This window comes from Glycine soja, chromosome 11 (genome assembly GCF_004193775.1).
Source record: "Glycine soja cultivar W05 chromosome 11, ASM419377v2, whole genome shotgun sequence".
NCBI lineage: Eukaryota > Viridiplantae > Streptophyta > Magnoliopsida > Fabales > Fabaceae > Glycine > Glycine soja.
The window spans coordinates 48,289,394-48,432,365 of record NC_041012.1 but is presented as its reverse complement, the minus strand read 5'-3'; the positions used below and the strand labels follow the sequence as shown (position 1 = coordinate 48,432,365).

At 32.5% G+C, this 142,972-nt stretch overlaps 15 protein-coding genes and 1 long non-coding RNA gene across 29 annotated transcripts; 9 read left to right on the top strand and 7 right to left on the bottom strand.

Moving 5' to 3' along the window:
* Positions 1–11,223: 11,223 nt before the first annotated feature.
* On the top strand, positions 11,224–16,304 carry LOC114373773 (BEL1-like homeodomain protein 1). 2 transcript variants are annotated; one of them, XM_028331311.1, is made up of 5 exons: positions 11,224–11,451; positions 11,976–12,860; positions 13,517–13,890; positions 14,003–14,063; positions 14,819–16,304. In XM_028331311.1, the coding sequence occupies exons 2-5, from the start codon at positions 12,021–12,023 to the stop codon at positions 15,650–15,652; spliced, it is 2,109 nt and encodes a 702-aa protein (XP_028187112.1). In that variant the 5' UTR covers positions 11,224–11,451; positions 11,976–12,020; the 3' UTR covers positions 15,653–16,304. The 2 variants fall into 2 exon arrangements, with proteins under 2 accessions (XP_028187112.1, XP_028187113.1); XM_028331312.1 differs by lacking the exon at positions 11,224–11,451 and adding an exon at positions 11,518–11,712.
* A 4,300-nt stretch (positions 16,305–20,604) lies between these two features.
* On the top strand, positions 20,605–22,157 carry LOC114375180 (E3 ubiquitin-protein ligase PUB23-like). The gene has a single exon (XM_028332940.1). It carries the CDS (start codon positions 20,707–20,709, stop codon positions 21,973–21,975), a length of 1,269 nt encoding a protein of 422 aa, XP_028188741.1. The 5' UTR covers positions 20,605–20,706; the 3' UTR covers positions 21,976–22,157.
* Positions 22,158–29,259: 7,102 nt separating this feature from the next.
* LOC114375233 (E3 ubiquitin-protein ligase PUB23-like) lies at positions 29,260–30,947 on the bottom strand. The gene has a single exon (XM_028333005.1). The coding sequence runs from the start codon at positions 30,588–30,590 to the stop codon at positions 29,379–29,381; it is 1,212 nt and encodes a 403-aa protein (XP_028188806.1). The 5' UTR covers positions 30,591–30,947; the 3' UTR covers positions 29,260–29,378.
* Positions 30,948–35,818: 4,871 nt separating this feature from the next.
* LOC114374400 (pentatricopeptide repeat-containing protein At3g18970-like) lies at positions 35,819–38,666 on the bottom strand. 2 transcript variants are annotated; one of them, XM_028332043.1, is made up of 2 exons: positions 38,524–38,666; positions 35,819–37,822 (listed from the first exon to the last, which is right to left on the bottom strand). In XM_028332043.1, the coding sequence occupies exon 2, from the start codon at positions 37,505–37,507 to the stop codon at positions 36,044–36,046; it is 1,464 nt and encodes a 487-aa protein (XP_028187844.1). In that variant the 5' UTR covers positions 37,508–37,822; positions 38,524–38,666; the 3' UTR covers positions 35,819–36,043. The 2 variants fall into 2 exon arrangements, with proteins under 2 accessions (XP_028187844.1, XP_028187845.1); XM_028332044.1 differs by having other exon boundaries at positions 35,819–37,795.
* Positions 38,667–51,720: 13,054 nt separating this feature from the next.
* Positions 51,721–53,632, top strand: LOC114374513 (protein FAF-like, chloroplastic). The gene is made up of 2 exons (XM_028332170.1): positions 51,721–51,819; positions 52,007–53,632. Exon 2 carries the CDS (start codon positions 52,054–52,056, stop codon positions 53,329–53,331), a length of 1,278 nt encoding a protein of 425 aa, XP_028187971.1. The 5' UTR covers positions 51,721–51,819; positions 52,007–52,053; the 3' UTR covers positions 53,332–53,632.
* Positions 53,633–56,803: 3,171 nt separating this feature from the next.
* Positions 56,804–62,083, top strand: LOC114377011 (J domain-containing protein spf31-like). The gene is made up of 9 exons (XM_028335373.1): positions 56,804–57,068; positions 58,036–58,126; positions 58,206–58,266; positions 59,375–59,452; positions 60,005–60,078; positions 60,329–60,442; positions 60,566–60,673; positions 61,498–61,536; positions 61,648–62,083. Exons 1-9 carry the CDS (start codon positions 56,968–56,970, stop codon positions 61,732–61,734), a joined length of 753 nt encoding a protein of 250 aa, XP_028191174.1. The 5' UTR covers positions 56,804–56,967; the 3' UTR covers positions 61,735–62,083.
* Positions 62,084–62,262: 179 nt separating this feature from the next.
* Positions 62,263–74,557, bottom strand: LOC114377010 (serine/threonine-protein phosphatase BSL3-like). 2 transcript variants are annotated; one of them, XM_028335371.1, is made up of 21 exons: positions 73,668–74,549; positions 71,469–71,529; positions 71,282–71,360; positions 71,108–71,187; positions 70,923–71,017; positions 70,724–70,823; positions 69,817–69,886; positions 69,091–69,192; positions 68,925–69,006; positions 68,574–68,753; positions 67,646–67,889; positions 67,325–67,562; positions 67,056–67,226; positions 66,330–66,568; positions 65,312–65,396; positions 65,127–65,225; positions 64,850–65,049; positions 64,704–64,779; positions 63,852–63,987; positions 63,632–63,771; positions 62,263–62,909 (listed from the first exon to the last, which is right to left on the bottom strand). In XM_028335371.1, the coding sequence occupies exons 1-21, from the start codon at positions 74,071–74,073 to the stop codon at positions 62,826–62,828; spliced, it is 2,967 nt and encodes a 988-aa protein (XP_028191172.1). In that variant the 5' UTR covers positions 74,074–74,549; the 3' UTR covers positions 62,263–62,825. The 2 variants fall into 2 exon arrangements, with proteins under 2 accessions (XP_028191172.1, XP_028191173.1); XM_028335372.1 differs by lacking the exons at positions 62,263–62,909; positions 63,632–63,771; positions 63,852–63,987 and adding an exon at positions 64,024–64,149 and having other exon boundaries at positions 73,668–74,557.
* Positions 74,558–83,862: 9,305 nt separating this feature from the next.
* LOC114377269 (GTPase LSG1-2-like) lies at positions 83,863–88,295 on the bottom strand. Its single transcript, XM_028335707.1, has 7 exons — positions 87,843–88,295; positions 87,075–87,182; positions 86,912–86,998; positions 86,589–86,682; positions 86,012–86,068; positions 85,307–85,386; positions 83,863–85,190 (listed from the first exon to the last, which is right to left on the bottom strand). Exons 1-7 carry the CDS (start codon positions 88,037–88,039, stop codon positions 84,092–84,094), a joined length of 1,722 nt encoding a protein of 573 aa, XP_028191508.1. The 5' UTR covers positions 88,040–88,295; the 3' UTR covers positions 83,863–84,091.
* Positions 88,296–88,496: 201 nt separating this feature from the next.
* Positions 88,497–93,207, top strand: LOC114377273. The gene is made up of 2 exons (XR_003659056.1): positions 88,497–88,912; positions 92,825–93,207. It is a non-coding gene; the product is annotated as an uncharacterized LOC114377273 (long non-coding RNA).
* Positions 90,023–97,383, bottom strand: LOC114377270 (tRNA-specific adenosine deaminase TAD3). 4 transcript variants are annotated; one of them, XM_028335708.1, is made up of 10 exons: positions 97,240–97,383; positions 95,989–96,081; positions 95,848–95,899; positions 95,684–95,757; positions 95,197–95,318; positions 94,390–94,472; positions 93,495–93,591; positions 92,793–93,242; positions 90,758–90,870; positions 90,023–90,446 (listed from the first exon to the last, which is right to left on the bottom strand). In XM_028335708.1, the coding sequence occupies exons 2-10, from the start codon at positions 96,056–96,058 to the stop codon at positions 90,269–90,271; spliced, it is 1,239 nt and encodes a 412-aa protein (XP_028191509.1). In that variant the 5' UTR covers positions 96,059–96,081; positions 97,240–97,383; the 3' UTR covers positions 90,023–90,268. The 4 variants fall into 4 exon arrangements, with proteins under 4 accessions (XP_028191509.1, XP_028191511.1, XP_028191510.1 ...); XM_028335710.1 differs by having other exon boundaries at positions 95,853–95,899; XM_028335709.1 differs by lacking the exon at positions 97,240–97,383 and adding an exon at positions 96,195–97,214 and having other exon boundaries at positions 95,989–96,161.
* Positions 97,384–97,577: 194 nt separating this feature from the next.
* LOC114377272 (outer envelope protein 80, chloroplastic-like) lies at positions 97,578–101,875 on the top strand. Its single transcript, XM_028335712.1, has 11 exons — positions 97,578–97,767; positions 97,872–97,938; positions 98,043–98,078; positions 98,248–98,392; positions 98,700–98,858; positions 98,994–99,064; positions 99,143–99,221; positions 99,361–99,476; positions 99,642–99,789; positions 100,594–100,663; positions 101,333–101,875. Exons 1-11 carry the CDS (start codon positions 97,734–97,736, stop codon positions 101,488–101,490), a joined length of 1,083 nt encoding a protein of 360 aa, XP_028191513.1. The 5' UTR covers positions 97,578–97,733; the 3' UTR covers positions 101,491–101,875.
* Positions 101,876–108,269: 6,394 nt separating this feature from the next.
* LOC114376246 (glycosyltransferase BC10-like) lies at positions 108,270–111,196 on the bottom strand. Of its 6 annotated transcripts, none has more exons than XM_028334258.1 (2): positions 110,003–111,196; positions 108,270–108,804 (listed from the first exon to the last, which is right to left on the bottom strand). In XM_028334258.1, exon 1 carries the CDS (start codon positions 111,123–111,125, stop codon positions 110,028–110,030), a length of 1,098 nt encoding a protein of 365 aa, XP_028190059.1. In that variant the 5' UTR covers positions 111,126–111,196; the 3' UTR covers positions 108,270–108,804; positions 110,003–110,027. The 6 variants fall into 6 exon arrangements, with proteins under 6 accessions (XP_028190059.1, XP_028190060.1, XP_028190061.1 ...); XM_028334259.1 differs by having other exon boundaries at positions 108,270–108,733; XM_028334260.1 differs by having other exon boundaries at positions 108,270–108,733; positions 110,018–111,196.
* Positions 111,197–111,918: 722 nt separating this feature from the next.
* On the bottom strand, positions 111,919–118,406 carry LOC114376645 (protein IQ-DOMAIN 1-like). 3 transcript variants are annotated; one of them, XM_028334850.1, is made up of 7 exons: positions 118,146–118,406; positions 116,803–116,911; positions 115,674–115,904; positions 115,000–115,227; positions 114,197–114,310; positions 113,141–113,633; positions 111,919–112,508 (listed from the first exon to the last, which is right to left on the bottom strand). In XM_028334850.1, exons 2-7 carry the CDS (start codon positions 116,875–116,877, stop codon positions 112,378–112,380), a joined length of 1,272 nt encoding a protein of 423 aa, XP_028190651.1. In that variant the 5' UTR covers positions 116,878–116,911; positions 118,146–118,406; the 3' UTR covers positions 111,919–112,377. The 3 variants fall into 3 exon arrangements, with proteins under 3 accessions (XP_028190651.1, XP_028190650.1, XP_028190652.1); XM_028334849.1 differs by having other exon boundaries at positions 111,919–112,511; positions 118,146–118,375; XM_028334851.1 differs by lacking the exon at positions 115,674–115,904 and having other exon boundaries at positions 111,919–112,511; positions 118,146–118,375.
* A 3,276-nt stretch (positions 118,407–121,682) lies between these two features.
* LOC114375490 (dnaJ protein homolog) lies at positions 121,683–123,939 on the top strand. The gene is made up of 6 exons (XM_028333275.1): positions 121,683–121,958; positions 122,264–122,432; positions 122,523–122,661; positions 122,770–123,046; positions 123,135–123,333; positions 123,432–123,939. Exons 1-6 carry the CDS (start codon positions 121,809–121,811, stop codon positions 123,749–123,751), a joined length of 1,254 nt encoding a protein of 417 aa, XP_028189076.1. The 5' UTR covers positions 121,683–121,808; the 3' UTR covers positions 123,752–123,939.
* A 1,075-nt stretch (positions 123,940–125,014) lies between these two features.
* LOC114375491 (putative phosphatidylglycerol/phosphatidylinositol transfer protein DDB_G0282179) lies at positions 125,015–127,353 on the top strand. The gene is made up of 4 exons (XM_028333276.1): positions 125,015–125,235; positions 125,489–125,587; positions 126,095–126,255; positions 126,885–127,353. The coding sequence occupies exons 1-4, from the start codon at positions 125,136–125,138 to the stop codon at positions 126,990–126,992; spliced, it is 468 nt and encodes a 155-aa protein (XP_028189077.1). The 5' UTR covers positions 125,015–125,135; the 3' UTR covers positions 126,993–127,353.
* A 5,199-nt stretch (positions 127,354–132,552) lies between these two features.
* LOC114376355 (ubiquitin carboxyl-terminal hydrolase 8-like) lies at positions 132,553–142,555 on the top strand. Its single transcript, XM_028334446.1, has 13 exons — positions 132,553–132,788; positions 133,129–133,380; positions 134,468–134,609; positions 134,909–134,968; positions 135,490–135,582; positions 136,762–137,097; positions 137,238–137,378; positions 137,487–137,657; positions 138,466–138,726; positions 138,852–139,000; positions 140,166–140,699; positions 141,345–141,615; positions 141,896–142,555. Exons 1-13 carry the CDS (start codon positions 132,703–132,705, stop codon positions 142,016–142,018), a joined length of 2,619 nt encoding a protein of 872 aa, XP_028190247.1. The 5' UTR covers positions 132,553–132,702; the 3' UTR covers positions 142,019–142,555.
* Positions 142,556–142,972: the final 417 nt, after the last annotated feature.

Here is a 142,972-nt window from a genome sequence, read left to right as displayed (position 1 = left end):
AATTAATTATAATTAATAATATTATTCGTATTTTGATGATAAAAACTAAAAGAAAATTAAAATATAAAATATAAAACTAAAAAAATTATTTTCAAATTATAGAAATTAAAAAATAATTAAAATATAAATTATAAAAATTAAAAAGATCATTTAAAAATATAAAAATTAAAAAAAAAATATAAATTATTAAGACTAAAAAATTAATTTCAAATTATAAAACTAAAAAATATAAGTTATAAAATTATAAAAATTAAATAAATAATTAAACCTAATAATAGCTATCTTGTCAAGGCCAACTCAAAACATGACTAACAAACGGCCTGTTCTGCCAGACTGCCACCTCAAGATCTTCGAAAGCCATGACGCGGGTCACGACTCACGAGTTCATGAAAAAGAGAGAGCTGATGCAACGCAAAGTCCACATGAGAAAAAGGCGTCTTAATTAATTCATTGGAATTGGAGTACGTAAATTTCAATTCAAAAGAAATATTATTTTTCCTTTATGTTATCATTGATTAATTCATATGAATTGCTGTGTAAAGTGGTGCAAGATATTCGATTTTTTTTTATCTTTATTGACGTGATTATCGATTGACCACACATGTTGTAGTACTAATGTCATCCATGCCGGATTGGTCCATAGGAGAAGTAACCAATGATATCGCTTTAAATTGGACAATCCCTAATTAGAAGACGAAGATAGATGTATCATGCTATTCGTACCGATTTTTCAATGGTTTGATAAACAAATAAAAAACTGTGTGCTTTATGTATTACGAGATTATCATAATTACAAATAGGGGTATAAATAATTACGAGATTATCATAGTTTATTAAGCTTGCGTTAAATGTTTACAATTTTATCATATTTATATTATGTTTCCAATTTTTTTAAAATATTTGAGTTTAATTTTAATATTTTAATTAATCATATATTTGTAACTTACACGTTAAAGTTATTTTAAATATTATACAATTAGGTTAAACTAATATTGATATTATTTGATGAGAAAAATGATTATAATATAAAAGTATAAAACGTTTTACACTTATTTTAAAGTAATTCAAATTATAATTTATAATTGAATGATAATATAAAATAATTTTACACACTTTTATACCTTGTGTGATTTACTTCAAACATAAAATATGATCATATATAATAGGAATAATAATGAGGTACCAGCAGAAGAAACTTGTTATTCATATGTTGGATAATATTTGTCTTATGTTTGTTTTCTTGTGTGAGTATCTAGTGGATAATAATTAATTATTTATTTATCAACATCTCACGAGTATTCACTAGAAAAATAACAAAAATATTTTATTATCTTAATCCTTGGTTTATTAGGAAAAAAGAAATCACGACTAATAAAAAATTCAACCAAAAAATAAATAAAATCTGATCAAGAATTGAATTTGAATAATACTCAAACGGTTCAACTTTAACTTCAACAAAAATAAAAAAAAAACTAAAAATACTTTAACATAATTTTAAATAATCCTAGCATTTTTTTTAAGTTAAAGGCCATGAAGATAAAAACAGACACATTTTTTTAAAATTAATAATGAGTAAAAATAATTTAATAATAAAGATTAATATTATATATTTACATTTTGAGAACTTACTTTAGCTATTTACATGTATAGCTAATAAAAATTAAAGGAATAAATGTATTATTAATGTTAGAAGAAATTTTGAAATATATATAAATTCAAGATAATTTTAATATTATTAACTATATTAATTTTTTTTAAAATTATGATAAATTAGTTAATTCGATCTTATAAAAAGAAGGGAGGAAATACATCTCATCTTTTGAATTATGAGTTTCAATGCACATTCTAATTTTTCTCAAAATTAAATTCTTTTGTTTGACTTTTCTTTCTACATGTGGGACGAGGTTCCTGTGGATCGGTGTACTCGTTATGTTGTGGTTTTTATTTATCTTAAAATATGTCGAAAATGTAAGAAAGTGTTTGGTTTGACTGTTTTTATTTTTATTTTCACTGAAAACAGGAAATAGTGATGAAAATATGTTTGGTTGGATTTTTAAAGATATTTTCAGTGAAAATGGAAACAGAAAACAACCAAAAAATGAAAACAATAAAATTTCGTTTCCAGTGTTTTCAGTTGAAAACATAAACTTCATTTTGGTTAAAATAAAAATGTAATGACAAAAAATGTAATTTTAAACAAATATAAAAATACAAAAAAAATTAATATATTATAAATTTTGAGTATTTTTATTTCTTAAAAACAGAAAATAAGAAGTAAAACCAAATATATTTTCAAGAATTCTAATTTTTTAAAAATAAAAACAATTTTCAAAAAATAAAAATACAAATCAAACACACCCTAAACAACTAGAATTTTTGAATTTGATATGCCGATCCCATCAATTTCATGAAAGGGGTGAGTTTCCCAATTAGTTGCTCTGATTATCTCCGGATTTGAAGATATTATATGCATCCATCTTTTTTGTTCCACTTTTCTTAGCTAAGTGGCTAGACACGAGGGTGACAAGGCCAGCATCAAGTTTTGACGGTAGAACTCATGAATTCTTGCCGTAAAACCCTGAGGGAGCTTGTATTGAACTCGTGTGGGACATGTACACTAGCTGCAAAATGGGTTTTTATTCTTTAAACTTGAAAGCAAAAGAAGGCTACTCCGATCAGTTACCATCAGCCATATTTCAACATCAAGCCATTAATAAATTATATATAATATGCCTTTCAAACTATATACTTAATTATAAATAACACTTACTGAAAAGACAATTTGACTTTGAGGAAAGCATGGCGTCCAAGAAGTGGCGTGGAACGAATTCGGATTCGTTCCTCTCATTTCACTGCTCAGGAACCATATATAGTACATTTATGTGACTTCCCGCAAAAGGTACGAATTTACCTTACAGATATTCCTGTACCTTTTTCCCCCCTTTATATGCATCTGATGCACTAAATTGATTACTTGAAAAGCTTTGTGTACAACTTCAATACAAGTTATCAGGAAAAAATATGAGTTATAATATTCATGTAACGAATTTTTACAATATTTTTATAATTTGTTTGTTATACATTTCCCCCCATTATTATGCCAATCATGATATTTTAACAAATCATTGATCTATACTTCTTACTTTTATAATTTAGTTTTCTCCGTATTATCTATCACATTAGTCATTTATATTATATACTTTTTTTTTATTTGTTGAAAATTTTGTACAAAATTGACATACAATTATAATTTCAATATAAAAAACATTATATATATATATATATATATATATATATATATATATATATATATATATATATATATATATATATATATATATATATATTCCCTCGTAGATGTATAACCAGCAAGGACAGTAGGATAACTTTACCTGTCACATCCACTTGGCTTTTACTAGGTCAATTCCAGGACTAGTTAAGTAGGTTTTTTTATTCTTTCTTTCACGAACTTTTTCTTCACAATGATGCATGTTCCATCCGATAACTATGGAAGAAGAGTCTAAGATACCATGCAAGGGAGTAATCTTTTCTATAATTTTCTTATTCTTTAGAGTACTTCTTTATAATTATTTATATATCTAATTTTATTATACCACGTATCTTATCTCATGTATCTTGAAATATTTTGTTGTGAAAATATAATCACTCAGCTCTTACAAAAATAACATTACTTACCTTATTTCATGTATACTTCTGTTTGTTATTTTCTTATCTCACTGTCAGGAGAAGCGTTGTAAAAAAGAGTTTTAGATAGAATTTCTAGTTTCTCTGCATTATTGGTGTGTCTAGCTAGGGTGTCTTATGAACATTTTGGAACTCAATAATGAAGGTGTTATGTGGCCCGCTGCCTACGACCGCAGCCGCGTTACTCGGTATGAGAAACCCCATTTGGTATAGGAATGGACAAAACTCAATTGATTCTCCTGGCGTGGTTCAATAATTTGCAACCATTTCAAGACAAGCTATGCAAGCTAAGTGTGCTAGTGATATCGTATGCTATAGGGTTATAGTGGTGATCACAACAGGGATTGGTTAATGATATACATTCAATTTCTGCCACCGTCAATCTACTTTGATGGACAAAATCTTCTATTGTAATCCTTATTGAACGTTGTTGGGGGGTTTAACTTTAACATGCTTTGACTTTGTAATAGAATGTATATCTCTTTTTTCTTAAACTTTTCTTTATCAAATCATAGTTCCAATGGTACTATAATATAATTTTTTTAGTATAATATTTAATATTTATTAATTAATGGATTTTATGTAAATGCTTGCAAATTAAATCATTAAATATATTGAATAGATAGTACATGTTTGATAACTCATTATTACTAGTACTAGTATTTGATTAAAAAGTATACGAGTAGCTAGCTTATAGTAAGTTCCCAACCGCTATTGTGGTATGTATGGTTATTGTTGGATCTTAAAGGGGGGAAAAGACAATGGGATCGATAACAGCATATGCTATACAAGTACTAGTTGTATTTGGAGGGTGATCACACCCACCAAGCTAAGGCTTTAATTCTGTTGGTGGATAAATATTGGGGGAGAACCAGACGAAACAATATACATACTTGCGTGTTTGGAGGCGCTTAGCATTGTCATTATGGCGTGTGATATTGACGCACCCACATATATAGGCCCACAACTTGTGGCTATTGAATGAGCCAAGCCAAAAACTACCCTGTGGTCCATGGCCACAACTGCTCATTTTGAGGTACTGCCGGAGGAGCAAATGCCATTTAATTCTCATCTTGGTGATTTCGTGCATGAGAGATTCATAGCTAGAAAGAAATTTCTACTATGTTCCAACATCACCTAAGAAATTCTTAATACATCATGATTCATGATCTAATTGTACGTATATTTATGTTTGGGGTGCATTTGTGCTTTCTAATTTTATTAAGGACATGACGAGGTAGCAAAAATGAATCGAGTAGTTAGAAACTACTACTAGGTAGCTAATGGTCAATATGGAGATTCGTTAGTGCCAATTTACCGCGGCATGCATGGTAAATGTGAGTCATCATGGGTCACCTTCACTCGGGGCAAATAGTAATAGTAGTAGTCATAGATGTGTGCAAAAGCAAGGGATGAGATAGATAGATAATGTAACTTTTGCGAGCCTCGGGATGTTTTCATTTTAATTGCTAGTGAGGATCGAGACACTTTTTGTGGACCTATAACACAATGATTATTTAGGCCACCACGCAAAAGTCACTATATGTTGGTTGGACTTTTTTTTTTTTTTTCATTTTGGACTTTTTTAAGAATTTATTACCACTTAAAAAAACTAATTATACAATGTATGTGCGAATGATTTTACAAAATAATATGAATTGGATCTTGTAAAAAATTAAACATTATTTTTAGTTTGAATCTTATAAATAGTATCAAAATGGAATATTAGAGAAAAGGCATGTGCGAATGATTTTACAATCTTAATATTTCTTTTTTATACATACTATATACACTTCATATCTGCGATGGACGAAACTCGCGAGTAATTGATTGTAGTGAGTTTGACATTTTATTCAATTATTAAGTAGAAGTAAATATTAAATACCAGTATCAATTCAATATAATTGTTGGCATTATAAAAGTGCGAGCGGAATCTTAGAAATTCTTATACATATGCAACAACTCATTTATTTCTGTTTATTATATAATCTTCCACTCGATGTTATTATCATAATCTCACTAATATCATTCAAAACATTCTACCATATAATTAGGAATACATTTTTAAATTAATATTTTCTTTTTCCTATAGATATTTTAATATTATTATCATTCCATTAAACAAAATTTTCAAACATTATACATATATATTGACATATTTTATATTTATCAATACTCAAATATAAGTGTGAGTCCGTACATCAGCATAAACATCTCTTTAGTATATATGAAAGGTAGAGTAAATTAAGATAGATTTGAACGTAGAAAAAAGTGAAATAAGAAAAATTAGAGAAAAAGTCTAGAGACATAATAAACAGTTTAGGAAGCAAATTGAGGAACCGTGACTTTTTGGATTATTTTTTAGGTTCTCATGGGATTAGATCGTTCATGAATACATCCTTACTTTGTGGCCATCACTCTAACACGGTAACAGTCATTAACAGTGACTTTTGATGATTAGCATTAGCTTGAAATTAATTTGTTTTTGGGTAGTGATGTAATTGTATTTATTAAGAAAAAGAGAAAAAAAGATAAATACTGTGATATGAAATAAAAAAGAATAATAATAAAAAATAAAAACATTATAAAAATCCATAAATATCTTGGTTGAAATCAAAATCATAATGTTTGTTTGGGTCGGGTGGTGCAAAATTAGCGTCTCATAGAGTGATACGTAATATAATATTTAAAAAAAATGTAAAAATGACAAAGGTAGCTTGTGCCCATCATGGGCATCCAAATTGAAACTTCTAACATTAAATTATGCGACGGTAGACATCTATAAGTCTCTCGTTTCAGTCATCTCCTCTCATCCACTTTTTGAAGAGTAACTAATAGATTCCTTCTTTTAATTATCTTCTTGATAAGATATTTTCCACTAAAAGCGATGTTAACCAATTAAGTTAACAGGTGTAATTAAAACGAAATCCTACCAGTCAACCTATTTGAGCCCCCGACATAAACTTGAGTAGCAGTAGTATTTTATCTTTTTAAATGATGATTAAACCTCGTAATCCATTATGAAACTGACTGTTTAAAAGAAATACATTCACCCAAAATAAGTCGATAACTATAGCATTCCGTCATTTATAATTATTTATCCTCCTGATTGCATGAACAAAACTGATGTTTTTTTTTTTTTACAACATCATTGCTATTATTTATGGTAATATTCTCTTGTCAATTTTTTTATGGTAATCTTCTAATAATTAACTACTCCATATATATATATATATATATATATATATATATATATATATATCTAAAATTCGAATTTAGGATTTTTAATTAAATTGAAATTAGTGATATTGTGCTAATTAATTCACATGTTTAGTACAAATTATGATTTGTTTAACTCAGCCATTCACCTTCTGCGACTTGAATAAATGAAATAAATTTATTTGGATGTTTGTAAATTTATTTTTATAAAACTATTTTAATTAAAAGGTAAATTTATTCGTATTTAAGATTTTTTTATGTATAATGTAAATTATAGTAATTTTTGTATGGATTTCTTAATTTAATGTTATATATAATTTAACTAAAAAGTTTTATACTGATAATGCATGAAGATTAAAATTATATATATATATATATATATGAACTTTATTAAATACCTGTATAAAATTTTACAAGTGGGGAGACTAATAATGAAGAACTAAGTGTTCAATGAATTACATGGATATTCCAGTGATCAATATTGCATGAAAAGTTAATTTTCATTTCTACTCTCAGGGATTTATATATTAGAAAAAATCTCAAGTTTAATAAATTGAAATATAAATAAATTTTAATTAATTTGATCCTATCTAATGTTATTATTTCAAAAATACTTTAATTTAAATGTGGATACCATCTCTAATAAATATGTTTAAAGATGGTTTAAGAAATATAAATTTTATGTTAAATTAAGAAAATTTAATAAATTTCGCTAGCATCCTTAATCAATATAAAATTAAGTATGTTTACTAGTTATATATTTGAGTGAAAAGAAAATATACGATTAGCTGTATGAGATTTTACCGTTCTTATCAAATAATTATTATTATTATTATTAGCAAGAATTCTTTATTTTTTTTTCCTTTCTTAAATCATTCTTCCTCTTTATTTTTTTTAATCTCTTTTGCTTCCAAGGAATTGATACCATGAATCATGATGTATACGCTATTCTTCGCAAGCAAAATACCTACACTACACGTGCTTTAATCCACAAAAATTAACTAGTAGCAGGATATTTAAAGGACCGACAGCGCAATTAATCAGAACCAACTTTTTATTTTTTTACCTTTCCCAGCAAAGATAAGAATTCATTGGTCTGGGCGTGATCGTTGATGGTGTAACACACGTACATTTTGTGGGGACGATTTTGTAGTTCATTATTATTATTATCATTGAAACATGTTTAATTAGTGACTTAGTGGCACGTGCATATATATATTGGTTTTAAATCACATTAAGCATGGATCAATCTCACACACGCTTACTGGTTTGTGACATCTGTATATATATAAATATATAATGCATAAGTGATCTTTTTAGTGGTATATAACTTCGAGTCTTAACTTTCAATGACTAATACTGTAATATACATTGAATGATAAAGAGTGAAAACAAATTAATTATTTGTCTCATGCATATAAATTAGAAATACTTTGTAAATAGTGCATTAATGTTACGGTCGATTTTTTAATTAAGGAAAAGTTTAGATACAGCTTTTTATATACTTTTATTAATCTGTACCAAAAAAATGGGACTGTAACAAAAAAAATACTTTCATTCACTAAAATTATAATTTTACTTAATTAATTATATCGCATAATAAAAATTACTATTAAATCTTAACATTTTCTATTAAGGTAATAATTAAAAATTACTATTAAATGTTAATATTGATTAATAAGATAAAGCTTTAATTTTAATGAGATCAGAGAAACTGCATTCTAAATTTTGTTTTAATGTATTAATAGTACTGGTATTAAATAATACACTTTTAGAAAACTTATATTTTGACTTCTTTAATTGATGATATAAAGGCAATGGTTAACAAATCTGATATATAAAATCATTTCTTTGTTAAAAGTTTGTCATGCACGGCCCCGCTATATATATAAGTATTTCCATTGTAGTTTTCTATTGTAAGTTTTGTTTTCTATTTTTTCTACATATATATATTTTTTTAATCTTCTAGTTCCGCCTTCAACTACATAAAATATGGAGAAAATATCTTGAATTATAATGGGAGAAGGGATATGAGAAAAGAAAAGTAGCAACGAATAAAGAGGAGTTATTGTTAGGAGTGTCAAAATGAGATAAGTTTCAACAACTAGTATAGGGATGTTTCGGGTGATTCAAGGTTCGGTTTTGGTGAAATCTAGGATTCAATCTAATTAAATTTAATTGATTTGATTTGATTTTGTTTTCACATCTTCTTTAAATCCAACTTAATCCATTTATGAATAGTTTGATTCGATTCGAGTCAACAGGTTATTCATTTAAATTTGATCTTTTTTTTTTCCTTAAATTATTATTTTATATCATGATTCATTCAAATATTCAATATAATTAACACAATATTATCAAATTTTACTGAATGTATAAAATTAATTCATTTAATACCATCAACATAATATTTTAAAGTAGACTAATATAAATTAAAACAAAATATTTTTCAATAAGATTTATAGTAATATGAATCATAACTATTTTCTACAAACTAATTTCTTAATGTAAGTTTTACCGCAACCAGATTTTTTACAATCAAATTTGTTACAACTAGATTTGCTGAAACAAATGAACAAAATATGTTCAATTAATATCATAAACATAACAAAAAAAAAATATGAAAAAAGGTGAAACAAATAACAATATACTTAAAAGTAATACCTTAAAAAATTTCAACATTAGTAATCCCAACATTTGAAGTCCTAATATTAACAATATTTAAAATCAAATCAAACAACTTTAAAAATTTTGACTGATTCGATTTGATTTTGATCGGATTTATAAATCTAAACTCGTGATCCAACTCATACATAAAAGGCTTTGATTGGTTCAGTTCGATTTTGACTCAAATACATAAATGACTTAATCGAAACTGTTCGGATCGATTTAGGTCAATTCAGATTCATAGGTGGTGGACCCGTACCCGTGAACAACCCTAGCTGGTATGATTTGCCAAATCGGGAAATTTGGACTAGGATGTGAAAAATTCGTCTGAACTTAATTTGCTTCCGCTTGCCCAAATTTTTATTTTAAGGGTCTTGAATATCATGTTAGTTTGAATTATTTTTGTTATATATTTACATTTTTGTAAGTAGTAAAATTACAAATGATGGATTTAAAACGACATGTTTTTGTTAATGTCCTCTTATCAGGTTAGTATTTTATGTATATTGAGTTTTATATTTAATTTCTAGTACTTAATTATTGTTATAATTGATACACTCTGTTATGTATTATATTCTGATATTTTATAGTTAAAAAAATAATCTATATTTTATTCATCTTAGTTTATAGCGATAAAAAAAAATTAAAACTTGTTATATAAACCTAAATTTATTTTTATAATTTTTATTTTTATATTTAAAAAAGAGTACTGAATCACAGATCGCACTCTTTGATCCACGACCGGCCGCCAAAGATTGGGGTTAGTAACAAAGTTTCAGTTCTTATCATTAGATTAGTTCCATCCTTGTAAAAAATGAGTTAACCCACGATTCAAACTAGCCCAATTAAACTGTTGACAGGTCTAATTATTATGAAGTTCTGAATATATAATCAAAGGCAAAATTTCCATCAAGATTAAGATTAATCCTTTGTCTTTATATTTCTTTTTATTTATTGAGTAATAATACACGAATCATTATTTATTTATTTTAAGTATGCCATCAAAATGTCTCTTCCTATTATATAATAAAATTTATTATATTTATATATTTTTTTCTGTGTCAAATAGATTTTAAGGTGTTAATCAAACATTTTTTTATTATTTAAATCTCTTTCACTTCTGGTTTATAATTGTGTCCTGATCTTTTTGTAGAGTTTTGACAAGGAGTACGTAATCGTGACAACTTAATTAAATTTCCTTTTTTAAAATTAAGTTCGTGTTTGGAGGTGAAGGAGTGCTTGGTTTGTTTTAATCAAACAAATACGTGCAGTGGTTTACATATGTCTACGGGGTTTTGCTTTTATGCCCGAGTTCTAATACTATATCATTTTTTATGTGTATCAAACACACTCTGAAGGAAAGAGAAAACTGGGAAACTCAAAAAAGTGTTGAGGATAAGACGCATATAGTTAGCGCAAACGCTAGATCTGAGCGTGTAGAACACAAGAAAATTACTTTTGAACTGTCAATTATTGTTGATAAATTAAAAGCAATTACAATGGGATATTAATTAATTAATTAATCAACATCATTACCCAAAATACATAGGACCACAATCTCAGCAGTCACCACTGATCACTCATATCTTCCTATTTTTAAATATTATAAATTTATATAGAATTTTCGTTTGGAGAAGACAACAAAGTTGCAGAGAGTACTACTCATGAAACTCTCCCAAGTGAAGTCCCAACCCAATATAAATCCATCTGAAAGCAAAAGGGAGAGAAGCTTTAATTTACTTGCATCCCCTGCCCCGCGATGATGGACACTTTGTCTATCTAGACAGCACCTTTCTACCTTCCTTCTCAGCTTCCTCAAGTTTATAGCTCCCTCTATCCATTTATTAATTCAGCAAAATGGTACGGACACACACACCCAACTCGTTAATTTCTGCACATATTGATGTGAATTGTGAATCCTCTCTCTCGGCATCTGTTTCCATTTTTATATTATTTTTTTTTTTAATTTTATTTTCTGTTCATTTTCACATCCATCATCTATCTATCACTTTTTCATAAACAATCATATTCCGGATACAACTTCCTTTTCATACCTCAATCCATGAGTGATATGATGCTGAATTGTTAAGTACTTGTCCAGATTGATTTGTGAATTTTAAGGTACTTATAACTTACTAGGATTCACTGACACAGCAGCAGCAGCCGAGGCTGTTTAATTTTCATTATTTTTCAGGATCTGTGACAAACAAGCAAGGAATTTAATTAAACCCCCCAACATTGGTGGAAGAAGCGTGTGTGTTAATCCAACATAACTGAACCATATGCATGCATAATGGGCTAATAGAATACTATATAGATCCTAGAAAAGGATGATGAATTGAAATGAAAGGCTAATAATAGAAAGTTGTTGTTGTTTTGTACAGTGTCACTGAGAGAGATACAATCATAGAATTGAAGAAGAACGCAACATGGCGACGTACTTTAATGGAAGCACTTCGGAAATTCAACCTTCTGCAGATGGCGGCTTGCAAACGCTTTACCTTATGAACCCAACTTACGTACCCTACGCTGACGCGCCGCACCACCCAACAACGCTCCTCGTCAATCCCAACGCACCCAACCTCGCGAATATCCCACACGCGCCGCCAGTGTCACCAAACCAACAACATCACCACGTGATTCACGGCGTCACAAGCATCATCGGATCCGGCAATTCCGATGACCACTCCCGACCGTCGTTGATCGGCGAAAACATCGCCGCCTTCCACGGCTTCTCCGGCGGGGCAGGCACTGCCTCCACCGCCGCCCCTCGCCTTCACTATAACCTCTGGGGTCCGGTGGTTGATCAGCCGGGAACGCCGTCTAGCAGCTCCGGTGGAGGCGGTTTCCGGCGGCCGAGTCAGCAGGGTTTGTCTCTCAGTCTTTCATCACAGCAAACAAATTTTAGATCAGTTTCCGGCGAGCTTGACGTGGCCGGACAGGGCCACGTTGCCGGAATTGGGAACTCGCCGATGTCGGCGTCGATCGGAGTTTCAGGTGTTATTATGGGGTCAAAGTACTTGAAAGCTGCACAGGAGCTTCTGGATGAAGTTGTGAACGTGGGAAAAGGAATCTACAAAGAGGAGAAATTCTCAGAGAAGGTGAAAGCGAATAGGGAATCAACTAATTCTGGTGCTGCTGGTGATGGTGGAGATGGTTCAAGTGGTGGAGGAGAAAACAGTGCAGGGAAACAAGTGGTTGAACTCAGCACCGCTCAGAGGCAAGAGCTTCAGATGAAGAAGTCCAAGCTTGTGACCATGCTCGATGAGGTAATAATAATAATTACTTATTATATGCATAGTGAATTTTGGATGTGTCATGCAATATTGTGTTGTGTGTGGGTGTGTGTGTGTATATATATGTTTGATTGATCTTGTGATAGTACTATACTTAAGCAATCGGTTAAGAGTGGTGCCATTTTGTTTGGTTTGGTCAGTTATTCAGTCTGTGTTGGTGATGATATGATTCAGTAATTGGAAAATTATGTACGATATTCAGCTTTTGGAGGGGGCAATATCAAGAATGTGACACTGGCAAGTGTCAGTGAAATTGAAAGTGTGATGCTGCTGTCTCTCGTTTTCAGTTATATCTTGTGTCCTGAAATTATGTGTAGAGGAAAAGAAAGTAAACTTGGCAGGAAAAGTAATTTGGTCTGTTGAGTACTGTCAGAGAATAATGTGAGTTCGGACCCAGTTGGGTCAGTTTCAGCATTCATTCAGATTGATGAAGTGGGAGAGTTAAAAGTATAAACTCTAATAATAATGGTCCAATTTTCTTACTAAGTTTGTCTCTTTTCATGATTCATCTTAAAGTCCAGTCTAACTTTTAATTAGCTTAGATACAATTTAATTACATTTATTATCTACATATGATCATATATATGTGTGTGTATGTGAGATTCTAATTAATTTTCTTTTAATTGCAGGTAGAACAAAGGTACAGACAATATCACCACCAAATGCAAATTGTGGTATCGTCATTTGAGCAGGCAGCAGGTTATGGGGCGGCAAAATCTTACACTGCCCTTGCCCTAAAGACTATCTCAAAGCAATTCAGGTGCCTTAAAGATGCAATCTCTGCACAAATCAAAGCCACGAGCAAGACATTGGGTGAAGATGATTGTTTAGGAGTTAAAGTAGAAGGGTCGAGGCTTAGGTTTGTTGACCACCATCTCAGGCAACAAAGGGCACTTCAGCAGCTAGGAATGATTCAACCCAATGCATGGAGGCCCCAAAGAGGCTTGCCTGAACGAGCTGTTTCCATTCTTCGGGCTTGGCTTTTTGAGCATTTCCTTCACCCGTATGTAACATATTTCTATGGACAATTAACTTTGTGTTTCGTTTAATTACTTTAATTTTAGATATTATGTATACTTAATTACCACCCACTTATTACTTATTGTGGCATGCAGTTATCCAAAGGACTCCGATAAAGTTATGCTTGCTAAACAAACTGGACTTGCTAGGAGCCAGGTATGTTTTCATCAAACCATATATGCCTTAAGGAAATGCAAATTAAATTTTGAGAAATAATTAATACATGCATGCTTGATGTAAATTAATTTTTAAGAAATAATTACTTTTTCTTTAAAAGCTTTTAAGAGAGCTGATAAAAAAACTTTTTCTTTTTTTAATAGCGTTGTTATATAAATATTCTTATATATCAAGTACTTTATTAACATTCACCTATTACGATGTTTACTCTCTTATTATCATATTTATATCTTTTTCATTCTTTCTCTTTCTCTAAGTTAACTAAACCAAAGAATGGAGTTATACTCATCTTTGGAAATTCCGCACTTGAAACTCTTGTTGTAAATTGAAGTGTGGTATTTACGAATTATCATATCAAATATTATAAACATAAGTTTAATTTCACTTCATCTCTTTTCACATTATTTTTTTTACTTCTTATCACATTACTTATCACTTTTTCTATTACATTTTTTTCTTTTTTTTTCCTATCACTCTTCTTTCACTTCAAAATGGGGTAAAAGTTGATATATTTTTCCCATGACATACAATTTTTTTTCACTTGTTTTTTTTTAATCTTTTTGATTTATAAACATTTCAAAAATACATCACAAAATCAAAGGAACAAAATTTTGCAGTCCTCCTCTCCCCATGCTAATTTACACATTAAAGTGGTTCGGTAACATGAACTAATAACAACAGTTGTAGCTAGCTAGCAATGTGAGAGGTTTCTGATACTACTCTTTCTAATGCAGGTGTCAAACTGGTTTATCAATGCCCGAGTTCGGCTTTGGAAGCCAATGGTTGAAGAAATGTACTTGGAAGAAATCAAGGAGCATGAACAAGGTAATGGCTCAGAAAACACCAAATCAAAAGAATCGAGCAAGGAGTTGGCTTCAACAGCAAATGTTGCACTCGATCATCTCCAATCAAAACAAGAAAGCTTCAACAACCAAAACACTTCCCCAACCGAGATCTCAACAAGCTCTTCAATGTCTCCAATGGGAGGGTCCCTTCAATCCCACTCTGGTTTCCATCTTGCAGGATCATCTGACATGCAAATTAGGAGTCCAAACAAACCAAGAAGTTCTGAAATGCAAAACTCTCCAAGTAGTATCCTTTCAGTGGACATGGAAATGAAGCATAGTGGTGACCATGGAAATAATAGAGATGCCAACACAAAGTTTGGTATTGAAAGGCATCACCAACAAAAAGATGGGTACCCTTTGATGACTAGCAATCCAAACCATGGTGGGGGGTTTGGAGCATTCACCATGGAAGACATTGGAAGCAGATTTAATGTCACTACTGAGCAACTAGCTTCAAGGTTCCATGGAAACGGTGTTTCTCTCACACTTGGACTTCCCCACAATGAGAACCTTTCTATGTCAGGAACTCAACAACATGGGTTCCTCTCACAGAATATACACCTGGGAAGGAGACTTGAAATGGGAACAAATGGAAATGAGTTTTGTACTATCAACACTGCTCCACCTTCTTCTCACTCAGGAACCACTTATGAGAGCATTGATATTCAAAACAGAAAGAGGTTTGTTGCTCATCAGTTATTACCAGATTTCGTGGCCTAGGAAGTAAGAACTGATGGCTAGCTAGCTAGCTAAAACAATATTGGATAATTTATGAGAGAAATCTTAGAGTTCTGATGAGTGTTTCTCTAGACTTGGCTAATTAACTTCGCTAGCAGCACCAAGAAAAGAAAAGGAGAGGGTTTATGTTATTTTCATTTACATATATATACACATGCATGCAGTCACTAATTATGAAATATTGTACCGTGATTCTGGTATACTGGAATTCCTGGCATGGGAGGGGATGCTAGCTCCCTGTAAACATTGAATAGTAGCATATAGAATTATACTTGCAGAGATTTAAGTTAGCTTAATATTAATTATAGGATTCATAAAGTTGGGGATGGGGTATATATATTGTATATGGTATTGGATGTAGCCAGGTACGTAGATGGATTTGAAAGATTTCTTTTGATTTGATGTTATATATATTTGTGCACCAGAGTTATTATTTGGGTATAGAAGAAGAAGCATTGCTTTGTAAAATTAGTTATTCCTGCATGTATTTTTCGTTTCATGATCATTTTCCTTCTGTGTACACACTAGTGGGTGAAGGTGGAATTAATAGTGGGAAACATGCATGAGATGGAATATACGGATATGCGTACTATTTGGACGCTTTCATAAAATAGAGTATGAGAATTTGAGTCAACTTTAGTATAAGATATATATTATTTTTACATTTTTTTCTTCTATTTTTCTTCATTATATTATTACTCATTTTATTGCATATTTCTCGATGATCTCTTCTTTTCCATTATCATCATACCAAGTTAATGTACTATATATAATTATAATTTCTCAACTATTTTTCTTTAGACACACTACCACTACATTTCAGGTATGCAAAAGTAATTAATCGGACCTGAAAGCAGTTCTTTGGTTAAATTAGATTTATCCTTCTGAATGGAAGGTCAAAGGCAAACAGATAAGATGTATAACTTCTCTGTCTTTTCCTTTCTAAACTCCTCTTCCTTAGAGTTTAACGTATGATCATAAATTTTATAAAACTAGTCTTTTGGGCAATGCATGAAACAATAAGTAGAAACGTTTTGTTATCTTGTTTTCTATTTCCATCGGGTTTTTTTCTTCATGCTGATGAATTGGGAGGGGTTTTCAAGGCTAGCTACCTGATACACGTCACTATATATATGCCCAAGCAATGAAAATGTCTAGAAGCCCTACTACTTTTGTTCCCATTCTTTCTGCAATAATGAAAAGCAAGAAAGTAAACTTGTTAATTGGCCAATTCCATTTTATTTTATAAAATCCGCACTGCTACCTCGCTAGTCCGAACCTCTTGTAATTCTCTATGAAACTTGTAGATCATGTTATAAGCTAACGATGGATAAATTATTATATGTCCTGGGAACCCCATTTGTTTCACTAATCATTGTGCAACTCGTTATTATTACATATTTTCTAATTTATAAAAACGAGTTAATAATGTGTTATACAGAGATTAGTCAGAATCACATATATACTCCTAAATTATGTAATAATTTCTCCTACCAGTGGGGTATGAGAACGGAGCCAGCACCCTGCTTGTGGGCACCCCTTGCTTTTTATATGATATATAGACCATGCCACAGCAGACAGTAATGTACTGAGAAGAAAAGGAAAGACTTTGGATCTGATACTCAATCCCGACATCACACAAGAACGAAGCGGGCTCCATGCAGCTAGGTCCCACTGCTCACAGAAATAGCTGTATGATGTACTTGTTGAGTTTCTGTTCTCACTGTCTTACCCTCTATCTTTATATGCATTATTTATTTAACATTCCTTTAGTTTTTCATATCATCATTTTCTTTTACTAATTTGCATGTGTGATATTGTTGGAATATAAATATGGAATGAAATCTTGTATGAATAAAAATGAAAAAATTAAATACTATATAAGCCAATATAAAATTTATATTAATGAAAATTTCTTAAATATTTAATCCCCTCGTATATAAGATAAATATTTATTTTTATAGAATTAAAATTTATAATTAAGTAAATATTTTTAATATATGAATTACATTATAATTAAAATTTCCAACATATAAATACTTGAAATAAATAAATTATATTTTGAATTTGTAATTATTAATTTAAATTATGGTATAAATTTATTTTAATTATTGATTTTTTTTATAAAAAAATAACTTCGAGATGTTGGGGAGAAGTGGATCCCGAGCCAATACAACCCAAGCTTAATTTACATACGCACTTGGATTTCTCTGGATTTTTAATTAAATTTAGTGCTAGAGCAAACCAGAGAAATCCAAGCTTCATCCTTCACTGCGATTCTCCAATAGTAAAGAATCTGTGTTACATAAGCTCTGAAGAGGGGTCTAATAATTACAGCAGCAAGGTCCTTAAAATCGTTCCTTCATTCATGTCTAACATGCAAGAGTACCAAGAGGTCGGTTCCTGCAATGGCTAATTAGCTAGTATGTATATCTGATGCACTTATTTAATATTTTTAGTGGTGACTACATAGAATTGCCCAAAACTAGTCACCATTCAGAACAAGATAGTAAAACATTGCGGTTTATAGTTTCGGAACATTCTGATGTACTGATTATCACACTTGGCACAGATGCTTGGAGAAGTTTCGGGTCTAAATAAAGACTCTAATCGTGTTAAAGGCTTGATTTTGATCTTAGTTATATACTTACTGTATCATAATCTATCTAAGTTATGTGTTGCAAAATAAAATCAATGTCAAAAGTAAAAGGGATTATATGTTAATGGAAATGAGTGAGAAGAAATGGACTGAAATAAAAGATGACAAAGAATGGAGCATATACCTCAATCATCGTGGAAAATTGGGTTAATTTGTGTAGGTTCGTAAGTGCTGGACCAGGTGGCTATTATGGCCATCCATCAGGGCAACAGTTAGTCTAACATTTTTGTTGATGGGCTTTGAAGCACTTTGGGCCTTTGAGTAAGCCCGGTCTTGGAGATTGAAACGGCAAATTTTGACTTCTTTTTCGGTTTTATCCACTTATTCCCAAAAAAGCCCTTCTATTAATAAACAATTAAAAGTTTATTTACTTTCTACGTTAAACTGTAGATTTATTCTGTTTAGGTGGTATTAATGTTTAACTTAGTCTTTATATGAAGAAAAAAAAAATGATTTCTGAGGTTTAGCTACTGCTGTCTATTCAGTATAACAATTGAAGTCTAAAGTGCACGGCAGATGAATTGAAAGGAAAATTTTCTTAGTGTGATTCTAATTAAGGCAAGACAAGCAGCAAGGTGATTGTGGCTATTGATTCTCATCCCAAATTCTAGTTTCTCATTAGTCCTACTAATTATATAATTTAAGTGTAGATTTTTTTTACCTATTTAAAAGGCTTTAATATCTCGACAAAAAAAATCCTTAATTCAAATTATACTTTTAAATGTCAAGCTTTTACAAATGTCACAGACAGATATAACAAGAAGGTATAAATCAAATAAATAAGTTGGGTTCAAGCCTTAAATTTAGGAAACAGGTCATATTCTAGTCTTATAAAATATAACCCTACTCATTCTACTTTAATCGATCCTTACCTGCTAGTAAAATAAAATACATAATTATTAACAAATAATTGTTTTATTATTTAATAATGTTAATACAATTATATCTTATATATTAACATTTTATTTAAACTCAAAAAATTGAGTCTCGTATATTTTTAGTTAAATAAAAAATTGTTTATTTCCCCAAGTCCCTAAGAAAATAAGATTTGTGAAGGACTAAAAATACATTATTATATGTTAATTAAATTAATATTATACTATACTGACCTCACAAGAGATTGAATTGGAAATAACCGACCTCCACGACCTTATATTGTCCTTAATGGGCGTCATGAATGGTTACCACGAACAAATATAAAATATAAAAATGAAAAAAATAAAGAGTCCCATATATTCAAAGATAAAATCCTAAAATAATTATAATTATAATATTTTATATTTACTAATATATAAAAATGAAATAATCAAATATTCATTAATTCCAAAAAAATCATATATTCAAAGATAGAATTATAAGAAAATTAAAGTTATAGCATTTTATATTTCATATATAAATGAAAAAAAATTCAAAGATAAAATTCTTAAATAATTGTAATTATAGTATTTATATTTAATGTATAAACATGAAAAAAAATTAAAGAGTCGTAAACTCCAGAAAAATATCATATATTCAAAGATAAAATTCTAAAAAAATTATAAGTATAATATTTACATTTATAATGGGATATATACCCAATGATAAATTATATTAATATTTTAAAGAATAAATAAAAAATAATTAAATTTTTAAGCCAAACAATCGTGCCAACGTAAGGTTGAATTCAAACTCGATCCTATACATCTTTGAAAGTTCCACGCACTAATTTATAGCTGCAAGCCGGCCTTATAGCTCACTCTGTAAGTTGGGTTCCAAATGAAATCAATACATAGAATGAAGTAAAATACCATAAAATTTTTATAAAATGTTGCCCATTCTTTCATTCATTGTATACACTCCCCTACGTGAGCATCACCGAGTTTGAAACTTATTTTGTTTTTGTCCTTTTTCTCTTTTTCTATAGATTTCTTCGTGAAAATTATGTCACTATCCAAAATCAACTCATCAAGCTGCAGTATATATTAGCCGCCGACGTGAACAAGTGGACACCAACTTAATTATAAGACCCAGAAAGTTCATGCGTCTAAAATTCAAACACCATAATTTTGTAGTAGTATTTCAAACGGTTGCTGCTAGGTTTGACCACCCAACTCACCATTGAAAATTTTCAAGCATCTAGACTAGTAAAAACAAGGAAAATTAAACACACACCAAGCACATATATATAAATAAACATCTATAACTTTATAACACATTCATAAAAAAAAAATGTCTTCTAGTACTCTATCGCCAACGCATACACAACAATACTTATTATATTAATCATCTTTTGGAACTATATATTTAATAGAGCCGATTTCTCTTACCAAATTAAGAAATCAAATCATTTTCTATCTTCTAACATCTCTATATCAGAAAAACCACACCCGCATTTCTTATGCTGTATGAATCTGATATAATGACAGAAATTGAAACTCCTCAATTTTTTCTTTGTCCTATTTCGCTTCAGATCATGAAGGACCCTGTGACAACCGTTACAGGGATAACATACGACAGAGAAAGCATCGAACAATGGTTGCTAAAAGCGAAAGATTGCACGTGTCCAATCACAAAGCAACGATTGCCACGAAGCACAGAGTTCTTAACCCCAAACCACACGCTTCGGAGGCTAATCCAAGCGTGGTGCTCAGCAAACGAAGCCAATGGCGTAGACCAAATTCCAACCCCAAAATCCCCTCTTAGCATCGCCAACGTTGAGAAACTCGTGAAGGATCTCGAAGTATCTTCCCGTTTTCAAAGGGCATTGGAGAAGTTGCACGATCTTGCAATAGAGAACGGGAGGAACAGAAGGTGCATGGCTTCTGCGGGTGTAGCAGAAGCTATGGTGCACGTGATCACAAAGAGTTTTATCCAAGGTAACAAAACGACCTCGTGCGTTGAAGAGGCTCTGAAAATTCTTGGTTTGCTTTGGAGTAGTGCTAATAATATGGTCGACAACGACAACATGAAGCGCATGGTGGGTGAGAACTTTGACTTTCTCAACTCTTTGACTTGGGTTTTGCAGCTTCAAACCAAGAACAACGTTAAGGTAATAAACGAAGCAATGCCAATATTGAAATTGACAATTGAAGCCAAAGATTCAACCCCTTTAGGGAACTTGAAGCTTGAATTCTTTAAAGTTGTTGTGAGTGTGATGAAAAATAGAGAACTCACTCAGCAAGCTGTTAAATCTGCATTGCACGTGCTTATAGAAACCTGTCCTTTGGGGAGAAACAGAATGAAGATAGTTGAAGCAGGTGCAGTGGTGGAACTCATTGAACTTGCACTTGAAAAACCAGAAAAGAATATGACAGAACTCATATTTATTCTCTTGGCTCATCTTTGTTCTTGTGCTGATGGGAGAGAACAGTTTCTGCAACATGCTGCAGGCATTGCTGTGGTTTCAAAGAGGATCCTTAGGGTTTCACCAACCACTGATGATCGAGCTCTTCATATATTTTCCTTGGTTTCGAAGTTCTCGGCCTCCAATGAGGTCGTGCAAGAGATGCTGAGGGTTGGTGCTGTGTCAAAGCTTTGCATGGTGTTGCAAGCAGATTGTGCTTCCTATTTGAAGGAAAAAGCAAGAGGGGTACTTAGGTTGCACTCAAAAACATGGAACAATTCTCCATGTATTCAAGTGTATTTGTTAACCAGATTCCATAGGTGATTGATACTAATAGAAGCTCCAATTCTATTTTTTGTTCTAAAAGAAATTCCTGGGTTCTTTTTTCACCCTTCATTTTTTCAGCCTTTATTACAATCTATTGTCTGTATCAAATCAAAGTGTACAATTTGGAGAAAGAATTAATTAAACTTTTCTTTGCCTGTATGTATGGAGAAATTATTATATACTTGAGACTGCTGTCATGATTCTAACTGATCATACGTAATGAATGTTATTAATTTTTTATAATTAAATTTTAAAAAAATTACAATATATGTTAAATATTGGTTGCAAAACAAATATTTCTCCTGCGTGTGTCGTGTACTATAGTTGGCTTTGATGTAACATGAGCCCGCACTTGATTGAGTATCAGACTATCAGCAGCCGACATCTATGACAAAAATGGCGGTGGCTAGAGATTAACTTCGCAGCATGAATTGTTTGAAAGCCAAAAGCGAAATCTTACTTTAATATTGAGCAATGCACTGAAATTTTTCACGTGCTTTACTTAACTTCTTATTTTCTAGTGGTTCTTCTGGGTGTAAATTTGTTATGTCCTTCTCCTGTAATTCTTTCCGATCAGCATTAAGAGCATGCACGGGGGTTAAAAAATGGGTTAAATCCAATAGGCTAAGGCAAATGGCCGGATGTGTATGTTAGATTCTGAAAATGAAGTTTGATTTTAACTTAAGCTAGATTGACCAAACTCAAAAATTGATTTATACTAGATCTTTGGGCTAAACAAATAGTATATGTATATATTAAATATCAATGCACTGAGTATGTTTCAGGGGTCTAACCCATTTGTATTGAATTTTGTCAAGTAATTATAAATATATTAAATATCAAATATATATATATATATATATATATATATATATATAATATAACAAATTATTGATGTATGTAGATGCGAAGTAATAATTTAAAATAAAAAGTGAGCTGATAGTCCAAGCCCGGCCCTTTAACCTACAACCATTAATTAGTACAAAAAGAATTAAGATATATTTTATTTACATTTTAAATCGGTTGTGCACGATGCAAAATCAGTTGATATAAAAAGTTGTTACTTTCTGAAAAGTAGTGTAAAAAGTGTCTTTTACAATCATTTTTATAGTGTGTTTGAATTATATTTAGTTTTCTTATAATTAATTATAATTTCACGTTAAAGCCAAAGTAGTAAACAATTATTTTTAATTGATTTTAATAGTCATCCAAACGCACTATCGAAAAGTCTCGCTTCTGTATCGGTAACTGTTTGTTACTTTAAATTTACCCGCATAAAGTATAAGATGTGAAATTAAATGTGCCGATAAAGAAAAATAATAAGTGTGAATGAAACATATAAAATATAATTAATATATATATATATATATGCAAGTGTTTATATATTATTTCTTATCAAAAATTTCTTTTTGTTATTTGTAAAATTTAATTAAAAATAATGAAAATAACTATAACTTTTTTTAAAAAATTGAAGGATTAAGAAAACAAGTCAAGAAAAATATAAGCGAGAGAAACACAAAGTTAATAAAAGAAAATAAATAAAACAATAAATTGATTTTCTTTAAGGTCACTTAACGGAATAAAACAATAAGTTGTATAAGAAAAATGGTCGAAAGAAGATTCATTCATTTGAGAGTAAAACATCATAACTAGACACGCAATAGATATCTGAATCAAATTTAATTGCTCCTTTATTCTCGATCGAGGGCCATTCTCAGCCTCATACTTTATAGACAGATTCATAGTCTCAAGGCCAAAATAAGTTTACAAATTATACAACTAATCCAGTTGAATCTTTCTATAGTTGACTTAGCAAGTCTTATCTGTCATCCGTGGTGCGTAGTACGTTCATCTGCAGTTGGTATTGCATTTGCAGCAAACATTAAGAACCACTATATATTAATTAATTCCTCCTATGCCTAAGTTAAATATCCATTATTTTATATATTATCATTGGAAGCTTCATTCAATATTTTTTCACATAGCTTCTATTTTTTTTCTTGAAAATAAAATAAAAAGGGTTCTTCGGCTAATTATTTATTTAGGCCTATATTTTCTTAATTCATTTTTCAAGTCTATGTATGCATGATACCTCTTACCATGGATCAGAATTTTAATAGTCAATCCACGTATTGCAAACAAATTGTTGTTTTGTTTTATGTATAGAGTGTTTGAAAAATCGTTGAAATTAAAATAATCACATTAAAGAAATCTGAAAGTTATAATTATTAACTTTTGAAAATAACATTAGAGATGTGAAAAATTAATTATATTTAAAACGCGGAATCAAACACACTAGTAGTTTCCTAAAAAAAATCATGGTAGTAGTATAATAGTTTGACATTAAATTAATGATCCAAATATATATTGAAGATGAGTATGACATGTTATTTCATAAAATAAATCTATAGAATAATTTTAATATTTTTATTTTTATCCTATCATTTATTTTATTTTATATTTTTTTTCTCTTTGTATCTGTCTGTTTTATCTATAAAAAAGGTTACATATAAATATTTTTGCTTGAATTTTCAGAAGCCAAAAGCTTGCCACATTTACAAAATGACTAGCATACAGCTATGTAATAATATTCTACTTTAAGGAAATGTCTCGACTCTCACGTATCAATTATTCTCACTACCAGTCAAGTTTACAATAAATGGTGATATCCCTTTCTATACTTTTCGACCCCATAAAATGGAATTGTATATTGTACCATTACCTTTTCCTAGTCAAAGTTAACGTTTGATTGCAGCAGATGATGAGTCGTCCCATCTTAAATTTTTTCTGATTGCATTGTCATTCTTACTAAAGACTTAAACATATGCATCCTATTTTAAAGTGATTGGGCGGAGGGAGGAGACTGGAGAGAGAAAATAAAGAAAAAAACTATAAGCATGATATGTGGTGGAAAAAAATAGAAAGAGACTAAGAGAAAAATAAGATAAAAATGAGTTGTAAGAGAGTGAAATCTATAAATATTTCATTACTTCTTACAAAACCATATTTAAGAAATTGTAATTTTTTATTATTATATCAGTCCTTATATTTTTTTATTTTTCTATTCTCCCTTTTTCAACACCTATCTACCACAAATTTGGAGTGAAACATTTTCCTTATGAAACTATTATTACAGTTGAGTTTTTCTATGGATATATAACTATAAGTAATGTTTGATTCAGTTTTTTTTTATGTCTCTTTATTTTGAAAACAAAAGTTAGATAAAACATGTTTTTAAAAAAAATTCTTGAAACATTTGTTATGACGCGTAAATACTTTTTAAAATTCTTTTATATATATAAAATTCTTTTATATATAACGAGACGGCACTAACCTTGAATGGGTCAATGTTTCGACCCAAATGTGCAACACTTAACCAATGCAAATAACTTGGGGCCTAATAATCTACCAATCAAGCTATGGGCTTTAATCAAATCTTATATCTTACAATATGGACTTTCGGCCATCTCAAACAAATAACAATAGAAAAAATGAAGGGATTTTCTAGGCGCACCCAGCATTTTTGCTAGGACACCCAGAAAAATAGTAAAAGAACGAAAATGCTCTTCACTTTTTCATGGATCGCTGATCCATATGAGACAATCCGTATGAGCATATGGAGATCTGTATGCCTCATACGGATCAATGATTCATATGAGTTTTTTTTTATGAATTGTTAATCTGTAGGTTCATACGGATTGTCAATCCGTATTGGGCCTAAGGATTCTCAATCCGTACGTGATCTATAGGATTTTATTTTTATTTTTTTTCAAATATATTTTATAATTTAATTTATAATTAATGGTCCAAGTAGGGATCAAACTTGTGCCTCGTGCATTATTTTTATCTATTTAACATTATCCTAATGTTCTTATGTTGAGAAATTACTCAAACTAAGATCCCTCTAGCGAATGAGTCTAACTCTCTTTAAACTTCATCCTTGATTTCTCAACAAACTTAGCCTAAAAGAGTTGCATTAAGTCTACAACATAATATGAACTAGATCTCTGCACTCCATTCCTAGACATACAGATTTCTAGCTTGCTTTATCAAGTTCTAAGGCTTTAAAGCATTTCCCAATGCTAAAAATCCTAACTATACATACAAATGGGTGATCAAGCCACAAGCATGTAAAAATAAGCATAGATAGAAGCAATGAACACATAAAAATAACATTAAATAGATAGTGAAAGAATATTACATCAAGGGTTCAGCAGAACTTCCCAACCAAGAGGCTTAACCTTCCATTACAAGAAATATGCTCTCAATACATGGAAGGAATAGAGTTTAGTGAAAGAAAATGACAAAGAATGATTGAGGATGTCTCCTTCACCCTCTAAAACCTTAACTTCACTCCTCTAACCTAAGCTCTCTTAGCAACTCCATTTATGTCGCTTCAGCTTCTCCTTGTGCTCTTTTTTTCGACTCTCTTTAAGTTTACGCCAACTTCAGTGTTTTAAAGGTTTCCTAGACATTTCAGCTTCTAAAGGCTCGCTAAGCGAGAGTAAGTGAATTTTGGCTTAGCAAGCTGGGCGCGAGAAGAAACAATATACTCGCTGGGCAAGCTGGCGACGTGTTGGGCGAGCACATCTCTGACTAATCCTCTTCTAGGGTTTCCCAACCCGCTAAGCGAGCTGTATGCCTTGCTTAGCGGATGTCACTCGCTAAGCGGATCTGTCTCGCTTAGCGAGACATCAGCTAATTGAACATTTTCTTCTTTTGGCCTGAAACTGAAGTGGTTTCAACATTAATTCACAAAATGAGAGTATCTAATATATAAAATCACACTAAACATGAAAATATGTATAATTCCTACAAAAAAGAACCATAAATTGGAGGTAAGATGCTAATTTTGTGCAAATATTCAATACAAAACTAAGTCGTGAATAGCAACTAACAGTTGCTTAGGTTAGAAAGCGCTACTTCCAGCAATGGAAGATAAGCCAAAGAAAGATGCTACAAGGGTGATGGAAAACCACTTATAAGTCTGAACGGGTTTAGCCCAGAACATAGAGAATACTCTCACAATACATAAGTATTTGTCTAAAAATTCAAGTCTCCTCATTCCATTGTAATTTCATGTACGTATAGGCAAACAACCTTTAATTATTATAAATGCACCATTAACTACAATTATGAAGGCAAGGCTTTAATTTCTAGTGGTGTACATGAAAAGACATTAGTCACTAAAATAAATAAAAGGAAAAAAAAGAGATACAACTTTATTTAATTCTAAAAAGAAGAAAGTCAGCAACAACACCCTTCCTCTAGCTTATGGGTCTTTAATAATAATCATGCATTGAAATAATTTTGGTTCAATGTCCTTCACCGCAAGTACAACTTCTAGAATTATTGCTACCACTTGTTGTAGGGTCTCCTTTGTCTTTTTGGCTCTAGCTTTGGTTATAGGTCCTCCTAGTCCTTGTGTTGGTCCTTGAGCTTCAATGTCCTTATCAGATGTGAATGCCACTTTCTCAACAAGTGGCTTCATGTTGAGAGGATGAGAGTCTTACATCATCTTCGTACTTGTCAGGTGGAAAGTTTGTATATGGGGCCACACCTTTTGCACCACTAACTCAGCCACAAAAACATTCTCTTGTGCCACTGATGACTGCGGCTATGACAAGGTGAATGCAATGGAAAGGGAGTGTTGTCATTGGCCACATTGGTGAAGATCAATTTAGAAATGGACAATGTGCTTTGTATCAAGTCAGCTTGGAGAACGTATTCAATGTGCTGGTGATGGTGGTTTTCATTGGCGTTCGTGACAACAACTGCAATGGGAACCACCATCATTGACACATTGAATCCATCCCCCGAGCTGACTTGATACAAAACATGTTTGTTTATGTTGTCTAGATTGATGTTCACCAATGAGATAACCAACGACCAAAACTATTTTCCCCTGAATTCCAACTAGTCAAAGTTGTAATCATTGTTGAGACAAGATAATTTTTTTGTGTGTGAATGAGTTAGTTATGGAGAGAATGTGACCCCATATACAACCATTCCACCTAGAAAGGTACTGAGATGACATAAGACTTTTCTCCTTTCAACATGAAGCCACTTGTTGAGAGAGTGATATTCGTGTTACTATTTTAGTTTCTGCATTGCACAAGATAATTTTTTTATATATAATTATAATAAATAATTATTTTTAAATGTATAAATTATATATTTAGATTTAGATAAATAATTTAAATATGATTACAATTATATTTAATTTAAAATGAATGGACTGTTAATAAAATTATATGTACATGCATGTGCATGTACCTACTCGTATGTGTGCACATGCATGCATAAAGATAGATGAATGGTGATTTGAGATGATCAAGAGATATCTTTTATCTTATAAAAAATATAAACGTTCATCCACCCCATTTTGGGGTGAAGGGAGGAGAGAGATAGAGAGAAAAAGAAAAGGTATAGGCATAAAATTATAAATATAATATATAATGTCATGGAAAAGGTAGAGAGATAAGAAGAAAAATGTGGTTTTATTGATTTGGATGGTTCTAGCTTAGACCTTTTGGAAACCAAATTACATCGGTAATGAGTGGGATAATTACACAGACACTTCGACACTTATGAGTAATATCCTATGTAAAAAAAAGTGTTATCTTACATAATGATAAAAGGTATTAAACATGTATGTTTGATAGTGACTTTGGTATGTAATATATTTATGTGTAAATGTTAGATTTGAGCCAAAGCCCAAGGCTTCTTTAGGTTATTGTACATTATTATACATTGTTTTAGTGTGTATTATAATTATAATTTATAATAATGTTGGTATTAATGTTTGTTTTGTCAAGCATCTTTAATTGTGTTGGAACTTGTAAGATATCAAATGAATTGTGCATAAACTTAGTCCAAAGCATTATCATTTCAAAAATTAAATAGAATATTACATGTCCAGTTTGTACAATTTTTATAGATATAAATTTGTTCAAAATAGTATTTTACTTTAACATAATATGTGATTTTAATTTTATTACTTAATTATTATAATAATTAATTATATTTCAACAATTATAAGAAATGAGTGTAAAAGTAAAATATTATGGCTATTACACATATTATGTATAGGATAAGTTTGGGGTGGGCAATTACACAAGTCTAACTCCCCCAATTTGAACTCTTTACACACTTTATGTTGTTAAGATAAATGGAATATGAAATTTATATTTAGCAGCAAGTGCAATAAAACCTAATGTACTTGTAGTTAATTATTAGTACTACAGTTTAGATTAGTATAATGTTCAACAAAAATTGATCTAAGAAAAAATTTTCGCTCTTGATTATTAAGATTCATTTGTATAATTCAAAAATCTCTAACACCATACACTTTCATTGCATGTACACAAAAAGAACTTACTAATTATGAAAGAATTAGATCATGGATAGGAAGATAACAAAGGTACAGGAATACATGGAGAATTCTTCCAAACCACAGAATGCAATTGGAGTATTTCCTTTGCCCTCTCCTTAGTCTTTAAACTGCAATTCACTTGAAGCACCAAGCACAACTTGGACACTGCCCCAACCTGCAACATTTCATGAAGCACTCTAGCATTGGCGGAATACCTACAAATAGAGGCTAAAATTCTAACCCCTCTGTCACTTGCCACATGAGAGACCCTTAGAATTTTCTTGGACACAATGGCCACTCCTGCACCATGGTTCAACAACTCTGCACGCCCTTCTGCACACCCACAAAGCTGATCCAAAGCTATCAAAATGAGTTCACACGTTCTTCTTTCCGAGGCACCAAGAAGTAACTCAACGAGGACCAAAACAGCACCACCCTCAACCCCTTTGATCCTGTTTCTTCCCCACGGAAAGAGCTCCACAATGAGCTTCAATGCAGCCTTTGAAGCCTGCTGCGAAATCTGATCGCGCAGAACGCGCATGATTTCCACGAACAGTGCAGTTTTGACACTGATCAATTGGATTGGATCAGCTACCTCAAATGCTGATCTAAGCAGCATTGTAGCAAAGGCTCTAGATTGGTAGTTTCCAAGTCTTAAAACATGAAACAATGACTCAATAAAATGAAATTCCTCGTTGTTAATCAGAGCTTTAATCCGAGCCTCGGAAAGATTGAGGTGGAACAAGACTTCAATAGCTGCTTCACTGAGAACAGTTGAGTCTTCTTGTGTGTTGTTGTTCTTCATTGTTGAGACCAAGAATTCTATTACTCCTGCAGACTCTAAACATGTTTTGTTCCTTTGGCCTTCAAAGGCAATGGATCGAAGCCTTGTGAGGCACTTGAGTTGCTTCTCAGGGAACCTTTTTGCTTCTGTGAGGAGTTTCACAATCTGAGTTCTGTCTATTGGTGACTTTGGAGTTGGAATGCGTTCAACTCCTAGAGAGGCGTTGAGGGTGCACCAAGATTGGATCAACCTCCGTAGAGTGTGGTTTGGGGTGAGATCATGGTTTAATAGACACTGCTTAGTAACGGGGCATGTGTTGTTCTTGCATGAAAATAACCATCTCTCTATGTTCTCTCTATCATAAGTGATTCCTGTGCAAACCGTGACAGGGTCCCTCATGAGTTGGAGGGAAATGGGGCAGAGGAAATGAGCAGGGATTTCAATTTCATCCATGTTTGAAAGGATGAAATCTCCTAAGTTATGAAAAGAAAAGTTGGATTTGATGATCTTTTGGTTGTCACAAGAAGGATGAGATGGGTATTGGCTAGAAATGGGAAGAGTGTAGAGAGTTGAAAGGGGATAACAATTAAGTCGTCAAATTTGTGAATTGTTGAGAAGTAGCTCCCTCTAGTTGTGGCACATTTAGTTGTTTCATGAAATTTGTGGTAGAGAAGATACGAATTTTAATACAAGTTGTTATAAACGATAAAGTCAACACACGGAAATTGAGAGAGATGGGGGAGGGTGAATTAATAAGGGCCTTTTCCAAGGTTTCGGAAGGAGAAAAAAAAATAATAATAGTGACTTCTATTAGCTTCGATATGTGGGTGAAATATAAATGAGGAATTAGACTAGATAATTGTAAGGTGTTGAGGGAGTTAACGTCGGTGTAGGCAGTAGCAAATTGAAAATAAAGCCTGATACGGAGGCTTTTGACTTGCACTTAAACAAATAAAGTATACGGAGATGCCCATTATTTTTGTATTTGATCTCTGTGGAGTCCTTAATGCTGGCATGGTTGTTGCCGACAAGTTCTGATGAGGCTCATGCATTTTGCCATGATTGGATGCTTTCTCACGCTTTTCTCGGCTCAGTCCATTAATGCTTTCTTTGATTGTTTCCTCAGAAACGTGTTGGGAGCTGGGATTCTGGGAATTGCTTAGTTTGATTAACTAAGGCTATTATTGTTAGTAGTACACTTTTCTAATTTCTTATTTCGTCCACCCTCATTTACTGTTACGTTATCCATGTCCTAAATTTCTCAAACTCATGCTCTCTTGCTAGTAGAATTAGGTTGATGCAATGCAAGTACAACACCCCTCCCAAAAAATAAGACAATCGAGTCCGGATATATGTGTTCACAACAAACGTAAACTAGGGTCATGTTCACAAGTGTTCCTAAGAATGATGATTACGGAATTAACAAATATATTTTTAGTAAAAACCACAACGAGACTATATTAGAAATGATGTATTGGTAATATTTTTTTAAAAAAATATTTAGACTTTCTTAACTAATGCCTAGAGGACGTTTGTTAATATTTTTCTTTCAACAATCACAACTTGGAAAATCTTGTAGCTAAGGTAAAGGCCTTTTTCTCTTCAAGAAAATATTATTTCCTTATATAATTTGCACTGTATCAATTGAAATTTTAAAATGTCAATTATTAGGTACATAATTGATTCACAAGACATCAAATATGAATTTGTTTAAAGAATTGTAATTCTTTGTACAAAGGGCAAAAAAATTATTATTCATATTCTATTAAGGGAGCATTTGAAAGGTTAAAGTAACTTATTCAAACTTATGAAATAGTTTGACTCTAATAAGGTTTTTGTTTTATTTATTTCAATGAGTTTACTAAATTAAATTATTTTTAACTTATTCTGATAATTTTCGTAATTAAATATATGATATAAATTCGTATGTGGTAAAAAATTATTAAACAAACGCTTAATTAGTCTGTTTACTCAAGCGCATGTATCAAGGAAATGTTCTTCTTTTTGTAGTTTTCAAATAAGGTTCCTTTTGCTATTTGTAGGCCCTAGTCACTATCTTCTGGTCTCATTAAATCGACGGCACTGAATGGCTCCAAACATAGTCAAAGACAAGCATCCATACAAGACAGAAAAAAGTTATATATAAAAGTGCCCACACTTTGTACTTTTGCATATACAACATGTACAACTAAGATTTGAATTTGGGCATTCATTTTCCTAACGCAAGGAGATATGATAATGCACCGAACATATACACGCAGAAAAAGAGTATTTCGAGCAAAAATGAATACGTAAATACTGGAATCACGCAGTCATGAATAAAAACAATGAGAAACTACACATTATTATTTTCTACTTGGAACGGTGATAGGCAGGGAAATATGCCAATTCCTGCATAGGACTATTAAGACCCCAACATATTTTATGTAAGTTGTCCCTTGCATTGATAGTATTGTATGAACTTTTTATTACATTTCGACAAAAAAAAATTTTTTCTTACACAATATCCCATCATCTTTTCGAAAAAGGTAAAGATTAAAGAAACAAAAGTATTGCTTTAGTTATTTTCGTAAAAATAAGTTTATATAAATATAAGTCAATTTTGAAGATCTGATCTAGAAATCCATGTGCTACAAAATTATGATTATCCTCATTCACATGGCATTGGAAACTTCGAGCCAGTGTTGGACTAATAATACCATTTCAAAGATGATTACCAGTTTCACACAGTTACGAATATAAATTTACGACAAAAATAATAAATAATTAAATAAAAAAAAAGTTGGCTTAAATGAATCTAAAGCATTTATTTAAATGCGTTTTCACACTGCTGTCACTTTTTGTTTTTTGACAGACACACTACTGTCATTTATTTTTACTATTATTACGTTAAAAAAACTGAACTATGATAACATTTAACATAACCATTTCAATGGTATAAAAGTGCATAATTGATTATATATAAAAATCATATCCACAGAAAATCAAAATTGAACTGGATTAAAGCTAAAATCGTAAATGTAACTACTACTGGAAATCGGCTCAACCTAGGTGAAAGCAATGAATAGAGACGGCAGTGTGCCGCAAAAGTAACTTAGAAAATGGATAGCCGTCATCTTATTATAAAGCCACTCTTTTTTTAGTTCTATGTACTTTGTGTTTAGGTGATTTTAATTGATAGGTACGTTGAATAGTGTGGAAATTGAAACTGAACGGTCAAATAGAGCAGCGATTTAGCAAAGGTGTGGATATGACCTAACGATAAATTATATATTCCATTGCTGAATTTGCTGTGAGCTGTGTACCTCGTGATCGTAATGACCAGAATTTCATTCTTTTATTATTTTATTGCAAGCTAACAAATTAATAGACGCAATAACACTGTCACAACTCGGAATCCGCAGGTGCAGAGACCAGGGAATGGATATGAACCAGAAGGTTCATGATTTGCGGTATACGGATTCATATATTGAAAAGTTATACTTGATTATTTATTTTATTTTTTGTACTGAGGGGGCCAAAAAGGCCCACTTGCTTATTTGTTTGATTCATGCTCAGAGGTCACTAATTAATACATCCAACCGACCTAAGTTTGCAAAGTTCCAAGTTATGGGTGCAAAAATGTTAACTACACATTGAAAAATTGTTAAAATTGCTATATTTTGACAAAATCCAACATCAATATTTAGAAGATACTAAGAGTTACACGAATTAGTAGAAGTTGCATAATCCCACATTGAATTAGTAGTATAACATCCAATAAAGAGTATAATATATCAAGATTCTTTTAATAAGAGGGAAGAAAGAAATAAGTCAACAAAAAAAGATAGGCAACTCAACGAACAAAGTGTTCTCTAAATTGTGTTGTACATACCTTTTTCATTAATTAAATAAGGTTAATAATGTAAATATAAAAGTTGGAAACAAATTATAAAAGTTAATAGCAGTGTATAAGAAAATTAGTTGAAGAATTAGCACATATTAGTAAAAAGCCAAACAAGATAGGGTTAGGTCCACCCTGTGACAATTATATTTTCACTTTTCTAAGCACGATAAAAGACTTTCTTCCCTACATTGGTTAATTAGAAGAAAAGGCTTGGTTAAGTGGTAGAACTTTCAAAGTTATGTAAAAAGATTACAAGGTTGTTGGATTCTGGGTCTCCTTTGATGTTCAAGTTGAAAAGGAAGAGAGAAGGCTTTGAAAAGTTCATAGCGAGTTCAGTGAAATGGGGACCAAATGGATGTGATTTCGTTTTTTGATATAATTCAATTTGTAGAATCAATCTAGGTTAGGAAGCTTACCTTAGTCAGTTTGGTTTGGAGTCAAACTGGCCTTTAAGTGCCTTAGATGGCCTTGCACGTCTACTAGGATTGTCTGGAACTGAAAATTATGGTTCACACGGCTTTTACAGCCCACCATGATACCATATCACGGTGAAAGTGAAATTGGTTCCATTTGGTTGAAATCTAAGACATATGATTGCCATGTAACTAGATTGCTTCAATTTTGGTTAGACTGTAACTAGGCTTTCCTTAGGTTATTATGGTTCAATTTCTAAACACAAAAATGGTCAAAACTAAGTTTCCTAGGTTAATTAGTCTTGTTGTAATCAAATCAAGCTAGTTCCATTTCAATTGGTTTAGTTGGTTAAGGATGATCCATGGTTAGTTTCCATAAACCACGGATGCTTACTATTTTTTACTTTAGTGAGAAAAATATTCTCCAAATGCCTAGCTGTGATTCTTCCATCAATTATGGGAAAATGTTGTTACATGAATGATTAAGGCGCTAAATCGGTAAATCCTAACTTAAGTTGGATTGGATTTTAGATTTGTCTTCCTAATCTTAGTTTAGTGTAATCTAATGGTAGATATCATGATCCTATTTGAATAAGGGGTAAAATATGATTTATCATAAGATAATATATTATATAGGATCGATGTCACACTAAACCATCATTCTGAACTTTTTAAAATAGTATAGGACTTTCAAATTCAAAATTATTGCACTTAATTTTAACATATCACTAAGCATAAAATAACTAAATTTAACACTTTCCATATAGTTTTTAGTTTGATTAAGACTGATGTACAATGATAAACATTTTATGATATGGATTTTGAAATTTAACTATATTTAAGAAGGCAGAAGAAAATGACGCAATTTGATGCTAATAGAAGGTGAGCCCTCAAGAAATTGCTTCACTGCTTCATGTTAAATTTTGGAACCCAAATTGATTTATGGTTTTTCAGTCCATGCAATGGAAAGGTTTATATTATATTATATTTTATTCTTTTCATGAGATAGATATGTTTAAAGAGGTTATGAGACTGGTGTGCATTAGGCTGTTGCAAAAGTTTTTCTAATCAGGATTAAACATGAATTATTACACTTAGCTTCCTATGATCTAAATTTACATTGTCTTCTCTCCTTCCATAATTAAGGGTTTATTTTATTGAGAGCTCAAACTACCTTTTTGCAAGGGTGTCATCCGAAAATACTTGGGCATAAAGAGAAAAGACTTACAGGGAGGAAATGTGTGATTATCCTGCTGAAGGGCCATTAGTACAACCTCTGTTGATTTTATCAAATGCTCAGCCTCAAAATCCTCCCTCTTTAGGTTTTTTTCTACAGACAGAGTCATGTGAAAGCAGAAAGCTAATGAAACCAGCAACTAATAAATGATGAAAGCTGAAAAACAGCACTTCTGTTAGTATCATACTTGGGCATCAGTTATACATGGTACATCCTTGTATACTGCTGTTAGAACATCGCACATTTCCAATCTCTTGATTAAAAGTATTTTTCCGTAAACTGTATACTTGTCATTGCCGCTATTTCTATACTATTGCTTTTAGTCTCAGCTACTCCAGGAATTTTTTTGTCTGTTGGGTTTATTGTCTTGCTAACATAATTTTTTGAAAGGAATCAGAAATAAATTTTTAATTAGAGCCATGCTGACAGTTTGAACAGCACTAGAACCAGCTTTACTCAAAATACCCTTAGCTTTCATTGTTTTCCTTACAATTTCAACGTCATCCCACTTTTCTGCTAAAGCATAAACATTGGACAGAGCTATGTAGTCCTCGCTCTTTGGAGACTCTGCAGAACTCCACTCTTCTAACTGGAGAAGAAACTTCCCCACCTTCTCTCCCATCACAACATCCCCGTGAATCTTGCATGCACCCAGCAAACTCCTCCATATTACAGCATCAGGATTAATTGGCATCCGCATGATAAAATCATAGGCTTCTTCTAAATTTCCAGCACGGCCAAGAAGGTCAACAATGCAACCATAATGTTTTATCTGAGGCATCATGCCAAATGTTCTCTTCATTTCATGGAATAATATTAGGCCTTCTTCAACAAGCCCACCATGACAACAAGCTGACAAGAAGCTAGTAAAAGTTGCTTCATTTGGCTTCACACCATAAGCTCCCATTTTATATAAAACCTCCAAGGCTTGTTTTCCTTTCCCGTGGATGGCTAGGCTAGTAGTCATTGCCGTCCAAGTCAAGATATTCTTCTGGTTCATTCGCCAGAAAACAGACAAGGCACTATCAAGACATCCACATTTTGAGTACATATCAACAAGCCCAGTGCCTATAAACACATCATCTTCAGGAGTACACACTGTCTTTTCTGCAAAACCATGTATGCATGCACCAGTTTCCAGCATACCAATTTGAGAAACTGCTGAAAGCACAGAAACTATAGTTGTACCCGTTGGTTTAATTACACTTACATCAACCAGCATGTCAATAAACAAAGACAACGCATTGAGAGCATATTTCTTGTTTCCTTCTTTTTGGGAAGAATAACCTGTTATCATAGCATTCCAGGTAACAGTGCTTCTTCTCGGCATTTCATCAAACACTCTTCGGGCTGAGATAATGTCTTTGTTGCTCGCATAAAAGTATATTTTGGTAGTCGGAACCAAAATATTTGACTCAACCCCATGTTTTACAATCCTAGCATGTAGTTGTCTACCAACCCATAACGTTGAAGCTGAAGGAGAGCGAGCACAGGCTCCAAGAACAAAATTGTAAGTGTACTCGTCAAAACACATGAGTCCCCTAGAAAACTCATTTTGGAAAATAAGAATAGAATCATTGGGTTGCACACATCTTATCAAAGTATTGAAGAGAAACAAATCTGGCTTGTCAAAGTACTGGAACACCAAATGTGCATTACTGGCAATGTGTTGATCTGGTGAGCCACAATAACGCTCAATTAACTTGGCCCAGAAGGTGGGAGATTTCAGGCCATTAGTGATTAATTGGGCATGAATTTGCTTTATATTGTAGGACAATTTGGGCAAAGAATACAAGAAAGAAATACATCTGAATCTTGGAAGGCAGTTCAGCATGAGGTATATTACGACTCATAAAAGAATATTAAAAATCTCAGCTCAAGAGATAGATTTTGATGTTTGACAGTTCTATGTCTTCAACAAATTTCACCTTCATTTGACAACTTACAATGAACTTATCCTGAAGTTTTATGAGCAGATCACAAATGGCAGAAGATGAAGATTTAGAGCCGTACATATCTGTTGGGGTAGCAACATCCCCATACCCAAGCACTCTGGTGTGTCTATCCAATTCTGATCAAAAGACTTCTACATGGATTTCATCCTCATTCATCCAAGAAGATCCTTAATAAGTTGAGGGTTGAGTCAATTCTAAATTGAAAACAAATTAATGACAAGTAAGAATGTACACAATTCCCAAAATCAGATGTTACTTGTTAGTACCATATACAATTCAGATTCACTAAAGTAATTCTTTTTTTTTCCCATTAAAAATTAATAAATGTTGAACACCCCCAACTCTTGCTTTTTCCCAATCAAAGAACAAGCCAGAGTAAAAAATAAAATAAAATCCAATAAGCAATTTCCATCATTCAAGTGAAGCAGTGCACATTTACTCTGGCTTTTTCCCAGCCTTTTTTGGGCAATGCACTTAATTGCTTGAAAATTAATGCTAAAAACTAATTCTAATGCTACCTTTACATTGCTTTTTCAATTCCTCCAGCATCACTATCAATACAAAAAAGCATTGAGCAAACTTATACGCAGCTAATAGAAGATAACGCATTCCTCACATGAGAACAGAGACAGCATTTAGATATATGTCTACATTCCCCCTCAATCAAAATCCTGATTCTAATTTTGCTAAATTATCATCTATGACTCATTACCAACAGTTCATCACAAAACTAAAGAAAACCGAAAAGAAAGTGATGCTTTCAAATCCTGATAATAACACATCGAATTGAGCATATTAAAAATATGAAACGCAGTAACTGAACTATACATATTAATATAGGTGTTAAGTAATAGTAACAGCTTGCAAACGATTGAAGAAAGAGAGAGAAAATTACCTCCGTCAGGTATATCGAGTGGCAGTTCGCGAGTTGCCGAAAGGAATTGCAGTGGTGGTGCTAAGTGGTGACTACTGGTGAAGAATTCTTGACCCTGATTTTCTAAGATTGGAGAATAACTAATGAGCCATTGTGCACGGGCGTCCTTTTGTCATGGACTTATGGTCCAAATTCTTCCCATTTTCTAAAATCTAAATTGTATATTCTAATTTATATATATAAAACACTTATTTATTATAAATTTTAAATTCAATTGATTTATTTGATCCTTTATATTATTTATTTGGTTCAATTTAATCTTTTATCTTTTAAAAGTTTATTTTGACTTTTTATTTTTTTTAAATAGGTTCAAAATAGTCATTCCGTCCATGAAAAATTAAAGTTAAAAATTACAAATATTGACGACTAAAAACCACTAAAGATGTGTTTATCAATTTTCCTTTCTCTTTTCTCTTCTTCTACCTACACAGTCCAAAATCTTCCCTCAAATTCCTAATCCCAAAACACTAACTCCTTAGTATTAGTACTATACCTCCACGTGGTGGGGTAGCAAAAACGGTGATCTACGAAGGGGTCCAAGAAGAAATAGTCGAAGTCACCCGTCATTATAACACGGGAGAGCACCAACACACTCCGCGTCTACATCCTTAAAGTTGGCAACAACTACAATGTCTTTGAAATCATTGCTAGCTACGTGTGTTATCACTAACGAGGGATTTGTATCCTCAACACCAATGAAATGGTCACAAATGTGAGCCTGCAGAAGCTAACATCGGCAAGCTCGGTGGTCACACTTCACGGCAGGTTCAAGATATTGTCCCTACCAAGGTTGTTCTTCCTTCGCTAGCACTGTCAGTGGCGACAAGTCACAGCATATAATTTCATGATCACCACCACCACTGACCCTTTCCTCCTCAACCTCAAATTCTCTAATATGTTATTGTTTTATTGTTTGAGGTTTATTTGTTAGGTTTAATAATTTGATTTTGGGTTTTGGGGGCTTTGAATGCATGAATCAAATTTTGGGATTTTTTTAACTTTTTATTTTGAACTATCAATTTTTTGTGAATTTGTTAAAGGATATACATGCACACCTATTATTATAGTTTATAGGTAATTTCAAATGCTAGACTTGAGTTCTTGTAGTTGTCATTAAGTTTGATGTGTTTTGGAAATGAGAAATAATTTGATTTTGAATTTGCTATACATGACATGTGATGGATCATAAAGCCTGAGATTTAAGAGGAACAAGAAATAATATTAGGATCTTGGGTTTGCAAAGGAGAAGGAAGATGAAGAGCAAAAAATTTACATTTTTATGATAACTTTTAATCGTCAATATCTTTATTTCATTAATAATATTAATTTTAGATAAGTGGAAGGACCATTTTGAATCAATTTAGAAAGATGAAGGATCCAAGTGAAAAAATAAAGGATGAACAAAAAAAATAAGATTAATGACAAAATAGATCATTTGATCTAAATTTTAATTATATAATAATTAAATTTTATTTTGTGTAATATGTGTACTAAAATACTGGATAAAGATAATTTATCAGAATAATTTTCTATTTTAAGTGATACTATTTTTAAATACTTATTTTTTTTGTTCACATACATTTTTACATTTTTTTTTAAGAAAACATATTGACCCAAGGGACTAACCTATCTCGTCTCATCGGTATCTTATTAGGTTGTCCGGTTAGGTGGGCTCGGCAAGTTGGCCCGTTGAGTTCAATTTGTTTTTACACCTCTAATTAGATTCAAAGTTTATCCAATATTGAGTAAGGCCAACTAACTATTTATTTTCATTTGATCGAGAGGCAACAATTAATACCTTTTTTGCTCTTTGCACTGCTTGCCTTCTTTTATATTTTGTTTCACAAAAATATCCTTCACGAAATCTAGTTTTTGTTATATATTTATGTTCTTATGAATTAAGAAAATTAGTTTCCATAATGTATTAGAGCATAACTATATTACAAAGACTAATTTCCATAACATTCACACAAAAAATATATAGGTGCGAAGGTAATAAAGGAGATGGATATTTGGTAAAGAAAAATGTTAACACTTTTTTTTCTTAATACACTCTTTGCCATTAATTGAATTTTATTGCAAAAGCACAAAAAAAATCGTTGGTCTCACTTCATATTTAATGAGTTTTACTCATAATTTTATAATTCCTAATAAAATTTAGCAACAAATAAATAGTGTATTGCTAAATGCTAATGCTCCTCTGTTGAAAATATATAAAATAATATCAAAAGTAGAGGTGTGAAGAACAAAAAGGAAGTATAATGCTCCCAAGACTTCACTGGAACCAACCAAAATGGATCCATGTCAAGCTGAGCCCGAGTTAATAGCAGTCTTTCCATGTACCATTTAAAAGGAACTATAATGCTTCTTGCTCTTTGCGAATGGCGATTGCATGCAATCGATGGTCTTGTCTTGGTTTAGCTTTAGCCAATTTCTCGCAACATCCTCATTATGTCTTGAGTTATGCTATAACCGAGTAAATGATCCCGTCATATTAAGGACAGTAAGGAATATCTAACATTCAACAGACATACACATTGTGAAAGACAAAAACAGCACCAGACAAAGTGAAGTGATGTCTAATCCTAACTAGCCAATAAGGGAAGAGAATTCACTCCCGGCTCTAGGGATGAATCCTTTCACGCAAATTTTTCATATGATAACACGTAGAAAAATTGTATTTATTAGTTTATAAATTTTAGAAAGTAGAATTCAATCAAAATTTATGAGTTTACTACTCATGTTTTATTGATATAGAAGTTTTTACATTGTGAATTAAAAATTAAAAAAATCACCAATTCATCAAATTTACAGAATAAATTACCTTTACATTATTATCAATACATGTACTATTAATTTAAAATTTATTAGAATTGATAGAAAAAAAAATAGAAACAATTTTCACATGATAATATCAGGTAAAAATTTGATATGAGAAAATACATTCTCATTTATCCCATAATGAATCCTTTCATGTATCTCATTTGTATGCCAACGGAACATTATTATTGTGTAGGTCATGAACTTTTATGTTTTAAAGTTTTGAGTGGCTCTCCATCGAGAAAAAAAAAAAAACACTATAGTCTATAGCAGCATTAAAAAATTTCTTCCATGAAGCTCATAATTTTATAGGGCCAGCTCTAATTAAGAGGAAATGTATCCGACCACAAATCTGATCGTCCTTATTCTGCTCTTGGTACATTTTTACTCCCACCATAACTTTTGCCATTAATATCCTTTTAGCTCTTGTTCCTTGTCCATTGCCCATTAATGGCACCGTGGTTTCTTCGAATAAATTTTCACGGAGACAAATTTGTAATAGATTCAAGATTTTGTTAGATTTTGCTGTGAACAACTGGTCATATCCACCACCATTTTAGCTAGTAAGATGGTACAACACCATAGTGTGTTGGAATCTGGTACGTCTTAACTGTTATTCGGTGGAAAATCCACGTCGCCTTTAGAGATAAGTACTTTGTTTGAGCCACAAATTTCTTTCTTTTTATTTATTTTCCTTTTCTCCTTAATTAATTTCACGTACAATGCCATGATAGCTAACTGGTGCATATGTTTTTAGTTACTTCCAAAAGGCATAAACAAATAAAAGAAAGGTTTGGTAAGCATTCATTCTTAATGTCGGCCACCTTTTCTGTATAAAATGTTCATATGTAACAAAACAACCGAACGTGGGTGAAATTAGTCAATCTCTATATCCACAAAGTGGATGCAGACTCACGTAAGGTATAGCATCCTTAACTGCATGATAAACTTTTCAATGACATTTATGTATTCTTTCTCTCATAATTAAAGAGATTATTATTGACATGTGATCGAGTACGTAGAGAGGTACAAGGTACACACAAAATAACACAATACAACATAAGTGTCATGCATGACAGGTTCAGCAACCTTTTACAGGAACAAAACTAAGTAACAGTCTCTAGAAACTATAACTTAAAAAAGGACAAGAAAACAAAAAAAACAGCTTAATTAACCCTGTTGCGAACAGAGCGTGTTGTCCGAACATGTACCCGGATCCTCACATGCATGAGGTGTTAGGAATAAATTTGTATACCCGCAATTCAAGTAATCATGTAATCAATTGTAATTTTAATAATAAAATATTATTTTATTTTAATTGTCATATTTCATTATTTGATTAAATAGTCCATTTGATAATGTTTTTGATTAAAATTAAAGACTTATTATTATAATAGAGATTATAATAATGAGAAACAAGTTTGTTCTAATTTTAATCTAAATCGTTCTTGATTATAGGATTATTGTAAATAGGATATCAATAATTCGGATAGATTAATATATATGTGATAGTATTTATTGGATAAATATTAATAAATCTCATTTATTATTTTGCATATATAGATGAGTTACATGTTGATGTGATCATTGAACTGACTCAATTGAAATTTTCTAATGATTAAAATTTATTATAAACTGTCAATATAAAATTCTCAAGAAGCGGTATAATAGCTTTCTTTGACCTGAAATTGTCATAGTAATTAACAGGTTATTTGTTGTATTTTGATTCCGAACAGCTAATGCTTTAGAGCACTTGTTGAATGGATATTGGATATGATTAAATACCTTTTGAATTGATGATTAATCAAGAAGGAATTCATCAACTCTTGATAATGAGTTTGAGCTCTATGAATAAAATTATATCCTGACCAGAAAAATTAAATGAAAGAAGAAAATAAGTTTCTTAAGTCATTATGAGTTAACTCAAAAGGGTTTGACAGTAATATCATACTCTAGAGTTAACCCAAAGTTGTAAAGACGGGAGAAATTATTACACTATTCTTCTAATGATTCTTGAAAGTAAAATGTTACTTTATGCTATCTGGAAGTTAAAGAGTGTTGCTAGACACTTACCTTGCTTAGTATATTAATTTAATTAATATATTACCGGTTTAGTATTGAACCTACGTGGTCGCACACAAATGAGTGTTCTAATATATGTTAAAGAAATTATTTTAATATTTGATGATTAATTAAACTAGAGAATTTAATATGACCAAATGATTAATTGATTTCAAAAGGTGGAATATTATATTTTTGCTAGCACTGAAAATATAAATAATATGAAAGATTTTGTGAAAAAAGAGAAACAAACATGTATGATTTTGTATTTGGAATTTGGGTTGAAAAGGCGGCTATATACAAGTTTGACTTGATCAATTATTATTTCAATTTTAATTTCTAAATGGTTAGCAATAAAAAGTAACAAGAAATAATATAGTTAAAAAAAGGATACTATCAATAATGATTTTGATTTGATCAGAAATTTGGTATCTTTAGCGTACTATAAATAGAGCCTTGGGCTGCACATTGAAAGATCCAAAAAAAATATCACTTCTCTATTCTTATTTTTCCACCTGTCAAAGTTGTTGACGAATAGATGTCAGTCTCGGTGTGGATACACGTAGAACCTTCATACTATTGAAGAATTTTTATGCTTTAAGAGCCCATCAACATGTACATTTTTAATATGTCATCTGTTTATAATATATTTAAATATAAAATAGATCTTTTTATTCTGCAATGTGTGTTTTTTGAACACCTGTAATCCTACATGAGGTTACAAAATGACGTCGTCTTGCCCCTTTCTTCTTTCTCCTATTTGTCCTCGATGACCTTCTCCTTCGCCAACATCTTCTCCCGTAGCCTGTGTTGTCAGGATTGCAAGTAAAATTGTGAACTCTCATGATTTCACGATCTTGCTTCTTGCTTTCAAGCTCAGTTGTGAGGAAAATCGTGAAGCGATGGGATTGAAGATTGAAGTTAGACTATATTAAAATTTTGAAATTGGATGTTTTTTTTTCCAATCTTGCTAGTTAGGTTTTTTTGGCTCGGGTTGCAGATCCGGTTTGCCCCCAAGTTTGTTTAACCTATTTTTTGGTTGTCATAAATTAATATTTTATACTTCTCCCCCATTTTCAGACCTAGATGAACACTGCCCAGCTTTTCTCTTTCCCCCTCTTCAATTCTCTCATACTCTCTTTTTGGTCTCTCTCAGTCTTGACTTGACCCTCTCTTTGCTACAATTGTTTGCTATTGTGTCTGTGGTGTGCGTTCAGTCTATCAAGCTTTGATACCCAACCCTCTCTCTAGCTTGTTGTGAGTTTGACTCAAGTGCTTTGGTTTGCACTCTTGTTTTGCTTATTGTGAGTGAGAGTGAGATTTGCTATGTTTTGCCTTCTTTTGTTTCCTACGTTTTGTTCTCATCGAACCATGACATATGTGACTCTAAACTTTTCTTTTTCAACCATGACCTCTCTCCAACGTCTTTTGTCCACAACCATGGAGGACATGAACACGTTTCAATTGCAGCTTAATCATGCCCTTGTCTTGGTAGAACCAGAAGAAGAAGAAGAAGAACAAGAAGAAGGAAAAGGAGAGGAAGAGGAAATGTCTCTAGAGTTTTCTCTGTAGATTTATCTCAACAAAGAAAGGGGCAACAGATTGAGAAAAGGAAGAAAAAAAAAATTAAACATTCAAAATGACGTCGTTTTGTACTTTTTAAAAAAATATTTTTCCACGTGTAATCCTAATCAAAGAAAAATCACATGTGGTATGCTTGTGTGGTCGATTAACGACCACGTAGACCATTAATGATTACGGACTAACAACAGGAACATAAGGCAAAAATTTTGAAATATTAAGGATTTGATCCAAAAAAAAAAATTATCAAGAATCAAACACAAAAAATATGTATTTATCAACGACCAAAAATATATTTAACCCATATATATATATATATATATATATATATATATATATAAAACAGTAGCAGTATTAATACTAATTAACTAGCGGAATATATATTAGATGCAAGTGGTAGAGAGGAGTGTTGATGTCTAAATTATTGGTGAATTCAAACAAAATATGATTGAACTTTTTAAGTTTAAAATGATCAAAACCGTTTTCTTTGTTTTGATTTTTTAATTTAATGGTTGGCTTTATTTTTTTAATTCAAGCTAATCCAATAATAATAATAATAATAATAAATTATACTTACATTCTCTATATTTTTTAGTAAATTACAGTATTGCACCCGATATTCTTCTGTCATTCGATCTTACAAAAAATCCATTGTTTTCTATGTCTAACACCTAGTATCCCTTTCCCCAAACGTAATTGATACTATTAACGAAAAGAAGACTTATTATTGCCCTCACACCTCTTCTTCGTTAATTGTATTAGTATTAGTATAATATTTATATAAATATATATTGTTATTTTTCACGATTTTAATGTTATTAATTGAATTTATATATAATATTTTATTTCATGATTTTTATTCGGCCAAATTAAATTTGATGAAATTATATTACAAAATATAAGTTTTTATTTGTGAAATACATTTTTTTACCTATGCATATTTTTTTAATATATAATTATATAATATTAAAATAATTATTTTACCCCTCTCTTAATTGTTTGCATTTATAAATAATGTGTTACTATAAGAATTTCTCAATGCAAAATATGCATAAAAAAAGAAAAGCAAAATAACAAAGAAAATTTTAAAAACACCGAAAGTAGTTACTAATGTAATGTTACATCAAATCAAATGGATTAAATATTGAATATTGTCCACACTTTGTTTCTCTGTGTATAGGTGTGCGCAAGTGGGAATTAGGGACAGAACCATATGCTTTGCAATTACAAATTTTCCATTACGATTGGTCTCTCTTTTTATGACAATTGTTTACAAGGGAATGCAAAGGGCCTCTACTGTGTGGCTAAAGTTTTCATGTTCTTCATTATGTGGCTCTTTTCTGTTGGCCGCTTGCTTTTATACTCGTCACTCGTAACTTTAATCATGCACGCAATTTTTATCTTATTTTAATTAAGAGATAAAAAAAATTAGGCACGGTAATAGAAATTAATTTGATGTCAATTTTTAATTAAAATTAAAATTTCACTTAATAACAAAATTACTAATAAATAATGTAATTTTGATTAGATAGAAAGATAAAAACACTTACAATTTTGATTAAATAACCATTTTGATTCTTTATCTTTATTTAATTTGATCATTTATCTTTTAAAAAATTCATTTTAATTATTTATCTTTTTAAATTGATTCAAAATGATTCTTTCGTTCATTCATATTTAACACTGTTAATAAAATAAAAATATTGATAACTAAAAAGCATTATAAAATCATTATGCTTGTTTTTTTCTTTTTTCCTTCTTCTCTATAAACAACAACGAGGAAGCATTGACGACAAAAGTAACGACAAGTCTATAAATTCAAAAATCAAATTTTATTTTTTCTTTCTTTCCCATATTTGCTCCTCCCTCTCTTTCCACTTCTTCTCTCCAATCCCCTCCACACCTCCAAACAACCACCACTCTTCCCACATTTAAATATCAATAACAATCAAACCTAAGAATAGTGAAAGATCCAAAACCCTAAATTAGTGGGTGCAAATTATAAAAAATAAAATTAGGGAGTTTAATTATGTAAATATAAATAAAATAAAATACAAAATATAAAATTTTATTTATAAATTTGATAAATTTTAAAAAATGAGGGGGTGCAAGTGCACCCCTCAAATGAACCTAGGTTCGCCACTGCCTAAGAGTTTACCTTGAACAAATTATAAAACAAATATAAGAAATCAAAGAAATTAAAAAACCAAATATTGAACAAATTTAAAACTAAATACAAAAATCATGTCTAAGAGGCTTTTTTGAAGAAATTACAAAATAGATTTGAAAATGAAGGTAATGCAACCAAAAATCAATGGAGAAGAAGGCCTCAATAGAGGGTCATGGTCATGGGGTTGAGGTCGTCAAAGCCGAAGAAGTTGGAGACAAGGATCATGGGATTGGGGATAACGTTGCCGGCAGCAAAGAAGAAGGCCTTAGCGGAGGGAATGTGATGGTCAGGCACAGAGACAACTTCACGTCGAAATCAGCATTGGGGGTGGACATCAATGGAAAATGATGGAGTGGAGAGGTGTAGGGGTGGGGATTTTAGATTTGGGTTTTGGACTAAGTTGGGAGTGTTTGATTTATTTTTTGTCCGTAAAAGTTGGACAGAGAGGAGGTAGGAGAAGAAAAGAAGGAAGATAATGGGTAGAAAATTTATATTTTGTAGTGGGCTTTAACTATCAATATTTTTATTTTATTAATGGTGTTAGCTTTAGATAGATGAAATGACCATTTTAAACTAATTTAAAAAGATAAAAAATCAAAATGAACTAAAAGATAAATGATTAAAATTAAAAAAAAAAGATAAAAAAACTAAATATATTATTTGACCTACAATTTTAAATGAAATTTCTCCTAAGGTCTTCGTCAAGCTAGGATTCCAATTCTAAACCTTAAGAATTTAACCCAAAGGTGTCCCCTTACGTAATCTTTCATTGCCTTTTTGGATGTTTATCGATCAAGTAATTATTTCATTAATCTTTTTATAATGCAAAAGCAACTAAGAATTTTCAGGGGAGTGTTCACTACTCATTTTCTATAGCCAAAAATATGAAGAGAAAAAAAAGTTATAAAACAAATACAACAAGTCATAAGACCAACGGCCACCATATGGCTTTGGACTTCCATAAATGAATAGCCATTCTAAATACGTCGAGGTCAAACACTATGCTATTTCCGACCTTTTTAGGTTAAAAGAACTGCTGAAAATTTTCCAAAGGTCAATTAAGCTATATTTCAAGCATAGGTCTACAAAGATGCATGTTAATCCAAATACCTTTGAGGTTTAAGAAACTATTAGGTTGACGGAATCAATAAGATAAAATAATTATCCAATTATCGCGAATGATGTTAATTAATTACCAACTCCTTGATTACTGATTAATTAATCAGGTTGTTTGATTAGCGCCACAAACCTTCATATGTTTATTGTTTTATGCAACTTTCGTATGTTTATGAATTATGATTATAATAGAGCCTGAATACATTATACTCGTGCTAACATGAGAGCTAGCTAATTAATTGCTATCCTGTTCATTCGATACTTTCATAATTATATACAAGGAATAACTTGAAAACCAAATTCGGATTCCCACAATGTAAAAATTTAAAATCTGTCAAGTCCAAATCCACCATTGCATGCTATACAAATGAAATGAGATTCTAATATATATTTAATGCTTACACTCTCAATGACTTTGGTATTTTAGAGTTTCAATTTTGTAGCTAGCATTCTAGCTCACTTTCCGGAGGAATTTAACTAATCAGTCTCATCATTTTTTTTTTCAGTCTGATTAACCATTGATTGGTCCATGTCCAATGTTTCATTTGTTAAAATAAACCCAAGCTTTAAACTTTTTTTCCTTCATAAGTATTTAGAAAAGATGTATCAAATAATAATCTATATATCTCCACAACATTAAGAAAAACTGTGGACTTCAAAATCAACTAAAATTAAAATTATAAGAAAATTGAGTACGAAAACTCTTAATACAAACTTATTACTATTATTAGAATGAGTCATGCTATTTAGTATATTATAATACATGATAGTGGTGAAGAGGTTGAAAATTTATTTCTAATAAAACTTGAGTCGATCACTGACTCAATTAAGATATCAAGTATATTATAATTACAATTTGTGTTAATTGATTAATGTTATTTATCTTTTTCCTATTAAAATTGAGTCGGCCACTGACTCAGTTAAGATGTCGAGTAAATAAGTCATCAGTTAAATTGTATGAACTTAAATATAGTATTATATTGACTCTGCTTTGAATTAACTTTTTTTTTTATGGTATCTTTGGTTATTTAAAGCACATTATTCTATACTCTATTTTGAAATATTGATCAACGTCACTCTACCTTTTTGAGTGTATTATTAATTGGTTGATGTATTGGCCGCTATTAGCCACATGACTTTCCATAAGCACGGAGATGGAATTTTAATACAAAAAAATATACTGTGATAAAGAGAATGCATGAAAGACAAATGAAGCAAGTCTTGTATCCAAAAGGAGGTCCAAAAAAGCAAGACATGACGCGCGTTCATTCGTTTCCACATACATTATTCCTTGTGATTAAACTATGGCAGTTTAAAATTAATATAGATATAAGTGTCGGATTCTCTCTTCAGACAATGGGATTGTGGGTTTTCTAGCCGCCCAATCATATTGGCCTCTCCCAAAGCTGATTCTCTTGCTTCCTTCTTAAGCCATTTTCACCCAACAAATGTCACTCTCTGTTTTACCTTATTGGTATGGTTCAATGAGATGTGGATTGCCTACAGTCACAGAAAAAAAAAAAGCTAAATTTTTATTCTTAATTTTATTTTCTAACCTCTATAAAATTAATAATATAAGAAGAAAAAAGTTATAATTCTTAGATCTTGATTGGAGGGTGAACATCGTGAACCATGACTGCAATCCAAGTCCGGTTTTTGAAATTAAAAGCGTTTGGTTGAAAATTCTTAACTTGTCCTTAGTTCATATGTATTATTGTATTAAATTTATAATATATATATATATATATACACGTGACAGGATGTGTATTAAAATATCGTTTAATTAGAATGTAGAGTATAAATATTCAAGTTTTTTTAGATAAATACAGAGACCTGAACCCATTTTAATGGTTAATTTCTCTCCTTGCTATGAACATTTCTTGTAGGTACCATTGTACCAACCAAAGATAAATGTAATATGTAATTATCATTCCTAATGATGGGTTGTTCTTGTTTTTATATGATATAATAGCTTTTTTTTTCTCCTCCCAGGCTCCCAATGGAAGTTTGTGACACTGTACCAGTAGATCATTAGCTATGCTTTATAGATTTAACATTGCCAAAACAAGTAGTGAAAAATGTAATGAAACTGACCTTGCGTGTTAATCGGAGATACAAATAGGCAACAGTGATCAGGTTAGGAGACTAGAATGCTAAATTAAATGGTAATACAAAGTTGTTTTATGGTACTACGTTTTACATATCAAGTCTCAGATCAAGTTCATAAAAAAAAGTACTATCAGATCAAGTAACTTGCATTTATAGTGGTTATTCAACTTCAAAGTTTGGCACACATCACTAATAACATGATATTATCTTTTAAACTATAATTTAATAGGTAACATCAATTTAATATTGTAATAATTTGGAAGTTAAACAAAGTTGACATTGGCAATTTGATACAGGGCAAAGCAGAGCCCACTGTTGTTTGCAGTAGTCATACTTTCCCTTAATTAATATCTATTATGCCCATTAAAAGAAAAAAAAAAACGCGTTGTTGAAGTAAATTCCATATAATCCAATAGAATTTTTTCACTGCTCAACAATTTTTGTTGAGCTGTACTCCGCTTGTATAATATTCCCAACGGTTAAAGATTTCATATTGATTAGTCATCATATGACTAAATTAATGGTATCATATTTAGTAGTTGTTATTAATTAGGCTTATTTAGTTACCTATTATTGAGTAATTATTGAATTATTTGCTGATGTTTAATCTCTAAGATGCCCATTTTTTTATGTGAGAAAATATGTTAGAAATTTACGTTGACTATTGATTATAATTTTTTTTTATCATTACTAACGATCTTATATGACTAGAAGTTAGAAGAGTAGTCTATCTAATAAATATTGTTAATCAAGCTTATCTAATTACTTGTTATTAGATTGTTATTGAACTATTAATAATATTTAATATTGTAAACTTTACATTTAAGATATTCAATTTTTAGTGTAAGAGATATTAGATATTTCAGATGGACTATTAATATAAATAAAATAGTATATATACTATCACTCTATAAAATAATTTTTCGGGTTTAGTTTGAGTTAAGAGCTAACTCTAATACCAGTTACGTTTCAACTAAAATATTTGTAACATTAGAACAATGTTTAAATTAATCATTGATCCCTTTTCATTTCAGTTCATGTCACAATGGCATAATAGTCACCCCATTAGACAAGTTAAGAGTAGAAGTGCTCGTGTGAACCAATAAGGGTTTAATTTCATGGCACCTTTTTTATGAAATGGAAAATAATGAAAAAATATATAGTATAAAAGAAGAAAAAAAGAAGAAGAGGAAACAAAACACCAATAAAAAGGAACTTTTCATGGTGGCGTAGGGGATACGGTTCTAGAAGCTTTCTGGCACCCTACAAATACACCCATTTCCTCTACTTGCAGTACCATCAACCACAGCCATTCCTCTAACATCATCTGAATCGTCACAACTCACAACCCTCACTCTTTCCCTCCTCCTTTGCAACTCGCACTCCCACTGTTGCCTCAGGTAATAATTCATCCAAATTCTTTCTGTTTATTTATTTATTTCATTAAATTCACATGCATGTACCAAAAAATATGTAACTTCAAATTCTGTTATCAGTTATCTCTATTCACTAGCTTAGAGTATTTGCTTATCAGGTTATATTTTTTATGACATTTTCTTAGAAGTTTTTTCCTTACCTTTCATGCAGCTAATAACTAAGTGCTTGTGCTCGTGCTTATCTTTGGATTACTGAAGATGTCAACTTGTATGAGCAAGAAAATCCAAGGCCAAAGCCTTTCTATAGAAGAAGAGAACATGCTGGTGGTGCAGAAGCAGGGAATCGTGACCATTTTGGGCTCTAACCACGATGCTCCGACAACTTCTCTTCGACGCACTTTATCCGCAGACATGTCTTCCAAGACATGGCTTTCTCAAAACGGCTTCTCTCTCATGAAAAAAACCTCTTCCTCTGAAGAACTCTCTTACTCATCACTCACAAAATCCACTATTTCTGACTCATCCTCGTCTGATGAAGATAACAGCGAAGAAGCGAAACAAGACCAGTTCCAAATTTGGAACACAATTCAAAAGGAGCAGCAGCATGAGGACAACAAACCAGGACAGGTTGATGTGTGGAGTTCAATTTTGGTCCAAAAAGCCAACGAGGAAACCTTAAAACTAAGCACAACTCCTTATGTTCACCCACTTGTGAGAAGGTCAAAGAGTTGTTTGAGTGAAAAAAGTTTAGAGATTTGCACGGAGAGTCTTGGATCCGAAACTGGCTCAGATGGGTTCTCTTCTTACTCACCCTCTGAGACAGAAGAAAAAGAAGAAGAAAAAGAGGAAGAGAGTATGCAAATTACACACGAGGAGGATTTTCAAGTGCCAAAACAAAACTATGCTGAGAAAAAGTCCTTGCCTCGTTCTTTCCCTCCTCCACTTCCTTCACTCCACATGCGTTCACACCGTGACAATGGAAGGTTGTTCCTACAAGCTGTGTCTGTTCCTTCACAGAACAACTTTTGTGCTCAACGAGAAAACGGTCGACTTGTCCTCACTTTTGCTGACGTGGAGGTAGCTGAAGAAGAAGAAGAAGAGTTTGATGAGGCAGAGGAATTTGAGAGTGTGATAGAGGAAGCAAAAACACCCATGTTAACGTTGTTATCTAGTGGGTTTGGGTTAGCATTAATGATGAATAAGCCAATTGGGTTATTAGGTACTGATGCTAACGTTAAGAGTCCAAAATGGTCAGAGAAGTTCAACGATGTGGTCAATTTTAAGGATGTTGATACGGTACAACATAGTCATCCACTGCCACCGAGGCCAAGGCAGCATGGTAGTATTCATAAAAAGGCTTTCAATGCTTATGAATACTATTGGAGGACCAAGCCTACGACAAAAGTTGCTCCTGCTTCTAACACGTTTACCTTTCAACACAACAACAATTACTCTTCCTTGGAGAACAATTTGAAGAGTTGCAAGGATTCTAGGAGGTCTTTTCTGATCTGGGAACCGTATTGCATTGCCACCTGATCCGAGTCTCAAATTTGGTCACATTGCTAATTAAAAACTTTTTACTTAACTCAAATGCTTCTATCACTGTGGCATTTTCTCCCTACCCAGTTCCACTCATTCAGGGAGCTGTAGTCGAACTCAAATAATAAAAAAATGGAGAGGGTGAAAAGGGATAGTGAGAGAGAATACTTTATTTGTAATTGCAATAGTAAGATTAGAAAATGAGACAAATTACTTGGACAGTGTCATATATATTATATTTAAATCTGTTTATGCTATTAAAAATTGCATAATCAAAGTTTTTCTTTCCCCTGGTTGACTGTCTTGTCCCCTCTAAATTTAATTTATCATGGTTTCTTTTTAGCCTTCTTTCTTTTGCAATAATGAGCCAATCTCCAATGGGGCTTGAAAATTGGTCGTATCCTGTCCAACTGGTCTTATGTTTTGGGGACACCATGATCTATACGTGATATTTTTGCCTCTCCACTCCTGAATTTAAGTCAAAATAGTGGTTGCTATGTGCTTGGTTAAAAATATGAAAGATTGCAAGCGATATTCATCAACATGATCTTTATAGTTTTTTATTATTAATTTCTCAGATGTATCACCTCTAAAGTTAATTATCGCCAATGGACTTTACAAAATCATCTTTTTATGATTTGATTAAAACATGAAAAACAATTATGCATTTAGCGATGACAACATCAACAACTTTTAATTGAATTACGTCTCAGCTTACCTTTTCCAACGGTGGTGTACAACTAATGAGCACAAAACATAAATTAACATAAATTTAGCAGTAGTCCAATTAGCAAGGAGTGTGATTTTGCTTTCAAAATGTTCATGGATCATGTAAAGGTGATGGTGAATCGTCTCATCCCTTTAATCCAGCTCGGCATAGAGTTACTTTTTAATGAAATTGGATTTGAAAATTAGTCTTGATGTATTTTGAAAATAAATTTAGAATATAGTTCATAGTGTCTAAATCCAATCTAATAGTTTATAATTTTTAAATATAAATTTTAAAATAATTATATATAATAATACTGCCATGATATCAAATTGATATCAATTTCAATTATATAAAATTTCAAATATATAATAATTGTAGTTTTATATTTCTCTAATTTTATAACTTAATTGTATAAATTTTAAAATTAATAAATTATGCCAAAAAATTAAATTTATTAATTATTTTCTTATATAATTTGAATCTTAATTAAATTGGACTTAGATTCAAATAAATGATCTAACAAAAATTTTAGTAAGACAAAAATATACCCGTCCCAGAATACCTTAACCATGTGTTAATCGTTCCCCTTTTCGCAATGACGAATCCTTTCCTTTTCTTCCTTTATAGAAAAAATCCCTCTTATGTAGAAGACTAAGTTGTCTTTATTGTCCATTTGTCCCCTTACCAAAGAAAGTGTGCACCAGATACTCTCTTCATTAAGTCCACAGGAGTGGGCTATAGCAACTTAATTAGCAAGTGCTCCTGTTCCGCTTCGTTCCTTTCTAGCTTTTTTTTTTCAAGTGGACTTTTGTTTTGATTGAACTGAATGACCACTACTTGTTACTACTATGGTCCAATCTATAAGTAACTTAAGGTTTAAGGTGCAAATTAAGGCTGTTATAGATGTAATTAAATTAATTAAAGTGATTTATAAGTTTTTTTTACGTAAGTGATTTATAAGTTAAAATTTAGATGTTGTGTATCAAAATCTCTATAATCAAATTGTTAGAACATTAATTCTTATCATTCTTATAAACTTTTCAGGACCCTAACTTAGTTTCTGTAGTCTAAGAGAATTTTGGGTACAACCATAATCTCCACCACTTAAATAAATAGTAACTTAGACACAATTCAGGTCAACATGTTGATTGCAAATGACTAACCTCCCACTTGTCAATTGTGAACCCCTGCAGTCTCTTTCAGGTCCCATATAAAAACGCTAACCTGAATCCTCCTCTGTTGGCCACATCGATAGACGGCCAGAGTTGTGAGAATATGTGAGATAAAAAATAGTGGGTAGTTTTAGTGAATGGTTTTGAAAGTAAACAGAGGAGAATAAAAAAGTGTATTTTCTTTATTATAGTTTTTTTTTCTCTCACGTCTAAATTAGTTTCTTTAGCTAGATTCAACCCGGCTGATTCTTTATTATAATTTTAGATTAAAAATAAAGAGTTTAATGGTTAAAATTGTGTAAAAAAAATTATATTATCATTTATTCAATAATAATGTTTGTATAACTTTTAAATACTTATTTATTATAAAAGTCAATAAATTTATTTTAAGCAATAAAAAAGATAAGGAAAGAAATACTAATATTCTAATTTGCACATCTTCAAAATTGTCTCATATGATTCTTAGATCTATTCCACATAAAAAATACAAGATTCTTTTCACAATTAAAACTTCACATTTAAAACTATTAAGTATCATTAATGATAAAGATGTGTGAATTTCGAAGTATCCATCATTTTCCTAGATTAAAAAGACACACCATTCTACATATTTTTCTTGTGTGAACTCAATCTCATTAATGATATTTTGTTGATGTGATTTTTTGTAAAAGGAGTATGAAAAGATTGATATGCTTCAATTTAATTTTAATCCTACACCAAATGAACTTTTGCCAAGCGACACATATCCGAAATATATATGTAATGCCACTTAGGATGACTAGAATAGGTGACAATGATATGTCATTTATTATTTGACTTAACATCACTATTAAATGCATTAATAATGATTAGGGGCATTTTAGTACCTTCAAACATGATTGATGCATTAGGTAGCAAAAATAATTTTGACAAACCACAACAACTTTTGATGAAAAGTGAAATATGCAAACACTTATATAGACACTTTAATACTTGAGGGAGGGTAAACTGCGAATAATTATCAAGTATTGGATATATATCTCTAAGCATGAAATGTCTTGTTTATACTAATTTTAAAAGAAATATTCTTATTTGGTATACACATTTTATTACATCATTTTATTCTTTGTCAATTTTTAAATTTTTATCACTTTTCTCTTAATAAGTATCTACTACTTTCATGTTGTTAGTTTTTTTTTTTTTTACTTCTAATTTTTTTTTCTTTTTAGTTAAAATAGGTAGAGAGACATAGAGAAACCCTCTTCACTAGTATAGTAATAATGTGAGAAAGGTAATTAAACAAAAGTCCTACCTGAGTCATGTGGCCAAACCCAAGATATCTTTAGAACAAACAGATAATTAATGATTAAGTTTTAATAAGATATATTTTTAGAAATAGAAGATAAAAAATATTTAACCAAATGATTAAAATTAAGTATTTATTATAACCAATAAATTTTTAAAAAACAAATGATAAAAACAAAAAATAACTCCAAAATAATTCCTCCTTTTTATAATTACTCGATACTAATTTGTATTGCATTCAACTTGCTCTAAAACGACATTTCGTTTGATGGTTGAAGTTGTGATGCTTTATTTTATTTCATAAACAAAATACTAGTAGAATATGTAAGGCATACATGAGGCCTCAAAAACTGGGGTTCCTGAGGTTTGTTGTCGTTTGAGAGGATTCGATCGGCGAATCTTGTTTTCGACCTCAAATTGAATTCAACAGTGAATTGCTGGAAGGAAAAGGGAACGAACCAATAAATGGGACACACAAACCACGCGTCCACCGTGGATGACGATTTGCTCCTCAAAAACTTCTTCGCCGAAGTTAGCGAAGTTGAAAGGGATAACGAAGTGCTTAGGTACTTTTCTATCTTTGAATATGTATATGTGTATATATGTATTTGTGCGTGTGTTTTGCTATGAGATTATGTGCTTCTGAATCGTAATTTTCTGTCGCGTTCTCTTTATTTCGTCTAGTTTTTTTTTTTTTTTTTTTATGTATGCGTGTGTTGGTGCTATAAGTTTAGGTTAGGTGGTGACTAGGGTTTCTGGACGGTTATTTCTGTGTAATTATTGCATATGTTGGTGAATTTATGCTGTGGTTTTGGAGTGGTTTTTTTTTTCATATGTTTCTTAATTAGGATCACCGAAGCTTCGCGAACTGAGATCTTTGCGTGATCCAAAAATTGTGTCGATTGGTTTATTGGAATGCGGATGATGCTGCCTCTGCTCTCCATGTATACATGCGAGTCTACGTGAGGATGGAGACATATGATTGGCATTTTAATTTTGCTCTCGATGTTGAATTTGAGTTTTTCGTATGTGCCGTGTTTTTGTCAGAGTTTTCATAAAACTGGTGAATCTTACTATCAACAACGAACTGAGCAACATCGGCCTACTATAGTAGTGTTAATCAAATTCTTTCACATAAGTGTATAATTGGCATTTTGATTGTAACTTCAAAGAATCATTTGAATTGTAGATAATGTATTGTATTATATTGGGCTCTTCATTGGTTGGAATACATTGAGTTTTTCTGAGCAAAGGTGTAACAAGAATGTCATGAGGCTGAAGGATGGAGGGGAAATCAGTAATTGATGGTTTATTAACAATAACATTGGTTGAAAGATCCCAAAATGAAAGTTTAGAAACCAAAACCCAGTGTAGTGGATGAATTTTAAACAAATATGTTATTCAATTTGTAATTTTAAAATATGCTTGGTTCTTATACCAAATATTTATGTGGAAAATGAGAAATTTTGTTATTGTTTTAAGTTCTATGCACTCTGCTGATCAACATTCTCTGGGTTTTGGTTTTCTCCACAGGATTCTCTCTTGTTTTAAGTTGAATCCTTTTGAGTATCTAAACTTATCATTTGATTCATCAATTGATGATGTGAAAAAGCAGTACCGCAAGGTAATGTCATCCTACTGCTCACAGCTGTCTTAACTGTTCTGCTGGCTTCTTATATCATACCCTTGCAAATCTTATGTAGTTATCATTGATGGTTCACCCTGACAAATGTAAGCATCCGCAAGCAAAGGAGGCTTTTGGAGGTACATGAATACATGCTTTATGATATTGATAGCTTTGGTGGAATTAAACATTTTACTTGTTTATCTATGTTTGTTTCTTGCTTCTTTGAACTTGTTAAATGTCTCACATTTGCTAGGAATATAGGCATAGTAGTCCTTTTAAGACTTAGGCAATACTCACCTCTTGAACTAGCTTTTAGGGTTTGATTAACATAGTTTAGGCCTTTTAAGGAATATGGCCATAGTTTAGGTCCAGTTAGTCTTGATGTCGAGCCACTTGCATATGTCCAGTTCTGGGCATGGGAGTTGTGTTAAGAGATGCCCTGCATCGGCCAGGAATATGTCCAGTTCTATGCACTTGCATACCTCTTCAATCAACGACATAATTTAGTTAGTAAACATATCTCTTGAGTCCCAAAAGTTGCTAATTTCCTTTCTGGTAGGCAAATATGTGCATAAATTGAAATATGTAATATATACACTTTACCATGAAGAGTGAATTAGGTCATGGAAAAATGGATTGCTTTTAGAATAATTTCTATGTTCTTGACCAGAAACTAGCATATTGGGAGAGACTACTTCTTTCCTTGACTTATATAGTGGAAGGATAGGCTTCAAAAGTTCAAGTAGTTGTGTATGCTTGTATGGATGGGTCACTTTTCCTCACAGTTAGAGTTACTTTGATATAGCTTTTGGAGACAAACTGGTATGAATTTATAAACAGTTCTTTCGACATACTTATGTACTTAACTATTCAGTATTAGATACTGTTCTTATTTACTACTTTATACTATCATTTTTATCAACTTCAGCTTAACCTATCCAGTGATGATTTTTTTCCTTATATCAATTATATATATTGATGCCAGAGAAGGAAAATTAAATAATTTACCGTTGGTATTGTATGTCATTCAACTGCTATTTTGATTGATATCTACCCCTTTCTGGCTACAACTACAATATTAGAGAGTCGGGAAGCTGGATCCTATCTTTTACTTTCTGTGACATTGATTCTGTATTTTGTGTGGGATCTATTATTATGATAAAAGTAGAAGTTTTGCAGCTAGATGGTTCACATGGAAGTTTGCATTCTTTTTAAATATTGTCTGTGCTATTTTCATGGATGCAGCATTAGCGAAAGCTCAACAGTTATTACTGGATCAAAATGAAAGAGATTATATTCTTAGCCAAGTTAATTCAGCTAAAGGTTAGTGTAAATTGGTCTTTTGTACCTGGCCTCTAGTTATTGTGTATTAAAGGGTGCTTATTCTTTCCAACTAAGGGTTGTATCTTGGACTGTAAAGGAAGTAAATCTGAAATCTGAATTATTGTGAAACCTGGTTTACTATCTTTATGACTATAGCAATTCAATAGTAATTTTTTCTCATCCCCCCCCCCCCCCCTCCCGTCCCCTTGTTTTTAGCACTTTTGGTTAATGATAAGAAGTCATTATTGATCCTGTTTCAACTGAGTGCTGTGATTTACTACTCTCAATGGGAAAAGTTTTGTATAGGCTAGCTGTCTAAAAGCTGATCTTACATAGGCATTCACCCAGTTGAGGAGTTCATTTAATGTATTTACAACTTGCAAACCTTAAATTTGTGATTTGGGATCAAGCTTTTATTTTTTTTTTCGTCATTTCCCTGTTTATTTTTTCTTCTTTTTCAGGGGTCTCTCTGTAGAAGAAATGCTTATTCCTGGGAAAGCTGGGGACATTAAAGAATAAAACTAACATTTTTTTCGTTGATGCAAACTGCAGAAGAACTTAGAGCAAAGAGGAAGAAGCAGCTGAAGAAAGATACAGCTTCAAAAATGAAGTCTTTGGTTGAAGAGGTTTGTATAATTTTACTAGGGTTCTTTTGTAATTTTAAGATCTTTGCCACACCAGATTTTGAAACCTAAAATTTTAGAGTAGTCTCCTCTTGTGTGAGTGTGTTGCTTTTTGGCTCTTCTGCCTCCCTTGTGGTTTGAATACACACTGAATGGTCAGAGTACCAGATTTTGATGTTGTAAACTTAGTATTACTGTTAGTTAACAGACAATGTACCCTTGCCTTTTAAGAATATCATCTTGTTTGTCTCAGGGAAAATATGACAAACAATATGAACAATCAGAGGAGTTCCGGCAGGAGCTCAAAGTCAAAGTTCGCGAACTATTAACAGAACAAGAATGGAGGAGAAGAAAAATGCAAATGAGGGTATGCTCTAATCACCCCCACCCACTTTTCCAAATTCTGACATGTCTTTGAAAATGCCAGTGACAAGACAGTAAAATCATTTGGAGATTATTTGCACCTTTGAATTTATTCAATGTTATGTAGATATCTGAGGAGGAAGGCCGATTAAAAAGGGATGAAGAGGAACAGAAAGAAATGTGGAAAAGAAAGCGTGAACATGAGGAGGAATGGGAAGGAACACGAGAAAAGAGGGTTAGTTTTCTGTGACTTAATCTTTAAATGAAATTTTATACATCAAACTGCAATTTGTGATGTACTGATTGTGAAATTTATAATGAAGCTATGAAGTCATACCAGAATATGGCCAAAATGCTGTTCTTGTTCTACATATACTTTCTGGTTATCTGTATACATTTAGTGTCAGTGTGACAGCATATCAGGAGATAATAAAGTATTGAGATAATATTTGTTAAGAAAAATATTTGAACTGAAGACACATCACTTTGTTAGGGACAAAGCAAACTAATCTACTACCGTTTGCAAAGGCTGATTTCAATTCCATGGTATTGTCATGGTTACTAACCAACCTAGGTGGTAATACTTGTGGCCTTTGGCCTATGCATCTTGGTTAATAAGCTTGGTAATCCATTTTTGTGGGTTCATTGAATTTATAGAAGTTTTTTAATAGTTAAGTTATTAAATAACTTGAAATTGTATCAATTATTCTTGTTGAAGCACACCTCTTAAAATTTTAGTGGGTGAGCCCTGTAACCTGGGAATTGTTGCATACACATAAGGAGATTTGTGCATTGGTCACCATTTTTTTAATTCTTGCATTTTAAGCCTACACGGGTCTTTGAAGCAGTTTAAAATTCTCATGCTTTTCATCAGCTGTTTAGAAAATAATCTGAATGATGAGTAAGATACATTGTTTGAAGTGTCTTACTAGCCTACAAAGAGAGAAAAAATAGTGAATTTTGTTTGCATGCAGTATTTTATTTCTTATTAGAGAAAAATAAATATATACACACACACAGACAGAGAAAGATGTATACATTAACACACTTCATCATCAGGTATCCAGTTGGAGAGATTTTATGAAGGGTGGAAAGAAGGTGAGATACTATGCTTACTGATTTTCATATAAACTTTTCCGTTTGACATGTACCTTGGAACCGATGGTTATTAATTGCTCAAATAATATCCACCATTTTGTATGTCTGCAGAATAAGAAAGGGGAAATTCGTCCACCGAAGCTTAAGACAGAAGATCCCAACAAATCCTACGTTCAAAGGCCTGTAAAAAGAGGTTAGGGGTTCTGCCGTCGAGTTAGAAGATCACAGCAATCAATTGAAACAGGAGTCCGAGAGAACTTATTTATGCAGGCTATCTTTTGTATCAGTTAGATACTTTTAAACAGATTTATTACTGGGGTCATTTGAGGCATGTTAATGGAATGTAGACCTCCAACGAATGACTATCCCATTTTGGGATGCTAGGACGTTACACCCCAATACTGATAAATAGGAATTACTGGTTGAGGCATTGAAATGTTTGTTTAAACGTGGGCCACATGGGTTTATGGAGAATATGATTTCTAGACAAATGACGATTTCACCTATGAAGCTCGAAGTAAGATGAAAAAACTGAATAGTGATAATACATTTGTATGCACTTTTTCTGTTTTTTGAATCATGGATAGTTTGCAGTTGAAACCTCGTTCACATTAGCTATTAGCCTATTAGGCACCGCAATAGTCAATATCTATAAAATCCTGGCAGAAGCATCTGGAAGCTAAGTAAATCCTGACAAAAATCCAACCCCCCAAGACATTTGCAGCATAGGGCAAAATACAAAATCTATTATCAAAATTCACATTCTTCCAAGGAGAATATCCATTCGCGCAAAAATTAATTGTACAAAGATGAAATTACAGAGCAACACCCATGATACAAGGACCTCCAAGAACTGATTTATATAACTCACCATCACATTAAAAAAAAAAAAAAAATCATCGTCCTCTTGATTAACAAAACCCCAACAATAGCCTAGGGCAAGTAAAAAATATGTAAGAATTGAAGACAAAAATAGCCTCCATGACAACCATAACCTTGATGTCGTAAACTATGCTCAATTTACAGACGGGTGGGGGGAACTTGAATTGCGTTCTAGCTTGGTCAAAGTAAACGTAGCAGTGGCTACCAACCTTTGATGCGGAACGTGTATATCTTATCTTATCAGGGCCTGCTGATGGAGTGATGAGAACCAAAACTTTCTGCAGGGATTAAGTTCACAGGTTCGAAGAGACTCCCGTAAATGGCATTATGCTATATACATAACACTAAAACAAGGCTGATAGCACGAGCCAGTACGGCATAAATTTGAAGGACATTCATAATGATCACTATATCCAAGCCAGCGAACCTCGGTCATTTGTTACTGGGGGGCGACCTCTAGTTGGCGTTGGTGGTCTGTTAGCATTCAACTCCTGGATGTATTAATAGCATTGTTTATTTTTCGATATAAGCACCACAATACAGTGAAATGACAAGCTCAAAAGGCTTAAATATGTTTTTCATAATATACTCATTTTTCAATTTACTACCTATAAAAACTTCGTACCCCATTGCCCGGAGGCTCTTCGCTATGCGAAGGTATGGGGGAGGGATGTTGTACGCAGCCTTACCCTTGCATATGCAAAGAGGCTGTTTCCGGATTCGAACCCATGACCAACAAGTCACCAAGGCTGCGTACTAACTATATTTTTATATTTTTCATTTTATTATCTGATATTTTCAAACTTTTACTTTTGGCATTTTCTGTTAGTCTAAGTCTATTAAGTGATGATGTTCCACAGTTAGTTTGTCATATCATCACTTAATCAATGATGTGATACTCCGTTAGTTTGTCACATCATTATTTAACGAAATAAGACTAGATAGGTACCAAAACCAAAAATTTAAAAATGTCATGCACTAAAAAAAATCAATTTTAGGTAATAAACTGAAAAGAGATATATTACTGGTCTAAAAAACATATTTAAGCTAGCTCAAAATTAACTTTAACGTGCCTTTTTTTCCTGAATGAGTTTAACTAGAGGCGTCATTGCAGCTATCAAATATACATGCCACTGAGTCATATATATTTGATAGCTGCAATAATAATTATTACGCAGCACTACTATTTAATGGAAAATATTTGAAGGAGTACCTGCATCCATGTATCTTCAATATGACGTTCTGGTGATGTTTCTGGTGAAGAAATTGCTGGTGGTAATGGATGGATAAGTTTAGGAACAACAACGAGGTCTCTACCCAAAACTAATATTGCCCCAGCATTATTTGCGGTACCTATTGGAGCAAGTAGTGTCAAAATTTAGAAGGGAACATGACCAAAGGAGGAAAGATCAATGCAGAACTCAGTAACATACCACAATAATTAGTCGCTGAAAAAAGTGTGATCAAATGTCCCTGAGCAAAACGCTCAAACCCATCCATCACACATTCATGTGCACGAACAATCAACTGAAGATCATTGTTGTTACAAAATTCCATGACCCGATCAGGCTGAACAATAAGAATTTACAGGCATTAATCAGTTTCATGATTCATTAAATTTAAACCTATTCACCTACCTTTCAAATATAATCATCTCATAGATACATGCTACAAACTTGCAAAAGTTTCAAAGATATACACTCTTCAATTAACAAGTTTAATTTTCATGCCCTGTCAAAGCAAAGATTTTTATCTGTCAACAAATTAGACATCACCCTGAATATAACACTTAAAATAATGATTACAAAAGCTAACAATCTTAACATATATGATAAATGATAGTGTAACAAACTTTTTACACTAAAAAGTTTGTTACACTTAAAAAAAAAACTTCTACTCTATCAATGTATTTTAAATTTTTAATTAAATTCTTAGATTTTACGTTTCAAAGGATGCTTGAAAATCCTATTAGAAATGTATTGCCAAGGGTAAAAAGTTTGTTACACTTAAAAAAAAACTTCTACTCTATCAATGCATTTTAAATTTTTAATTAAATTCTTAGATTTCACGTTTCAAAGGATACTTGAAAATCCTACATTAGAAATGTATTGCCAAGGGTTTCTACAATAATGAATAAAATAATAATATATAAGCATTCTAAATTATCAAATTCTGTCACATAAACAAAGCATATTAATATGTATTACCAGTTTTTATTTCATCAAAAACACTGAAACAACCAAATTACTATAGAAAGCTGAAAAATTACTTCCAAAATGACTAACCCCAAAAGTAACTAATCCAGGACCTCTAGCATTTGGTCGCAATCCTTCCACACTGTCATTCTCTGTAGGATCAGACCTGGAAACATTTCATGCTGTTATTATCCTGAAGGACAGTCAGAAACATGCAATAGCAAACAAGCACCTACCACAATAGATCCATAAGCACAATTGATCCAGCTTCCATAGGAATTGGACGCTGAATGTTTTCAATCTGTTCTACATGATTTATTGAACGACCAATACCACCGTGCATGCAAATAATTTTTTTCTCAATTAAAGCTGCCAGAGGAAGCCAATTAAACAGCTTGTTTATCCGATGCCATGTCCAAATTCCGTCTCTCTCACCCTGATTAACAATTTACATGATTGGTTGATGAACCCCATATAAACAAGACACAATTTCTGGTACAAGAAATTCCTTACCATCCTCTCTATGCACTCAATTCGGAAACCAAACAGTGCATTAATATCTGCAGCTTCGTGGTTTCCACGTATTAAATGTACATTGTTGGGATACTCAACCTGCAATATTTACAAACTATGCATAAATCTGAGGCCATCAATTTTGACAAGAAAAATCGAAAGACAATTGAAACAATCATGAGTACCTTCAGAGCAAGAAGAAGGGTTATAGTTTCCAAGCTGTGCTGTCCCCGATCAACATAATCTCCTAGGAATAGATAATCGATATATCTGATAGTCATTTTATAAAATTAGCAATAGAGAAAATCAAATGCCTAAAAACTAGTATTATAATTAATAGCCCTTTTGATATTTTATGGATTAGATGAAAAGAGATAAACAAACGAAGATATATTTTAATAACAAGATTGAATATTGTGTTGAAATATTAATCTAACCCCTGAATTTAAACTAAAACGATGACTATGAAAAAATAGTTATAAACTTTGGGTGAACGACAGCTAGTGCTCATGTACATAGCCAAGAAATTTTTCCTAAATTTGAATCACACAATCATAAATATATTTCTCAACCTTCCGCTCCTCATGCAATTGATTTGATTCTAGTGCAGCACCATCTTTAAAATCAAGCTATTAATCATTGCAAGAAATCATTCAGTATTAAAAAATAATTTCATATTCTTTGACCTCCTTTTTTGTTCCATTTGACACCATAAGCTCTCATATTAACATAACAATTTACTTGTTTATCCCCACTAAAATAAACAATCTAGTAAGCTAAAGTATCAATATCAAAAGCAAACTGCTAAAAGAAATCTTATTCAGAGCATAATTTAAAATATAAAAATAATCTACAAAAATGAATTATATCATTCCAGTGAGGGAGTAGTATGTGAATCATGCATTTTTGCGCTAACTAGGCATACTTAATAGATTACTGTCCACAGCCAAGAACCACCGCTATGGTAGATTAGAATAGGAAAAATTTGTTCAAAGGTCTCTACAATGCACCAAGTGTATACAAACTAAGAAAACCAGCTGGTTGTGGTTTTGATTGGACATCTTTTACATCAACAACCATGCCCCAATACAATAATTAACCTATTGACCCATAATAGCCCAACTGAAACGTAGTCACTGTAATGCACACCACAATAGTATCCATTATTCACAAATAACCATCAACAGTAGCTATGAAACTTACGCAATGTCACCAGCAGTTGATGGTGCACCATACTCATCAAAAAGGCGCATGAGATCACCAAACTGTCCATGTAGATCACCAAATATTTTAATTGGTGCCCTAAGTTGCAAGACACTTGGTTCACTTGAAAATATCCGCTCAGCACTGTCACAAAGATCAGCAATTTCATTACAATCTAAGAAAAACTGCCGGCGTACTGGTGGTTTCCATCCACGAGGCTTTAAGAGGTGTGCAATGACCTATAAAAGTAAGGAAACTCCATAAGAAACAAACCTGAATCTGAATCTGAATATAAGACAAAGCAAGCATGCTTAGTAATTGCTGTAAATAACAGAAATATCTTAGGGGATCCATCATTAACTTATTTGATCTTTTATCATCTTTTTTCTTTTCTTTTTTTTATCTTTTCCTATTTATATTTAAGTCATAGTTTCCTTATTTTCAGGATAGTTTTTCTCCTATAAAAGCATGATTAGAGAATGTAATTGGTGTGACGGAAATTAATAAAGAAGTTTCTTTTTCAACTGTAATCCAACAAAAGTGGTATGATAAAGCTATGTAAACCATGACTAGAAACCTCCCAAACATAATTATCAGAAAATTGTGATGAAAGATGGAGTAAGCAATGGCAATGAAAGAATGGTCAGTAAACACGAACAACCAAGTGACAAACTGCAAAGTATTTCTCTAATATTATTAATCTGTGTAGTAGAGATGAATCTGTACCTTTTTTGGCACACTATTGATAGACATCTGTCGATCTAATAATTTCCTGGCAGCAGTTGCATTTTCTGGAGTCCCGTAACCAACCCGCCTGCCTTCATTTTCAAATTGATCTATTGAAAGCTGTCTAACCATGCCACCTAATGCTCCACCAGTCTCTGCAGCAACAACCACCTGGAGAAAATTCAACACAACCAAAAATGTGCGTAAATATTTTATAGAAACTTGTACACAGAATAATTTTCCCCTGGTAATGAAAATGTATTACGCACAGCTCTGTGATGCAGCCGAACTCCACCAGGAGTAATGTTATTTGAACCTGCAGAATCAGGCTTAATCAAGGAAGATGTTTCTTTCCCGCTTGGGGTAGCCTCCGCCCCACGGTCTCTGTCAGGCAATTCAACTTCTCCATTCTCCTGCCGTGCCTTGGCAGCAGCCAGTGCTGCACTGATAGCTTCAGCTTCTGCAGCTGATGCTTCAACCAGATACTCCACACCTCTAGCAGTTCGCCTGTTTAAAGTCCTTCAGATGAATGAAGCCAAACAAGTAATATTAAATACTTTGCCCAATGAAAATGAAAACAACTATCTTACCGAGGTCCCTGAAGCATGGCATTTTCAGTGCTGATATCAGTATAAATGTCACCATTCATTGGTGGCGCAACAGGATTTCCCAAAACAACAGAACCATCAGCAGCCGCCTCAGGCATTGTTTCCCTCGTTCTATCATCAGCAAATCCATATCGTTCAGGTAAGCGTCCTGCTTGTACATTAGATGCAGCTGTTGTTTCAGCAGCAGCAAGATCTTCAGCAACAAGTAGGTCATCTAGCAAGACTCCTGAAGCATAAACACAATACATTACAGTCAGTCCCGCTTTTGAAGTGATGAATTGGTTAGATGATTAGATCATCATTATCATACAGTGAAATTTAAAAGTATATATTTACTAAAATAGATTAAAACAAATGTAAATCTAGTTAATATTTGAGATGAAATCATACATTTCAGCTTGCAGGATGAACAGGGATTAAATGGCCATTTTATTGAAAACTAATAATAGGGGCAAAAATTTTATCCACCTGATCAAAAGGAAAAACACACCTTGGTTGTTGGAGAAAATCAATAAAAGAAATCTTAGGCTATGTTTGGACTAGCTCTTTTATGGCTTAAAAAGTTAAAGCTCGAAATAAGAACTTTAAAAATAAAGTACAAGTTATTTAGCAGTTTAAGCTTAAAAGCTCCTTTAATACTAGAAATTTTGTTTCTGTCCTGCATTGACTAGTTCATGATGAGAGGAATTTCACTCAATGTCATGGCCGCCAAAATTGACCTAGTTTTTTTAAAAGTACAGAACTTGTAAATAAAAGATAACCGAAAAGAATTTCAAGCTGTATTGTAAGGAGCACAAAGTAATTATCTGAATAGTCACAACTACATTGATAAAGATATAACATGATACCAAGCAAATAGAAAATACAATCCAGTAGAATGAATCCACAAAAAATTATATTTATGACTTACCCCCACGTAAACCACCATAAATAAAAATTAGGTCACCAACAGCAGCAGCTGCGTGCCTACAACGCCGAGTCAACTCAACTGCAGCATCTCCTCCTGCTGCATCAGCACTGTATCTACCAGTTCTTGGACTGGTAACAACAGATTTTGTATCACACCAAACACCAGCAGCAGTGTCCAATACTACAGACAGGAAAAAAAATCCAAAAATACAGCATCAATTGGAATAACACTAAATTTTGCCTCCATATACAAATAAGTTGATATAAATATATAATAGCCCATTTACATACAATCCAGATCATATAAAAAAAAACAGAGCACCAGCCAACAGACTAAAAACTTAAGCAGCACCTGCAACACTTGATGAGTCTTCAACCATCCGTCCTCCACCAAGAGCCCCACCAGACACATGGAGCCTTGCATTAACAAATACCTAGAATCATAAAATTAAGCATGATCCCTGAACATATACTCAACTAAGAAAAATGAGAATAAAATAAAAGAAACTGAATCCAACCGCTGCATGCTGATATCTTGGTGATGGTGAGACACCTGGGGCAATTGCCCATTCCCAACGACCATCTCTATGTTTAGCAAGTCCATATGCACTTGACAATGGCTGCAAACATAATTGGTAAAAGATATTTTCAACAAAGCATAGAAAGAAAAAATTCACGAGAGCCACAACAAATAACTGTCAAGCAGAAATTATATAGGAATATAACTAGAGTTAGTCTGAATAAGAATAGGGCCAAAAACAGAAAGCAACATTGGTAGGGATAAATTGCCTAACTCAACATAAAATGACCACAACTATGAAATCCATCTGTAAATATTTTATTTCTACAATCACATATAGCCTGCTCAAGAAAAGCTGCTGGAACTTCAACACACAAAACTCAAAAAGTACTCCAGTTGACAATTACTCTACATGGACCACTATAATGGCAAACCATATGCAAGGCAATGTTATCAATGGCGGAACACAGCGGAAGGCCAAAATTCCGCCACATAAACATGCCATTGCAGCCTATAGCGCTGCCATGGTGGGCCTCCGTTCACAAATTGCCTATGGCTGTTGGCAGAAAAACCACCACACCACTCCGCCATGGCGGCCATAGCGCCATCATTTAACAACACTGATGCAAGGAAATGCAGAGACAGGGACATCACAAAAAAGACTTAAGTATCAGACACAAATTGCAAGCTTCCCATGAATCAACAAAATGAATAGATAACTCACAACACTATTGGCATCCCTGCCTCCACAAAGCAGAAGAAGTCCATCAGAGCGTGCACTTGCAGTTGCATACCTAGTCAAAGATTAAATGGTAAAATGAAAATCGCACCATGACAAGTTGCACCAAATGATAGCCAACTAATATATTTAAGGTAAGTCTACACTTCACAGAATCGATTGTTTACATCTTCTAATGTAAGATATTTAAAGTATTCTCTTGTGCTTACAAAAAAAAAAAAGCAATAATGTGGTAACTTTGTTCCACAAACAGTAATATTAATGCTAATCAAAATGGCCAAATAAGATGAGATTCAATTCAAACCCTACTCAAGCTGCAGTCTAACTCAAGTTTTCGTACAGAAAATCAAAAGAAAATGAGGATAAGCCTACTCTATAATCACAATGCTCACACAAAGAATAAAGAATATAGCAATCACAAAATAACACAACAGTCCAACTTTACAAAGTAATAATAGTAAACAAATGAACATTATTGCTACAGGGAAACTATTGAAAATTTCTGACAATTCAACTTGCTTTAATTTTTATAGCAACATGGCCAAATTTTATTAAAGAAAAAAATGAGAAAAAGATCAATAAAAAACAAATCCAAGACTTGACATGAAAATAGTTTTAAAAAAAAACTATAAACATGAAACAAAGATAACAACTTACATTAAATCTGTAAAAACATCACTTAAACCAATTAAAATAAAGGAAAACTGGAATGAAGTGTTTAACTTAAACACTCAACAATTTTTGCAAGTACAATAATTAGAGTGACAGTTTTAAGAATTTAAAAAAGCACACAAAGCCTATCACGTGTTCATAAGAATTTGAAACCAATATGCAGATAGTGATGACAAAATCTGAGTCTAATAAGGCAGAATTCATGGAGACAGAAGCATACATGCAAGGAGGCGGGCCCTCTCCTTCTGGCTCTAGCTTGCGCCATTCATAAGGCTTAGCAGCTGTGTCCAAGGCCCATACATCAGCCAAAGGTCTCTTTCCTGGAAAGCAAAGAGCAAGTAATGTGATATCCAATAAATTTTCACACACAAAAACAACCAAGCCACGCAAAGCTAAAGAGATGGCATTTGGATAGTTACCATCATTGCCTCCAATTGCCATTAGATACCTCTGCCCCACCAAAGCCATTACATGTCCATAGCGTGGCCCGGGTCCAGGTCCCTGAACAGACACTCTACATAAAATTCAGAACCCTCTAGATTAGATTAAATAGCGTTGGAAGCATTAAGTCATCAGGAAAAATCATGAAGGTTACAATTCAAACCTATGCCAGCGTGGCCATTGCTGAGTGAGATCAAGAACATGAAGGTCCTCTGCTGACAAACCAGCAGGACCAATGCCACCCTGTGTAACATGGCAATATTCCATTAAGAACTAAGCTAATAATTTAAATAAAGGAAATAAATTCAGCAACATTAAGATATTCTTTCCATGCGACCTGAATAACCACCATAGTTCCTACAGCAGTCGCCACATGTGCAGCCCTTGGAGTAGGAGGTTCTCCAAAGGGAGTTATCCTGCATGATATTTCACTTATTAAGCACTGATGCAAAGTATGCAAGTCTATACAAGTAATAATTAAGTCTTAATGGAGGTGAGAAAGAATAACTTAGTTCTAAGCTCACCTAGACCATTTATTAGTCAAGACATCATAACAGTGGACATCAGCTGTGGCACCAGCTAAACCTGAAATGCAAATCATGTAACAGGATAAATTGTAAGCATAAACAATATAACACTCAATTGTTAAAGCTATAGAACATATCATTTCATTCACAAAGAAGCTCCCTTAATCCAATCAATATCAACTCTTGACTTCAAAGGAAAAAATGCATAAATCTATATAAATTATTGTTTATCCTGTGTTACTCCTTGCAGGAAGATAAGCAGATGTAGCCAATTCTCAAATAAGCAAAAATGTTTGCACCAAATCAAGTTTTTGGTATTTAGTTACCAACATCGATATGCACCATAAATAAGACTCACAAACATCATTTAGTGCTACAAATGAACAAAAACATGATATTCTGTTACAAATTACAATAATGGGCTTGGAAAAAAGAATGCATTGTTATTTTCAAGAGCTGCAACTTATATAGAACATTTGAATGAATAGATTTCACAACATAAACTGAAATAGAATCGCTCTTTCTAAAGTAAAAAAGTGGGGTTTGTTGAGCTCCTTATACCACTGAATCAAAGATGTCACTTAGTATAGTATGGTTTATATGATAACCAAAAAAATTATATGCAAAATGGAAAGGTACCAATCCAAACTCATTGTCACATTCAAGGACCTCCACCTAAGAGCTTAAGCTTTTAGAAGAGTTGGCTCTTACCAAAGCTTTTACGACCAAGTGGTCAAGAATTCAATCCTTGTCACCACCATTCTTCATAATTAAAGTAAATTTTAGGATACAGTAAATTGGGTTTGTGCATTATCTACACTTCAAACTTGAGATTCTTTTGCTTACAGGGTGCGTTAGATATAAAATCATTCATGGCCTTTCACTCAAGAGAGCTTATCTGTAAGGAGAATTAGTTCTTGACAAGCTTGTTTGGGTGAATGCAATGGCTATGAAGTGGAACAGAACAGACACTAACAGAAGGAACCACTAAATCCATCTTTTGGATGTATTAAATAGAAAGCCAAATGGACTGAAGTGTTCCCTATAACATATGTCAACTTGACTTATTGTTCCCCTCAAAATCAAAAATAGAAAAAAAGTGACGTCTGTGGAAAGAGTTACACAAGAATTTATGAATTTCCAAATGACAACCAACCATAATATAGAAATAAAGTTGTATATTAATAATCAATTCATTCAGTTTATTGCCTCATGCACACACAAACCTGTATTAGGAGTGAATTAATGAAATATTTGGAAAAAGTTGGAGTTGCACTTAATGAATAGAAAACAAGATAAACTAGTCTAAGGTGGTTTGATCATGTGAGAAAAAGAACAGCAAAGGTCCAATGTGAAAAGTAAATAAAATTGAAGATAGTTCAATTAAAAGGGGGTCAAGAAAACTTTAGATGAAAACTTTGAAAAGGTTTTACTCTAAATGAATATACTGGAATTTTAGTTTTTGATAAAGTGCCATGACAGTGCTTGGTTTTGTTTGGTCTATCCAACAATGAATTATTTCTAAATGTGATTTCCGTTCATTTCTACTCCAATCACTTCATCCATCAAAGTGAACTAGTATGGACCTTTTGTAAACAACAGAGCCAGGTTCCATCCCAATAAATAAATAACAAGAAGGAATTAAAATGCAGACCACATCACGTAAATGCACTTGTAACAGGTTGGTGGTGGTGGCTGCCACAACCACAATCGTAATGCAAATCCAGTAGCAACACAAACAAGATTTCAAACCTTAATCAACAAAGCCAGATTTATGAAAACCCTAGCTTCCATGAAGGAAAACAATTCCATAAACACCAAAGGCTAAAAGATGCCATGGAAATTGAATTGAATAGTCTAAAAAACAGCAATCCATTGCCACAAAGCCATCCATGCACTTACATGGCCTAAAATAACAATACAATCAGGATTCAGGAGTCATCACATTTAAACAACTGCAATAGCTAACCCCTGGACCTAGACCTTGACAAAAACAAAAGCCCGTCCATGCGTGCAGCTACAACTTAATTCTACTTCAAAACACAACAAACATGCAAAGCCTATAGTTACCAAACCAACTAACCAACACATACCAAAACTCAAAATAATCAGCCACAAAATCCTGAGGAATGTTACGTTAACAGTATAACATAAACTGGGGAAGATGAAAACACGGTAAAATAATTAAATACGTACGTATGCCAGCATTTCCAGCAGATGAAGGAGTTCCTGACGCCGCAGAATTGCCTTCAAGAGCAGTGGCACCACCGAACAAAATCAGCCTCGGACCAATGTACCCCGGCGTCCCCTCCTCTCCGACAGCCGCCACCGCCGTCAACGTGTGGCCGCACCTCGGCCCCGGTCCGTCCTCCTTCTTCTCCAAAATTGCATTCACCACTGTGTAAGTTGGCGCCAGCCTCGGTCCGACCACCGGACTCTGCGGCGCTGAAGCAGCCGCCTGCTCCGGAGATCCGTCTCCGGACGACGGCGGCTCCGCTAGCTGCTCTCCCTCCGCCGCGTCCGGAGCCGGAGCAGCGGCGGCGTGGTTCTGCGCGGCCGGATCGTGATCGGTCTCCGGCACCATCGAGGAATCGACATCCATGCTTCAACCCTAAGATTCGAGTAATTTCGTGAGATCGGAGCTAGAATTCCAGCGAAATTAAATTCCGAACCAACATTTCGATTCGTTTCGCGGAATCAAAACACCTCAAACGAACTCCCGTCCTTCGATAACACGCGCATCGAAGAAACTCGAACAAACAAACAAACAAACTCAATGTTCGCTCGCAATTGAAAGCCTCAGCTCAGACAAAACGATTCTTCAATTCGAAGACGAAAGTCCGAAACACGCAAATTGCAATAACAGTAACCAGCGAAAGGAAAATAGTCTCTAGGTTTTCTCTGTCTGTCTCTCTCTCTCTCTCTCTCTGTGTATATATATGTATATCTTTTTCTCTCTTCTGCGTTGAAAGTTGAAACTCAGAGAAAAGAAAAGAAAAGAAGAAGCGGTCGAAGAACGAAACGGGAAAGGAGACAATATCAAAGCCACAACAACGAAAAACACACACTCGCAGCCCCAAAGCGGAAAAAGGAAAATAAATTAAAATTAAAATAGATAAATAAATCCAATCACTTTCTCTAAGGTTGAGTTGAAGGTGCTGTGTCTTTCTCTCTCTAGATTTTATTTCTTCTTCTTCTTTTTGCCTTTTTTGTTTTTTCTCAATATATTTTTATGTATATTCTGTTGTTTTTTTTAGAAAAAGTATTAGAGGAGTGACCGTGACCGAGATGAACGGTTAGGGCAATGTACGGCGGCGGCGTGACGGCGGAGATGGGGAATTGGTAACCGGGATAAGCGGGGATTGCTTAAACTGTTTAACGGCGTTGGCTGGCTGGTTCCTAATTGTAGGGAAAACTTGCCTTTTGGGCACCGAGGAGAGGAGAGGGGTTTATTATTTAACGGCTCAGTTAGAAAGCGCAATGTGCCAATGTATAAGCACACGCTAATGTATTGGATTCCTCTGTTATTTGTTGTGTTGGGTTGTGAGCATTTTTTTTTTCATTATTAATAATAACCTGCACCTGAATCGATACCTTGTTTGGTTGTTTGGATAGATAGTAGTAGATTAGTAATAAATTACAATACAACAAAAATGTCTTGCTGGTTGGTTAAAGAAATAATATTAAAAAAAATTTAAAAAGTAACATAAGATTTAGGAATAAAATGAAAGTTATGATGAACGTGTATTAATAATATTTTTAATAAAACTTCTTTTTTAATATTTTATGATGTTTTATTTTAAAATTATTTTTTAATAAGTAAATTGAAAGTTTAAAATCTTGTTTTAAATATAAATTTTTTAATTATATTTCTATCTGATTTTTTTAATTTATATTTTATAGTCATTTATTTTAAAAAATAATCCATTTTTAATTATAATTATTGGAATACTCAAAGAATAAAAAAAATTCAGTAGCTAACATATATATATATATATATATATATATATATATATAACTATTTTTTGTTTTTACTTACTTTACAATATATTGCATAATTCAATTTTTTTATTTTTTATAAAATTTATTTATATAAAACAAATATTTTTCTTGTACATTGCATGAGTTAAAGTACTAGAAAAAATATTTTAAACATATAAAATATGTTTTATGTTTGTAGTAAATAATTTATAATTTGCTGCAAGGTTATGTTAAATTATTAATTTTTTCTTATAAAAGTATTAAAGTCTAATTAGAAAATAAATAAAAAATGGATAGAAAGAAATAAGTGATTAGAAAATTAAATTATATGACAATAGTGATTTGGAAACGATGGACGGAGACAGTTGTATCCAGCGGTTTGGTTTAGTGATTTAAGATAGAGATAAGTTGGATGGAGATGAGTCCCACAACAAAAAATTATATCCTTGTTGAGTGGTGCATCAAGTGAGAAATGTGTTAGAGAAAACACTTTTACGTTTGTACTCTCGTTGGATCAGCATGTTGACGTTTTTTTTCCTTTTTACATACATTGGTCTTTGGGTATTAAAGTCTTTTTAAAACTAAGTTAATTTTTTTCTCATTTCATTTAAATAAAACAACTTAATTATTTTATCTTCACTATATTAATCACATATTTCTCTTAAACCAAATAATTTAATATTTTATGTTATTTTTCCTTTTTTAATTTCCTTTTTTTCTATTTTTGTCCCCTTTAAATTTTTTTTTCTTCACAGTCAAACATATTCTTTGTCGGATAAACCAATGTGAAGGAGATTAGCCAAGTCCACATATTTAGTTTTTGGTGTACATTGGTTATTGGCTGCACTTATATCAGAATGTATAGATATTACAAAGTTTTTTTTTCTATTTACATTAAATTATAAATTTTGCATGATAGGACTTTGCCAATTATCATTTTAAAGTCATATTTGAAATATTTTTTTATCAATTCATAGCATAAAATCTCTAAGTAATCTTACATAAAAATTAAACCCAAATCAATATGATATAAATATATTTTTCTATGGAAAACAATCAATTTAATTGTAATTTTAATCATATAATTGTAATTATACTAATTAAATTCATAAGTATTAAAAATATATAATTTTAGTTTCTTGTGTCCCAATTATACTAATTGAGTCATTCATATATCATAACTGTACCACCTTAGCAACTAAGTATCTTATTTCACATATATAATAATATAAACAAAAAAGCTTAAATATATTTTTTTGGTTCTCATAATTTAATATTTTTATATTTTAGTTCTTATAAAATGTATTTGTTTTGTTTTTCGTCTTTAAAGTGCTTTAAATAGTATCAAGATAGTATTTGAACAGTAAAAGTTGTTAGCAAAGTTGAAAATGTGGTCCTTCTAGTTGTCTTTAATTTTGATTTTGATTCCCCTTTAAAATTGTTTACGCATTTAATCCTCCTTTTACATCTAATAACGCAAATTTGGTCCCCCAATTCAGATTTACAAACTTACATGTATGTTAACAGATTGACAAGTGTACTAATTTTATCACAAGTAGTAAAGATTAAAATGGATGACCGAGTGTCGAGTCCACATGGACTTTGTTTGTACTTGCATTGATAAATACTCAATTTGTAAGCAATAAAAGAGGGAGTAGAATATAAATAAAAAGAAAGAAAGAAATTAAATTTAAAAAGGCGTGAATAATAAACAAGAAGAGAACAAAAGATAATTTTAGAATACAATTATGTTGAGGCCTAGCATGCCTAACTACCCTTGATGCAATATTAATATTTTTCTCTATTAACTACTTTCCAATTTCCACCCATATTCAACCCTGATCCTTCATGATGAAGAGCCTAATTTGTGTATTCTCTCCCAAGTCTCCTTGCAAAGATTGAATCATAAATTGCATTAAGTATGAAAGATGTATGCAGAGACACAACAAAGTCATTTTATCCCTAGCAATGCATTGTTGAGATGTCATTTCCCAGTTCTTTAGAAATGACCATTTTCCAATGTATAACACCTAAAAACAAATGCATGGATGGTCAAACCACACAGTAGAGATAAAGAGCAGAAAAGAGACAATAGAAATTGAAATTGCATTAATAGATTAGAAGAGCAATTACATTACAAAAGCATTGGCTACTAGGCTCCCAACAGAGGGGTTTAACCTTTCATAACCATGAGAGACTTTACCTTTCAAAGTCTAATAGAAGAAGGGGATGGATGACTAATAACAAGAAAAGGGGGAATGATTAAGAAAAGAGGGTTTCCCTTAAAGGAGAGACTCAGACTTTGGATTTCTTTACTGGAGAACTCTGAAATTCGATTTGTCTTTCCCGTTTGATTCCTCCTCCTTATATAGGCTTCAGGTAACTTAATTTTCATGCTGAATTCGCGCTTAGCGCGAGCTTTCACGCTAAGTGCACATTTGGGCTTTGATGTGGGTTTTCTACGCGCTAAGTGAACTGCCCAATTCTTCTAACTTTTCTTCAAGGTATTTTCTTCCATTTTTTGTATCAATTTTTCCTCTAAAACATTTGAAATTTTATTCTTTTGAATTCTACTAATAAAAAACTACAAAGATGTTAATTTCTTCATTATTTCCTTAAAAACAATAATAAAGTAAAGAAATTACACTCATTTATTAGTTAAAATTAATTATCAAATTAACTTATATTTCACAGTTATCAATGTATCATCGATCGATTCGTCCATTAATGGGTCGTCAATTTTAACTTTTAACTGAGTGTGTTAATTTTTTTTTACACTAACCATAAAGCCTTATTAGAAAACCACACCGAATCTAATTTCTCTTAAAACATTAATTATTAATCTCAGTAGATAGATCCCTTCCCTATCTCTTCTGAAAAGTGCAGGCCACAATGAATCGACCCTTTAATGGTATTGGCACTACCAACTACTATTAGACTTGTCGAGTTTTTCAACAAGCAGAAGAAAACAATAAAATATTAAGCTGCATCGGTACAAGACAAAAAACACACCTCCAAATTCAAATCATGCCTACGTCATGCTTATAACTTATAACCCCCATTTTATTTATATACTTATCTTGCTAATTAAAAAGTTAAGGAAAGTCGAAAACGTATTTGAAAAATTCACGCAGCATGAACCTATGAAAAATACGAAACAAAATAATTAATAGTACTACCTATGCTCCGAATGGACAAAGTTGGAGACACCACAAACGCGGAGGGAGTAAGTGGAGGCGTAGGCGGCGAAGAAGCCTCAACCACATTGGCACGTTGCTATTGCTACCACCCTGGCCTTGGGCCCTCATGCTCTCTTGCGCTAAGACATCACAAAATGCTCTTGTGTGATGAAAGGGTTTGTGATTTTCTGATAAGGTTTTAGGGTTAGTGTAAATTTTTATTTTTACCACTCTTAGTTAAAAATGACAACCCATTAATGGACAAATCAACCGTTAACACATGTCAGTTAGCGTTATTAATAGATTGATAAGTGTATCAATTTTATTATTAGTAAAGATTAAATGGAAGATCGAGTGTCGAGTCTACAACGACTTTGTTTGTACTTGCGTTGGTAAATACCCAATTTGTAAGCAATAAAAGAAGTAGAATAGGAAAGAAATTGTAAGTGTAAAATTTGAGAGTAAAAAGGAAAAAGAACAAGATAACAAGAAAATTAAACAATAGCTTAAATGCAAAAGATGAGTCCAGAATATGATGATGTTGGGGCCTAACATGCCTAACCACCCTTGATGTAATATTAATATTTTTCTCTATTAAATGCTTTTCCAATTTCCACCCACATCTACTAATATGCTCAACCTGATCCCTCACGATGAAGAGTCTAATTTATGTATTCTCTCTCTCAAATCCCTTTGCAAAGATGAACTCATAAACAACATTAAGTATCAAGATGTATGCAGAGACACAATAAAGTTACTCTATCCCTAGCAATGCAATGTTGAGATGTCATTTCTCAGTTCTTTAGACATTACTATTTCCCAATGAATAACTCCTAAAAACAGGTGCATGGATAACCAAACCACACAATAACAATGAAAAACAGAAAAAGAATAATAGAAATTGAGATTGCATTAAGAGATAAGAATAACAATTACGTCACAAAGGGCTTTGGCTGCTAGGCTTCAACTTAGGGGGTTTAGTCTCTCATAGCCATGAAAGACTTTACACTTAGAGACTAATGAAAGAAAGGGTTGGATGACTAGTAATAAGAAAAAGGGAAATGACTAAGGAAAGAGGGCTTCCCCTAAGGGATAAACTTCAGACTTTTGATAGCTCTGAGACTCGGTGTGTCTTTTTCCTTTTGCTTCCTACTCCTTTTATAGGCATGAGATAACTTACTTTTCACGCTGAATTCGCGTTGAGTGCGCATTTGCACACTAAGTGTGCACTGGACTTTTCCTTGTTAGCCTTCTCGCGCTAAACCTGACCTATGCACTGAGCGAGACCACGCGTTAAGCGAGAGTTGCGCGCTTAGCGAGACTTCGAGCTAAGCTTGAAAGTGCCCGCTAAGTGAGAGTTGCGCGTTGAGCGAGTTATCCAATTCTTTCAACTCTTCTTCAATTCTTTTTCTTCCACATTTTTTGTTAATTTCCCTCTAAAACACTTCAATTCGTCTTCTTTTGACTTCTGCTAATAAAAAATTGCACAAATGTTAATTTATTTGTTATTTTATGAAAAACACTAATAAAGTGAAGAAATCATTATCATTATTAGTAAAAAATGACTATCAATTTAGCTCAGATTTCGCAGTTATCAGGTATAAATTTATAACGGTCAACGTCCAAATATGGGTTGGGAAACCAAAATTTTGTGATTAGATATAAAATGAGGACTAAATGCGTGAATAATTTTAAAGAATAACCAAAATCAAAATTGGAGACAATTAGGGGGATCAAATTTACAATTTTGCTAAAATTATTTTAATGCAACGTGTTAGAAAGGAATATTCTCATAGAAAAGTATGTGTTACTGGGAAAAGGTGCTTCCAAATTGGCTTTAGACAATAAATATTCACTTTTAGTTTTATGTTTTTTTTCTTCATAACTAGTTGTATATCAAAGAGCTAAAAAAATATTTTCTTAATGTAATAGATATACTTTTTTATTACTGATATGATAGTTTTTTTTAATATTTTAATATTTTCAAAAAAATATTTTAATCTGTTTTTGTTTCGTTGATCGTTTCTTTCTTTCCCTCGGTATTAATCTATCTTTGTTTTCCAACTTTATGCCATTTAAATGTTTATATCCTTGTTGCAAGACATGTAACAAACAAAATAAAATTGCAAGACTTAGTATGTGATTGGTTTATTGTTTGTAAACATTTAAAGTCAGTTGAATAGTTATGTGTGAGGAATTGAGGATGAATTGGTTTTAATATCCAATTGACTTTTTCAACAGGTATTCAAATACATTGTTAATACGGATAAAAAATTACATTGTTTATATAATGTGTTTAAATTAGATAGTTTTTGGTGATTATTTTACTAATCAAAGACATAATCTATTATGTGGAAAAAATGTGTTTAGATATTTTAAATGAAAAGTAGTTTTAAGATAATTTATTTTATTTTAATTGTTTAAAACAATCAACTTTTATAATAAAATTACAAAAAATAGTGTAGATTTGTTTTAGTATTTGATTTCGTGATTAAATTAACTCACTATTAGGAATAAAATTGAGCAAAAACCGGTTAGAAAACAATTTTTTAGTTTTTAATCATAATTTCCAAAATCTTACTTTTTAAAAAATAAAACATTTTTCACTGGTATTAGAAATAATATAAAATTATGATATAAATATTTAACAATATTAATAATATTAACAAATAAGAGAAAATAAAATTAAAATATTTATTTTATGAAAACAGATTATAATTTTTAAAAATAATCTAATCCAAATACACACTTAGTATTTACTTGGCTGTCTAGTGACCAAAACAATATCGTCCATTTTTTATATCACGTAACACATGAAGGATTTTAGAAGATTGCCTTTGCAAAACTAATAGGAAATGTACAAAATAATTCTATAGTACATTGTTTTGGTGATGATACTAACAGGCGTAGGATGTAACAATATAAAACTTAAAAAAAATTAAATAAACATTAAAATAATTCATTGACTAATTAAAATAATGGATCATCAGTGGTTTAGAACTTAAGTAATCTATAAAGACCCAGCTTTCAGATAACTCGTGGGAAGAATTTCTTCCAACTTCAATATTCTGTGGTCAAGCATTGCCATCCAAGAAGGTAGCAGTATTTAGTTTCTGTATTAGATTTCCAAATTGACCATTCTTTTGTCAACCCATATATTAATGAGTATAGTGCCATTTTCAACCATTTATCTACCCTTTTTTGGAAAGTTTCTTCCATAAAAATGTTGGTTATCCAAAATCCAATGGGCACACCGATGTGTAGGAGCTTTTAGAAAGTCATCAATCATCATCAAGAAAATACAACTCTTACAGCACTTTTACCCATATAGCATTAGGTTTCTTCATTATCCTCCATGCCTGCTTAGCTAAGAGGGTGGTGTTTAAGTAATTGAATTATTTTTCTATTAAAAAAGTGATTGAATTATTTAATTGAGAACTCAAGAAATATAGTCTTGTGAAAGCAATGTCTTTCAAGATTATTTTAATGATGTCAAAGAATCAAGAGTTAAGCAAATTCTAAAGATCCAAGAATCAAGTCTCAAGAATCAAGATCAAGATTCAAGAATTAAGAGAAGACTTAATCAAGATAAGTACTAAAAAAGTTTTTTCAAAACATTGAATAGCACAAGAAGTTTTCACAAAATCATTACTAAAAAGTTTTATTCTCTGGTAATCAATTACCAGAAGGTAGTAATTGATTACTAGTAGCCATCATTGTTTTCAAAACTGATTTACAAAGTTATAATCGATTACCATAATCATATAATTGATTATCAATGTTTTAAAATGTTAGATTTCAAATTTTAAGAGTCACAACTAGTGATACAACATTTTTAAATCATTTTAAACTTGTGTAATCAATTACACAATATTTGTAATCGATTACCAGTGTTTCTAAATGTTTTGATTTTCAAAATTTAAATATGAAGAGTCACATCTGTTGATGTGTAATCGATTACACAATATTTGTAATCGATTACCAGTATTTCTAAACGTTTTGATTTTCAAAATTTAAATATGAAGAGTCACATCTGTTGATGTGTAATCGATTACACCTTGATGGTAATCGATTACCTGATTTTGAAAAATAAATTTTCAAAAGTCACAATTTTTAAAGTGACTTGTTACTGAAGATTTTTTCAAAAGTCACAACTTTTTAAGTGACTAGTTTTCAAAATTATCACAATTTTTAAAAGGTGACTAGTTTTAAAGAATTGCCACAAACTTTAACTTGAGTCATCAAGAGATTATAAATATGTGACCATGACATGAATTTCATAACATCTTTCAACAAGTTTTCATAACAAGTTTTTTACAGAACTTTCTGATTCATTTTTTTCATCTTTCTAAAAGTTTTTGTTCAATTCTTTATCTTTTAAGAAAAGTTCTTTGATCAAAACCTTGTGCTATTATTCTTCATTCACTTCTCCCTTTGTTAAAAGAATAGAAGGACTAACCGTCTTAATTTTTTTGTATCTCTCTTATCCCTTTGCCAAAAGAATAGAAAAACTAACCGCCTGAATTCTTTTGTGTCTCATTTCTCTCTTCCAAGAGAATTCAAAGGACTAACCGCCTTAGAATTGTTTTTATTCTTCCCTTCCCCTTAAACAAAAGATTTCAAAGGACTAACCGCCTGAGATATCTTTTGTTTCCCCTTACAAAGATTCAAAAGACTAACCGCATGAGAATTCTTTGTCCCAACACATTGGAGGGTACATCATTTGTGATACAAGTAGAGGGTACATCTACTTGGGGGTTGTTATACTGAGAACAAGAGAGGGTATATCTCTTGTGGATCAGTTCAAGTAGAGGGTACATCCACTTGGTTATTCAAAGAGAACAAGGGAGGGTATATCCTTGTGGATCGTTGGCTTGTAAAGGATTTTACAAGGTTGAAAGAAATCTCAAGAACCGGTTAGTTGCTTGGGGACTGGACGTAGGCACGGGTTGTGGCCGAACCAGTATAAATCTTGTGTTTGTCTTCTTCTTCTCTACATTTTTTAATTTCCGCTTTACTTTTGTCTAAGTTATTGTCTTTGTTCTTTACATCCTCACAACTTAGTAGTAAAACCTAATTGAATCTAGTAATATTAAGAAGGTTAAATTTTTAATTAGTAAAGACACATTGATAATTAATTCAACCCCCCTTTTTAATTATTCCGAGACCACTTGATCCAACAAGTCTGTCTGTCCCATAAAGCGGTATCTTATGCAAAAGCAATGCAGATATGCATACACCATTTGCTTATATTACATAGATTAACAATAAAATACCTCATCACAGTTAATACAAAATATTTTTCTGTTATATTCATCGTGATTGTCTACTTTTTTTAGTTGTACAATGCATTACAAACAAAGTATATAAACTTATTCAGTCATTGACTAACAATGTACATACTGGGCCTCACAGATCAGGTGTCGTCTGCTGTACAAATATCAGAGGGGTATGAACTTACTAGACCTTCACATAACTTGTGTTGATTGGTTTCTGAAGGAACCTTACAACTGGCATCCCATCAGCATCATTATTCTCTGTTCTCTGAGAACGATCTTTTTTCCGCTGAGGCTTCCTATGGTGATTATGAGATGCATCAGCCTTCTTGATGGTAACTTCATTCGAAACAAGTCCATTAGCCATGTCAAATGAATTGAGGTCATCCAACACTTGCTCAAAATCTGGTGCAAGTTTGCCATCAACATCTTCAGTACCAGATGAAACAGAGCCATGCAAGTTAACCGAGTATAGTTCCACATTTGACATTGCTGGGGGCATTTCATAGTGAGGCAGCTTCCCATCAATGTAATCTTTCAGTATCTGGCGAGCAGCTCTAGTTTCATCAGGCAGTCCACTAGCGGTAACATACCTGCGAGAAGCACAATATGCTCTCAAAAGTTCAGATGCCAGAGGGGGGCGTGATTGGGGCTCATATGGCTTAGGTTTTGGTAGGCTGATCTTATAAATCTCCTCAATGACATGCCTTGGAACTTTATCAGCTACAACTTGGACAGCCTCCCTGTGTTCAGTCATCCTATCTATAGGCAACACTCCACAAGCAATCATCCTATACCCTGAGCTTGAGAAAGATGGAAAAACTAATCCAGGACAGTCACAAACGGTCAGTTTGTTGGAAATAATTAACGTTTGGAAATGCTTTGTCTTCCCTGGAGTAGAGGTGACACCTGTCCTTTTTTTACCAACCAGAGCATTAATAGTTGAACTTTTGCCAACATTAGGATACCCGACAAATCCCACAATTACATTATTTGATGAGGAACTACCAGCAAGATTTTCACCAGAAGAATGAATGTTAGATGGCCTTGTGTCAGAGCTAGAATTTCTCCTCATCTCTACTATCTCTTCTGCCTCTGACTGCAACCGTGCAAGAAGCTCATCCCTGTCATATATCTCTGTGTCTGGATTATTGTTCTTCCCTGAATCATCAGCTTCCAATGGTGACCTAAACATTTTACCTTCAACAGCTGCTGAAGCAGCTTTAGCTGACCAGAAGATATATAGAATATTATGAGCATGAAAATACTCTACCCATTTCTCTCTGCAAGAAAAAAAGGGCAGAGGAGAAGACAAATGATAAGAATATTAGCTGGAAGGAAAACCAAGAGTGTTGATTTAATGGAATATTACAATAAACCATATACAAAAAGTTTAAACCTGACAGAAGCTGGTAAAAGATCTGCCTTATTAACCAAGAGCAATGTGCGTTTATGCTCATCAACCTCTCGTGCATATGCCTGTCTCATAAAATCAAAGCAAAATAAATCATGATTAGCACATGTCATTAGAATAATTATTCAAACAAAGAAGTTTAAACTCAGCTAAAAGTGGTTTATTATCAGAAACTATATGCTGTATCTACCAGCTAAGATAAAAGTTAAATCACAAATACAGTCATGTTGATACATTTATTATATTCTTTATCTTTATTTTTACTAGCATTTGTATCTGAGTAGCAATTTAGTTATAAGCTAAGCTAAAATAATCTCTAATGATAGCATTGCCATGTTTAATATTTGAAACTTCTCTATATCCGCATTTGAATGCCGAGTCATATCATCTCACATGTTCCTTGACACACTGATGGGAGTTATTTCAAAGGGATGGACCATGAAGCTAAAACTTAATTGTCATGATGCAAAAACCAGTTAATGCAATATGCAACCCCACAAAACTGTTCCTTTCTTTCAAATTATGTATCTTCCCATGTAAAGAATTATGTACTAAATCATGTATCTATCACATGTAAAGAATGCTATCTTCCACTTTGCAGTTTGTATGCCACCCTGTCATGTTACTTTAAGCTCAAAATCCAGAATAGATATTAAGGTGTGTGTGGGGGGGGGGGGGGTTGAATATTACCTCAAGATCAGGACAGCGATAGAATAGTGGATCTCGGGAATCAACAACCATAACAAGCTGGTAAAAAATGAGAATGAGATCATTATATGGGCATCTTAAAGAATTCATGCCCTTAAAAGCAGAACTAAAAAACCAAATGCTAGATATATAATTTGCTAGGCAAGTTATAAACCATGAGTGTATCTTGCAAATAACACCCAAGAGATCATCATCTTAAAAGTTTCACGTGTCTTAAAAACAAAATGAAGAGAAAATAAAAATGGTAACACAATACACGAGGCTCCCACCTAGTGGTGTCTGAGGAGGGTAGATGCAAAATTACTACAGAAGTATATTTCTATTACAATTATCATAACTGATCAGAACAGAAACAACAATTACTCTTATAATGCTTTTACTAAAAAAAGATAGGCTTCTTAGTTCAAAGAATAAATGTATCTCTTGGCGGGGATAAAAAATTATCATGATAAGGTACACTATTGTACAATCTTATTTGGCAATCATTGAAATTTGAAACCCTTTATCAGCCAAAATGTAAAAAAATTTAGGTCAAAGTTGAGAGATGGTATCAACTTACCAAATCACTGCGCTCAACAACCCGCCAGAGCTGTCTCCAGATATCGAGATTTTTCTCAAACGGGGTTAGGACAAGATTCTCATTTTCCTCAAGTCTGAAACACCATCATGCCACAAACATAAATATAAATAAAATATATATATAAAAAACAATTGTCCTCATTTTCTTATTCTTCTAGATGTCACTTTTAGGAATAGTTATAAACTCTAATTGCTGTAGCTTTAAGCCTGATTTCTGTTTGCAGCAAAGCAGCGTGTTTACCCTTCGCATTAATTTAGCTTGACATAACTGGATTGATTAACAAAATATAATCCAGACCTAACCTTGCCAGACTGCGACGCCAAATTAAGAAAGCTTGTCTTTCATTGTCACCAAGCTCCTCAACAGACATGTGTGCTCTCCATGGTGGCCTAAAGTACAAAAACACACACACTCAGACCAGCCAAAGTAAAGCCGACCACCCAAGCAATGAATGAAAAAACATACCTGCGCGGAACACGAAGACTGCTAGCATGCAAAGCCTCCTCCCTCTTCTGCTGTTTCCTCATTTCTTCAAGTGTCATTTCATTTTTGCCAATGCCAGAGCTCAGATCCCTACACTCATACAACAAAAATTACAAAATTTTCATTATACAATATAAATAGACACACAAAGTTAAAGGATAACATGCAAAGCCAGCAACCATTTAACGAAAAAACAAAATTCCTCACACAGTCACCTCCACACATTCGAAATTCTTTTTCAGCAATGCAAGGTAGATACAATACAGCTAGTCCACTACAAGTCTACAAGCAAGTTATGACACTTTGAAAATTGGTGACACTTATGTATTGTATCTGATACTGGAACAACAAGCATTTATTTGTATTTTAGGCATGTGCCCAACTTTTATTTTTATTTTGGGAATACCCCCCCCCCCCCCCCCCCCCCCCTCCTTCATGGCCCCCCACTTTCCTTCCCTCAGAGCATAACCTCACTCTTACAATCTTGTTTTCCTCAAAATTATCGCACAAAGCAGAAAACATCAATCAATAAATGCGCATCCCAACATATCCGTGCAACATATCAAACAACTAACAATTTCCCAAAAATATGGCAGCAAACGTCAAGTGCAATTGGTTACCTTTTCTTTCAATCTTTTTTGCTAAAGTAGGTTAATTCAAAGGAAAATAGCCCAAATAAATCGAAATTAACAAAACAAATGAATTTCCATTCTTGTGGTTAAAAATTAAGGAGGGGTTGGGCAGACTTACAGATTGATGGGGCGGTGAGGGGTGGAGAAGAGGGGTTGTTGAGGGTGTTCAGCTTGTTCGATTATGGCGTCGATGTCGCTGATCTCTGTGAAGGATTCGAGAACCTTCTTCTTCTGTAAACGCCCATTTTCCTTGCTCTGTTGATTGTGCTGCTTCACCAACGCTCTTCCCACCCCTGTCTTCTGGTTTTTCCCCATTCTAATTTCTAGCTGGAAATGGAATCCACGACACCACGAGCTTCTCTCACTGTGAAACTCAAACCCTATAATTTTTCCTCTCTAGTTTCCACCGGTTTTTTCTTCTACCTTTTATACGTTATGGAAGATAAGTTAATTTGTTCATCCTCACATTGAAATTAAATTAAAAAAATACAGCAGGCAACACACACTTACGCACACCACACTCGCGATTATTTGTGAACAGTGATGACCATCCATACAAAAAGACAAATTAGCTAATATAGTACTAATTAATAAGCCAAAATGATTGGTATAATTTTTTACACTAACTTTAGTATTCAAGTTTTAGTTTTATTTTAAATTAGATTTAATTATTAATTTAGTACAAATTATTTTAAAATATTTAATGTGGTCCATGTTTGTTAGCATTATATAGATTTGGGTATTTTTTTTTTAAAAAATAATAAGGGTTTTTATAGCTGTCACTATGACTGTTTGAGAATTTAAAATTGAATCTGGAAAAGGAAACCCTTCCATAGCCATCGTCCAACCATCGCAGCCATGCTCCCCTCTTCCAAGATCTGTGAGCATGTTGAGTATGTTGACGACACGAATGCTGTGGAGCTGGTCGTATAAAGCTGAAAGAGGAAAGGAATGAAGAAGAGTAGAAGCTGGTGGCAGAAGGAAGCAGGGTAAGAGAGAATGAGGGAGTAATGAGAAGCGAAGTAGAACAAGAGAGGGACAAAGAGAAGGTCGAGAGTGTGGTAACGTGTCTCGTGTTTAGCTTCGAAGCATGAGACGTTGGGGACGGAGTAGAGCCAGTTGAAGGCGGCGAGGTAGTAAGCAGCGTTGTTGATGCTGACGGCGACGATGGAGGCCCAGGCGCTCGAGGTTTGCGTTTCCAGATTTTTTTTTTTTTTTTGGTAAATATAGTGTCGGCTATAACGGCTATTATTTGCAAAGGAAAACCCTTACCGTCAGCTTCAATTGACCGAAAAGACTTAATTGATGGAGTTTTGAAAAATTTAGGATTCAAATTAAATCTTTTAAAAATTTAGAGACTAGATTGAATCTTGAATATCAAATTAATAATTAAGTCTTTAATTAAAGACATATTTTGGATTTAATTTATTTTTTCACCTTTTCAATTTGTGTTAAAGTGACAGTGGTGTTTTTAATAGTTTAATTTCAATTTAGTTCTGAACTCTGATGAGTCTTACATCAAAATTAAGAACTTCAACATTTTTTTATTTCAATGTTAAATTTTTTTAAAAAACTTAAAATGAATTTCGCATATTATATATCTTTATATGTTTACTAAAGAATATTTTAGTATTAAGAACCAATTCTTATTAATTTAGAAGCTGTTCTTACCCCATCATGACTTCAAATTTAGTCTCATCCAATCATAAACTAATAAAAATTCGTCATTGTGCTTAAAAGCCCCATAAAAATTGTGGTTGAAGATGCAGTTTCATACTTTTAAGTTCATTTTACAAAACTTTGAAACAAACATTTTTAAATAATGAGATGATCATGTCAAATAGATATCCTGACATAATTACAGGTTATAATAAGTCAAACCATATTAACAAACTCAAACTCAAAATAAGCTGTTAGAATTGAGTTAATTAAAAATCTGAAAATTTCATATAAGATAACAAGTTTACACTTTATCATCACCGTTGTACTAAAAAAACATCAGTTTCTATTATACCAAGGGCGTAATTTTCTTTTTTCTGCAATTTTTCTATTGTTTCCTTTAGTTACCAAAAAAAAAAATTAGTCAGAATTATTATTAAAAAAATTACCATTTAATTTGTTTTTAGCTTTTGAAAGAGTTGTTTTTTATTAGTTTATTTTATGAAAATAAATCTAAAATAACCCATCAATTACCTGTAGCCTGTAGGATAAAAAGTTATTTTTGTGACAAATATAATTTTGTCCGTCCTTGTCAATAATACTCGATAAGAATTTAGAAGAATAACTACATTCGCAAAATTTACAGCATAACAAAATTTTCAGAGAATGTATTAGATTGGTAATTAGTTTAAACATAATCAAAATTCGAATACATAGCTATAATGGTACAAAGGGCCAATCTGACCATGTCTTCCTTGACCGACGAAAAATATATCGCAAAACCGACATAAAAATCTAGAGGAAAGCAAGTAATATCAGAATGCCGTTCTAACAATTAGCATATTACCAAACATTCAAAACTCGCTAGTAAATAGTCTCTGCAACTTAAGTATGACACTTATGCAGGGCTTCTTCAGGTAACAAAACCCTGAAAACAGCATAATGATGATTTAAGCTTTTCTCTCCTTGTAATCTGTGAACACTACCCAAGGCACCGGCATTAGGATTTGGAAAAGCATAAAATATTCGCCTAATTCTCTGATGGACAAGGGCCATTGCACACCTGACATCACAGTGGAAGGCAAATTTATCAGAAAACAACTACTTTGGAAAAGGTTAACTATCTGAAAGTGAAACTTCATATTAAAGGAGAATCAGATTTGAAGGATTTCTCCTATTCTAAGAATCAAGAAGAAAGGAATTCCCTTCACATTTGCATGGCATTAAAAATGAAAGAATCAGAATGCTATTGGTAGCCTCTTATCTTCATATTCCCTTCATAGATGAGTAGACAAGGCCTATTTAGACTTCAAAGGAACTCAGCAAAGACAGAAATGATTCAAAGCTATAGAACTATATACTCTATAAGCTTACATTGCGCATGGTTCCCAAACAAGATATATATCATAACCAGTGCATAAGTAAGGCCGTGCCAGCGGCTGATCAGAAGTCTGACTATGAGCATTCAATCTATCATCATCCTCACCCTGAAACACCATAATCCGACACAGAAATAAAGCTTTACACAAAATATATTCAACTGAAAATAATTAACAATTATAATCAAGGGAAATGATGGTATTTTATGTTTCCATATTGCCCCTGTTGAATTTGGTGTGAGATGCTTCGTTAGGTTAGGCGTAAATTATGAGCAAGTAATTGGCATAGGTTTTCATCCGGACCATTATTTGGAGAGTCATCACAAAGAAAATAAAACGTAAAGTAAATACACTGATAACTGCTAAATAATTGTGCTTTGATAATAGAAAATAAAACAAAATTGTCTTTAAAAATAATTATTTAGCAGTTATTTGCACTTAAATGTTAAAGAATTGATGTTTCGTTGAATTTTGACTACAAATATAAAAAATGAAGGTGCTAACAGCAAAAAATGGAAAATAACGAAGAAAAAAAAGAAGAAATCAGGAAAGGTCCAGCCCAGCGTCTCGCTCAGCACGTAGCTTGTGCTAAGCGAGATAGGAGACACAGGCGCTAAGCAAGGGCGTTAAGCACGAGAGTCATAACTCGCAATCAGCGCGTAACATGCGCTAAGTGAACGCAACAGAAACAGAACTCGCTAAGCACACAGCACGCGCTAAGCGCACGATCCAACAAAAGCAGCACGCGCTGAGCGAGAGGAACTCGCAAAGCGCACGATCTACACGCGCTAAGCGAGAGATGTCGTGCTAAGCGAGCCTACGAAGGCCCAAAGTCCACTTCAGCAACTATAAATAGAGAGAGCCAGGCCACGGGAAAACGACACATCGAGTTTCAAAGCACTCTCACTACTACTTAAATACTTAAAGCCTAAGGACTCTTCTCCTTTCTTTTATCATCTTTATTTTTTTCTTTCATCCCTTCTCATTCTAAAGTCCTCAATGGTCATGAGTGGCTAAACCCCTAGTTAGGGTCTGGTAGGCCTAAAAAGCCAAAGCGATGTATGGTGTACTTCTCATATTTATCAATGCAACATGAATTCTTTTTCAGGTTTTTCTATTCTATTATTTTTTCTATTTTTATCTTGCATTTTCATCTTTACATTCTCTTAGGGGTTCGACACTCGGGGGAGGGTAACTTCTAATTAAGGTCTAAAGAAAGTATGCATAAATCAGTTTTAGGGGTTAGACACTCGGAAGATGGTAACTTCTAATAGAACAACAAGAAAAGATTTCATAAGAAAATCATTACTAGACATATAATGATAGTTTTATGCCCATGCATTTATGTGAACATCTAGAATTTAAACTTCATGCATTTTATTTGTTGAATTTGAGAGATAGATAAATAAAATAGGCTGCCATCGTGAGGAATCAGGAGCGAGTAACTGAATAGATGTGGGTAGAATAGATCTAATTGAATTGATAAAGAAAAATCATAAACATATACATCCTAGGCAGAAAAGGCATTCTAGGTCCTAACACTTGCATTTCATTGAATTTCCTTCTTAAGTGTCTGTTTTTAATTCTCTTGCTTTTATTACTTATAATTCACTCTTATCATTTCCTATTCTTTCTTCTACCCCTCTCTTAAATTTTATTTTTCCCTTATAAGTTAAAAAGTATCCAAGATAAGTACAACACAAAATCCCTGTGGAATTCAACACTCAGACTTCCGAGACTTTATTACTTGGACATTTGGTACACTTGCCAAACGAGTTAACATGCACGATTCTACCTTCTTAGCCCTCTAAACAATTTATACTTATCCAAACAATATTGCAGACTTAATATAATCCAGGAACCTCCATAAAGTTTCCTATAGAATAAGTTACTTGAAACTAAGAATGCAACACCAGGAGTTTAAGTTGTTCTTAATACTTTTGTAGGAATGGCATGGTAGCACTTCATACAGATGGGCAGCTGCAATTGATTTATTAAATAGACCAAATATCAGGTGTAGGTAAACTTACATTTGCACACACTGTTTTCTGTCTCTTCGCAGGAGAGCTAGTCCAAGAAGAATTATCACTATCCAATTCCAGATATCTATCTTCACTGTTTCCCTCACTGGAAAAAAGGTATCGATCCCTGGCAGCAGATGATTCTATAGCTACAATGGCAGCATGTCGCAAAGGGTGCCAATAATATGAACTCTGTGAATGAGATTGCTGCTCAGTCCATTGCCGAGGATATAAACAAGCAACATCTGTATATGATTGTTTAAGCTGATTGGAGGAACTGTTTGAATGCAATGGTTCATGGGGATTACATCTACTGGAACTTATAGGATGGGAACTAGATAATTCTGGCTTTCTATAGCAGTTGTTGTCTTTGCAAGTGTTCCAAGAAAAAATCTGATCACATGCGCTTGAAATTATTTGCTTAGCTGAAGGATCCACTATCACAGCAGCATTAACAACCTAAAACAGATCAAATTTTAGTATGCAGCAGTTGAATGCGAAATTTACTAGTAGGACACTTTAGCCAAAGCTAGCCTTTACTAGTTCAGCAAAGGATAGAGGGACCAATTTAAAAATAACTCAAGCTATTACGCATTAAGTGAAAAATAATCACAGAAGAAAAGCAACTGAAAGTCAAGACTGTCACAGGTGTGAAAACATTATTTCTTGTGCACAAATTGAATGAAAAAGGCAAAAAATTTGCACATTTACCATGCCATCAGATGTTGCCATCTCAACAGCTGATTGCATAAACTTCAAAACTGATTGGGAGTCCTCCTCGCTAAATCCAGTAATGCCATCAATGTTGCTGTAAATTTGATTAAAAATGTCAAGCGAAATCCACAAAAAACGTCAGCTATTACCATATAAGACAAGGTTTTGCATTCTCATCCAGTGAGATTATTCATTAAATAGAAACCAAATAAAATGTTGAGACATACAACCTACGTCATCAACAAAATCCACACCCCCCCCGCCGAAAATAAAAACTTGCCATGCTTCCTCCAATATCTACACAGTCCAAAATTCCCCTTTGGTTTTTCCCAGTCAAAATCTAAACTCCCCAGTTTTTACACATAGAATATACAAGGCTTAGATTGATACATCAGATCTATAATTACAAGAAATATCATGAAACTGTAAGCAAGCATAGATTATATATGAAAACTAAAAATAATTAGTTAATTACACATGGGATAGTATAAACACAAGGGTGTTTGTGTCACTTCATTACTTTTACCTAGGAAGTGCTGGTAATTATAACTACTGTATGAATTACCGAGCTGACTAAATATAATTGCTAACTTGTGTAACCAGGAACCCCTAGATATAATCTTGTATATTAATTGTCTGGCCAGCTTGCAAATCAGATCAGTTCATCAAGCTGAAGGTTGTATTCCTTGAAATGTCATTTAACAGTACATGTTATTTTAATAAGAATTGTTTAATTTATCAAATAAGCGACTTCATATATACATTACTTGACTTTCTTATATTTAAATGGAACCAAAAGTTTGTTTCTTTTGACCAAAGGGAGCAATGACATTGCAAATAATATAAATAAAAAATAAGCAAATAAATAAAAGAATAGTAAAAGGAAACTTACTAAGTCCTGGGGTGATATGATGTTGGCCAAAATTTGCATTGCTCTTGCCACTCTTCTTTTGATGTTGCAGCGTATTTGCAGACCTAAGAATTAAATTCAAGTTTAATGCACGAACTAACTTATGCAAACACAATAAGGACCAAGACTTCTCAGGATTCCAACCAAAACTCACAATAATCTGGTATTAAAATGTTACTTATTCTTCATTGAAAGTGGACTACCAAATGGATGGCCATTTAACGTACATAGTCCTAGAGCTTTGTACGCACATCATTTGATCAACACAAAAAAACTAAAACTCCATTCACACATAAATTATTGATTTCCAACACTAAGGGTTTGTTCTTTCATTTAAATTGATGAATTATCATCCATTTGTTTTACATTATGGTAAAATTGATTTTGGAAGAAATAACGTAGGAAAAACAAATTTTGGAAAAATTTATTTGTGATTGGGTATGATGTTTTAAAAGTGAGTTGAACATAATTGGTTTTGTTTGGTTGGCAAGTACAATAGCTTTCAGAGTGTAGATAATATATAATTTTGGGTACCACACCCATCACCAATTCCAACCAATGGAAAAGTTAAAAACTTCCACTTTTCCCAAGATCAATTCTACCCACTGCAGAATTGAGTGTGGAAATTAAAAAAATTACCTAAACAGAATCAGCATTCAACAAAATCAATTCTAATATATGATTCATTCGTCAGATATTTTTCATCTCATATCTTCTTGTGATCAAACAATAATCTAAGCATGCATTAATTAATGTAAAAAAAAAATACCAAAATAAACATAGACCCACTTTTGTGATAAAAGGACTCAACTGATGGGAACTGATCAACTCCTGAAGAAGAGGTGGCATATTATCCAGTTGATTGTTGCCTTCATGGGCCAGACACAAGATCACCAATAGCTCTATTTGTCCTGTCAAACATTCCCCGTGTCACCAGCAATATACTTGGTCTATTAACCATAGCTCATATTAGTTTGTATGAGTTTTTTTTTTTAAGAAAAGTATTTTTAATTAAAAATATGTAAATTAGCAAAAAAATCCTAAAAAATTGTTTTAATACTTTTTTCACAAACGAAAATTAATAGTACCTTTAGAAGGAAACTCAAATTACAAAATAACTTTTTAAACTGAAGCAAACAACAGCTCTATTTTTTCACTTAAAACTGAGAAGAAAAAAAGACAACTTTCCCTCAAATAATATGAGTGTGTGTGTGTGTGTGTGAGGCGGGGGGGGGGGGGGGGGGGGGTATGAGTTTCAGCAATGATATCCATTCACCTCCTTCAAGAACTTTCTTCTGAATTCGTTTCACATGACGGAGATCTTCAAGTGGTGCTATCTGATTCAAACGCCTAACAAGAAATTCAAGCAACTTCTATAGATCTGTTCACAAAGTGCACACAGCTAAAGCAAAGACATGAAGATTTTGGTGGGGAGCTAACCTTACAATTTGGTTGGCATGCTTAGGGTCGATGGCTGAAGCAAAAACACTCTCTGTACAGAAACAAACAAAGCAACTGTTTCAATTCATTGTATTCCAAAAAGAAACTAAAACTCCAACTAATGGGTTTCCATAACGTAACCAGTGGGTTGGTGGTGAAGGTCATGCGGCTGCTTGTCCGGGATGTGCACAACCAAGCATTGATCCATCATGCCCTGCTCTTTTTCTGATTCCCCTGGAACCCAATGTTGAATAGAGCTATTAGCTAGGTTGGCTCACCATGTGTTGTCAAAAAATTCAGTCCACACGGTTTGGCTGGCTCAAGTAATGAGCCAAAATTTATACAACCTGGCTCAACCACCATAGGTGGTGGGTTAAACAGGTTGGCTCGCCATAATCAAAGAAAACACAGATAATTTAAATAATAAAAATAGAAAGCATAGTAAAAAGTATATAGAATATAAAACTATAAAGCCAATCAATCATTAATCATCAACATAATGTTACAAAAATTTAACAAATGCATATTCAAATAATGCTCTGGTTTGCAGAAAATGAAATCAGCACAAAAAACAGTTTGACGATATAAATAAGAAAAATATGAAGAAAGAATAAAATTATAGAATTTTCTAACAGATTCGTAGATTACATTTTGCAATTTTGGCAAAGTTGGTTAAAATGGATGAAGTTAGTGTAGTAGAAATGACCATGAAGCTGCATAGTGTCATTTTTGGTACTCCTTATGATTATATTTTACACATGAAAATGCCAGAGGCAAAGACATGTATTTTTTTGCATTGGCACAAATTATTATAATTTACTATAACAAAACGCAGTCATAGTGACGTCTATTTCTTCCTTCCACTTGCAGTCCACCTTTGAGGTTTAGAAAGACCACCCCATATATACTCACTTGAAAAACAGTTATCCAGCAGGATCACAAATGAAATGACAAGAAGTATTGTCTACTACAATTTTAGAAAATAATAGAATTGTGCTAATGCAATGCCAAATATATCAAGTAAATTTGTGATGATTTAGAACTTATCTTGATTCACAAGCAAATTTCACAATACATACTGCACAGAAGTTACAAGTAAATTTCACCAACATACAGTACAGCAAGAAATTGTCATAAGTAAATAGCATCAATCCAACCTCGTCGAATTGCTTTCTTAATCAGCAGCATTATTATTAACTAAACGATCACACACCTAAAGCCAATGCTAACAATGAGCAAAAGGACATAAAACACAATAGACGCTAGCATCGTGCACTGTAGATTCGGATAATAGAAGGAACCAGCCTTATATTATATTTCTTCAAATCTATGGAGAAAATACAAAAATTATGGCAGACAAAATATTTGTGAAAGTGATTTACAAGGACATACCTTAAGTGTGCGTAACTATAACCTAGCAGAAGAAGAAGAACGTCGGAAATCGCGTCGTCGCCGACGTTGAAGAGGTTGTGGTGGCGCGGCGTCGAATTTGGGATGGCTGAGACTGGGTGCGTGCACTGGGTAGAAAGGAGGAAAGGAAATGGGCCGAGCCCGATTATATGAATTGGGCCGAACCCGATGATTTGGATTGGGCCAATGACCCAACTAAGGCCCAATAGCATAGTGATTGTCGTGTCACAGTGGTCGAGGTGAGTGTAGAAACGAAAGGGATAACAGAAGTTGGAAGCTAGGAACAGAATAAATACGCGACACAAAACACCACCTCGTTTGGTTGTTGTTTTGCCAACGTTACGAAACGAAACGCAGCATTGTCTCCACTGCACGCATGCCGTTTACTATATAATAATAATCTTTCAAAACGTTGATTGTGTTGGTTCAATTATTGCGTGTCTGGTAATTTTAATGGTTGATGCGTGTTTGATGGGATGGGAGCTCAGAAGAGCATCCATGCTGGCAAAGGTTTAGACATAATATGCAAAAAAAAAATATTTTTTGTTTTGTTTTTGCATGACCGTGTTTTTTGATGTAAGTGCTTTTTTCTCTCTGTTTGGGTGGTTTTACAGCAAAGATTGACGTTAATGTTGATTTTACTCACAAGCTATGCGCTTCTTTGATGCTTCCTACCCTTAGGTTTCATTTTTCTCAGCATTGTCTTTGAAAACTTAATTAGTTAGTTAGTTAATTTGTTCACAAATATCCTTGTGTTTGTTATTTTTGCATTTTCCCCCAAATAGGAGTACTGGCAGTCCATTTTCACTGGTAATTGGGAGGTAAGAGTCTCAGTTTTGTTCCTTCGTTTTGTACTTTTACGTGAGTGGACTCTTGGTTGAATCTGAATGGCAAAATTTTGAATTTACGTCAGTTTGGGTTCTTCAAGGGTATCGGTTGGTTTTCTCTTAATGGAGTAATGAATTGTTCAACTTCTTTTTTTTGGAACAGTCTTTGCATCAAACACCCAAATTTGTTTGGTGGAAGTGAGAAGCTTGATGTTTCGTGGGACAAGGGTCTGTATGATTCAAATGTCTTGGTTGCATATAGAAGGCCACGGCCAGAATGGCTTGCTCAGCAGTCTTTTGTATTGCAGGTTGGCTTTGTGTTTTTTATCATTATATTTTAGAGTTTAATAAACATGCATTGTCAGTGTAAAAGTTTTACACTGTTAAACAATTAGAAGTCATTTCAATATGACTTTTAAGATAGTTATTATATTATATTATATATATATATATATATAAGAAAAGAAACTTATTGTACATGATATAGTGATGATGCAAAACCATGTTGTACAATGAGCCTATTTTTAAATGAGATTCATTCTCTTTGTGTCAGCTGGGTGAAGTTTGTTGCACATTCTTAAATTCTACTTTTTGTCTCACCTTTTTCTCTTCCAGCATTCTCTTTCACCTGAGATTGGAGTCCATGGTATCCCAGTGAACAATTTCTCCCGCTCAGGAAGTGGAGGTATAAATTTATCTCGATTGTCAGTGGGAATGGACCTGAAGGAACCTGCTAGTTCAAAATGGAGCAGCACTACCAGCATAAAGTTTGAGGTTCAGCTAGACTTTTTATGAATCTGTCATTTTATACTAAATCCTGGCCAACTTGAGTTTCTTTGCTTTATGTTACTCTTTGATTTGGTTATAGGCAAATTGGAAACTAATATTGGAATGTAAACCATCATGCAGCATGTTCGTCCATTGAATGATGATGGTCGCGCTATATGTAGAGATTATGATGGATTTCCTTTGACTTCCAGGTAATTAACGATTCAATTATTCCAGTTCTCAAGTTGTTGAACTGATTTTGATCACATACTGTACATTGCTTGATGCAGTGGCAATCCGCACGACAGTATGGTAGTGTTAAAGCAAGAGTCTCAATTTGCAAAGGCGAATGATAATAGCTTTTTTCATGTAATAATGCATTCTTATTTCCAGTTTGCTTTCAAGTTCCTTTTTATGAGTGATTGTGAATCAATTAGTTGCATGTGTGTTAATCACAAAAGAAATTCTAGTGTATGTATTCCACTGACTGAATGGCTGTCTTTTTCAGTTTAATCTTCAAATAGAACAAGGTATTCCAGTTCTTTCTAAGTGGATAATCTTCAATCGATTTAAATTTGTTGCTTCAAAGGGAATCAAACTTGGACCAGCATTTCTCTTGACAAGGTTGGTATTTTCTGGCAGTTTAAAGTAGATAATTCCATCCCCCCCCCCATGTGGAGCTGGGAATTAAACTAAAATGCATTAGTGCAAGGAAAATTCCTGTTTTCATTTCCTCTTCGGGTTGTTTGACAAACAGTTGGCTATCATCACTACCCTTTCTTGTTACAGACTTACAGGTGGTTCAATTGTCGGGGACATGGCTCCTTACCAAGCATTTTCCATTGGAGGGCTTGGAAGTGTGCGAGGGTATGGAGAAGGAGCAGTTGGATCTGGGCGATCGTGTTTAGTGGCTAATAGCGAACTGACACTCCCCTTGGTATGTGATAGCATAATGAACAGCAATCCTATATTGTAAAACCAGTCAGATTTATAACCTTCTCTGCTTAAAATATTCTTATACCACTAAACTGCACTTTCTTTGATAAAGAACTTACTCTCGCCGAAGTTTTTTTGTCTTGTGCAACTGTATCTAGTAAGTACGATCCCTTATTCACCATCTTTGGCAAGAACTGCTTTTACTACTTTAGTAGTTGAAATATCCACATCCCTGATTTTTATGAATGTTTGGCAAACCGCAAATGTGGGATATATCCCCATCTGGTTAGAAGTTGACAGGATCATGCAGGAAATTCACCATCTTCTCTGGTCTCTTGTTTGTGGCTGTGTGTCATCTCCTAATAAAATGAAGAATTTTAGGGTTGCCATTTCTATTGAAATTTTCACTTTCCTCCATATGACTGATTTAAAAGAAATTTTTTTTGTGTGTGTGAGTGTGAGCTTTTGGAACTGAAATCCTATCCAGTTTGTATCAGAGTCAGCCCATCTGCCCTTCCCACTATGCTTCCACAAATTACAATTAGCAATACCTTGTGTATAATTGTAATATTTGTTATTCATGAGATCTGTTGACTGTTGTTGTTGAGCATACTTTACCTTTAAACAAACATAGAAGTTATTCATGAACTAACCTCATCTCTTTCCTTGAAATTATTTTTTGTATACCCACACAAGCAGACAAACAGAATTAAACGCATGCACTTTTTCCTTTTATATTTTATTACATTTATTGCTGAACTGAAATGCTATGTACTAAACTACTTGATGTCTTTTTTCACTGTAGAATAAGATGCTGGAAGGTGCCATTTTCTTGGATTGTGGAACAGACTTGCGGTCTGGTCACCTTGTACCAGGTGAGTAATATCATTGTGCTGAAAATACTCAAATTGCTTGCTTATTTACATTTCTGTGGTAGGTCACATTGATTCCTGGCCTTCCCCTTATTATTCTACTGTCTTTTTTCTGTGTCTAGTACTGACTTGTTCAAGCCCATACATAACAGTTTCATTTTATGGAATTAGTGGAACAATAATGGAGCTAGGATTGGACAAAACAAAACTGCATAAATGATTCTTATTCTGTCTCTCCAGTGGTAGGAGGAAATCTATATGTATCATTTTGTGTAGTAAAATAAAGGCTACTATTATAAGAAACCAAAAACTAGACCATAATCTGGAGTATCAAATATTCCTCATTATTTAGAGTTCCATTACTGAGTTTGGGTACTCCATAACCCAAACCTTGGAAATTGGAACAAACTATCTTTTAAGTGGGATGGCCATATAAATACTTAATTGAAGCGAGTGATCCAACATTTGCCATTATATTTTAGTTACACTTCTGTGTTTTCATTTACAGTTTTTTCTTATTCTTTGGAGCAGGGGTGTTTAATTGTTATAGCTTCTGCTTTGCTTTTTCTGTTTTTTTATCTTAAATTGATCTACTTGATCATGTTTGTTTGAGTCTTTAGTCCAAACCCATGTCAAATGTGTTCTCAAGGTGTTGATCTCTTGGAAACTCAGGAAATCCAGCGTTGAGGCAGAGTAAACCAGGATCTGGAATTGGATTAGGATATGGACTTCGATTTAAATCACAATTTGGTCATTTTCAAGTTGATTATGCTGTTAATGCATATCAGCAGAGAACTCTCTATTTTGGCCTCAGCAACCTTGCATCGTGAGATCTCTAGACCCTGGATGTTGCAGATTTCTAGTGCATTCCTCTAATACACAGGTCCTATGGAAGATTGAATGGTGAAGCTAACGATGCTGGAATATTTTTGTCTTAAATTCTAGGCTTCGTCAAGTTTATGAAATGCATGCTTTCTCTCTATTTCTAACTCCCCGGTATATTTGGCATGTGGATAGGGAAATTACTACTATATTCTTTTTCTTACAGTAGTTGGAAATTTAGTTGCCATTTTTGTAAGGCTTTTGGTTTTTGTTGGTAAAATGGGTGCAGACAGGTTGATTATTTATTGTAAATTGCTTTCATTCGAAAGGAAATAGGATTGTATTCTTCCACATGAATAAAAAGCACTCAATACTATTGTTAAAAGTTCTCTTTGTCTTCCCCTTAGGCCATCATTCTAGAGATACTGTGATTTGGTGGTATACTTCGTAATAAAGCTAGCTAGGTAAAGATACTACATTCAAGTTGGGGAGAAAGAACTTGCAGTCTACCAAAAATTTTACCTTATTGACATATTGTTATAAACCAAAAATTGTCAAAACTAAAAATGGATTGAGGATACAAATAGCCGCAATCTCAAAATCACAGGAACAACCAGAAAAACTTTATACAAGATTAAATTTAAAAGAATTTGTTACACTGGCTGGTAAGAGAGTCTCCCAAATTTGAATACAAGCCATACATACAGGGAACTTGGCGCAAGTTTTCCAGCTCTAGGATGTTTGGTTTCACATTTTGGATGAAATTTTTAAAAGCTAATAATTATAGCTTTCACATCACAAATGTGATCATTCTATTCTCAACGTGTTTTCAAACATTTTGCCATGAATTAAGTACTGAGAGATGCTTATATACCAGAAAAGGCTACTTGTGGCAGTATCTGTATCCCAGTACTGTAAAGTGTAAACTACAAAACACCCTCAGCTTTTGCAAGATGATTGCACAATCTTATCGAGGAAAACAAAGTGCATGTTTGATTTACCTTATTTTGAAAAAAAAAAATCATTTTTTTATCAAGTTTTTTTGTATAGAACCTTTGAGAAATAAGTGCTTATTCTTTTTAAATAAGCTGACCCAAACATGCTAAAAAAGTTTTCACTGCATGAAGTTCATCCGTCTCTTCCTCATTACAAATTCTGCAGCCAACCCTTTTGAAACTCTAGTGTCCCTCGTGAGGATAAAGAAATTATTTTTTATTGGAAAAATATTTATTAAATGGATAAATATAAAAATATTATGTATTTTCTCTCTTCTATATTAATAAAAAAAATTACTTCTATTTCCTCAACTCTATAGTTATCAAAACCATTAAACTAAAATCCAAGATATTTAATCCTTTTTATTAAGAATCAAGATATTTTATCCTATTATTTGCAAACAAAATATAAAGTTATCATGTTGCACAGAAGCGTATTTTAAAATTAAAGTAAAAAGTTGTAAATAAAAAAATTATAGCGAAAAATAAATATTTAGTACGAATACTGAATAATTTTATTTTATTAGATAAGACTTTTAAATTGAAGAAAAATTATGAAATTAAATTATTTGAATCAAAATGCATAATCTCTATCAAGTCATTGGTCTAAATAATATTAAACTCATGTTTCCCTCAAAGTTTTGAGTTTGATAATTATAATTGTAAAACATAACATGACTGAGGAAGGAGACCCTATTAAAAGTGATCAGATTTCTCTAGATAGATTAGTCATACCTAAAGCTGATGGATATCTAACATCATATATGTTGTCAAAATTTAGAATTTAAAAATTAAATTTAAGATTAACTAAGATTGCGATAGTCACGCAATTCAAATTATTTTAAACAAGATATTTTCAATTTGATACAATTTATCAATATTAAATATTCAAAATTTAAAATTTGAGGTAATTGAAATAAGTTAAATTAAGTAATAATATTTAAAAAAAAAGAATAAAAAACTAGGAATAAAGGATAAAATTAGATACTCAGTGCATGATGTAGATTAGCTCTTAAAAAAATTTAATGTTTTAATTTAAGAAAGAGGTATAATGTAGAGATGGATGGTTTATCAAAAGTTTTGGGGAATACCAAGTCACAGTTTTTGGGAAGAAAAGATCATGACAGTTCGTAGAGTCAAACAGGGACTCGGTTTAACCATTTGTTAAGGTGAATGTTTTGGAAAGGCACTATCCGTATCAGTATGACTCAAACATGCATTATTGACCTTTGAAATTCCATATAGATTCAATGCGTGCTTAATTTGTCCAACAAGAAAAAAGCTCTATATATACTTGATACTTCAGATTAGTCTTTCTAATTATTTAGTTTTGTAGTCATTGCTTAATTTGTTCCTTACGATAAATTAAAAGCAAACGGCGATCACATCCTACTAAGATTTCTTTGAGCAGCCGGACTTAGAGCTGTTTGGATTAAAATTTGCAAAAACAACTCAAATCTTACTTCAATAAAACTGAGTTTCTGGGCAAATTTTCATATGCAAATATACTTTTGAGACTAACCAAACATGTTAGTAAAATGAGTTTTCTCTCCAAATTGAGTTTGGAGCTCCCCTGCCGACAAACCAATCATAGCCTTAATAAAATCAGAATAGGAGGAGCTGGGGAGAGGGGAATGTTAGGGGTAGTAGGGTAATTTTATGATTTTTTAAAGTTGGGGGTGGGCTTAGCAATTCCCTCCAATCTCCTTTATTTTTGCCCATGATTTAGCCCATAACAGGGACTATAGTCTATGGATGGGTTTAATTAATCACTGTTTCGGGTGAGATATGAAATAAGGGCAGATGTCAATACTTCATTTTAGGGTGATGAGATTAAGTTTACTTTCAAGTTTGAAGTGACAGGGATTTCATGCTTTTAAATAAAACGATAGAATCTAGTTTGTGTATAGGATTAAAATTGTAGCTTTTAATTTTAATTTTAATTTGAGTTTAATTTTATATACTATAACCAATCAGAAATCATATTAAGAATGAATTTTAAAATAATTATTATAAAATTTAATAAAATTATCACCTGATATTTTCTAATTTATTAATAATATAAAAATCATTTACATTATCAGAGTATATCTTACTTTCTCTATTAATTTTATTAATATTATTTTAGAATTATATAGTATGGATAATAACAGAATAAGTAATATGATAATTATGGTGTCAATGATAATATCAATGAAAGAATAAAAAATTAAAAATAATTAATTATGTTATAGTTTCATAAAATTGAATTGCATCATTGTTATTCTCATTTTAAAAAAAACTTTTAAACTTAATAATTAAAATTTTATTAATATTATTTTAGAATCATATAGTATGGATAATAACAGAATAAATAATACGATAATTATGATGTCAATGATAATATCAATAAAAGAATAAGAAATTAAAAATAATTAATTATGTTATAGTTTCATAAAATTGAATTGCATCATTGTTATTCTCATTTTAAAAAGACTTTTAAACTTAATAATTAAAATTCTGAAATCTAATCTTAGTTTTTTTATATATAAATTACATGTATTCTCCACTAACAAGTCAAGCAAGTATTTACAGATTAAAATACATGATAATAATAAAAAATATCAACTTATAACAATAGTTTTTTACAACTACAATTTTTATTTTTTCTTTTTAAATATTCAAATCTTGGGCGACGAATGTGGCTTTGATATCTTAATTCTTAAACTCTATATCCCTAGCCGTAACAGATATATAACAATGAAAATAAACATGCATAAATAAATAATACTTATATCACTGAACACGTAGTTGCGGTGAGAAAACAGTCACGTGGATGCTAGAAATTTATAACTGGTCCCAAACCTAGTTTGTCAAGAGCTGGAGTATCAAGATTGATCACTAAGCATCAATTATTAATTTATTACTGCAGATTTCCCTTTTTAAACAAAGTTGTAATTTTTTTTCATGGACTTGCATATTAAGCAAGAGATCATATTATTTTTTCTACGAGTCAACCCACTAATTTTTTCTTATATCATTATAAATTTCAGTAGTTGATATAATATAAATTTATCTTCAATTAAAGAAAGTATGTCCTTTATTATACATTTTTTTCTTTTAATACCTGTATGTTATTATTTAATATTTATTAAATTATTTGTATATATTTGAATAAATTTAAATTATTAATCTTAAGCAAGAGATCATTATTTTAAAATTAATTATTATCTCAAACTTTTTAAGCAATTATCTCAAATTTTCACGATTATGATTAGTTGATTTGGATTTTATATTTATCCAATTTAGTTTGTCAATATTTAGTATTATAGTAATGGTGTTAATTTTAGGTATTTTACTTTAGATAAATAATCACTTTTATCCATAATTTTAGGTATCATGAGGAAATTATACATTTAAAAACAAAATGGTTATTTACCCTTTATTTTATGTTGGCTATGTGTAGGCCATTTGTTGGTTCTAATATACGCGAAATTTAATTACGTAATGATAACACTTCACATATATATCAGATAATCATAAAATTTTAGATAATTGAAAAAATCATAGTATATTTATTTCTTAAGTTTAATAAGCATGCAGACACTTAGTGTGACTTTTAGATTCTTATTACAAAAATTAATATATTTTTCATACACAATGATTTATATTATTTTTTAGGGATACTAGTTTGTACTATTTCTTGAATACAAATAATATATTTTTAGGACATTATTCATGAGATTAAGATTATGTTTGGGAAAATATTTCAGTTAGTTTTTATTTTTTTTATTAGCTGAAAAATTCATTTGAAAATATTTTTTAATAGTTTTTATCATTTTATGAAATATTACTTGAAGAAGTATTTTTTAAAACACTAATTTTTAATTTCTATTTTTTATATTTTCTTCTATTTTTATTCTTGATATATTTATCAAATTTTTTGCTTATTCTTTTTAAATAAATCATAATTATATTGTTTTTTAATTATTTTATATTTTTTAACTACTTTAATAATTAATTTTATCAAATATTTATAATTTAATAAAATAATTTTTCAGCTTTAACTACCAACTTTTAGCTCCTAACTAATTTTTAACTTTTGAGAGTTAACTTTTCAATTTTCAACTAATTTTATCCTATAAAATCTAAGTAAAATTTGTAAAGTAAATAATGTGAATATTTTCTATTAAATTAAAGGTGTTATGAAGATTTTTTCAATAACAAAAAATTGTCAAAAAGATGTGAAAAGCAGAATTCTCAACTGTCAAAAAGGGCTAATGATTAAATGCATAATTGCCTCCGTCGATTGTTTGCTTCTGTTTCCAGGAAGGTGAAGACCACATGTGCCTCGACGACAGTGGCAAACATTTCTTTCAGATCAAGGAGAACAGGACAAAAAGCCTAAAAGATTTTTAAAGAAAAAGTTTAATCTTTTTCCTTCTTTTTTCTCATGAATATAATTTAATCTGTAAAAAAAATTATAGAGCTTGATCAACTAATTTAGGTACCTTTGCCTCGGGCTACCACAGCAACTATCCAACTACAATCAATTTGCTTAAGATGTAAACAGCATTGAATAAATGGTTCGTTTTTCAACCAGAAAGAATTCGGCATGAATGCCAAAATTTGGTGGTAAGTTAACAACTTACCTAACCTCTTTTTTCTGCTATTCGGCTAATTAAAGTAATCTATTATTAATTAATATTGTGATATTAAAAACTAGTTATAAAGAAAACCTAATTCAGTTAATTAATTAAATAAAATATGTAAATATTATAAATCTTTTGATAACCTATTTAATTCTTACATATTAAAAACTAGTTCCTCCTTGAGGGAGCTTTCAATCAAATTATACATCGAGTAAAATAAAACATTAAATAACTAAGATTAACAAACACCGACATCCCAAAAAAACAAAATGTTGTCTAGTTTAGGAATGAGGTTAAAATTGAGAAGTAAGAAATCCGAGTGAGATGGTGTTACTACAAACTACATGTGTTTAGATAATTCAGAGAAAGAAGAAAGAAACATGGAAGCCAACTGTGGTTTGTGTGGGCCCGTGGTCCCCACAAAACATGAAGAAAGGTGTGCGACTTTCTTGTCCATTGGCACGTCTCTTGGGGCCCAATTTTGAATTGTGTAAGAGTAAAGAACCAGCACCGACAAGTTCAATTTTGTCGCCACTCTACAAGCCAACTATGCATATTATGATCATCATCACTCGTTTAAGGTGAATTTAGTTGTTAGAAATAAATATTTTTTTTAAAAATATATAAATGTATTTACTTTTCAAAAAAATTTATTTTAAAATTATTTTTTAAGGGTTAATAATAAATATTATATTATTTACTCAAGATTTATTTAACAAAAAAATTATGTTTAATTCTAATTGTATATAAAATTTTCTTCAACTAACATAATCATAATTTATATATAAGATTAATTTGATTCAATGAATTGAAACACACACACCTTGAACCAAAAAAATATTATATTATTTGCTCAGGGTCATCGCGGCTTCCCACCTTTTCAGACTGCCACCGACTCATCTCATACGAAAAATGTTTAAATGAACAAGTCCAACATGATCATATATAACTAATAATATTTCAACATAACAAGCAACTCATCCCATAACTACTCACACAAGTTCTACAAGAATATTTATTTATTTTCTTTTATTATATATTTATATCTAATGGAGTGAAATTAAAGCACCATCTGATACTTTCCACAGAAGAAAAGGATCGTAGACTAATTAATACAAAGACCCAAAAAGAACAAAAGAAAAAAGGTAAGCGGGAGGTGGATACAGCAATAGCAGGATGACAAAGGGATCAATTCGAAAAAGCCAAATGTGGAAAGAGTGTTTTTTTTTTTCCTTTTTATAATTGCAGTCACTGTTGCCTCACGTTTAGACAAATCTTTTTTTTTTTTTGTTCAAAAGTAGTAACACTGTAGAGCTTTTAAACAATGTTTACACAACTCTTATGTACAAAACCATCCCACAAAAGGAAGAACTACCTACACAATCTTCTATGCCAAATTAGCAATTACTTTAGCACTTGCATCCCAACTAAATACACTTGCCTAGAGCACCACCCGCATTTCCTTTTCAACTCACGCAGGTGTTTACCTATTTCTTTGCTTTGTATATGATTTGATTTGATTCCCTCGTTCGTGTAAGATCCCAAGTCTCTCAATTTGAGAGTTCCAGGTATGCATATAGGATGTGGGCTGTTCGTGCCTCTTCAAACTATACACCACCATCAACCTACAGTCACAGCAACAGCAAGCAAAATATCATCTCACACCATAAATCTCTTCACAGACCTTTTCCACCTGCTAGAAAAAAATTTGATGGAACAAAGTTATCTCAACTGCAGCAGAATCAGACAAAGAAATCTAACCACGACAGTATCGACAAGTCTTTGTATTTTGTGCATAAGAAACCAAACTAATAAAAAAATCCAATGATATAAATAAATCCAACACACAGGCAGATGGGAAATGCAACTTTAGATTAGGCTCGCCCACGTATGCATCTATTAAAGTCAAGGTTTCACCAAAAACAGAATATAAAGCACCTACTAGTCTTTTTTATTTTTGATAAATAAAAGTTTATGCAAGGTTCCAGAGACCCGCCAGGAATAAAAGAATCGGAGAACATTTATAAAGATACTTACATATTACCTGCCAAGTTCAAGTTTTTACATTGACAATGAGATTTGAACTCGCATTCATATGGAATAAGAGTACTATCCTTACTAAAAGGACCTACTAGTATAGCACCATGATTTTGACATTCAGAATACAAGATGTCATGAACCTTTTTTTCACATCACAAAGCAAGGCATGAACACCGCAAATGCCAAAAGCAAATACTCTTCATAAACAGAGAGAGAATCTCATTCCCTACAAAGCACTAATGCACCTACACACACATATTTTGCTTAAAAAGCAACTTGAGGAGGTCCCTCCAAATTTCACTACCGTGTCCATCAATCTAAAACTCGCTTTCATTCCACCGTCTTTGGATTACAATTGCATCTAACTGAATGCACTACTCGCATAGCTTTTTTGCTTATGCATTGAAATGATTAAATTTTCCGTTCAACTATCCAAAGACACTCTATAGTCCGTGTTTAGATTTCAGTCAAGAGACACCAAAATTACTTTTATTCTCAAACCGACAAATCCTTCTTAATTTTGTGCTAATTCTGAATGGTGCACTATAAACTCAACTCGTAAATGTACATTCTCAACTTTAAACCCCAAGAAACATTCTGATATTGCAAACAAAAGAAAAGCATCAAAACCAGATTCTAACATATAATAAAGCTGAAAATGGAAACCTCCACTCTCCATCCAATCAGACAAGTGCAAATCCACATCAACAAAGATCCAAACCCTTTTGACCATCCTACCATCTCTGACTCACACAATCACCAACTCACTTTCTGTATCTATTGCTAACTAACTGCTAACCCTAATAAATCACAACAAATTAAAATAAAATATAACAAAATAAACGACAACATACCATGTTTTCACTTACAATTTGAATTTCAATCCCTGAAGATGACCGATTTAGCAATGCGCATCAAGGGCTCCAAGCAATCCGGGGTGAATTTCCTGGCGAAGAGGTAAGACTCGGAATGATTGGACTTCCGGAGCCGGAGAATGAGTTCCGGCGAGATTTCCGTCGGCCGGTAAGTGTAAGGATGGCCGTTGACGGTGCCGGTCCAGTTAACACTCGTGAGCGTGTATTTGGTGCATCCATCAGGATCCGCCATGGACAACAGGGTAGGAAAATAATGCTCCTCGGGGTAACACTCATCGTCACGGTAACACGGGATCTTGAATTTCCTCCAAAGTGTCCTGTCCTTAACGACGACGAGCGCGTGGCGGCGCGTGAGCGTGAAGAACTGAGAGCCCACGCGGAAATCTTCGAAGGGGATCTCCGGCATCATGGCGTAGCGTCCGCGGGAGGAGTAGCGCCTCCAGAGCTTGGGCGCGTGGGAGAGGATCTCGACGAAGGATTTGTATTTGAGGCGGAGGCCGAAGCGGGACGAGGATTCGGGGTTTTCGGAATCGAAGGTTGGGGAGAGGAAGAGGGAGTTGTAGGTGTATTTGAAGGAGTGGAGAGGGATGCAGTGCTGGGAGAGGAGGGCGAAGTAGGCGTTGGAAGGGTCGTCGAGGAGAGCGGAGGCGAGGAGGCGGCGAGTGGCGGAGATAAGGGTAGGGGAGGAGCGGAAGGTGGGTTTGGAGGAGATGAATTTGTTACGGAAAAGAGGGGAAAGAGGGAGAGTGAGGTTGAAGGAGGGGTCAGAGTGGATGTAAATGTTGAAGAGGTGGGAAGGGGAGGAAGAGAAGAAGAGGTCCCATAAGGGGGAGAAGTGGAGATCGGTGTTGGTGAGGAAGAGGAAGGCGATTTTGAGAGAGGGGTTTTTGGAGGAGAGGTGGAAGAATTTGGAAGGGTTGGAATGGGAATTGCTGGAATGGGAAATGGCGCGGTTGAAGAGGTTGATGTCATCGAGTTCGTCGGAGGGGGAGATGGGGGGGAAGGAATGGGGCTTTGGAGGGAGGATCCGTGGGGCAAGGAAGAAGAGGATTGGGAGGGAGAGAAGGAGAGAGAAGGTTAACACGAATGGGCTTGAGAACATTGAGTTTCCTGGGGAATGGAAAGCCTACAGGAGAAATTAAAAACCAAAGCAACTAACACATAAATGCACTTTTATTTACCTAGACTACCCCTACCAAGTACTAATTACCAAACTATTCCTCAACGATAACAGTAACAATGCTACGCTAACTGCCCACCTTAAGATTCTATTTCTAGAAAATTGAATTATCATCTATAAAAAAGATCATTTCTACCTTCTCAATGAGCGCGTTAGACATTTTAATTTTTCTATTAATTAAAAAATTTATTTATATAACTGTTTGATAAATAATCTTTTTTTTGAATTACGATCTACTCATAAAAGATCATGATAAATATGATTTTAAATTAATATTTGTATCGTACATAATAATTTTCTTATGATTAAATAATAAAATTATTTACCTATCAATACATTTAAATTATAATGTCAAATTATGAAAGGACCTAAATAACATTATTTAATAAATTTAACTGTGTAATTTAACATCATTATACAAAAAAATATTAATTTCTATGAATTATGCTGCAATAATATCAAATTTAAATGAATAGAAATTAATAAAAGATAGCAAAATGCCGTGACTATGCCGAAGATAGATCAGGAAACCCCACCGCTGGATCTGATTTTATTTAAAAATAAAAAACACAGCGGACGTCACCTGCTTTGCTGGATCTGCTTTTCATAATGACTGCTGGGATTTTATTCTAAACAATTTTAACCCAAATTTCAGGCATTATTTGTTTGTATATCCTTAACAATTGGTAATATAGTACTAAAATCAGAGTGAAAGTGTACAGAAAATAAGGCATAACCAATTATGATCAAATAATCAAATCTACGCAGAAGCATGTATGTGTTGGTGAAATATGCTCACTAAAGAACAGCTGGCAACAATATAACGCGACATAAGGCAATCACACTGAAAGGTGTACATAAATGCATCATGCTATCACATAACTGACATTCTGACCACAACAAGCATTGCATTGCATAAATAAAAGCAAACTTGTATCAACCAGGCAAATCTTATTCCTATCACAACCCAAGCCAATCTCAAAACTGTAAAACCACATTCATCGTCTTCAACTCTTCATGGACTATGTACAATACAAAGCCCTCACCGCTTCACATTATATGCACAGAACGACAAATGCCCATATATCAACAGAGAAGAGAGTGATTTCCCTTATTTGAGATTCTCGAAAATACATATCCTTGTGTTTATGTTCGCATCCTTTCTTCCATTCAGCTACTTTGTATTCTCCTCCCTTCTTCCATTGAGCTTAGGTTTATCCCTAGTAGACTTTTGCGTGCTTAGCGTCCCTTTCACATTAGTAATGCTAACAGGGTGTTTGACTATTTGAGATCCAGCACCAGCCCCTGCTTAACAGAGATAAGAAATAATATTTAGCAAAGACTAGTTCTATCCTAACTTAATCCAGCCAACTGGACTTTCAAATTGCTTATTATGCTTTCATTAACACAAGAATTTTAGAAATAAAGATGTTACATAAAATAAAATTTCTAATCAAAATTACAAATTAATTTCTTGCACGGTGCACGAAACATTAGTGATCTCATTCTATACAACTCGGTGATGTTATTACTGAGAGTAACATTTTAGAATGGATAGCTCAACCCTTGGGGAATAATACAACTCAATTGTCTTCTACGGTGTTGGCCAACATTGCAAATTAGAAAATGCTGAAATTTAGGAAAACTTCTCTATAACATTTCCAAACGAATCAACATGGCATGCAGTTATTTTAGAAACCTTTTAAGGTTTAGGGTCCTCTACAATGCTGCCCTACCTCTGTAAATGAGTGAATGCACCTAGCTACACTTGAACTTCAGTTCTAAATCTCAAACTCAAGATGGCTGAAGTGGAATGCAATAATTGGGTTAGTCTATCTATATTATAGTTCACCTGATAATTGTTACAACTTCCTGAAGCAGCTGTCAGACCCCCAGTGTTCAGGAAACAATAAAATGAACATAAAGAGAATACTCACTATTGTTAGGCAGAGATAATCGTTTTTTGGCCTGCTTATCTGCCTGTGATGTTCTCTCCTTTGGATTACTAAGAGATCTTGACCCAATTCTAGGTTTTGAGTTAAATTCTCCAACAGTATTTTCAGCATTTGCCTTAGAAGTCGGCTTAACAGGATGTGTGTTTGATGATTCTGGCAAACCTGCAGGCATACTAGATGAAGAATCACAGCCATCAGAAATAGTGGGACCAGTTCCTTGACTTGTCAGGTTTGGATGAGTGTTTGATGAGAATGGTTTCTTGTAAGCAGAGCTCAACTGAGGTGGGGTTTCATTTTTATCATCCTTAGTTCCATCTTCATGTACTGTTACTCCATCCTTCATATTTATGTCAACAAAGCGGTTCTCCCAAGGACGGACAGCCATCCACCTTTCCAACCAATTCCAACCCCAGCTGTTTTTATCCGGTTCAAATCCACCAGAGGAAACAGGCTGCTGTCTTGATCCTGCCTGCCACTGCCAAGGGGAAAATTTGAAAAATCTTACACCAAGCCTGTGAACCAAAATGATGTATCAAAGGAAAATGGACACTATAATGCAAAGCTGCTGACCAAAGTTCCAAGTTCTGTTTACTTTTAGAGGTTCACTAACACTTGACAACATCATTAAGTATCGTAATGTTAGTATGTTACACTATCTATGCATAACTCATTCCAAGTTACAAAACTAAGCGGCTTGATTGAATAATGTTTGAATTGGCCCAGTATTTTTCTTTTTGAGAAAAAACAATTCCAAATTTATTACTCTTTTCTATAATTATATAAAAACTTGTGTTTAAGATGGACTATTCGTCCATTCCAAACTTTAGATCGAATTTACAACACTTTAATATAATAGGATATAAAAAACAATTTCTTATGTTTCCTAATGGAGAATGTCTTGAAGGCAATGAGACCCTCCTATGAATTAATGAAATTCCAAAGTTCAGATATTTCTTATTATGCAGGTTGCAGAAAAATTTAACTAATGTATAATACTCACTGCACACATAATTAAACAATATGCTATAGTAAACTCACCTGATGAGATAGAGCATATGCCATGGCTCTCTCACGTTTTGCTGCAGCCTCCTGTCTCTTCAATAATTTAGCCTGAATTTCTTCAACAGATCCTACACTATCACACCATCCTTCCTGTATATATGAATTTTAAAATTAAAAAAAAAATTGAGTTATTAATCATCATTATTAAGTTACAAGGTCCCTCAAACAGATAATTTGATAAGACTGCAATTTGATTACATTATATCATACCAAGCACTATAGCATTTTTACCCTAGTCCAAGTTCTCTGTTTCTTATCCTGGTACACCCATCAGAAATGTCTCAAAGAAATTAAACCAGCACATGACATTCAACTGTTAAAGGCACATAGTTTATACCAGTGTTAGTTTAGTATCCTGCTTAATTGTTAGTTTAGTACATTTTCCTTCTGATAATTATCTATGCATAAATTAATAAATAAGAAACAGGGCAAGCATGTAGTCACAGTAAAGTGAAACTAAATATAGAATATGACAGATTGCCGAGAAAATGCCAACAAACAATTGGATCCAAAAGACTAAATTAAGCTGAAATTTATTGCAACTAGACCCAAGTAGCGAGAAGGAAAAACCTAGATTCTCTTTCATAAACTTAACAATCAAACAGCTTTCCACCAAGAAAAAAAAGACAATCAAACAGCTATCTCAAATTCATGCTCAATTTCTCAATACCCATCCTCCATGAAAATGGATTACAAGGAGATAATAGGGAAAGAGATGAAGATATTCCACAATTAAAAAAAGTAATGTTCCTTTAAGAACAGTACTCCTTAGTCCTTACTTCTATTTCTCGAACTCGAGCTTCATTTGCAAGGTTTTGCTGATGCTTCTGTTGTGATGCTTGAGTTTCCAATGCCATGCAAACACGCCTAGCTCGAACACGAGCTTGAACCCTCACTAAAGCTTGCATACAACGGAGTGTTATTGCGGCTTGTTTTCTCACTGCATGGCCTCTTACAAGGGCCTGAAGCCTTACCACACCTTTCAAAGCCCGTAGTGCTCTTCTGGCCTGATACATAAAACACAATTTTCCAGCTAGGTCAAAGTCGTTGGCAATGAAACTCCTGAAATTTTTTTATAATAATTCTCAAAACAAATACAAGAGTAAATAAAAGAATGAAAGACAGAAAAAAAAAGACCAAAAAATAGATCTGAAGAGTATCTTAAAGAAAAATCAATTAAATTACAGAAACATGACATCCTAGAGGTAGATAAATCACTTTTGTCAACCACTACTACAATACCTGATTCTTGAATGCCAAAAATAATTTTAGAGAAAAAGATAGACTCCTGAAGTATAAAAAAGGGGGAATAACAGAAGCAAATGACATCACATAAGCACTGCCTACAGTCACATTGAAAAAATATATACATAACAATTATTTAGATAATTTTTTTAATAATAGATTTCAATTCAGCTCATGCAAATTAAGCCAAATTTAATACGGAATTTACCAGAAATCCTCTAAATGCTGTTTGAATGTGTATTGCAGCCCATTCCTCCCTCATTTGTTGATTATGTGCAGCATCATGTGCTTGTGAAGAAGAAGATGAATAGTGGGCATCAAGGTTTGCATGGCCATTAACATCTTCAACAGGTGTAGTAGCATCATTATCCAATTCGTTTGGAAGTTTACCATTATTAAATTCGACATCATGCCTTCTCTGATGATGAAACTTGCCAACCTTCTCACCATTGAAAAGTTTGAAAACACGCGAAATTAATTCTTGATATGTAATGTGTAGTATTTTATAAAGGAGTGGAACTAGAAGATGTGAAGAACTTCTTTGGGATAAGAGAAAACCTTGAGTGGCCTCTCTCATATGCTAAAAACACTACCAACTTGGGTGGCTCTTGTTAGATTTCATCTTTAAACCAATTGGTGTTACATTGCCCAATAGCCAATAGGTATTTAAACCACACCTCAGTAATTAAGGCTAGCAATGTGAGACTTTCCAACAACTCTTTGATATGCTAAGGCATTAACAATTGAGGGAATGTGATATACCCCCTTAAAACCAATTGGAATTAAGTGAAGTTGCCCAACAGGTATTTAAATTGCACCCCAGTATGAGGCAAGCAATGTGAGACTTTCTAACGACTTTCTCATGCAACAGCATTAACGTTAATTTGCCATCAGGTTTGGGGGATGCAATATACCCCCTTAAATCTATATTCAATAGTGGATCTGGTTTTAAATTTTACCAAATTCAGTTTATATAGTTTCCAAGAGGAAAATTCGTTGAGCACATGGTAGAATTGAAATGATCAATAACAAACTACTTAACTAAAGTGAACCAAGCTCTAACATTTGAAGAATCAAAACAACTCCACTAAATGTCCCGAGTATGACACTCACAAATGCACAAGAAAACCATTAATCTTTTCCCTCTTGAGTTGAAACACAAGCAACAAAACTCTTTTGTTTTTCTTTTGGGGTAGTGTGGGTAGAAATAACTACATGATGATACAGAACCTTAGTTAAAAGCACCATAGGTGATGATTATTTTTGCCAACATAACATGAAAATAAATACTGAAACTCAGGAATATGAGTATGAAGTGTTATGAGAGAGAGACTCACATTTCCATCCTTCTCTGGCTTTTCTGATTTCTTTAGACCAACCAATGCTTTAATCCACTTCCCAGAGACACCCATAGTCAATGAAAATTTATTTCAATATAGCATAAACCTGACATGGAATTATATGGCAAAGTCAATGCAAAAGTAGTTGATTATACACAATCTTAACTAGCCTATGAGCTATGGGAACAAAAATGACAAAGCAAGCACAAAGTATCAAAGTGAGCAAGCTTAACTGAGGAAATCTATTTAAAAATGACAACCTAGTCAAATTTGTCACAGTAATATGCCTTCTTGTGACCTTTATAGTCTATATCCATTATGATTGGTCAAATTCCTAATAAGTTTATTTCCTAAATACTAGTAGTTCACTAGATTAGTTATTTAACTATAAGAACAGAATTTTCACTTCTAAGCAACCATAAGCAGCAGGGAAGTGAAGCACAAAATGAAGGGTCTCAAAATCTACCATAACACAGTTGCTACACATTACGTGGAAATGCACCTTTTGAAATGACTAGTTGTTTTAACTCTTTTATTTTTCTTTTTGGCTTTAAGTCTAAAACTACTTGACTTGATCAAGACATTGACCTCATAAAAAACAAAAGACCATTCGTACTATGAACAAGGGTAATATGTGGAATATAGAAGCCACATTTTGTGATATGAAGGATCACTAATCAGGCATAAATTGCAAATCAGAACACACATGACCAGCCAACTAACTATCACTAAGGTTTTTTTTCTTTCATTGTCATACGAAGGCCTGGGTACTCAAGTGTTACTAAGAAATCCAGATTGCATCATACTACAGTCAACAATAGGCGTATGCTAAATTTCCCAAAAATTGTACTCGTTAACGCGTTAATCCAAGTGACCAAGTCTGCTATACCAAGTCATCAAGTGTTAAGTGCTTTAAACACAAACACACAAAAAGTGAATAGAATTGCGTAACGACTTGGCAAAATGTCTTTTCAACTCATTGGAAAACTGAAAAGTACTTTCTATTTCTAAGCTTGAATTACTAGTACACTAAACCTGACGTAAAAACGAACATGAAAATCGAAAAAACGACAGATACTAGAAAGATCGGGATTTATATGGCAAGCAACGAAAATCAGATGGATAATGATAACCAACCAAAGACGTTGACAATTACCCTCCGTTAGAAATAACAGTGTTGACTCGGTTGCTTGAAAAATCAATTCACTTTTTTAGTTTGACATAAATGCGCGATAGATTAGGAAACTTCACAACAAATTCAATTTAATGGCCATTAAAACCTAGAATTCCAAGCAAGAGAAACGCAGATCCAGAAATCGTAGAGTTGAGGCACAATTCACCTGAAAGTCATAGCAAGAGAAATTGTCACTGAGCTAAAACTTCAGCATCGGCCACAAAAATGTAACGAACCGTCTGAGTCAATGCCGAGTTCTCATTCGCAAACTCGGAAGCTCTTCAGAAGATTTCCAAGTGAAGCTCGCCGCTCTAATAGATAACGAATGTGAGACGAGTCGGCAAAACTAAAACTAGAAAAATAAGTATGTGTAATGAGGAAATGAATGAATGTGGAATGAAATTTTAATATTTTAATAACTCTTTTAAAAGGTTATGTATGACAGAGAAAGAGAAATAGATATACTAATATTTTAATGATATTAAATAACTAATAGTATTTGGTTTAAAAACGACGAGAGGGGGGCACGAGGATGGAGCAAATGACATAGGACAGGTGTAGTCTAACGTGCGCCGAGACGGTAGCAGCACACGAAACGATGACGTGTTGCTGTCAATGCCTCAATGGAGTTATTCACGGGGACGTGTTGCCCCCACACCTCGCTTTGCTTGGTTAATTAATCACATTATCACATCATTGCATTAAAGCAACTGCAGGTGGTTTTAGTTTGAAAAGCTACTGTCAAAAAAGAAAATTTGAAAAACTTAGTGCGGTTAAAAATAATTACAAATACAGAACTTGCAATGGGATGCATGTGTGTTGGGAGTTAAATACTTGGATTGCCTAAACCAATGAGCATATTAACTTTAACTGTTAAGAATTAAATCTGATGCATGTGTGAGTAATAATGAGGTGTTAAGTTCCAGCATAAAATGTTAAGAGTTAAATATGTTGCATGTGTGACTAATAATGAGATTTTAAGTTCTAACTTTATAGGCTAAATCAATATTTGAGTTGTGAGGAGACACTGAGGATCTTTGAAGCCATTTTTAAGGTTATTTCAAGGAAAAACGATACCCCGTCCAATTAAAGGGTGCATTCATACATTTGGAGCTGTAATGTTTATTTAGTAGCTAACGGAAATATATATATATATTTGTGGTTTCGAAACAAAAACTAACACTTGTCGATGAAAATAAAAAAGATACACGCATTTTTTTCGATATAAAATGGGAAACACAACTATAGAGAAATAAAACGATTAAAAGCTATACTAGGAAAATCTTCCACGATGATCATGCGTAAAGGAGACGGGATGACAAAAACAATGGTCAAGTTAACATCCCCTTGGTGTCCCATATTGGCCAAGAAATCCGCAACTCGAAAACATGTGTCAAAGATACCTCCCAGTCATACCGAGTTATCATATATCTTGGATCAGAGGTTAAACGTGCTACATGAATTGGATTAGAGGCTCAACGTGCTTTGAGTTCGAGCAGTCAAAGTTGGTGATCAGTTGGATGACACACATTTTTTTTAATTTTTTTTTTGTAATGACACAATTATTTTGATTGTAAAGGCTTTTGAAAAAGATAATTGATGTGAAATTATTATATATTTTCTATTTTAATAAATATATTTTTTATAAATTTGTATATTTTATTATACTAGATTTCTATTTTATTTTTATACTTTTTGGCCGTTTCATTTATTCTTGTAGGCTTCGCCATAATTGTAGTTTTTGTTAGACGTGGAATTCGCATGGCCAAGCTCTGTCTAGTAAAATGATAATGTTTTAGAGTATTGAACATTGAGAACCCTACATTAGACACTGGATATCAAGTTAAATATTATTAAGTTAGGGAGTAAATTTTTAGAATCCTTTGTTACTTTTTTAGTTTCACTACTATGAAAATAAATTTTCTAGAGCATTTTGGGACACAGGGACTTTCGAAAGGGACTAAATACAAGTAATTAAATTACTTCATTTTTAACTCTATGCCACACTCTCCGTTCTCTTTTATAAAAAAATAAAATAAATGTTTTTTTTGTCAAATATAAGTAATTATTAACTACTCTTCTTTCATTTAATGAGACTTTCTTTTAAATATCATTTAATTTCAATTTTGTGAAAATATAAGTAAATTTTAATTACTGTCTCTGATATACTAGATAGCTGATAAAGGATATTCAAAATCCCATCTCTTTGATTTGTTCTATTTGATCGAATGCTCTGGTGCAAAATTTGTATTTTGTATTTTGTTTGTCGATGAAAATAATGACACTATTAATTCAACAGTGTATACGAAATTAAGATAAGATAGAATGTTAAGCTAAGATAATAGATTGTCCACCAAAAGAACAAAAAGGTATGATATTAGATTTGACTCATCCATGCTAAAACAACAATTTAGAAATAAAGATAAATATTCCTTTAAAAAAACAAATTTAGATTATTAAACGAGATAAATGATTAATACTTGAGATTGAGATTTCTTAAAAAAAACACATGAGATTAAGATAAGACATGCGAGAAAGGAGATCAATAATCAATAATAATTCTTTAAAACTATCTTTTATAAATACAAGATTCCGTATATACATAAATATTTTTTTACAACATCAGTTCATTTAAATTCAAGGGTTAATTGTAAATTATATTCCACATATTGTATTATTTTATAAATTTTACCATTAAGTTTTATTTTATTAAAATTTTATCATTAAAATTTTTAATTTTTATGTATTTTATTAATATTGAAGAAAGATAGATGTATTTGACTTTTAATGTGTCAGCCGTAGTTATAATTTATATAGAATAATAACTTTTTATATTGATTGTAACCATAATTAATATAGAAAATTATCTTTGAACATCGATTATAACCAGGGGTATTTAAAAATTAGTTAACTAAAAAAAATGAATCGAATTGATTTCAAATTATTTTAACGGATTTGGTTAATCAAATTTATTTTGTAGAAATAATTTCACTGATCAATTTAATTTTATAAAATAATGTATTTTTTTTCTTGAATTAATTTGAAAAGAAAAGAACAATTTGATTTAAGCTCAGTTATAATTCAATTCAAACTAATTGTTTTGCAAGCCCCTAAAAAAATTTATATTAATTTGTTATCAATGTGATAACAAAAATCGAAAATTTAAATAATAAAATTTATGAAATATTAAAAGTTTTTATGGAAAAAAAGACTTAAGTGATAAAATTTGAGATTATGAAACTTTGATGATAAAATGTGTAAAAATAAGATTTAGATAGTAAAATTTATAAAATAATAAATGTTTAGTGATAAAATTTATAATTAAGTTTAAATTTATTTATTTTTTTTAAAAAAAACCAGGACCTGAAAAACGAGTAAATGAAATGGGACCAAAGGAGTGGGTTAGTGACAGGCAATGAGGCAGCCGTGGAAAACCAAGGAAGTCAAGTCTGGCGCCAAGAGGGCTAAAAAGACTAGTATAATTAAATTTATTAAGGAATAAAAACCTTCGCTTTTCGCTAAAGAAGGATCTAGAAGAAAAACCTAGATCCACCAAATCTTCAGATCCAACGGCCCACGCCTCGTCACAAACACTTGGCGAATAAAATTTCTAGACCCTTCCGCTGACCTAAGAATATTTTGAAGCTTGGATCGTGGCCGTCCAATGAATCAAGCACCATTGTGTATAAAAACACGCGAGACGAAGTATTAGTGAATCAGAATCACCTGGCTTGGCCTAGCGCTTAATCTCTCGCATTCCGTGGAGATCTAGTGCTTCTGCTGCAAGACCTCGCTGAAAATTAGGGTTTCGATTCGGAGGTAGACGAAGATGTTCGGAAGGGCACCGAAGAAAAGCGACAGCACCAGGTACTACGAAATCCTCGGCGTTTCCAAGAACGCTTCGCCGGATGACTTAAAGAAGGCTTACAAGAAAGCCGCCATTAAGAACCATCCTGACAAAGGCGGTGATCCCGAGAAGGTATTATCAATCGTTGATTTTCCTGAGAATGATGATGGTTGTAGTTTGAATTGTTATTTGATTGTGATTCATTAGTCAATTTGATTAATTTATGATTTGTTATATAGGGTTAGAAAAATTGAGGGAAAAGGAAAAAATATAGGCTTAGGGATCGTCTTTATTGGTTGATGTGTCTGCGTTGGGATTGGATTATAGTGTTTGATATTTTGTGGTGTTCATAATTTGTTTATCTTAGTAGTTTGTACTTTTGCATAGAGGTTTGTGTTATTGTTCGTGATGGATTTGTGTTCTTTTTGTTGGTGTAGTTTAAAGAGCTTGCTCAAGCCTATGAGGTTCTGAGTGACCCTGAGAAGCGCGAGATTTATGATACATATGGAGAAGATGCTCTTAAGGAAGGAATGGGTGGTGGTGGCGGTGGCCATGATCCATTTGATATCTTCAGTTCATTCTTTGGTGGAAGTCCGTTTGGGTCAGGTATTGTTTGTTTGTTTGTTTATTTGAAAATGATTTTCTTCAATTAATTGTGTATTTTGTCTTATGAGGAATTTTTACGTGTGTAAACAGGTGGTAGCAGTAGAGGACGGAGGCAGAGGCGGGGAGAAGATGTGGTTCATCCCCTGAAGGTCTCTCTGGAGGATCTTTACCTCGGAACTTCAAAGAAACTCTCTCTTTCACGAAACGTGTTGTGCTCAAAATGCAATGGGTGTGTGTTGCGCAATTAGGTTTTGTTTGAAGGGCATACTTGTTGATCCTTTTTGTTAATAGGGTTTTTGACATTGTTGATTTGTTGTATGTAATTGATTACTTACAGGAAGGGCTCAAAGTCTGGGGCTTCAATGACCTGTGCTGGTTGCCAGGGTACTGGTATGAAGGTGTCTATTAGGCACCTTGGTCCTTCTATGATTCAGCAAATGCAGCATCCTTGCAATGAGTGTAAGGGTACTGGAGAGACAATCAATGACAGAGACAGGTGCCAACAGTGCAAGGGAGAGAAGGTTGTTCAGGAGAAGAAAGTACTTGAAGTTGTTGTGGAGAAGGGAATGCAGAATGGACAGAAGATTACATTCCCTGGTGAAGCTGATGAAGCGGTATGTTGAGCTTTGATGCTGACACTGTACCAGATTATGGAAAACTAGACTGACTTTGAGCTATTTTTTGTTTTGTTTTGTTTTGTAGCCTGATACAGTCACAGGGGATATTGTCTTTGTCCTACAACAGAAGGAACACCCAAAGTTCAAACGAAAGGCAGATGACCTTTTTGTAGAACACACATTGTCTCTTACTGAGGCTCTATGTGGCTTCCAGTTTGTGCTGACTCACCTGGATAGCCGGCAGCTTCTGATCAAATCAAACCCTGGGGAGGTTGTTAAGCCTGGTATGTAAATGATTCACATATGGCTTAGTCACTGTGTTACTTTTGCTTGTTGATTGAATTGAAACTTGAATCTTATTAACTTTTAATGTTACTTGCAGAGTCATTCAAGGCAATAAATGATGAGGGAATGCCAAACTACCAGAGGCACTTCCTGAAGGGAAAGCTTTACATTCATTTCTCAGTGGAATTTCCTGATACCCTGAGTCTTGATCAGGTGAAGGCTTTGGAGGCTGTTCTGCCATCAAAGCCAACATCACAGTTGTCAGACATGGAGCTGGATGAGTGTGAGGAGACCACACTCCATGATGTGAACATGGAGGAAGAGACAAGGAGGAGGCAACAAGCTCAGCAGGAGGCATATGATGAGGATGAGGATATGCATGGTGGTGCTCAGAGAGTGCAGTGCGCTCAGCAGTAATGAGCCACAGGAGCGCTAGAGTAGACATGTGATGATCTCGGTCATGTTCTTTTTTAGCCGTTTGTGCGGGTCTAAACACATTTAGTGTTTGATATCAGACGATTTTAGCAACCAAACACTGTAGCATTATTGTCCAAGAAATTATTTCACAAGACATCCTAATACAATTTTTTTTCCTTCTGATGGCATTGGTGTTTCTTTCATTTTTTGTTTTGCAGGAAAAAAATAATTTTATCTGTTTTTAAATATAGTTTAATATGCGGTTTACTTATCATGGAATTAGATGATGAATAATATTCTTATTTATTATATTTTATTAAGGAATAGGGAAAATAGTGAGTTTAATTTAAATGGATCGATTCATATATGAGAAGTCTAATTTTATATTATTTTAAAGCATAAAATTTCTTAGCATAATTTTTATATATATTGGTAATGAATAAAGTTAAGCTTTGCGAGAGATTGAAGATTATAAATTTTTTAGGTTTTAACAAATGAAATAACTCCCTTTTTTTTTTTACCATTAAATGCGGGTTGTGGGAAAAGTTTATACAGGGTTCATCTTTATTGAAGAAGCAAAGGTCTTATAATCTGAGTAAATAATATGATTCTCGTAAATCTATATTGAATAATCTTAATATTTTTTTGATGAACTGGTTCTCGTAAATCTGTGTTAGTTTGTTAGGGACTATTGCTGTTTAGAACTTGAGATGAATAAGTATAAACTTTTGTGTTCATCTTCTTTATCCTTTATCTCTCTTTTATTATTTCATTTGTCATATTTAATAGGGAAGAAATAAGAATTTAACGTTATTAAATAGAAATTCTTTACAAGCAAGGTGTAAATCAATCCCTATGAATCACTTCTTTATATTGATCTGACAAATGTAAATCAAAACTGAAATACACCATGTTTCTAACATAATATCTTCTTCTAAAAATTATTGCTAAATATATAGTACTAGATGGTGTACAATATTTATCCCTCCCCATGTATAGAATAGTTAACCGTTCTATTAATCTCTTGACATAACATACATATATAAGTAACATAACACATTAATTTTTTATTTTTTTTTAATAATTTGACTGATGATCCAATCAACCTGAACTAAATTGAAGAGGAAAATTTATGTTCTTTATCTATTTGGATACCGGATCAATTCAAATGAATACTATTTAAGATAATTTTAAATTTTGTATATTGTGTGATTTTATAATTTTTTATATTATGCAATTTTAAAATTCTAATTTCTACGACTATTCACCAACTTTTTTTTTCTATTTTTCATAATTTTAATATGTAAACCGACCACCCATCCTCCATATTTATAAGTACACGTGATTCATCCGCATAATTTTGTTCCCTATCTTTTAAAAAACCATGGAGTTTCAGTTTCAGCCAAAGCTCAACCATCTTTTATGCTTATTCATCCTTATCCTTTCATCTGTCCACGCTCAAGCTACTAGCTTCAGATACTGCGGTACTTCCTCTCTCTCCTTTTTTCTTTGAAATTTTGTCCTGCAATTCTGATACTCTTAGCACATCACGCCCTCCATGATAAAATTCTGACTTTTTTTTGGGAGATTAAATTTTAATTGAAGTCAGTTTTTGTTGATTAATTCGGTTATGTAGTATAATGTATTGAAAGCAAATAGTACCCAATTACTTATGCATTCTCATGGAACTTTAGTAACTTTCTTGTGTATTTTATTTTCCACTTCAAATTTATTCAGCTGATGTAAACTATGCTGTGAAGGTATCTGGAATTCAAATTACTCCAGACCCTGTTGTGCGTTCTAGGCCTGCCACCTTTAAGATTTCAGCTGCCACTGGTAATCCCTCTCTTCTTTACCTTTATTTTTATTATGGATTTTTTTCTCCAATTTCGATTTTTCTTTCATGCGTATATCCGTGTGGTGATTACAGCAGGGACAAACGAAATTATACACACTTATCTTGTGTAGCATTTTAATATGTCATTTAATTATTTTTATAACCCATCAATTTAATCAGTTCTTGAAGTATTAATCCCTCTCCTAAATAGTCCTTAAAGTAATGAAATCATATAAATAGTTTTTAAAGTATTGAATATTCATTTATTTAGTTCATACATTGCTATATTTCACTAACGTCGATGGACTAGTTTGAAGGAATTTTTTTTAAAACTTAGGAGTTAGGAGACTATTTAGTATGATTTTTAATACTTGAGGAATTACTTGTATAATTTGTTTCCTTTAGAGACTATTTAGGAGAGGGTGATACTTTAGGGATGAAATTGACGTTTATTCTAATTATTTTTAGTTGATTGTGAATAGAATTGCTGCCTCTCTTTGATGCAGGTGAAACTATTTATGGAGGAAAGTGGCTAACTACAGTTGCATACTTCGGCTTTGTTGTCCACACAGAAATCCATGATTTTTGTGAGGAAATATCATGTCCTGTTGCTACTGGCAGTTTTGTGGCTTCTCACACCCAAAAATTGCCTGCATTTGCCCCACCGGTTAGTTTCAATTTACCAAATATAAGCTTAGTAATGAAGCCAATCTATAAACTTCACCCTATCATGAAACGAAGTCTCCTTTGACATCTATAAAGAGCCCCTTGACATATAAATGAATGTTAGCAAACACTTAATTTTCTGTAGAGCATTATATTTGAGAAAATATTCTGTATTCTTTAACAGCTACGCATGTTCTTTGCCTCAGCTCTTTTCCACATGCGCTAATCACTCTTTAGTGCAAAGTATGCTATGTTTCCTTACATGTATATGTGATTTGCTCTTTTCCACATGCGCTAATCACTCTTTAGTGCAAAATATGCTATGTTTCCTTACATGTATATGTGATTTACATCCTGTTGATATATTTAACATCTTGAGTTGTTTTTAAGCTTCTGAATCTTTTAGAATTTATGGAATTTCATGAAGAGCAATTCAGTTGGACTTGGCTTTTCATCAATTTTCTTAATTACTTGTTGTGGTGATGTAAACTATCCTGTACTCCTGTTTTTGTTTCAAGCATGCTTTTCTATGATATCAGTTTCATTGGGAGGTAAACATTTTCTATTTTTGAATTTGGAACAATATATTGCTGAGATGTGAGATCAATTCCTTGTCTTTAATGTTTACAGGGCACCTACACCGTGGAGATGACACTAAAAAATGAGAAGAACGAGCCATTAACTTGCATCTCCTTTAAATTCAAAATCGTTTTTGGATCTTTTGTGCCTGATATCTGAAGATGGCCATCGCTCCAACGGTAGAGGTTGCTACTTTGACATTGTTGTAAACAATATCTAGTAAAAAAAAGAAAAACACAATGACTTCAAGAAGCATGGTCATTATTGTAGAGTGTAGACCAACAAAAAAAATAAAATGAAGAAACACAGTTTTTCTTATGAGATATAAAGATGCATGGAATTAGAATTCCACCATTAGATTTCCCTCCTTTTTTAGAGTCGAAGGCAAACGATAAGGGTGGCCCAAACTACTGGCTTTCTGTTTAGAATCGAATTTGGTGAATTCTAAATACTTGAGCATGAGGTAGCTCTATCAACATTTGGAGGCATGCTAGTGATTTATAGAAATCTTTGATATGAATACTCGAATTTAATTTATTTTTACTAGATTAAGAAAAGGGTAAGGTTAAATTAATGTATGTTAAGTTTCAACCTTTAAAGATGATTCGGTTATTGTTGAGTAAATAATGGATCTAGGGAATCTTTACAAAACTGTTCTTTACTTGAACGAGTAGGTGTACATGTTTGTATTGACAAAGTAAATTTATTTGTTAACCTTATTTTGTATCTTCCATGTATGTTTTTTTTAAGAGAACCACAATTAAGGTATTTCATTAATAATCAAAACATGAATACAAGTGAAAATGATATCAAAAGTATGATTACAAGCATAGAATCTTGATGCTCTAGCTAAGGAATGAACAACATAATTGACTTGTCTCTCAGAAAAACAAACCCTAGAGTTTAAAAAATTAGAAAGCAAAGCTCTACATTTAGCTAATATGACATTGAAAGCCAAAATGCCCAATTAATTATTGCAACTATCAGCTACAATCTTGAGTCCGAGCTCCTGCGTCCACTTGAGAGCATGAGATGAAGCCCAGCCTTATGCTTCCGATGGTGCTGGAATTCCATTGAAGAGCATGGTCTTTGCTTGTATGAAGTTTTAATCACAATTAAGGTTCCACTGAACAGGAGGTGGGGGCTGCCAACAAATATAACTATTGTTATTACTGGCAGGACCAACGCAGAAACATCATTCGTCAAATGCCTTTTTAGGCGACCAGAATTTGTTAACAGATTTTCCAACGCAGGAAAATAACCTTGAACTTGTTCATGGGCTGCACAGAGGAATGAATAATTTGACAAACTGTCGTAAGCACTAGACATGGTAAATGATCCATCATTCGTACCCTGCCAAGACAAAGTGTCCTCTCCTGTGAAATAGGAAGAGGGAGGGAACACTAGCTTTAATCCAATTACGAATTCCAACAAGCAAAAGATTTTGCATTTGCTGAAAGTTCCAATCCCCTGCATCAGTGACAAACTCACGGACTGAACATTTCAAGAGAAAATCAGGAACATTACTGACACAGATTCAAGTTTGTTAATCATTTTAAAGGCGATGATTAAGAAATTAATAACTAAATAATAATTTCACTAGTAAAAGTATTCCAGTAATATTAAATGTTATATTTTCTAGTAAAATATTTTATTTTGATTTCTTAAGCATTGTTTTTAAGGTTATGGTTAGTAATAACTAACAATACTTCCTCTAAAAAAAATAGCAATACTACTGTATGATAATTAAACTAAGAACTCTAAATATTGATAATATTAATTATAATGCTACATATTAAACTAAGTACAGTTTTTGAAAGCATCACTCATAATATATTACATCCGTTTTTATTTATAAGATTCAATTTTTTTAATTTATTAAATTAAAAAATATTAATTTAATTGATAATAATAAATTTATTATAATTTTATAATGAATATTTTTGTTCTCTTCTAATTTTTTGCTAGTACAATTAATTAGGAAAATTTTAGTCAAGAATAAGTAAATAAGTAATATAATGGACATTATAAATTGGATTTTATAGAATAAAACAAATGATATTTTTAATTTGAGTGTTATAAATAAAAATAGAAATAATAGCCACTAACAATCATCTAATACTTTATTTAGTATTAGTACAATAGTTTTTTTTTTAAGTGGTTACATGTATTTGTTTATCGGACACATTTTTGCACAAATTAAGCATTTTTTTATAGGCTGTAAGCATGAATATTATAAATGATATTTTTCTTCTTATGAATTTTTAATGTAATTGAATGAGATTTGAACTTAAAGAAGGTGTATTTAATTAAGATTTTAAAATATTTTTTTATATAAAAATGTCTTGTATTTATTTATGATTCTTAAATGAATAAGTCTTGGGATATTTAATTAAAACTTTTAAGATTTTTTAAGGATGATAATAAAATTTAGTGATATTCAATTATGATTTTTTATAACTTATAAAAAGTTTTTGGTATTAAAAAGTAAATAGATAGATTTTTTAAAATAAATTTTGGTGGATTTCATTGACTTTTTAATATAAAATATTTATCAAACAATCTCACTAAAATTCTTAAGATTTTGTTAGATTTTTTTTTCTTTTTTATTATTTGCTAGACTTTTTTCAATACCTGGCAAAAGAACGAGATATACTCAATTGAAAGAGACATCGAACAATTATCAAAAAATAATATTCTTTAAGATATTTCCTCCCTTACTTTTTCATTTGTTTTCTAAATTAAATTAATGTTTGTGTTATGTGACAAAACTAATTATGTTTTTGTTACTTACTATAACCATGTTTGTACCGAATAATTATGATTGAACATGATCATGTTTTTATTATACTTACTATAACCATGTTTGTATCGAATAATTGTCACTCTTAATTTTGTTTTCCACATAACTAAGTAACATTCTCACAAAATTTTTACTCTCACCACTCTCTTTTAGTATATATTTATTATTGCACCTCAATTTAAATATGTCATTGGATTTATCATATAAAATAATTATAATAATAAAAAATTAGCATATAGTTTATAATCTATTGTTCAAATAAAAAAATGAGAATGAGAAAATACTAGTATAAAAAATATTAGTATACGAGGATATATAAGTATAATCAATTTAGTTATTAAAATGTTAAAAAAATATATTAGTCTTATTTTTTTTTTATCAAAATCTCATCATTTCTTTTTTTTTTTTTACTAACTTTCGTAATTTTAACTATATTTTTTAAAATTTACATAATCTTTTTAAATCTTATAAATTTATAAAGTAATTTCAAATTTTTTAAATTCATTAAAATTGAAATTATCACAAAAGTATAATAAAAAAATTTAATAAATTATAATATTTCGAAGTAATCTTTAAAATTCACAATTTTTTAAAATCTCAATCCAAAACATTTAACAAGACTAATAATAATATTAAAATAACCCTATACCAAATCATCAATGCATTCGACCGTTAACATGAGGACTGAAAGACCAAGCGAAACAAATATATTTTCAGAGTGCGACATTATTAGCCATTGCTATAGGATACTAACCTCAGAGGAGGCACGTGATGAGGTTGACGAAGTTTACTATGCATTGCAAATTAAGATGAACAGAACACATGAGATTGGTTCATCACGTGAACAGGCGATTGAAGCACCAACTTTACAGCAATAAAATAGTGCAAGATTATTTTGTGGAGCAGCCACCATTAGAAGGTTTTCTTGATGCCCACAACATCATTTTATGTGTCATAGGCTCGTGGCAAAGGATATCTAAGATATGCTTTTATTTAATTTTTTCAAAACTTACTCAAACAATATGTATAATAACATCCTTAGTGAACTTACTCAAAAATGACAGTCTCCATAAAAAATTAGTTCCACTATGAATTAGGGTCGTATAAATCATAAACTTCTATCTACCCAGATCTAAATTCATTATCAAATATTTATACATACTAATTGAAAAAGAATGTTGTCCTAAAGTTTCGCAAAATCCTGACCTTTTTCTTCTCCCGAATATGATTGTGTCGTGGACATATGACATTGGTAACAAACAATCAATTTCACAATGTCTTTGAAAGCATTTTGGTAATTACAACCAAATTGTTTTTTTAAAGTCGAAGTTGCGAGATTCAACCAAATTGGTTTTCAAACGATGGATATTGTTAGTATTTTTTATTGGGTATGGCTAACCAATGATCAAGGAAATAAAAAAATATATATTTTAGGAACATTACAAAATATCAATTTTTTTAATGAAAAATATACTTTTATATTTTTCAAGAAAAACCTTTTTATTTTAAGTTTTTTAAAGCATCTTTAAGAGGATTCTTGAGTTAATTTTTTTTTTATTAACTAAATCTATTATTATTCTTATTTAAGAATTCTCATTACTAAAAATTCGATTCTAGGAAAAGAATTCTCAAATGTCATTTGAGGTAAAAGAGAGTGTTTTTTTTTTATAAGTAAAATTCAATAACCCAAATTAAATTTTACCACTAGAACGAAAAATATTTTTTTTTTCATCCTATATGACACTAGGTGACCCAAAGAAAGTTATCCAAGAACCAAAATGAATCCTTCCAGGGTAATATAGACTTTTATGGTAAATTAAAAGTCATATTTAAAGTTTTTTTTAAATTAATTAACAATTTAAAATTTTGATATCAAGGATACATAATAATTAAATTCACATTATAAATGATTCCTTTGATGTCTGAAAAACACCCATAATCTCTAAACTAGAAAAAGAAAAGATAATGTAAGAATAAAAAAATAAAATTTATTTTCCTTGTTTAGTTATCAAATAATGAAATAATTTTTTTTCCATTCTATCATAAAATATTTAAACAATAAAATGAAAACATTATTCTATTATGATCTATTCCACTTTATTCTATCTTAATTTATTTCATTTCATTCCATCCTTTTCCATCAATCTAAAAATAGCACGAGATTAGTTTTTAACAAATATTTATAGTTTGGAATAAAAATTAATAACTTTTACATTATTTTAAGGGATATAAAAATGTCAAATCTTACGGAATGTTTATATAAAAATATTTTACACATAAATTAAACTTCCAATATTTTAATTATTGAATAATAATTTGTTAAAAGTATAAAATTTCTTTACACCTTTTTTTTTAATTTTTAATATTATTATCTAATCATAATTTTTTATAATATTATTGACTTTTGTAATAACTATTTTAAAATTTATATTTATAATACATTTTAATTAATTAATATATAATGTTTTATTATAATAATATGTATAATATTTTTTAATTAATTAATAATATAATTTTTGTTATAATAATTTATAAAACAAAACTCACAAAACATTAAATATCTTCAAACCTATATATATATTTTTTATATTACTAGAAACTTACGTCAAAAGTTTGACCTAAGAATGAGAACAAATTTATTATTTAAAATATGATTTAATAATATAAACAATGCACGTATTTATAATCTTGTTAAAGAAAACAATACTTTATATTTTAAAAATATTATTTTTATTTAAAGTTTATAAACTGACGTAAGAACAATTTATTGTCTTAAATAATTAATTTGGTCAAATTAATGGACATAAATGCTCCGAACATATTCCGGAAGAAAGTAGTAAATGAATTGAAGAAGGGGCAGTAAATAAGTTATAAATATAGGAAACGTAGGATATATATTATTTTTCCCTCCCTGTCTGTATTGTATTGCATTTGCATCCACCACTTCACAGAAAAAGCTCCACTTGTATTGCTACTTCTTTCTCTGCAAATCCTTCATTTTCTGCTCTATAAATATTAATAAACTGCAAATTTTCGAAGCGAATTTTCTAAATCTCTCTCTCTGCGATGGAGTGTGCCTCCGAAGATTGCTCCGATAACTCTCAGCGACCGGACTCACACAAGGACCAGCGAGTCTATTTCGTTCCTCACAGGTCTTTTCTCTTTCAAGATTCCACCCATTTCTCACTTCTATTCATTTCGCGCGTGTTTGAACTTTCCCTAAATCTGTGATTCCATTTGCTCACTGTGAATCGGAAGCGACGGAACTAGCAATGCGCGCTTAGGGTTGAACCCATCGTCACGCGGCTGAATTCGATTTCGTCGTGTATTGTCTTTTTTTTTTTTGTGTTTTTCGTGGATTAATCGAACTGGCTGGCGTGTTGATTTTTTTTGTTTTTTGTTTTGGATTTTTGTGTGATCCGAGCTTGTTTGCATTGGTTGATTGAGATTGGATGTGTGAAGAGTGTTGGTGGTTGGCCTTGTGTGTTTCAGGTGGTGGAAGGATGCTCAGGATTCAATGCCGGCGGATTCGGATAAGAAGAAGGGAATTGCGTTCGCCTCTTTTCCCGGTTCGTCCTATGCTGGTCCTATGAAGATTATCAATAACATCTTTAACTCAGATCTTGTGTTCAGTCTTCGGAGGGAGGACGATTTGCAGCACATTCGTGAAAATGGCGAAGTTGGTGTGTCTGGCCGGGACTTTGCTTTGGTATCTGGGGATATGTGGTTGCAGGCACTCAAGTGGTGAGTAAAGATGGATAAGTGACTTAAAATGTATGATGTTTTAAGTTCGAATGTGTGGGGATGCAACTCTTTTTTACTTCAACCTGTGGTTTGGAATTTGGATCCCATAGCTTTGAAATTTCGATAGCTGGTGTTGTACTTTGTGCTGTGTGAAATTCTCTTAGCTTTGCACATTTATTGTACAGCTTTGTGCAGTGTCTTCGTGCTTAATAGTTTTAGCAGTTTGTCTCACTCCATAGACAGAGTCAAATAACCATGTTGCCTGCTGAACTTAAAGAAATTCAAGCCTTGGACATAGTTATCATTGATTTTTCTGTTTCTGTGGCAAAAGAATTCTACCTTTTTTTTTTAATGCTTGAATTTTTAGAATACGAGTCCATTAATTATTTGAGCAAATTGTTTTTTTTTTTACTTGAAGATATGCCAGATTTTATGCAAGATAGTCAGAATTTTTGAGTGTTTGCAAGATTTTGGGAAGCTAGTTTGCACCTTGTATAGTCTTGTCAATAACTTTTGGGGACGCCTAAACATACTTTTCATATTAGTGATGGACTTTTTTTTTGAAGGTGCAAGATCAAGTAAACTTACTGCCACATGAAGAGGTTTCTTGTTAACTAGATTTGCATCTTTAGGGATGGATGATATGAATGAGAGGGCCAGTGGTGTTAATTATTATCTTTTGCATCAATTCTTGAAATAATTTTGGTATTCATTCTTCTATCTTAGCTGTTATACAATAACCATTAGGTATCATTGTATCAGTAGCTCACTCCACAACTTCTTAATGAAAGCTGCTCACTTGATCATTAATATCTAATTATATGCTAAATGAGTCCCCCTTGATGGTGCCATATGTTATATGTCATATATACTACATGTAAACCTGGAACTTAAAAACAACTAGCATATTAATGATTCATAATTTGGTGCATTGGTTCATAATTTTAGGTCATATTACTGTCTTTGTTTTATTAGCATATTTATACTTCCTGTATAGGATTTCAAGTAGTTAATTGCATGCTGCTTAATAAGCAGAATATTTTGTTTGTTATATCTGAATGATCACATGCTTTGATATTTCATGTAGGCATAGTGATTCGAAAAATGTAATGAAGGATGACAAAGGCTTTTCAGCAACTGACAGTGATATGGCAGATGTATATCCTTTACAACTCAGGCTTTCTGTTCAGAGGGAAACAAATTCATTTGGAGTAAGAATAAGCAAAAAGGTCTGTTGCTCTTAGCTAGTTTTTTTTTTCTCTCACCAATTTCTTTTAGCATTGTTCTTGTCCATGAGGTATCTAGTGGTGGGGTTTTGGATTGTCTGGGCTCATTTAATTAGTCAATTTTTTAAAATCATATTTTTTCATGTGATACTGAGAATTTAGATACATAATTTATATGTCTTCCATCATTTATGAGTGCTTTTATATCCAACATCATTAAAGAATCATGATATTTATTTGTTCATTATCATCTTGTTATTCAAATTCTAATCTGCTGTTCCCATTTATTCCCTCCTTTTTAGGACAATGCAGTTGAACTCTTTAAAAGAGCCTGCAAAATGTTCAGTGTGGATTCAGAGACGGTAATAGAATATTCTTTTTACAGCTATAGTTAAATGTGTGTGTGTGTGAAGGGATTCACTTACTCTAAGTGTGAGTTTTGTCTAAATCTACTTAATAATTTTTTATACAAATTAAATTCCACTAATCCAACAGTTGGATTAAGAGTTGACATTAAATAGATCAAGTCCAAAAAAATTCATATAATTTACAAATTATTTGATACTTCATCAATCAACTTTATTTTAATGTATACCTTCGCATAGCGAAGAGCCTCTGGGCAATGGGGTACGAAGTTTTATGTTTTTCAAAATATAGGTAAATGTTGACTATAAAATTACATACTTATGAATGTTCAATTTATATAAAAAATTTCATGCATGATTATCAAGAGGGTATCACATGATTCAACGATTAAATTTGTCAAATTTGTATTCTAGGAAATGCTATTAAGTGGATCCCCTTCCTATATTTTACACAAAAAAACATAGACAATTCTGTTATTACTGCTTGAAATTGACGTTTTATTAACCTGTTATTGCAGCTATGCATGTGGGACTATTCTGATCAGATAACATTTTTAATGAATGACAAAAATCAGGTCCCAGTTGACTGTCAAAGACAGTCTGATCAGGAGGTATGTGGTATTATGTTCTGATTAAAATTTGTTCGTATATGCTTGTATGTCCTTGTAATTTATATTTGCAGTCACAGTCACAGATCCTACTTTGCTTACAAACTATTCCATTTTCCCAGCGTTAGAGATAAACATATGTTATGTATGTGCCATAACTCCTTCGCGACTCAGCATTTCTTCTAAGATTATGATTTTTTCATATTAAGACTGTTAGATACTTAAATAGCAATTTTAAAATTTATGGAAAAAACTGCATGAGGTTTAGACGTTTAGTACACAAGTGCTCCTGTACATGAATTGCACCTTGTTTCTTGTTCGGGGACTTTATTTGTATTTATTACATGACTTTGATAGCTTTGGTAAAACATTATTATGTTGATATGATTTTGGTCAATATCAGGTATTGCTATATTTGATAGTTTGGCTCATGATATCAGTATTGCTATATTTCCAATGTTATTTATTTAATGTGCCAGATAAATTATGTAGTGTTCAATCATGGTTGGGCTTATTTACATCCGATCAAATATTAGTTTTCAACCGTGGACAAATGTTTAGCAGTCTCATGAATAAGCAACCTATTTCCTTTAAGATTTTCCTTATGCACAGAAAAAAAAAACTTTTCTCCTATATTCCTCTCCAGTTTTTACGAGTAATTAATAATTTTTTGTCCTCTAAATTTTCTTGCGGAGAATTGACTCTTTATGTTAGGTTCGTTGATGCAAGAACCCTAGGTTTGAATGATTGGGGGCAAAAAGCTTAATTTCTTGGAACATGGTAGCTTCTTTTATTTTATGTGTCAAGCTTAAGGATGCAGATAGCTTCTTGCATAGTTTCTTGGAAGTTGGTAGCTTCCTGAGAATTCGGTTTTTAACCAAGCCCAGTGGTGTTGTATGATCCATGTAGTTGATCTAAACTAATGGGATAAAGGCTATTCGTGTTGTTGTCGTCGTCGTTGAGGATATCTTAAATTTCTGTCAAAATCTTTATCAGTTGTTGTTTAACTTGTCTTGATTGAGCGTCTCCCCATGTCTTTTACTAAAGTTCATGATAATGACTTTAACCTCTGAAGTATTGGCTATGACTTGAAGTCTTTAACTTCTAGTAAGATAAGGCTTGTGTTGTTGTTGATTGGATCCCTCATGTGCCATATTAATGTTAACTTTGAATGATATACAGATTCTTTTGGAGTTGCAAGTTTATGGATTGTCAGACTCAATTAGATGTAGGGAAGGAAAGAAAGATGAGATGGCAAATTTTTCTGGCAGTGCTTCACTGAAGATGAATGACACTTATGACGGTGCAAATTCTGATTGTATGAATTCCAATTCTTTGACCTTCTCTTCAGGCCCTGGTGAAGCAGGTTCCTTGGGATTAACTGGGTTACAAAACCTAGGAAACACTTGCTTCATGAACAGTTCCCTCCAGTGTTTAGCACATACACCAAAGCTCGTTGATTATTTTCTGGAAGATTATATTAGAGAAATCAATCATGATAACCCATTGGGAATGAATGTATGTAATCATTCATTTTGAACGCTGCTCATAATTTAATAACTGGATATCTCAAGAAATTTTATGGTTGGGACTTGGAAACTTCAATGCCTGTGATGTCTTCCACTATTTTATTTTCTTGATATATGCTTCTTTGCCAGGGTGAGATAGCTTTGGCATTTGGAGATCTGCTCAGGAAGTTATGGGCGCCTGGAGCAAGTCCTGTGGCACCAAGAACATTCAAATCAAAACTTGCTAGATTTGCACCTCAGTTCAGTGGATTTAATCAGCATGATTCCCAAGTGAGTGTATTTGGCCCTTTTATTCTCTTTTTGCTAACATTTTTGGCTTTACAGGGTTCCTGACTCATGTTCCCTAACATTGTCAACTATATACATGCATCTTGATAGGAACTTCTTGCTTTTTTGTTGGATGGTCTCCATGAAGATCTGAATCGTGTTAAATGTAAGCCTTATATTGAAGTCAAGGATGGAGATGATCGACCAGATGAAGTGGTTGCTGATGAATATTGGCATAATCATTTGGCTCGCAATGATTCTGTGATTGTTGATGTGTGCCAAGTAGGTATTTGTCTCCCTGTATGCAATTGTAGAATTAATTACATACTTACACATGATGTGAAGAACCCCATAGTTTCTTGATGATCATTAAGTAGTTATTTCTAGAAACTTCCATGGCAGATTGGTGATTTTTACCTAAACATTTATAAGTGTAGTAAAAGCAATTAGTTGAAGAGTTCAAACTGTTTTAACCGGTTATAATATAAGAATTACAGGTTCTTATGTCTGTTTTTCATGCCAAATTGTTCAGGAAATTACAGCTTGATTAGTGTCTATAATCTTGGAAAGAGAATTTTTAATGAATTCAGACATAGCATATTTAAGCAGAAACATCTATATTAATTTAATTTCAATACTTTATTTGAATTTCACATGCATTGTGTTAAAGATTATATTGCCATTGGATTGCTATGGAAAAAATTAATTAGCTTCTTTGTGGGGAGGGGGGTGACATTTCTGCTGAAGGTAATGGTTTCATGTGAGAGGTGAGGCTTGAACAATTGGACCTTCCATAATTGGTCCAGAATATTAATATTCAATTCTTGTTATGTTGTAGTATTAACCGTTTATTCTAAAACAAATTATATAATTCATAATAGCAGTTAACTGTTAAGGGAGTTAGAATAATAAGAAAACCTACTACATTGAGTGATCCTCTCTCGCCACTAAGAATGCTATTTTTTTCTTTCTAATTCATTTGAAGATGAAATATGATGTCCTTTTCATTTTCATGAGAACTAATTTAATATTTATTCTTCCTCTTCTAAACTCTCTTTACCTTATGGATTGCATTCATCATTTTATGCAGGGTCAATATAAATCAACATTAGTTTGCCCTGTTTGTAGGAAGGTCTCTGTGACATTTGATCCATTCATGTACCTATCATTACCTCTACCTTCAACAACAATGCGGACAATGACTATAACTGTTAGTGGCAATGGTGGTGAAATGCCTCAATTATCACCATATACTATTACTGTTCCAAAAAATGGAAGATTTGAAGATCTGACCCGTGCTCTTAGCATTGCATGTGCTTTGGGGGCTGATGAGACCTTATTAGTAGCTGAGGTTTATATTTATTTATAATTTGTTTAAACTCATTCGAAATCACTTCCCATCCATTTTGAGTTTCTTTGTTGTTACATTTTAATCCTGTAGAAAACCATATGTCTGAAGCTAGGGCTCTGGTACAGGTATACAACAATTGCATCATACGTTTCCTTGAAGATCCAACTGATTCATTATCCTTAATCAGAGATGCTGACAAACTAGTTGCTTACCGATTTTTGAAATATAATGCGGATGCCCCTTTGGTTGTCTTCATAAACCAGCGGATGGAGGAGTAAGTTAATATGTTTGTGGTGATAACTATAAGATTGATTTTCTTTTGTAAGAACTTTTCACTATTATTTTTTCTTTTAATAGTGTTGTGAACTAGTTTATATCAAATGTCTCTCATCAGCCTTTAAACAAATAGTTTATCAGCATTACATGCACATTTTGTAAAATTTTGGAAAAACTGAACACATGTGCAACTACAGTGCTGAAAATGCCTTTAAAACATTGGTTACCAACTGACCTTGACCAATGGTCAACAACAATAATAGAAACAAAAAACCATGGACTTCGACCTGAACCAGTTTATTTTATTTGATCTAGATACACTTTGCTAGCTCAGTTGTAAGTGTCATAACTTTTCATTACATTTTAAATTGATGCAAACTCTTTACCTGGTTTTGCTAATTCTTATCTACAAAGGAACCTTGCTATCAATGCAATTAAGTTGCCTGCTCTTAAACATTGAACAGAATAACTTGTATAGGAAAAATCCTAATTTCATCGAGCCTCTTACTTCTTGGTCAAGGTTTATTTAACAATCAAACATTGAAAAAAAATATAAATTCGGATTTATATTAAACATAATTTTTAAACAGATGTTTAATTCCATATAGATGGTTACATGCGAATGAAGTAATTAGATTAAAAAACTGTGTTTTTGGGAAGACTTTATATTACTTTCATCAATTTGAACCAGATTCATTTATTTGTCACGTTGGTTAAATGTCTAACCAACCATTCTCATTCCTCTATCATTTTATTTTCTTGATCTTTTTGTTCAAAATTGCTTAATGCTTATTGCAGTGACAATTCATTGGAATTCAATTGTTATCTATTTATATATTTTTCATGTCTTACATAGAAGGCCTGGAGGGGAGCCCTCCTCCTTTCTTTCTTATATTCAGGTCCTAAATTAAGTCAGTAGAATATGAAATGTCCAAAGTATGAAGCCTTTAATAAGAATAGAAGGATATGCAGTCAAATGTGGGCTGAATGATTTCATTTTATTTTTCCTTGTCTCATAATCACTACAACATGCTGCTAGGATTCAGCATGGATTTAATCTCACTGTCACAGACATGCTCACATACATGTTTTGCATGGGCTTCTTAATTGTCACTTCTGATTTCCTTGACTTACAAAGTTAGTGTTTGATATGATTTTTTCAGGCAGTATGTCTATGGGAAGCTGACTCTGAATTGGAAAGCCTTTGGAATTCCTGTTGTAGATATGCTTTATAGTGTTACAAATGGATCTGATCTCCGCAATTTGTATCTAAAGTGGTTCTATCCATTTCAAAATCCAATTGAAGAGGCCTTAGAAAATTGTCTCGTGTTTAAGGAAACTGAAGAAGACACAGAAACAGAGGCCACGACTCCTAGTTTAGGTTCAAATGTGAATGGGTTAGACACTCCTTCAGATGGAGGAATGGAGTTTTATGTTACAGATGAAAAGGGAACTATCAAGAATTCCAAGATATTAATGAATGAGCCTCTAGTAATAAATGGAGAGTTAAGGCTGCTGCACGTGCTTGTGTGTTGGTCAGAAGAACAGCTTAAGAAATATAACACACAGCTTTGTAGTTCATTGCCTGAGGTTTTCAAGTCTGGCTTTTTAGCAAAGAGACCTCAAGAATCAGTTTCTCTTTACAAGTGCCTTGAAGCATTCTTACAAGAAGAACCTCTTGGACCAGAAGACATGTGGTTAGTTAACCATTTTTTATAGCCTTAAGAAAAAGTAACTTGATTGACATGCATATTACTTTGTCCTATCTGGAAGATATTTTAAACTGGATTACTTTATATTTAAGCTTTTCCAAATAGTTTTAGATTGGGACTCACATCAGCTCAGCATTATTATTCAGCTCATAAATTCTATGAATCCAGTATTACCAATTACCATCATCGTTAAATTATCTTATTTGCAGGTTAGGGTTGAATACTTAGTGCCATTAAAGTTCAAACCCTAAATAGTTTCTTATGAAAGACTGATCAGGGGCAGCTGCTTGTTTTGTAATGATTTGGATTTCTATTTACACCTTTGTTTTAATATATAACTTAAATCTGAATGTTAATCTTTTCACCCTGATTCTTCCCTTCAATTAGTATACGTAAGAGCAACTGTCTGTTTTCCTTATTTAAATCTTATAAACACTGCTAGGAAAGTATTTTTGCTAAACTTTGTTTTCAATCAGAAAATACTGCTGTGTCAGTATTTCATACAGCTATTCTGATCTTTTTTTTAAAAGTTCTATTCACAAGGGTTATAGGAACATATCCATTCTTCTCTATAAATTACTTATCTTCCAGTCTGGCTATTATTTAAGGTGCAGTTTTCTGAAATATTAGGTACTGTCCTGGCTGTAAAGAACATCGTCAAGCTAGTAAGAAGTTAGATCTTTGGAGACTTCCTGAAATTTTGGTCATTCATCTTAAGAGGTTTCAATACAGTCGTTACTTGAAAAACAAGCTGGAGACATATGTTGATTTCCCTGTAGATAATCTCGATTTGTCAGCTTATATTACCCATGGGAATGGTGAGTCATACAATTACACACTTTATGCTGTCAGTAACCATTATGGAAGCATGGGAGGTGGTCATTACACTGCATTTGTCCATGTAAGTACTGTTTATTTTTTGAATACTTTTTGTTTTCTTTGTTTTAAAGCTTATGGTTTGGGATATGAGAAACGGTTTTGAAACAATTGAAATGGTTTGAGAACTCAAACAATTCTCATCATTATTGTCATGATTATGGGCCTCTATCCAATGGCTTACTTGGTGTAGATGGTGAAATGTTGATTATGAAATTGTGTTTATTTGTAAATTGTTAAAAAATTGTTCTTATTGCAATTGTTAATGTTCATCCATTGTTTATGCTCTTCTGTATTTCATGTAGCGAGGGGGTGATCAGTGGTATGACTTCGATGATAGCCATGTTTATCCCATCATCAAGGAGAAGATAAAGTCTTCAGCTGCCTATGTTCTTTTTTACAGAAGAAATTTTGAAGTATCAACATAGTGATAGAGTAGCATATAGTTCGAACAGCCTATTGAAGCTAGATACCATATATTAACATTATTGCCACCATAGTTTTACAAGGATAAAGAGGGTAAACTTAGCTAAGATTATTGCATTGTGACCTGGTGGTCAGAGGATCTAGTTGCGGAAAAAGTCTCTGCTCATGGAATTAAGATTATGTACATCTGAGCGTCTTCACACCCCACAATAGGGGTGCATGAGTATTGGGCCGCCCCTTTTCTATAGTCTTACAAATATACTTAACAAGGTAGCATTCTTTTGTCATTTACTCTTTTAGAAGTTTTAGACTAACTGGAGTTTCGGTAGGCAAGAAATGGAAACTTTAAAACTTCAGGCAGTACTAAGGAAGACTATATCATAGTAACAATTTAAGAGGTGAGGGACATACCTGAGAGATGAAAGCATAGTGTTTACAGCTGTTTAACCTTGTAAAGAGAATATCTATTCTAAATAGAGTTGCACCAAATCCTGTGTATTAATTTTACTTCCAATTATATTTTTTGTTCTTTTAGTGAAGACTGTTTACATATTCAGGTTTGCCTCAGCATATTGACAGCATGTGGCGTGTCAGAAATTCTCATTTGTAAGAGTTGTCTTGGAAAGAAAATTGTTTAAATGGGCTTGGTATTTTCTTGAAATAGTTCTAAGTTCCTGATAGCACAAGTATAAAGAATTCTTTTTTCCCCGAGTACAGAAACCTTGTGCTTGAATAAAAGGTGTACCTAATTTAAATGTTGCCCGTAGTAATGTCACTTGAACCTGATAAATAATACTACAAAGATGATTACCAGTCTAGGACATAAAATGTTCGTGGTCTTGGATCATAAAAATTCTACAATTCTAAGAGAAAAGAAACATGGGAAAAACAATGCAATTGGTAGAAACCAAGTAGGTGAACTTGATGTGGATATTCAGTTCGATAGTGCATTAAAG

Coding starts and splice junctions, on each gene's coding strand:
- LOC114373773 (XM_028331311.1), top strand. CDS start 12,021: ATGGCGACGTACTTTAATGGAAGCACTTCGGAAATTCAACCTTCTGCA. Junction 12,861..13,516: donor TTGTGACCATGCTCGATGAG/GTAATAATAATA, acceptor TTTTAATTGCAG/GTAGAACAAAGGTACAGACA. Junction 13,891..14,002: donor TTTGAGCATTTCCTTCACCC/GTATGTAACATA, acceptor TGTGGCATGCAG/TTATCCAAAGGACTCCGATA.
- LOC114375180 (XM_028332940.1), top strand. CDS start 20,707: ATGCTGTATGAATCTGATATAATGACAGAAATTGAAACTCCTCAATTT.
- LOC114375233 (XM_028333005.1), bottom strand. CDS start 30,590: ATGGATGAAATTGAAATCCCTGCTCATTTCCTCTGCCCCATTTCCCTC.
- LOC114374400 (XM_028332043.1), bottom strand. CDS start 37,507: ATGCTGAACTGCCTTCCAAGATTCAGATGTATTTCTTTCTTGTATTCT.
- LOC114374513 (XM_028332170.1), top strand. CDS start 52,054: ATGTCAACTTGTATGAGCAAGAAAATCCAAGGCCAAAGCCTTTCTATA.
- LOC114377011 (XM_028335373.1), top strand. CDS start 56,968: ATGGGACACACAAACCACGCGTCCACCGTGGATGACGATTTGCTCCTC. Junction 59,453..60,004: donor CCAAGTTAATTCAGCTAAAG/GTTAGTGTAAAT, acceptor TGCAAACTGCAG/AAGAACTTAGAGCAAAGAGG. Junction 60,674..61,497: donor AAGGAACACGAGAAAAGAGG/GTTAGTTTTCTG, acceptor CTTCATCATCAG/GTATCCAGTTGGAGAGATTT.
- LOC114377010 (XM_028335371.1), bottom strand. CDS start 74,073: ATGGATGTCGATTCCTCGATGGTGCCGGAGACCGATCACGATCCGGCC. Junction 71,361..71,468: donor TTGACTAATAAATGGTCTAG/GTGAGCTTAGAA, acceptor AATATCATGCAG/GATAACTCCCTTTGGAGAAC. Junction 63,772..63,851: donor TTCAGCGACTAATTATTGTG/GTATGTTACTGA, acceptor TTGCTCCAATAG/GTACCGCAAATAATGCTGGG.
- LOC114377269 (XM_028335707.1), bottom strand. CDS start 88,039: ATGGGGAAAAACCAGAAGACAGGGGTGGGAAGAGCGTTGGTGAAGCAG. Junction 86,683..86,911: donor TGGCGTCGCAGTCTGGCAAG/GTTAGGTCTGGA, acceptor ATGGTGTTTCAG/ACTTGAGGAAAATGAGAATC. Junction 85,387..86,011: donor ATCGCTGTCCTGATCTTGAG/GTAATATTCAAC, acceptor TTTATGAGACAG/GCATATGCACGAGAGGTTGA.
- LOC114377270 (XM_028335708.1), bottom strand. CDS start 96,058: ATGATGGATCAATGCTTGGTTGTGCACATCCCGGACAAGCAGCCGCAT. Junction 93,592..94,389: donor TCATATCACCCCAGGACTTA/GTAAGTTTCCTT, acceptor TCAAATTTACAG/CAACATTGATGGCATTACTG. Junction 93,243..93,494: donor TGGCAACATCTGATGGCATG/GTAAATGTGCAA, acceptor GATCTGTTTTAG/GTTGTTAATGCTGCTGTGAT.
- LOC114377272 (XM_028335712.1), top strand. CDS start 97,734: ATGGGAGCTCAGAAGAGCATCCATGCTGGCAAAG. Junction 97,768..97,871: donor GAGCATCCATGCTGGCAAAG/GTTTAGACATAA, acceptor GTGGTTTTACAG/CAAAGATTGACGTTAATGTT. Junction 98,393..98,699: donor AGCAGTCTTTTGTATTGCAG/GTTGGCTTTGTG, acceptor TTTCTCTTCCAG/CATTCTCTTTCACCTGAGAT.
- LOC114376246 (XM_028334258.1), bottom strand. CDS start 111,125: ATGTTCTCAAGCCCATTCGTGTTAACCTTCTCTCTCCTTCTCTCCCTC.
- LOC114376645 (XM_028334849.1), bottom strand. CDS start 116,877: ATGGGTGTCTCTGGGAAGTGGATTAAAGCATTGGTTGGTCTAAAGAAA. Junction 115,905..116,802: donor AGCCAGAGAAGGATGGAAAT/GTGAGTCTCTCT, acceptor AATGGTGAGAAG/GTTGGCAAGTTTCATCATCA. Junction 115,228..115,673: donor CAGCATTTAGAGGATTTCTG/GTAAATTCCGTA, acceptor TTTATGTATCAG/GCCAGAAGAGCACTACGGGC.
- LOC114375490 (XM_028333275.1), top strand. CDS start 121,809: ATGTTCGGAAGGGCACCGAAGAAAAGCGACAGCACCAGGTACTACGAA. Junction 121,959..122,263: donor AAGGCGGTGATCCCGAGAAG/GTATTATCAATC, acceptor TTGTTGGTGTAG/TTTAAAGAGCTTGCTCAAGC. Junction 122,433..122,522: donor TGGAAGTCCGTTTGGGTCAG/GTATTGTTTGTT, acceptor GTGTGTAAACAG/GTGGTAGCAGTAGAGGACGG.
- LOC114375491 (XM_028333276.1), top strand. CDS start 125,136: ATGGAGTTTCAGTTTCAGCCAAAGCTCAACCATCTTTTATGCTTATTC. Junction 125,236..125,488: donor TACTAGCTTCAGATACTGCG/GTACTTCCTCTC, acceptor AAATTTATTCAG/CTGATGTAAACTATGCTGTG. Junction 125,588..126,094: donor TAAGATTTCAGCTGCCACTG/GTAATCCCTCTC, acceptor TCTTTGATGCAG/GTGAAACTATTTATGGAGGA.
- LOC114376355 (XM_028334446.1), top strand. CDS start 132,703: ATGGAGTGTGCCTCCGAAGATTGCTCCGATAACTCTCAGCGACCGGAC. Junction 135,583..136,761: donor AAAGACAGTCTGATCAGGAG/GTATGTGGTATT, acceptor AATGATATACAG/ATTCTTTTGGAGTTGCAAGT. Junction 140,700..141,344: donor CTTGGACCAGAAGACATGTG/GTTAGTTAACCA, acceptor CTGAAATATTAG/GTACTGTCCTGGCTGTAAAG.